Genomic DNA, 143,634 nt, shown 5'->3' with positions numbered 1-143,634 from the left:
TTTGCTGCTGGATTCTAAAAGCCCTTGATCAGTTGATCTTGGAAAGTGCTGAGCTTTTTCCCAAGGTCTTTCATACTTGGCTATCATTAGGTGAAATTTTTAGCAGTTTAATTCTATCTCTAAGTAGAGGTGAATGAATCAATAAATGTTTAATGATTTTCATTAAACTAGAAATCAGGAATACATGTGTAAGAGAAATTTCCTCTTTCTGCAGTATCTTTTTGTAAAATTAGATAAATAATACAAGGATCTCTATAGGACACTGGGAGCTTTCCTTGCAGTCAGTAATTAAAAGTATATTTTTTTACTTTCTGGAGAACTTCCTGCACTGTATGCCCTGCACTTACTCAATTTTTAAACCTGCATGGATGGGAGGATTGTACTATGTGAGTCACAGGTTGTTTATTTCTTTTTATTTTAACAATGTGTGTTTTAAATCTGTTTGTAATAGCACATGTTTTCATATATAACCATGTGCCTAATTCTACTTACAACATCACCATAATATAAAATATTGGAAAGGAGAACAAATATGATAGGAAAAGTCTGTGAATTTTTAAAATTTCCAAAATGTGAAAGCCTATTAGTACATGGTGTGAGATCCTAGTTCAAATCTAGAGTTGCAATGTGACAGTTCCAAACTTTGCAGCTGGTGCTTATCTGTGTGTCTGACAGAGCAAAGCTTGGACTTCAGTAACACACACCCTAACAATTCAAGTGTTATTTAGTTTATAGATGCATTTACAAAGACCCTTTGCAGTTGGAGTCATTACTTTGCAATCCTTTTAAGGAGAACTCTGAGCTTGCTGGTTCTCTGATCTTTATCCTATCCCAGCCTAATAGGGAAGAGTAGTTGGGTAAATGACAGCAAAAGCCTGCTAGCAGCCTTAAATAAGAATCAGTCCAGATATGAACAAAGAAAAAAAATTAGAGAAAAGCTGTGATGTATTTTGGAGAACTCTGTTGTTAACCTTTGTTCAGTTTTCTGTGGTTTGGGGATAGGAAGCAGGGACCTCGCCTCTCTCTAAGTGCCGCTGCTTTAATAAACTCCTCTATCCAAAATGGGGAATTGCTTCCTCCTTGCCTACTTCTCTGAGTGTTTTTACTGTCTTCTGCTGCATTTTGGAATTGTTTAGACTAATATTCTCTGGGCAGTGCTGTATACTGGAGAGGTTTGGGTTAAAATTTCCTTGATCCTCTAAAGGACAAAAAGCGAACTGACCATGTTGATAGATCAGTGGGGGAAGCAGGGAAAGCAAACAAATCATTAAATAAAAGACTGTTGTGGGCTGATACAAGAGGATTTAAATAAGAGGTGCTTAGAAAAGATCGTTTGAAAAGACAATGCTGGAAGCTCTGTGAATTCTGCAAAGCAAAGATGGAGACTCATTTAAGCTACTGACTTCTAAGGAGATGAGAAAATCCCACCTTCAATGCTTTGTGTGGGGGGAATTCTTAATTGCAAGAAACTTGTTGCTCTTTCTGTAGAGGAGAAACAAAGGGCTGACTTGCAGCGTTGAAAAGTCAGAGCTGTGACACTAACTCACTTCCCTGGTGGCTTTCTATCAAAGACATTTTTAAAGGCATTTGAGCACCAAACTGTTCTTTCTGCCTTTGAAAAATCCCTTGTGTGAAAGCAAGGGTGATTTAGAAAGGCTTATCGTTTGGAAAACCTATGATAACACCTCATACTGGTTTCACAATTTCAGAACAAACAATATTAATTAATTCTTAATAGGAACCTGCTTACAAACTCACTCCTGCTCTCTCAAATGCATTCTCAGTAAAGAGAAGGCCATAGTGAATACCTGATGTGGGTCCCTGAGAAGGATGAGATGTGAGCAGTGTACCCTGAAAGAGGTGCCTGACACAGAGCAGTGCTTCAGATCCTTCTTGACTGTTACACAAATGTGTATTAATGTTCCAGACTGCACCTCCATATTTATTGCAGTGCTGGTGCTTCCCTTCATGTTTCCTTCCTAGCTTATCCCTAGCTTCTAAACCATGCTGCCTTGGATCCTTGCTGAAGGATTGATTTCCTTGGCACCACATCTTGGTGCTGGTTTGGTGTAGCCAGGGTTGTCTGTCAGGTTGGAAGTTCTTATCAGTCTTGAGCTGCACATCAGCACAAAGCCTCCATGAAGGTTATTCCATGGAACGTGCACAGGAACAAATGCTGCTCCTGAGCTACAACCTGGGTTTCCTAGTAGAAAATCAGCTGTGTTGTTTCCTCACACTGGATCCATGAGGGGGGTCCCTGTGAGGCCAATCCCTGGCTGCCACCCTGATGGGGCAGTAAGAGAGTTTCTGCAAAAAGGTGTAAAGCCTTTGAAGACAAGATGTAGATCATAACAGTGATGGGAAGTGCTCTTCGTGTACTTGTCAAATACCCATCTCCACACAAAAATACATCTTGGTGACTATTTTTAGGATCATCACATCCAGTAAAATTACAGGTTTTTCTGTATTTCATTTATTTTCAATAATCCTACTTCTGCTGCTGCAGCTCTGAGGGAGAGATGCTGCATTTATACCTTTGCTTAATGATAAAACTAGCTTGATCTTCTGATTTCAGAGCTTGTTAACACAAACTGCATTTGAAAATGGTAATTTTCCTTTTGTGAAATGGCATTAATGGGGCTAAAACTTGCTTGGTAGCTGCATGACATTTTAAAGAATTTTGTGATTTTTGTGTGCCATGTGGCATCAGTTTACAGTACTCAGTGTCCTTTTTAAGGAATGCAAGACTAGAAGGGACCATCTGGGTTATCAAATACAAAGCCCCACAAATTCAGGCAGAGAGAAACAGACCTGGTGCAGAAAGGCCCACAAAGTAGTTTTCTTTCAAGCATCCTCCCTTGCCAAATACAATAAAGTCATTCCCAAAACCTTACAACAAAGTAAAAAATATTTTTAATTAAGGAGAAAGAAAACTATTGTGTAAGGTTTTATCAAGGCCAGGAAGAAAAGCTGAAGTGTGATGAATTGCATACAAGTTGGGAGAAAAGAAAGAGCACTTACAATTAACTGAGAACAGGATTCAGAATAGTTGCAATTTTTTCCAGTTTACTTATTGCCAAGTGCAATTCTAAAGGTAAAAATGAGCCCTGCTTGGCACACAGGTTGTGTATAAACCTCCCACCAACTTGGAAGGGACACCAAAGCTATTGAAGAATGTTTGTCCAAAGCACAAGGAACTATGATTCTGAGATACAAGGAACATTTCATTTTATGGTAGAAATTATCTTAATCTTCAAGAGAAATATAAACTAACAATTATGAATAGATAGTCTAGCAATGCAGCTATTCATTGTAAGCAATTTTTAGTGGGTTGATTTAAAGTTAATTTTGAAAAACAGCATCTTTTGTTCAGAGAAAGGAGCTGCATGTGTTACCATAACATTATGCAGATCAGCTGCCATTACAGGAACATTTATTTTAATAGGAGGAGGTTTTCCTGCTGTGAGGGGGACAGGCAGTTGTTTAGCTCCTTCTCGAGTGCAATTCTTTTTTCTGTCTTAGGGTCTCTTGGAAGAGATATCCTTTTTTCCATATCTGTGAGACAGTGAACAGGTGTATGTATATTTAATGTATCTGGAGTTTCTTAATCCACAGGGACTTGCACTATATTGAATTAATCTTCAGAAGAGAATTATACAAGGGAAATTCCTCTTCCCTGGCCCTTTCTCCTTCTCTGTACACAGAAGAGAGAGATATTTCTACTGAGGATTAAGTATTTTTTATTCTTTGCATATTATCTGTGATTACTTTAAATTCTTTTTTGTTGCTTTTAGGAAGATTTTGTATCATAAAATAAAAATTATTTAATACAGTGAAGAAGCATGAACTGGCAGTGTTGAACATACACCACAGTGAATCCACCAGTGCTTCCCTACAGCTTTTACATGAGTGATGATAAAATAGCTTAACAGCTCTGCTTATCAATATTAATATATGCAAATACATGTCCCAGCTCTGCCTGTGACCAACTCCTCTAGCTCTTCTTTAGATATAGTTTAGGTAAAACTTTACTGATTTGATTAGAAATTTTGCCTAGCAGAGATTGAAAGATTTGCTTCTATGTGTCATGATTACTTTATATAGTACCAATACTTAATTCAATTTACAATATTAACAAATTACCTAAAAACTTTAAAAGTGCCCTACAATTAGAAGAGCAGGAAGGAAAGTTATTAAATAACTTTGTAGATGGAGACAGAAATTTTAATGAAAATAATTAATTAAGGGGGTTACACCTAATGTTTCCAAAAAGCCAAGGGGCACAATATAGGAAGTACAGAACACCAGATAATACGTTCCAGTATGTTAAGAGGTAGAAATTAAAAAAATAATCAGAATAAATACCAAAAACAAACAAACAAACAAACAATTTAAAAATCCTGTGTATTTCACCAGTGTTTGTGGAGCTCTGATTTTTTTCTTCTTAATGCCAAACATTTCTGCCAAGGCAGGTTCTTCCCAAACCCATGCAAAGAAATAGATTTAGATTCTGTTTCATCTCTCATGCACTGTGTAACTTCAATACTGATAGGGATTTTTTGCCTGTTACTATCTATATCTGGTTTAAAAACTGTCCTCTTGGAGAAAAAATTCTCGTTAGCATTTCCAGTGCAAACACATAAAACAAAAAATCTGATAAACAATGCACACTACTGAACATTTGAAAAAATGCTGAAGAGCATTTAATACAGAATTTCTGAGTGATATTGGAACAGCGTTGTTCTTCTGAAAGGCAGCAATATCCTGCTGGTGAAATAAGCAGCATTCCCTCTTTGTTGGGAGCTTCTTGCATTATTTTTATGAATATATTTTGCTTGGCTTTTTTTTTCCTTGTTTCTCGTTGTTTCATGTTGCTCTGCTATTTGCACACAAAGGGTTATCTCTTGCTAAGTTCCCCTCTTCTGTCTGCAGGAGACAAGGAGCAGCTTTCAAGAATCCCTTTGACATCATTTAGTAGATTGTACTGAGTGCTAATGGTGCTTTAAATTTTATCTTCAGTATCTCCGGGTGTGATACTAAAGATGAGCTGAAGAGTTTCAGCACGCTCAGACTGAACAAACCTCCTCTGGTTAAAAATGAAAACCCCAGAAGTGACTGAGAAGCACCTTTGAGCAGACAGAGCCCTCTGCCTGGCAGATAACAAGGCTGGCATGAGTTGACTCTAACATTTATGTTTTCCCTCAGTAAGATAAAGAATTTGGAAGAATTAATTTCTTTTAATTCCTTCTTCTATTTACTATATTCCCCCATGCAATTAGATAGAATTAATTTTGAAAGAGTCATTCTGGATCTCTGCTTTTGCACAATGGTCTCTGTGCTCTTTTGGTAGCTGAACTGTCAGCTGGCTGCCTTTGCTGAGGAGCTGGTGAATGAGGCTCCAGCTACCAGGGGCATTTTCCATCAAGGGATGGTGCAATTCTGCCTCAAGGGTCTGATCTTTCTGGGAATGCTTTTCTAAGAAGGCCTCAAAATTTCGGGCTGAAAGGTGAAGATTGCCCTCCAGGAGACAAAGCCTAGCTGAAGGAATATGAGAAATAATTGTAGCCCTCACACAGCAGCAGGTAGCTGCTGCATGAATCTTTCCCTTAGCCCTTAGGTCATTGCATGTGAAGCTCTTCAATCTGTTTCTAATGACAATTCACTGGAGGATTCCTGTGTGCGTCTTTACAGTGAAAAATATGAATATGCTGAACGCTTCCAAATGGTTCTTTAGGGTATGTGTACTTATTTGCTTTGTCAGAATTTGTTTTGAAGGGTGGGATTGGGAAGCTGAAATGAATGCAAAATAAAGTAGATAACAGTGTATGTCTTTAATGTGAAATAGTTATGGCTGCTGTGAGCTGCTGCTCTTGGTATGAGCCTTCTCTATGATCCAAGCATAGCATCTGTCTTCCTTGTATTCTGCATTTCCACTGACATAATGATTCTGAACTTAGGATCAATAAGCTGAGAGAATTGGTCATTACATATGAGTACTGTGTTTTTTTCCAGGGAATTTAATCAGTAACACCATACACAATTAATTTGAACAAATCTCAGCAGGGTACAATGGGATCAGGAGCAAGAATACATTCTTGACAGTCAGGCAACACCTACAGTAACTGCTCAGATTAAAATTAGAATTTGAATTAAAATTCAAGTGATAGCCATTTGCCTTTAACGAATTTCTTGGAAATAATCACTGCTGAAGTACATACTGAGCCCTTTCATTAACCTCTAAAAGAATGCCTCTAAGTGTTGCTCCTTGGCTGAGATGTTAATATGCTAGTCATGCTGATGACCTGTTCACAAAAACTGAATTACCAGCTGCATTTGCATTGCTCTGCAGATGCTGTTTCAGAGCTGTGGTGCTCTCCAGCTACAACTGTATGCAATTATTTTAGTGATAATACAACAAACATTAATTATGTTGATGAAAATGCATCCATTTTTAATATGATGAGTATGAAATATATGATTTTATATATTTGATGGGAAATCTTATACAATGAATAATAATTTTTTCATCAAAGGCACCAAAATAGACAGTTACTGCACTCATAAAAGGTTATAGTGACGGGGTGAGACACAGGGCAAGAAATTGACTGATCTCAGTGGGGAAGAGTCACTTGAGTAGCACTGCACAGCTGATTGTTGCCTCAGAAAATAAAATTGCCTATTTTCAGAGGACAGCTTCTCTTCTGATATGCCGACTAGCTGAGGTTCACAGCTCATGGGGTCCTGACCAGGGAGGTGCCTCCCTAGCAAACTGTGCCCAAACCCGAGCTGTGTCACAGCACAGAGCTCAGCAGGACTGGCAGAGGGGGCAGAGAGCCAGCAGGGGCACACAGAGGCTCAGCAGCTCCTGTAGGGGCAGGTGGCAGATGCAGGAGCAGAACTTCCCTCTGCTGTGTCTTTGCCTCAGCTCCTGCTGCTGGCTGGGAAGTTTCTGGATCACTGTGTGTGCTTGTGGTGTGCAGTGGGCAAGGCAGGCTCTGAGCTGGGACCATGGGTGACACAGGTGTCAGAAAGGGTGAAGCACATCTCAAGGTTTCTGAACCGGTGCTTTGTCCTGGACTGGCTGCCATAACCCAGCCATTGCTCTGGCCATCACGTTTATCCTCCTGATACAATAGAAGAAAATAATGCAAATTATGTAAAGTTACAGGGTTGGGTTACTGGGGAGAGGTCACCCTTTGTTCTTGCCTGGCAGTCCAATTAATAGCAATGATGGAATTAACTGTCTCTGAGAGATGAAAGCTAGTGATGAGACACATCTCTGGTTCCTTCCTGTAATATTTCTCTTCAATTTAGCATATTTTGAAGGTAGAGTTTTAAGCCTAAAAGCAGGTAGAAGTGCTATGTTGAAAGCAGACATATGCAGTAAAAGACAAATAAGTAGAAACAAGGTGTATTAGCAGTACTCATATCTTTGTGTGCATTAAAAGAAAACCATGAAACAGAAAATGTTAGGCAGAATGAAAAAGACAGGCATGTTTTAAGATTTGAGCTTCCTTCTGTATGAATGGCAAAGTATTTTGTTGGTGATTGGTTTTTCCTTGTGTAGTTATATCTAACCTGTTCCTGTTGGGGGAATTTCCCTAAAGTAATAGTAATAATAATAATTCAGTTATATTCCCCAAATATGAAGAAATAGAAATAATTCAAAGGATTTTTATAATGAAAAAAGGATGTGGTCACAACCCATAGGGAAAAAGAAATGGGGACAAATATTATTAATACCTAGTAAATCACTAAAAGCTAGGGCCAGTAGGTTTGTATCATAAAGCAAAGCAGTTGAGTCACACATCTTGTGTCGTGATTACTTTTAGTATTTGATGGGAAAATTTCCTAGATTATCTATTAATAAATAAGTGTTTTTTTCCATTGAATTAGAGTGTAAAGTCTGTCCTAGCCTCACCACATGAAACTGAAATGGCAGTAGACAATCCTCATCAGCTTCCAGCCTCCTTGTACGAGGCACTGTATCAAATAGTCCTCAACTGCTCCTCATTCAGTATTACTTAAGTCCTTTACTCTGTGATTTATCTTAAAATATGGCACTGCCACTGATGAGTGTTAATCTGCTTTTTCAAACATGTTTCAAAACATATCCCAAGATTACAAAAGAAGGTTGTCTTCTGAGACCCAGTGGGGAGGTTGCTCAGAAGGTCTATGCATGGGTAGAAAAAAAAATTAGAAAAATTAAAAATTACTTTTAGAAACTTCACCTCAGAAAGCCAATAAGTCTAGGAGTTATTTCAACTTTTCAAATATTATACTAGGCACAACATAGTAGAGAAATGGTTTGGGTTGAGCTGTGTCCTATAAAATAATCACTGTCTGTGCTGCCTGGAGTATTTTGGAGTTTGAGGTTCCTGATCTTTTTTCCTCTACCAAGTCAAGTTTTCCTTTGAAGTACTTCTTTCACATGGCTGTTGCCACAAATAGATGGTATGAGTTTCTTCAAAGACTGACACTGATTGTAGCTGATTTTGGCATTCTTGAAAAGCCACAGCTACAATCTGAGAAAGGGTTAGGCCTGGCTGAATTGCTTGTTGCAAATCTGTTGTGTGGATTTGTGAGTATGAGCCATTGTAGGTGGACTTGGTGAAGAACTTTCAAAATAGGCTCCTAACTTAACATGCACTGGGAACTGTGAAGTATTTTACATAAAAAGTCATGCATAAATATGTGTTACATAACCACAGCAAGCAGCTGCAATGGAGCAGGACGGGCAGCAGCCCCCAGCCTGCCTAGAGAGATCACTGTAAATTACAAAAGCAGTTGGTTCCTCAAAACTTGTTTGCCAGAGTTCTTGCAATGGAAAAGAGGGATGAATGTGATAAAACAAGGCAGCTATTTGGTTTCCAGGAATATTCACAAACATAGAATTAGTGCTTTTATTTGTTGTTGCTCTGCTTTGTTTTCAGATAATGCTGCAGCACAGAAAATACAGGGTTGGAGAAAATGGAAAATCATTTAAGACTTTATTTTATGTAGAAAATGGAAAATTATTTAAACCTGCATTTAAGTTACAGTTGACTTCAAAGAGCACCTCTGATTCTGGAGGAGTGGGTTTGAAACTGAAGTGAATTTGCTTTGAATTTACCTCTATTCATGCCTTCCTTTATTCTGTTAGTTGCTTATAATTTCATTGATGTATCTACCAGTGGTGTACATAAAAACATGGTATGCTAATGACATAATTAATATGCCAAGCAGCACATGGAGGCACCTTGACAGGTTTGTGGTTTACCAACACTGTTTTACAAGATTGGGCTGGAGCTCTCCAGCTGCCTGACGTGAGTTGTTTGCTCAGACTCTCATAAAGCTGAAAATCAAGTTGTTATCAGCTGAGTGAGCAGCAAAGTGTTACCATCCTCAGTGCTTACCAGTTGGGCTTCTTTGCCTTAGTGAGCCAGTCATAATTTTCAATTAGTTTAAGGATAATAAATTCAGAGAGCAATTTTGATCTCAGCTACAAAATTACTTGTTTAAATGCTTAAGACAGTTGTAGATACAAAGGAAAAATTATTAATATATAGGAAAAAAAAAAAAACCCAGAACAAACTTTTTAAAATTTAGTAGAAGAGTTTTTTGTCTTTGGAAGGTTGAAATGACCGGATCTTGCAAGTAATGGCCTTACAGCTTTTGGCCAGTAGTCCAGTCCATCCCAACAGATCAATAATGCTTTGAAGCAGAGTGAGCAGAGTAACCAGCTGGTGGTACCTGTGCTCAGTGTCCTGTGCCAGCTCAGTGACCTCAGTCCTGAGCAGCCTGATAACCCTTCCTACAAAATGCAGCAGCAATATTTAGGGACTTTGTGGTGGCTTTGGCTGTAGGGCTCGAGGGTGAATGGATGTGGCTTGTAAATGAAAGCCTTTTGCTCCCTAGCAGAGGGAGACTCATGCTAGAGTGGTGTGTGCAGTGTGGATTGTGCTGCTCCCCAGGTGTCTCTGTTACAGCACTCTGCTTCTCACAGCCAAGGCAGCTCTGTCTGCTGATCAGATTGCAAGTTGTTGTCCTTTTGTGTGAAAGGTTTGCTGTTTAATTGCATAGACATAAGTGATTTCTTGTCACCTGTAGCCAAGGCACAGTGGAATTGCAAGTTCTGCTGTGTTTGCTGTACAATATAATTTTATGTCACTTACACAAGGTCTCAAGTCCCCTGATTCAGAAGCTTAACACCTGTCAGATTCACAGAACAAAGTCAGAATAAAAATTAATGTCCTCTTTTGTGAATTCCCTTCACTAGAGGTAATCCAAAGGCTTTATTTCTTCAGTTTTGCTGGTGCATTTACTGCACATAACAATAATTATCTGAGATAAAAATCTACTGTACTTTGACTCCCATTGATAGTGAAGCTCATTACACCCCCATTATAATTATTACCCTCTTTATGTATACCTTGTTAAACACTTCAAAAGCTGGCATCCAGGGGATGCTGTTTTAAGAAACTATTTAAGTGATCAGGATGAATTATGTAAGATATTAACAGCATGTTCCTTCTACAAATCACTTCAAATCTTACAAAATTTGGGGTGCATAATAATCAGAATTATACAAATAATATTATTCTGTCTAACAGTTCTCTGACACTCTCCCAATATGCATTTGCTTCACTAATGCAAATTTATCTCTGGGAGCAGTCCTGCTAAAGACAATATAGGAGGAAAAGCCATGGGTAATAAACAAAGGGTATCTCTGCCTGCAATACTCAAGTAAATGCATGTCCTGAAAAGTGTAGCATAGGCTAGGGGCAGCCAGCAGAAATAGAAATGCAGCTAATAGCTAATAAGGATAATTACAAAAAACCCAAACCCCCAAATGTTTGTGTTTTATCAGTGAAGCTGAACCATCCAAGACATGGACTCCTGGCTCTTTGTATGTGACAGCTTCAGCTGTGTAGTGTGGATCAGTTAACCCAAAGCCACAGAGATTACCACTATCAGAAATGTTGCTTTTCACAATTTGCACCTTTTTCCTTGACATTTCTTTGGCAACTGTTCTGTGACATGCAGGAGATAATGCAAACTTAGACTGAAATATGATTTTCATTTCAGTGCTGAAGAGCTTCACTTCCAAGAACACAGCATTCAATATATGAAAGCCTGCTTTTCTATTAAAGACAATTGAATTTTTAGAAATGTATTTCTGCTCTGCAAAATGACTCTTAAAAATTGAATTCTGAAGTGAATCATAGGGCAAAATGAGTTTATTTAATAGCAGGACAAGACTATGCTGGTTTGGAAAATGTAGCAAAAGTCTCTACAGTTTAGGCATTGCTATTGACAGTTCTTCTGCGTGGATGCTGTACTGTTTAGCAGTTGCATGAACCTAATAATTTACACAGATATTTTACATGCCTGAGGATGCTCTCTGTAAATAATGGACTGCACAGTTAGTCCAAAGAATGAAACAAACTTGACAAATACATCAGTGCAGGTCTTGTAAAACCAAACCCCTATTTAACTCTCTGTGGTAGAATTGGTTGTGCAGAGTTTAAGTAAAACCAACCTTTTAAAAACAGTTTGTTTTTACTGTGAATATGCATCAGAGGTATGGTAAAAAAAGAGGCAATTTTGACTTTTTCCTGACCATATTTGGACCAAATTTTAATGCACTTCATTTCTTACCCCCCTGGAATAGCAGTATATATCCCTAGTATATTTTTGCTGAACCTGAGTGAGCAAAAGCAGCAGTAAGATCTAGGATATTTGCTTTGCATCCTAAAACTAATACTGAGATCAAGCTGTTTTTACTGGAGGTAGGCCCAGATCTATTTTGGAATCATCACTTCTGATTCTCTATAGTTTTGTGATTTGGACTGAGATCTTATTTAACTTGTCTTATATTCAAGTGTATGAAAAGATCATGCATGGAATGCCATGCATGAAAATCTAATCTGCAAATACCACGCGTTCGTGCTCTCAGCTTCTGGTTATTTATTAAGGAGCAGCTGCTTCAATTAAACATTTTACTTTTGGTCACAATAAAAAACTAGTAAGAGTTTGACTCAGTACTGACATTTTTAAAAGCATATTAAATATTTAAACAGTTTTTTTTTCTGCTGATGGCTAAGAGAAGTGTCTAGTTGCTTCATTTGTTGGTGATCACATAAGAACACTGCAGAAGGTATTTTTAGATGGAAGCAAACACTCTGTCCCTCTTGCTGCTTCTGGATATAGGAAACTTTCTGATTTCATTCTAGTTCCCAGAATAAATAAAAAATGGGGTGTAAACTGAAATACCTTTATATTACCCTAATCTTTAAAAATGCATTTAATAACAGAAAAAAACTACAAAAATTTGCTGTATTTTTAAGGAAATAAAAGTCCACAGAATAGTGAGATGAACTTTGTATCCATATATGCATACCCCAACAAAGTAGCTGTTCATTTGCACTCATTCCTTGTTTTTATTCTTTTAGATTTTTGCCAGATTCTGTTACTGGGTTATGCTACTCTCTTGATTTAGAAGTGGTAGAATGTTGGGTATTCAGCATAGCTTCTTTTGTTTCTTTTCTAAATATGGACCACTTTGATTAACAGCAGTACAATTTTGATGTTTCAGGTGTGTTATGGGTTAAATATACATTTTGAATACTACAAAAAAAATGAGATTACCCTTTATTCTTGTTTTCCCACAGAGATACAAAAGCTTCTGGCTCAGAAATAAGACTTCCCTCTCCTTATCCCACCTCAAATTTTGTGTTATCTTTTTTCTAACCAGTCCTTTCCCAACTCATGCAAACAAGCAGTGATGTCTGAAGAGTAGCAATCTCTGAAACCTGGAACCTGAAATGCTGAAAGTGTCGAGGCATGAGCCAGGATCTGTTCTGCCAGCAGAAAGTATGGGAGACTCTTGGGCAATTTAATGTACAATGCCAGAAACCTGGTTCTTATCAGGCAATGTCAGAAGACTTCAAAGGTTGCTTTGTGGCTGAACATTGCTTCCTGTGCTGTAACAGTGGGCATCCAGAACAGACTGAGCGTGTTCTCAGTTTGTCAGGATGTCTTGGAAGGTGAAGAGGCAGGATCAGCATTTTCTGCGTAATGCAATGGTTAATAAAAAGTGAAGGAAGTTTCAGGACAAGTAGCAAACATATTGCAGTCCTTCTGTTTTGCATTCTTGTGAGAGCCAAAAAGATTTTTTTCAAGAATGCCATTTTGGTGGCAAACACATTTCCAAAAGACATCGCAGGGTTGTGGAAGGGAAGCACCCAAGATTTGTATATGCCCGTGGTTGAGAAGGAACCACAAATGTCAGAGGCTTTCAAAAAGACAGTTTTATAGGAAAATTATACACTTGGCATGGTAATTGGTATGTTAGTCCCTTATCTTCCCATGTAAAAACAGTGGTGGATTTTGAATAAAGGGTGGAGTGAAAGAGAGAGGGACAGACAGAAAGATCACCAGTGCTGGCTCCAGCAGTGATCCAGCAGCCCAGGATGTGCACACTGGAGCTTTGTGGAGGTAAGTTTTATAGATAAGTTTTCCCTACCCTGGAAGTACCTTTCCCACTTTCTATGCAAGCTGTTACAATGTGCAGTTCGTGCTTCCTGGCATGTCTGGAATGGGTCAGAGCCCCATCCCACTGCTTCTCACAGCATCTCCTTGCCAGCGACCCTTGTTGGCTCCGTGGCTGTGGGTGTTTGAGACCTGCAGCCAGCCCCTTGTCCCTGCCCTTCTGCAGGGGTGTCTGCACAGATGTGTAGCAGCAGAATGTGAAGTGAGCCAGAAGATTCTTGACATGGATCATTTTAGGTATCCCTGTTCGCCCAGAGCTGCCCAGCCTAACAAGGAGGAGTGTGTTACTGTGCAGCAGCCAGCAGAGCCTCGTAGCTAGAACAAGCCATGAGGATTCCTGGAATAAACCTGCACAACATCTTCTCCCTGCTTTCTTAGGGGTGGTTTTAAGACAAGTCACCACACAGATCTTGTGCTTTTAAATAATTCATTCTTGAGTATTTGAGAGATTAGTAGCTTTGTAATATCTGAGCTAAATTTAGCTATGCTTTATGTGAAGATGGCAACAAGTGTTCTTTAGAGTGCTAAGTGATTGGATGGGATAATTAAAAAAAATCACATATTTCTTTCTGTCTACTTTTATGTGTTACTCAGAACAAAATATGAGAGGATTGGCACACTTTAGTCTACCAGTGTATTGCAGTCACATGAATTTACAAATAAGTAAATGTAATATTTTTGCTTGAATTTCCTATCACATTTGAAAAGCTGCAAGTGTCAAGTGCTCTGGGTTGGTGTTGTTTTGGTTTTTGTTTGTAATGAGAATTTTAATAAATGTGTGTTTGGCTGTATGAAAATATGCAACAAAAGTACTCAGCCCATCCTGGAGCAATTTGATTGTAAAAAGCTTGAGTTTGAATTCTTACATTTTTGTCAGAGTGGCTTGACATAGAAGCAAGTTTTGGGGGAAGGACTTGGTATTTATGTATAGAGTTTTGAGCAATGCTGGGTTTTTTATTATTACCACCACACAATTAGATCTCTGGGTCCTGGGGAAATACACCTTTGTGAGTAGAGCTGGAAACTGTGAGATAAGGAGTCTGGTTATGGGGTTTCCATGAAAACTTACCCAAATTACAAAGGCTCTGCTTTTCCAGTTTTCAATAAGTGGGAAATGAATAAATGTACTTTAATTTTCTTTATAAGGGTAGCTGTGTTTAAATTCAGTTTCATTGTATTTTAATTTCCTTTATAAAGTATTTTAAGAATTGTAGGTAAGCATTTTTTATAGAGGAGCAGATATTTATTGGCAGGAATTTGTCTTGGATTTACTGTAGGTTAAGGTAGCTTTTCTTTGGCATCTTTAAGAACAATTTCAACAGTATAAAAATATCCACTCTGGGGAAAAATGATTACTTTATACTTCTATTGAGCTGTCATGGAGTAACCAGAAGCCTGGAGGCTCAAAGTGCTGTTTGAGAAAGTACAGCTTTTCATTTTACAGGGAGTCTGTGCCCCTGCTAATTTATGGGCAAGGCATGGCTGTAGTCAGACCTCTATAGGATTTAGATGGTGAAAGATGAGTAGGGAAAATTTTATCTCCACTTCTGTCTTGTGCACCTAAAGCCAATATTGTTCCATCTCACTGGGTTTTGTTAAACAAACCATCTACAAGGATCAGATTTATTTAGCCATTATTGAATTACTCCAGCTCCTGTAAAATACGAGGCTAAAGCACACTAAAAGGTGATTTTGTAAATAAAGCCCATTCTGTTTCTATTGTATAAACAGAGCTTAGTGTCACAGATTCATACTTTTGTAGGCTGCAGTTGTCTCACTACTGAAGTTCACCAAATAAGGTCTCAAAACAGAGAGTGTTTAGCTTTCCAGGTGCTGAGTGAGATCACCAAGTGGTCAGATTAACTTTTTTTGTCTAAATCTTGCCTGATAGCAAAGCTTTTCTGAAAACTTAGAGCTCTCTGTATTTGCAGTTATTTTCATCTATCAATATGATATTGATTCTACTTTTTACCAGTTCCCAAGGCCATAAATAGGAATTGATAATTTGGAAATATGTAATTGTCCCCTGTACAAGAAGAGACAGTTTTGCTGATTGGGATATTTTTGGTATTAATTCTGAAGTAGTTACTTTAACAATGAAGTCAAATTTATGTTTTAAAGTAATGTCCTTGCAGATCAGAACTGACATTGGTTGCTGTTACTTAGTTTGCATAACCATGATATTTTTAGAGGCATTCGTGGCATTGGCCCCTCTAAAATACAACAGAAACTGTCAGTCTGCTTCTATTTCCACTGAAATAAAAATAATTGAAGAAAGTTTATGGAGTCCATATTTTCAGATGAGTCTTCATGCCCTCCAGTGAAGTACAACTAAATGCCCTTGTACAGAGTTCCCACATGGCTTGTATTTGATTAGTTAGCTGATGTTCACAGGCTGGTACTGGCGCACTCACAGAGTGCACAAAGCTTTGGAGGTGTATTTCAGAATTTTGAGCTGTACTGGTGAAGTTTTCTGGGCTTGGGTCAGGCCTCCAGGGAGCAATTAGCACAGCTGGGGTGTAAACACAACATTCATTGTTGGAGTGCAGTTTGTATGTGCGAAGTAAAGAATAAACCTCTCCTAGGCTTGAGAGATGTGCTGTGTCCCTTCTGCATTTATGACTCTGCATGTAAGGTTTGAGCAAGTATAATCTCTTGTGTCAGGGTAGACTCAGTGTTGCTTGCAGGAATATGAAAGATGATTGTTTTCTGCAATAATGCATGCAGCTTCAATTTTTCATCCATTTTGAAAGAAGAGAGGGACAAAACTGACATGTTTTTAATGCTTTTCAATGGGTTATAATTGTAAAGATATTTTTTAACCTGTGTTTCCACACATTAACATAATTGAATTTCTATATTTTTTATTAAGTTTAAAACATAACCCAATTTATTTAGGTAGCAGAAGGTGTGTGGGTATGGTTTTTTGGCCTAGGAATATGATCTGGGACTACCAAATTCAGATGATTTGCTTTTGGAAATGAGAATCTGCCGCCATGGCCCACGTAAGTGTAAAGCTCAGAGCAAGTTTTACAGTGTGATCACAAACAACTCTTCTGCACTTTGAAAGAAAAGCTCCCATTTGGGGTGAGGAGGTGCACAGGGCACCAGGCCAGCCCAGTTTCTCTGCAGCTGCAGCCAATCTTTTGTCAGATGGAGGAGATGACTGCCCCTCACTCTGTCCTTTGGGTGAGCACAGGCACCCTGGGCGCTGCTGATGCAGCTCCAGCCCTGAGCGACCGATGGGCTCCAGCCCTGGCTCAACTCCCTTCACCTGTGGCTAATAACAGCACCAAATCTCCTTCAGTGTACAGCTTTGGAGGCATTCAGAGGCAGCACTGAGATTTCAAGGACTCTTTAAGAAAATTTAGCACCTCCTTGCTTCAAACACAGATTGCATCATCGCAAATCTACTCCCTGAATGTGCCAGGGGCTTGAGCAGCTCCCTGGACTTGTGGGGGTGCTTTGGGGTTTTTTATTGCAGACATGTGCTTTAACTGCTGACATCTCTGCTATTCAGGGAGACTTGTAAATTCACACTTCTTAGTGTTTTATTTTTTACAGGTTAGCTCAATCAAGTTAGACATCTTGTTGATACTGATTCTCGCCTGTTGGCTGCCTATGGACAGAGACAGGGTGCAGAGCAACCTGTGTTTGATGACCTTCTTTAGAAAGGAGGGAGAGAGTTTAGGCAGAAACTGGTAAATGAATGTTGTAATGGCAAGTCTGCAAAAACATTGTCCTCCTTCCCTTCTCCTCCTGCCAAATCCTTAGTTTGAATGGGTTCTTTATTCATCAGTACCAGTGATTTGCCAAATTCAGCCTCTCATACCAAAGAGGATCCATGTTTTCTCTAAGTTTTTACAAAGATTTTCCTAAGCTGTAAATTGTAATTGATTTAAGTGGAAGTTAAGGTGAGCCAGTAAGTTCTACTTAAATTCCCTTAGCCTGCATTGTGAACTCCTCCATGGAATGAGTCCCAGCCAGGATGAAAGGATTTCAGTTAGAGCATCAGGCCGGGAAGTGATCACAGGGGAACAAGGAAACATCTTCATTAGAGCCACTGACCCCTTGAGATGGCTGCATCTCTGTAATCACAGCCATGTAATCAAGCATGGAAAGCAGTTCACGTGGTTCTGGCCTTTTGGAGTGGGTTTTTTTCCAGAAGGTTAGTTAGCTGTTGAACTAGACTCTAATTAAAAGCATGTATAAGAATAATCAGGGGAACAGCACTGAGTAAAGGAAGGAAGATTTTATGAAGTGTGTCTGGGAGGAAAACCAGACGAGAACAAAAAATTAAGTTGTGGTTTGTCTAATAAGCCTGAAAGACGTGAGAGCCTGAGCGAGAATTCCCTCAGTTACCTCAGATCTTCATTTCACCTGTGCTCAGTTACAAACACTAATTTTTGTGGTTTCACATCATCTAGTGGGATCATTTTTGTGAGACTCTTTTCTTTGATTGAAATTACAAGGACAATAAGGAAATCAAGGTAAAACCCCAGCCTAAATAAACGGCTTTTCTAGAATTCATTTTTAGATAAATATTGCTACAATCTTCACTGGAAACCAACTGTCAGGATCTAAGAAACACTAGTTTTAATGAATGTAAGTAAATTATGATGTGAAGTTACCCATAGGTTAATTTTCCAAATCAGTTAGCCACTTATAGTTTTATAGTGATTTACTTATAGTTTTAAATACACAGTTTACTGTATTTTTACTGTATATAGGTGATATTACTATCACTCTTGAAGAAAGTTTAGTTGTCTGAATTTGAAAGTGTATTTTAGTTTCTAAGCAAAAGGAAGCTAAAACTTTTCTGACCATTTCTAGACTGCTCTCATAACATGATTATTCTAAGATTTGTTGTTTTTCTTCTGTTTCTCCTATCACTTGTTGACTTGTATTGTCCTTTATTTAGTTTGCAAGCAATGCTGGAGCTAGAAACATCTCTTTTGATCTATGATGTTTCCATCATACTTCTGGGCATAATTATGATCATAAAAATCTTTGAAACCTTTCTGCCTGATGCCTTGTTATCACTAAAGTTGAGATGTTCTATACTGCCACCATAAAAAAAAATTAAATAAAGTCTATTTTTAGCCTTCAAACACTCACAGAGTCATAAAAACCACCAAACAACACTGCCATTTACGTCTTTGTAGCATACAAAAATATCTGTTTCATTGCAATATCTTAAATTCTCCCTTAATCTCCCAAACCCCTATGAATAAAGCATTGGATTACCAAGTAATACCCTTCATCACAAGGAATTAGGCACTTTAGCTTTAGGCTCCATCTAAACCGTTGCATTAGGAGAGATGTGACTGACGTCATGTTTTCCAAGTTCCTGTTGGCTCACACGGTGCCTTCCCTCACCCCTTAAGATCTTGTTGAGATAAAATCTGTCTCTCATGACCCTCTTAATTCTCTTTTTTGGGGTGGCTTTGGGGCACTAGCGTGCATAGGATTTTCTAGCATGGAGTAGGAAACTTAGTTCCTGTTTGTGAGTGTGCCAGTGAGTCTGTGACAGAGCCTTGGCAAGTTTTGTGATTCCTTTCATCTGGAAGTTTAGTAAGTCAGGATAATCATTTCCTTGCAAGAAGAGGGTTTTTAATTAGGACCTTGACGTGTCTATGTCTTCTGTCTGCAATATGCAAAACTCTAAAGGACATCTAGCTCTTCCCTTTAAACCCTCTTCCCTTTTTATCCAATTATATTTTAAAGCTTGCTGTGGTACCAGGGTTTTTGTGCTTCTGTGTCATGAGTTGTGGGAATTCTAATAGAGTTCATGGAATAAAATGCATGGAATACAAGGGTGTACTCAAATCCTTATTGCCTCCTCACTTCAGCAGGCTGGTAGTGAGAAATGCAGCTGGCACCTGGTCAAAAGCCTCCTGATTTTGAAAGATACTCTCCCTTTTTAAGGCAGAGGAAGTGTAGGAGTCACCAATGTGGCCTTGAACCATCATACAGCCTTTAGTGTTTACAGAGAATCACGTTCTTGCTAAAAGTTGTTAAAACAAGCCTCAGTCCAAACCAATCTGCTTGGGCTGTGCAATCTTATCCCACGGAAAGATTTGTGATTGCATTCATTTTTCTTCCATTTTCACAAATACACAATAGTGTGTTGGATCTGCAGTAAGCATGAATTTCTTTTACACAGTATGTCTGCACAATCTGGATAATGGCTTTTGTGAAGCTGTTTGAGTTGGGTGTTTCATGGTTTGCTGGACAGCTTTATCTTGTAGATTTATCTTGTAGATTATCGATACTGCAGTCCATAATAGAACTGGCAAGAGTTGTATTGAATTGATTTTTTTTTTTTCACTTCAGCACATCACCAAGCAGGCAGTGACTGTTCTATCTACAAAACTGTCCCTTGGTTTCATGTTCCCCAGGGAGCTGTAACATCCTGTCATCATATGCTCAAGGAAACACCTATTGAAGACCTAATTAGGCAATATTTTATGGATCCATTGAGCTTTTGCATTTTCTTCTGGTCTGTTATTTTAAAATAGTAAAAGTTAAATTGACCTTATATTCTGCAACACTTCTACACCTTTCACCAGGAAGGCTGTCAGCCTGAAAGTTGGAATATAAGGCTTGCAGTCTGTCCTCACTTCACAGATCCCAAACACAACGTTCTGTTTACCCTTGGCACTGCTGTAAACAGGAATCTTTCTGGTCTGCTGAGTGATTATGTAAATAGGGCTTTTATAAAGCATTTTAAGCACCCAGTAGAACAGAATAACTTCTTTAGAGATTTTTCTTTTCTAATGGTAATTACATAATTGGATAGGTTTTAGGTTATTTTTTTCCTATCTGGATGCGTAGATGCCAGAGTCACTTTTGAGCATTTTTACTGAAGGATCCTAAAAATCATCCAGAAAAACAGATCTGCCAGGCTCCCCTCTATTATCAACATCCCAAAATGCCTTTGGCACTGAGTAAATGCCAAGCATTTGTTATTTGGCACTTGACTTGTGCCTTATTTCTTTGAACTCAAACATGTTGCATAAGATTGGTGAAGCTATGCTGAGCTAATAAATGAAACAAAACAAAAAACTCCCAAATCCTCCCTTGATCCAACCTTTCCAATTTCCATCTAAATACACTATATATAATAAGTCTTTAATTGTCGTGAAAGTCTTTACAGTATATGTAATGTCTTTAATTGTTGTGAGAAAAACTCAATCTGCTTTAAACTTCCAATAAGTTTTACCTAAACTTCCAATATGTTGTTTTTTGTTTCTGCAGGTTTCTGTTTTGCCTCTGGAGAGTTTCATTATGGCAGCCCCCAGTGAACAATGACATCCTTTGACAAATACAGATGCCAAAAAGCCAGACGAAAACAGTGGCCTTGTTTCATTTTTACTCCAACACAGTGAAATGGTGCTCTTAAAGTTTTGTTATTGACTCTCACTGGAAAAAACCCAACAATCTCCTGACCAGACCTTTTTTTTCCCCATCCCTCTCCCAGTGTTCTGATGGATGTTTGACACAGTGACATCATGTAGTAGGGCCCTGAAGTGTTGTCATAACTGAGTTGCAATGGTTTTATACACTTCTCCATTTCCCAACAGCTTTCTGTCAGTTCTGCATTCTTTTTCCTGGGGCCTGATTTTCCCATGTTACTGGCTAGCAGACAGGCTCGTGGGCTCTTTTGTTCCAACCACCTATGAAAAACGTCAAAGAGCAGATGACCCATGCTATTTTCACGCACTCTGCATCATTATCACCACTCCCATCTACCTGGCACTCTTGGTGGCCTCTCTTCCTTTCGCTCTGATCGGCTTCTTGCTCTGGTCCCCGCTGCAGTCAGCCAGAAGGCCCTACATCTACTCCAGGCTGAAAGACAAGAACCACGCCAATGGAGCCACACTGCTCACTGAATGGAAGGCAGCAGGGAGCGGGAAAAGCTTCTGCTTCGGCAGTGCCAACGTTTGCCTGCTGCCCGATTCCCTGGCAAGGTTTAATAACGTTTTCAATACCCAGGCCAGGGCTAAGGAGATTGGCAGGAGGATCCGAAATGGAGCAAGCAGGCCACAGATTAAAATATACATAGATTCTCCCACCAACACCTCCATCAGTGCAGCGAGTTTCAGCAGCCTGGTCTCCCCCCAGGCTGGAGATAACCGCACTGTTAATGCTGGCATCAAAAGGACAACATCAATGGAGTACAAAGGAGACAACTGTGGCTCGAACAACGGCGAGGAGAGCAGAGAAGATAAAGGTGGAAGTGGAGAGCCACACGAGGGAGAAGAAAACACTTGCATTGTCCGTATCAATGGAGAGGAGAACGGCCACATGTCAGACACAGAAGCAGACACCGTCAACGGCCAGGCTCGTGCCAGTGGCCCAGCAGAGCCCTCGCTGGAAGGTGATGCAGAGGTGTCAAAAACACCAAACCACAAACAGAAGGAAGGAGATTCTGGGAGTTTAGACAGCTGCTCTGCCTCACGAGAGTCCCTAGTCAAAGTCCGTGTTGGAGATGGTACAGTGGACCAAAGCACTGTCAACAACAAGCTCCTCTACAAAGCCTCAATCATGAAGAAGACTTCAGTGCGGAAAAAGAAACACACAGACGAGACCTTTGATCATGAGATCTCTGCTTTCTTCCCTGCCAACCTGGACTTTCTGTGCTTGCAGGAAGTGTTTGACAAAAGAGCTGCGGAGAAATTGAAAGAGCAGCTCCATCACTATTTTGAATACATCGTCTATGATGTTGGGGTCTACAGCTGCCATGGCTGCTGTAGCTTTAAGTTTGTGAACAGTGGTCTACTTTTTGCCAGCCGCTATCCTGTTATGGATGCTGCCTATCACTGTTACCCCAATGGAAGAGGAATGGACTCCTTGGCTTCCAAGGGAGCCTTGTTTCTCAAGGTAAGAGCCTTTTTGAAGCTGTAAGTATTGACTCTGTATGTGTGGCAAGTTATAAAGTTACATTATTTTCACATTTCTTTAGACATGAGAAACATTAGGATTTAGATTTCCTGATATGACCTAATGGGTTATAGATAGAATCTTTATGGGATTTGTAGCCTGAATACTGTGTAAAAATGAAGGATGTGTCTGAAACAATGAGCGACTTTTGGAGGTGGAACTCAAGTATAATTTCAAGACTCAAAATTTGAAGTGATTTTCATGATATTTTAATTTCTTTCTTTACAGAAATCTCTGTAAGAAAATGCATAAATTCTAAGCCTCATAACATGAGTACAGTACAATGAGCATCACTGTTGGAAACCAGCTTGTGCTCGTTGTGTGTTTGTCTGGCAATCAAAAGATAATCAAACATCTAAATATCAGTATAATAAAACTGAAAGAATTGCAGTGAAAGGTATGGCTACTCTGCTCTCTTGCTTGCAAAAGAATTAGTAAGGAGAGATATGAAGAAGGATAAACAAGACAAACATGCCTGGGACACTGGGGAGCGCAGAGCTTTTTTGCGTTATTAACACAGTTTACATAAATTAACTAATGGTAGAGAGAACAGGAAGCCTGGGGTTGTATGTCTGTAAATCATGAAAAGCAGAAAGTCTGCATTTGCTTTTCCAAGACCTAGTGGCTGTGCATGCTTAACTCTTGGGAGTATCTGGCTGTGCTGTTTCTAACCTGGAAAGTGGGCTTTTCTATTTGCGATTAATCAAGAATCAAAAATTTTTGCCAGAGATCCAAGTCCGTAGATCCAAACCTAGAAAGATCTGAAAATGTCCAAAATACTGAATTTCAGATTTTGTGATTTAGTCACAGTTTGGAATGGATTTCACTAACTAAATCCTGAACTTCTTTTCCAACATTGGCAAAGTTCATCAGATGCTCAAATTATATGTACTTTCTAGTCACAAGTCCTCAACAAAAGCCATTAGCAGCCATTGACAATATGGATTGTGAATAAGGATCAGTGGGAGGCTTTGTAGTTTTTAACCAAAGCAAAATCTTTTGGTACTATGACTTGTGTAAGAAACCCCCCAAATATTAGCATTTTGGTTCTGAAAATAGTTCAGCATTTCATGTACATTGACATAAGCAAAAGCCAATCCCTATCTGAATACAGGTTTACAAAAACTGGGTCTAAGCTCTCTGTGTTGCACTCTTATATGTTTATAAACAGCAACAATTTATTTTTTCATCACAAATTGCTGCAAGCAAAAGATAAACATAGATCTTGGGCAGTATAAATATTTCTGGGGTCACAAAGACTACCCTTGAACATATGCATATATTGGGGATTAAGAGATTAAAGCCAATCTGTTTGTAACTGCCCATTGCTGAGTCATTGATTTGCCACCCTGCTAGGCAGGCTGCAATGTCTCCATTTCTCTTGCAGAAAATTAAGCCTCTTTTCAAGATTCCACTGGGAAGATGAACTTAATTATGGAACCAAGTTGTTAAATAATGTTACAGTTGAGCAGGGAATAGAGGCCAATTATTATAAAGTTCCAAAGATGACTCCATTCTTTTAAATATAACAGAGTTCTGCCCAGCCATAAGACTGTTTTTCCTCCTGTGTCATTCTGATATACTTTTTTTCATACCTGAAATGTTTTTCATTCTAAGTCTATCTTAACATGAATTTTCTTTCTCTCTTAATTGTATATTAAATGACCAACTGTGCATATTTCATTTCTTTGATGCCAGCAACAACACAGAGTGGGAATAATCCTTTAATTTTGTCTTTGAAATAAAGTAGGTTTAGAGGCTGTTTTTGTTGATGTGGTGCTTAGTCAGCAACTGGATGGGTGTGGACTCCAGAGACAAAAGCTCCACGCAGTGAGTGAAAGCCTGGCTTGTTTTTGAAGTCAGCAGGAATGAGTGCAGTTGTTCCACTGGGCAGGAGGAAGCTGGCAGAGGGTACCAGAGCTCTGGGTGGCAGGTGCTGTTCTGGCCAGCACTCTGCCATCCCAAGGCACAGCTCATCTCCCTGTGTCCAGGTGGGACTTTTTCTGGCCCTTACAGAATTCTGAATGCCCATAATACCAGCCAGTCCTGCACAGAGCTTCTCTGGTTTTAAAGAAAGTAAGAGAGCCTTGCAGAACAGGAGTGGCCTGACTGCTTCCCACTCCCCAGGGGCATGGAGCTGAGCCTCTGTCCCATGAAAACCCTGAGTTTTTAAGTTCCTGGCTCCTGTGGAATGCAGTGTTCCCATCTCTGAAGCAGAAAAGGCATCAACTGAGGTTTGCTTTGGAAAGATACTTGTGAAAACTGTTCCCCTTGCACAGCTTCCATCTCTGAGTAAAGGAGCAGTTGCTCTCTGTGTTGGTTAGAAGCCAAAGTTGTGCAAAGCAATTGAGGGGAGAAGACTCATGTGTCTTGAAAATATGGGCAAAGCCAGTCAATGTTTCCAGTCATGGGGAGGATGAAGCCTTTATTGCGATTATTCTGAACCTTAAGGAACACCCAACATCTAAATTCAAAAGAACGTTCAGAGAAAGAATCTGATTGTTTTTTAGTAAGTAAGATTGTCTCCTTACTACAAACAGAACTGTTAGGGAGATAAATTAAAGGTCTCAGAACTAAATATTTAAAGAAAGTTGAAATAATTTGAAAATGACAAAACTGCTTTGGGGGACTCTGACACAAAACAGATCCCTACTGCCCTGGTACAAGTGTTTTGCACATTTTTTCATTTTAGAATGGGTTCTGTTTCCCATGAATAAGAAATTATTTTCCATTGCCCTTGTCTTCCCTGCCCTGTCTTCACTATCTAGATTGTAAAGTTCAGGTAGAGATTTGGAAGGATTTGGGAGATTTGCTTAGTCATACAAAATTGTTTTACCTGAGAGACTTACAGAGCTCAAGGATTATTATTAGTAGCTGTAATAACAATCAGCTCTTACCCACTGCTTTTCATTCCTATGTCTCAGAGTGCATAATGAAGAAAGGTCAATATCTGCTTAATAGAAGGAGAAACTAAAGTACAGGAAGGTAAAGTGATTTGATTGTGGCTTAACACCTAGGGTGTCACAACCAAGGAGCCAAGTTGGAAGTAAATTACAGAGGCTTTTAGCACATTTTCATGCTAGCTAACAGCTATCTGGAGACCTGTGCAAAGGAAGTCTGCCTCTGCTCTCCTCCTAAGGATGTCTGCCACAAAAGGTGCTACTGCTGGCATTTTCCTGACAGAGATCAGACTGGTTTTTCCATCTCTAGTGGCTGCTGCTTTCCAGGGCAGGATGGAGACACAAGGATGACGTAGTTGTGAGGAGCCATTGTATGAAGTCCATTTTCTGCAAAGAGGACTAATTTGCATTTGGCACTTGGAACTCTTCAAACTCTACCAGTGCTTTTGTCTCCAATCTGAGGGTCTCATTGGCATGTAAGAAAAACATGAAAAAAATAGCAAAGACGAAGGGGGAAAATGTCACAGCCAAGTGACAGTGTCATGTCTGAAGTGTTAAACCATTGTTCCCAGTTGCCATAAAGACTCAGAGGAGAAGTTAGCAAATACATAAATCAGCCAATCCATTTTCATACTTTGACAGTCTGGGCCCTTGGGAGACTCTGCTGAGACTCTCTGTTCCAGCATGGCATTTCACATTCATTTAAAATGCTGAAGAGAAGAGCCCTGGAGTCACTTTGTACATTTTATATCTTCCATTTTCTCTGCTGCTGCCGCTCAGCTGCAGACAGAGGTGGGAAGGGGGCCTGGCACAGCCCCTGTGCTGGTGACTGGCACTGAAAAGCTGGCTTGGACAGGTCTGTCTGGAGCATGGTGCAGATTACAGCAGCCTCAGCTCCTCTGCAGCTGCAGCTTTGGCTCACACATGATGTAAATGCACTGTAGTTTTGATGGATTTAAAAGGCAATATAAAATACACATCCTTTTCAGAGACTGGATGCTGATTTTACAAATCAGCGTTGTTAAATCAAGTTTAAAAGGCGTCAATGAGTGCTGAGCAAAAATTGTGTAATGCATCACCTGTCTGTAATTTACTAGAAGGTTTCAAAATGTCAACATCCCCCTTTAGACAGAGGATCTGGTGTGGAGCCTTGGTTACCCTGTGCCAGGGATGCTGTGTGAATTTTGGACAGTAGTGCAACAAAACTGGAAAGCATCCTTAACTTGCCCTGATGAGTTTGTCCACATTTTTCCAGTGTAGCAATCTAATAAAAACTCACTTTTGCTGACAAATTTCACCTCTCTTATCCTTAAATTGTAATATTTGTAACAATAATGTAAGTCTAAGCTAGATTGTAGATGCACAGGCAGAGCAGGGAGGTGAGTGAAAGAGGCATCATTCTCAAAATGGCTGTTGACTGAGAGAGGTTTTGGAGGCTTCTTGCTCCCAGTGGGACTGGGAGATACAGATGGTGTGTAGAAGGCTGTGCTTCCTACTGTTCCTAGTAGGAAACTATTCTGGGTTTTGGCATCTGCCAAAGAGTCAATTTTAGCAAAAATAAGAATTCTAAGTTAAAACAGAGTATGTGAGCATAATGCAAAACTGCAGTCTGATGTGGGAAGTTTGAACAGTTAATAGTATTCTTCAAAATCAAAAGGAAAAAGAATGTCTTGTGGATTTTGCTAGATTTTTGGAAGAAGTTGCGTTTAATTAATATTAATTCTTAAGGTTATTAACAGATTTACTTTTCAAATTCTCTGAAAATGAAGGCTGTTCTCAGGGAGTACAGTAATTGTGCAGAGAACATGTTATTATTCATTGCTTAAAGGAAACCTAGCAACCTTTGCTCTGTGTGCAAAGCTCTACTTGTTTTTCAGAGAGCTGATATGGTGGTAACAGATGGTAGAAGGAGCAGCAGCTCTGATTGCAAAACCGTTTTGAAGCACAATTTTTACTGTTTTCTCCTCTCAAGGAGCCTGCTTTGTGTGAGAAAACGAGGGTTCCCTAAATTCACCTCTGTGAGTCTCCTTTTTGATATTTCTGATGCAGATGCATTTCACCTGGGTGATTTAAGCTGCCTTTGCTGTCCCAGCCAGCCCATGTGAGCTGTGCCTGGAGTGCAGGGGCAGCTGCTGCAGCTCCACCCTGGGTCGAGGGGAAGATTTTGGGCCTCAGGATTGCACAGAAAAGGGGAATGGCTCCTTTCTGCCCCCAGCCAAAGAACATCTAGAGTTTCCAGGGGTTAGATTTTCTCGACCTGGATCAGTTGGCCAGTACCTACAGTTATCCCAAGATGTATAAAAGAAATGTCTAGTGCTGCTCATGAATTTGTTTAGATGACTCTAAAGCTGTGCCATTTAAGGCAGGAGGGTAACCTAAACATTTTCCACATGCTGAGTTTCTGCTGTAAAATGTTAATGCAGGAATTGGATGGAGTCCAATAAACTGAGACCTTCTTAAAAAAAGAACAAAAAAAACGACTCTACCATGGCACTGTACCATGTTCCTTCACTTTGATGTGATTAATGTTATTAATCATGGTCCTTTTCCCCTTCATTAATGGGGATAAATAAAAACTGTTGTGCAAAATGAAATACAGATTTGAGAAAATGTGAGTCGTGGGCTTTCCTCTTCCGAAGAGGAAGAGCCCTTCATTAGTGGCACCAATTTACAGCCACTTTCCCTCATATATGTGTTTAATGAAGCTTTGCCAAATAACAAATTCTCTGAGTTCATATAACAGTGATTGTTGCACATGGCAGGTGGGAATATTCTGGATTCTGAAATAATCAAGTGCAAGTGTAGCTAGAAAGAATTGCAGAGTACCACACAATTTTCAGCTCATTTCTATAACATTTTAAACTTCTTTAATATACTTAAAACACATGTTTATTATAATAAAATAGGCATTCAACCAACGTGTCTTCTTTAGAAGCTGCTACATATTTCTGAAGGCAAAAGGCAGAGCTGTTAAAGGACAGAAAATAAGATACATCTTTTTGCACCATGTCTCAGCTAACCAAAAATACACCTTTCTTGGGAGTTGTGACTAATCTAAGTCGTCTCTGTGGGACAGGAATGTTTGAAGTGGGAATGGGAGTAGCTGCAAGTTCTCCTTGGCATCTTCTCCTAGCAGTAACAGGAATGAGGACTGGGACAGTTTGGCTGTCCCAGTTAGGTTCTTAATGCTGCCTCTCCCACTTGTATTGGAAATTTGCTGAAATGGGAAAAAAACTCCAGGAGAGGTGGATACAATTTGGAAGATTACAGAAATGTTGTACTGGAAAGAAAACAAATTATGTTTTCCATTTCTTCCTTTTCCCTTCCTCGCTGCAAACTCATTATAGTTGCAGTGGGTTACATAATGACATCCCCGCTGCAGCGGAACAGGGAGGCTCCGAGCACATCTCAGGGCACCAGCCCTGCAGCGTGTGTGGAAATGCCACTCTCTGTGCATGTGCACCTGCTTTATCCACAGCAATTCTCCTCAATCTCAGGCTCTTTTTAAGGGAGCTTCCCTTGAACTTAGACAATATTGGCCACATATGGTAAGATGAATATTTCTGTGGGAGTAAGTCGCTGTCACATCGACTGTAAATTCTGTTTCCGTGCCCTGCCCTTACTCTCTCTCTGAGGTGTTTTATTTCCAACACAAAGAGTTACTCAAGGCCCCTGTGCAGATGATGTTCTTTACAAATGCCATGTTCATACTTCTGTTTTTAGGGAGAGAGGGTTTTTTTTCCTCCCCAGAGCACGCAGAGGTTCTTTCAGCCTGGTTAGTTTTTCTTCATAGCAGGAGCATCATTAGTGTGGTTCCTGCCATGGCTGTGAATTCATTTCCTGGAGAGTTCTGTACTTTGGTGACTTACCCTCTTCATTCAGAAGGGCAATGCAGGGAGCAGCACTATGGTTACATTTATTTCAGTGCCAAAACTGACACCTCCATGGTCACCTAAGTGGATGAAATGGAAGGTTTTCCTCATTTACAGCCCAAGATGAGATTAAACTATACTGGTTGAGGCTGGAGCTAGGCTGGGGAGATCCCAATTTACCTGAAGAAGTCTCAATGTTGCAGGCAGGTTATTTACCTTTCCCAGCTCTGGCTTTATTGGCCACATGGAGATTGTGGGGTAACAGACTTTGTGAAGAACTTTGTCCATGAGTATGCCCAAATTTTAGCTCTCATCTGGTTTGCATACCAGGATTTGCCTCCCCTGAAGGGAGAGGCAATCACATGTGCTTGAACTTGTATGTTAATAACTCCTTTGTTTTGGAGGGTACACTTTTAAGGAACTATTTTATTTTTTAATGGCTCCCTCCTGGCAATGTGAAGCTTCTAGAAAAAGACACTAAACATTAAGTTCTCCTCATAACAAATATTTTGGGTTTGTGTACATAATATTGGCCAGTATTTGAGACTCTAGATTGGTTCTTTAATCAAGTGAGATTTCTCATGCACAATTCAAATTTTTAAAGAGCATTTCCTTCAGAGCACTTGATGATTTGCTAACACAGCAATGACCTGTCTGAAGCTGTTTTTCAAGGTGGAAGAGAAATGCCCCAGTACTGGAGCAGCATTCTCATGGGTTTTGTTTAAGTATCTGTTGATGCTTTCCTTGACATCTATCATCCAGATGTGATAGAATTGTTTTGCACTGCTGGAACAGACGTGTGTAAATATAAACTCTTAAGAGACAAGGTATTTGTCAAGTTTGCAGCTTTGTATACTTACTGTGCCAGCACATGGGAAACATGAGATGTGCAAAATTTTCCAGGTAGCCCAGAAAATTCCCATGATAGCAAGCAGTGTGATTAAATTTCAAGTTATTTTCCCTTGCTGTAGCTCTGAAATTTCAGTTCTTGCTACTCATTAGGTTTTTTCCCTGTCAACAAGAATCTTTCTGCCATAACCTTGTTGCCTTGATTTCTTTCATGAGCCATTTCTTACCTGATGCCACTCTCAGTGGAGGACAGACCACCCCTCAGTCATGTAGAACAAGCTTTTGCAAAACAATTCTAGGAATATTCCCAGTCTTGCCCAGCACAGCACCATCCCAGCGTGGTGTCTCCAACAGATTGTACTGATGTGCTGTGGCATTGAGATGAAATCTTTTAATAAAATGTACTTGATGTCAAGTATTTTTGTGTGCTTGACACAGCCAGTACTTGGAAAACAAAAGTTCAGAGCAGTCAGTTTTGCACTTTCTTATTTCATTCGCAGGTAGGAGACAAATATAAATCTGCAGCAGCAGGAAATGGCATTTTGGACTCCAAACATACCCTTAGCAGGATTTCCCCCTTAAGGGAAAAACTCTCTTTCCCATCTGTAATGAGATTTTTATGGCTCCCTCCCAAGAAAAAACAAAATGTAATGGTCAGTGGTGTAACAGGGATCTGAATCCACTTTTAGCTTCTCAATGTTTGAATAATTTGATTATTGCAAATTTTGTGAGAATTTGAATAAAGTTTGCATATTTCAGCATAATTGTGAAAAAGGCTAATTTTTTAATGTGCAAATTGTATAACTGGACACTTTATTAAACCACAAATAGGTTCAGCCAGTTTTAATTTTACCTCCAGAGTTTAACAGGTTATCACATACATTTTTCCTCCTGTGATCATTTAAAAATAAAAATTTTAAAACATTGGGACCTTATTTAGATCTTTTCTTCCTGTACATTTCCATGCACAAAGAGGAATTGCTCGTGGCACAATCCAGACTGTATGGTGATTTTTAGAAAGCAGTGCCTGAAGGAGATCCCTGCAGAAGGATGGTTCAATAAATGTGTTATTGACACACAGCTACCAATGTAGAGCAGCTGAGGTGAGCTTAAGTCAGGCTTAAGTGACAGAGCCACTCTGGCTCATTTGTTTACATCTATTTCCTTTGTAAATGTGACTGTAGATGTTTCTCCTGTGTTAAGCAGCTAAAATTCTATTTGTGAAGTGCTGACTTGGTGTGGTGGAAGCAGAGCCCTCCTGCCAAGGTCCACGTTGGAGGCTGAGCTGGAGACTCAGCCTTGTCCTCCTGCCACGTCAGCAGCATCCAGCACAGCCTGGAAAATGCAACATCTGAAATAGCTCCTTGGCCACACAAAAGAATGCTTTCATGTAGAATTACAGGGCTTGTATTTCAGAGGTCAAGTAGGTTTCCTGTCTGCACAACCCACAGTCCTTGTCCATCTGTGAAATACCAAATTAGACTGAATAAACAGACTTTTCTTGCTATTTTACTTCAGATTGTATTTAATACAGTAATGTCTCTACTGTAGCTGGGAACTGACTAGGAGGATACAAAGGTATTTTATTTACTCCTCTAGTAGTTGTCACAAATAATTGCCTCCATTATGATTATACACCAAATATACTCAGTTTAGTGGTTGCCATCAGTCCTCCCTCTCAAAAGAAATTACAAGCCCCTAAAAGTCAAAAAACCTGGAGGAAATGTGAAATCTGGGAGACAAGCTGCTTTGGATGCACTTCCTTGCTGGCATTTTCCAAGGAAATTCAAATTATGCTAATGTCTTTAGCTCTTGCTTTTGAGCTTTATTTTTAATCAGACAGTGTTTATGAAAGCTCCTCTCCTCTCCTCTCCTCTCCTCTCCTCTCCTCTCCTCTCCTCTCCTCTCCTCTCCTCTCCTCTCCTCTCCTCTCCTCTCCTCTCCTCTCCTCTCCTCTCCTCTCCTCTCCTCTCCTCTCCTCTCCTCTCCTCTCCTCTCCTCTCCTCTCCTCTCCTCTCCTCTCCTCTCCTCTCCTCTCCTCTCCTCTCCTCTCCTCTCCTCTCCTCTCCTCTCCTCTCCTCTCCTCTCCTCTCCTCTCCTCTCCTCTCCTCTCCTCTCCTCTCCTCTCCTCTCCTCTCCTCTCCTCTCCTCTCCTCTCCTCCTAGCTCAATTGGGCTATAATTTATGTTTGGATGTTCAGCTGTTACAATTAAATCTTTTCTGCTTTTTGAATAGAAACACTGGAATGACTCCATCTGCTTTGGTCAATAAGGGGATTCCAAGGAGCACATTCCTGCTCTAAGGCAGAATACTTTATGTGCAGTGTTCTCCTCCCAGAGTGGTGACATTGAAAGGTGTGTGACATCCACACCTGCCCTCTGCTGCAGGAAACATGGCACATTTGCAAACAAGTGGACTTTATAGTTTAGGGGTTTTTTAATAGCATTGAAGAGAAACCCTGATTTTGAATTACTAAGTTTGGAAGAGATGGTTCATTCACATGCCTGTCCTGAACTGTTTTCCACTTCTCTACTGGAATGGCTTATGTTGCACAAAAAAGTTGGAGAGAAAGCTCCTTATGGTTCAGCAGGGCCCTGGGATGTCCAGGCAGGAGGGAGAGGTGTGTGCAGTGCAGCTCCTGCAGCAATCCCTGATATCCATCCAGCACTGCTGCCCATCCTCAGACTGCTGCAGTCCTGGGAGCTCAGGAGAATCTCCTGCCCTGGAAGCTCCAGGGATGGCCTGTGTTTGCTTTGGCTCCCTCTGCCTCCCTGCAGCAGGTTAGCTGAGTGGGGACAGCAATAAGAACACCATCAATATCCATTTGTGAAACTGTCTGAAAAAGGACTGAACAGACTGAGGACAGAATAATGCCAGTTGTTTATTACCTACTCCCCTGGCTGGCACAAACCCTCAAAGTTAACAAGGCATTGTTAAGTACAAATGACTTCTAAATTCACTTACTGCAAAGCTGCCTTTTCAGTTATAAAATATATCAGCTGGTTCTCGAATAGCTGAAAAACAAGAAAACCAACCAAGCTGACAAAATTGTGTCCATATGAAATGGAGCCCTGCTTGTTATTTAGAGGTGTCAGATAAAATTTGAGCCTAGCCTTGTGAAGCAGAGTCATTTGTGGTGGTGTTTTCTGAGCCCTGGGTACAGTTTTCCTCTGTGGGCATTTTCTTTAATTCATGCAGTGTTGCCACAGAAACTGTCAACAAGAAAACCGTAGACTCAAACTAGTTTCTTGCCACAATACAACACTTATCCATTTTTCATTTGGAATTTTGATTTGCAGCCAAGTCCTGAACTGCCAAAATTACCAATAGAGTTGAAAGCCTAAACCAGAACTTGATTTAAAAAAAATCACAAATTTATTCTAAACCAGAAATTTATTTTAATTTGCTTGTGTGTCTACCTGCAAGTACATTTTTAAAGGATTGTAGCTTAAGATATAGATGAGGAATTATATTACATTCCAGCTTCCCTGGAAGCTCTTCCTCTTCTGTGTGTAAGAACAGGATTCCACACAGTGTTTTTGTCTGCTTGACAGGCATGGGGGCTGCTGCCGTGAGCTGAAGGATGCAAACACTGCTGAGCCACACCAAGGCCCCCAACACCTTTGCAGAAGAATGTAAAAAATCCATCAAAATACAAAACTTACTGTGGAATGGAGAAAACATGATCAAACACAATATCTGTTTAATATTTCATCCTTTTTCCTGGCATTTTTCCTTTTGCATTCTAGTCATACTCAGGCAGCAAGAAGCAGGCTGCTGGTAATACTGGTTTATAAGGCACTTGAGTGGTGGGTCTGGATTGTACATGGGAATGAGAGCTGGGCCAGGGAGCCATGGGACTGCAAAAACAGGAGAAAGGAACATTTTTTCATGTGTGCAGATCAAAATCAAACACTGAACATGGTGATGTGCAAAGGGTCAGTGTGCTGATCAGGAAGCCTCAGTGTGTGTCTCTGGCAGTTTTTTCTGGTTTCAAAACAGAGTTGGCTGGAAAGAATGGTAAAAAAGGCTGCACAGATGGGCTTGGAAGTAGAGTTGTATGAGTTCTTCCATTAATCACCTTTTTATTTCTTCCCTTCCAGGTGCAAGTGGGAAGTACACCTCAGGACCAAAGAATTGTGGGATACATTTCCTGCACTCACTTGCAAGCTATTGCAGGTACTGTCCTAAGAGTCATATCTTTGTTTGTCTCTATTTCCAGGGGTGGTAATTTTGTGCACAAGAGCAATAGTGCAAAGAAGGGTAGACAAGTATCCCCAACCCTTCATATCTTCAGTCTCAGAGTAATTATTATGGGGCACAAACAAAAACTACCCCTTAGTAATTGTCTTTGCTCCATCTTGACCAAATTCTGGTATTTTAGAAATACATTACTATCATTGTTACTCAACAGCATTTAACAGCCCATACTGTGAGTATCAGCATATAAACGAAAGTTTATTTGTACATAACTGGGGGATAATCAGAAGTTACATGGGACAGTAATTCTAGCTACTGATTTGTGGTGGAAAAAGCCAAAATTCTCTGGCTTTTGACCTGCAAATTTCATCCATAAATGACCAGCAAGTTGATATACTCCTGGTATATTCCAGGAAAACTCTCCTGGTCATATGTTTTAAAGCAGTTCCGAACTTCGAATAGGTGTAGTTATAAAAACCGAATCTACAGACCTTTACTTGGAGTACGATCAGCATTTGATTTAGCCAGAGGGTTGGATACCCTTCCTTCATTAAACCTGGCTGTGATTCCTGTGCTCTGGGAGCAGCACAGCCCTGGCAGAGTGGCTGCTGCCAGCCCATGTGCTGGGACCTGCATGTGAGCATCTGGGGCTGCTCCAGCCTGCCTCAGCCACACACGGACCTGCCAGCAAACCTGCCAGTCCCTCAAGTCCATTAGAGACACTGCATGGCTCTAAAAAAGATTAATGAATTTTTCAGCTACTTTTTAACAATGTAACATCCTTCTCTGCTTTTCTATTTTTAACTTGCGGCAATGTACTGTGAGATTGCTGAGATTTATTGCTGTTCCAGTTTAGTTCAGTTTTTTGGGTTTTGTTTCTAGTTTTCAGTTCTTTTCCTTTCTACTACCTAGTCCTGTATCCTCAGTTAGTCCTTGATAACCACATTATGAAATCCCTAAAATATTAAAGAGGAAGAGGGGGGAGGGAAGAAGAAAGGGGAAGTAATGTTCTCTATTCAAAGTCAACCTAAAGTTTGTTCAAGGGTAAAACACAACCTTTTATTTTCCTGCTTTGTATTTTTAGGCTTATCTGGTTCAAACTACATTCAACTAGAGCAGACAATGATTTAAGAGTCTGTCCCTAGATAAATTGTATTTGTTTATGTAGTGAAATGGAAAACTAAAGTTCGTAAGTTCGGCAGAGCTGTGCTTTCTGATTTGCATCATTTGATTCATAACATTCATGCGTTAAACAAATTATCCAAAACCCCGGTTTAATGATGGAAAGATGTGTATCTATAAGAACAAGCTGTGTTTAAAAGGTCAGCCATTTAAATAATCTTGTCACACATGGCTGAGTGCAACCTGGTTTCCCTTCCAGGATACGTAAACTTACACTTGACAGTTCTGATACTAACATAAGTATAAAGTGAAATGATCCAACTGCTTAAGATCAGGGACCAGCTGCTAATGCTTTTCTCAAGGTATGTGCTGGCTCAACTCTGTTCTGAGCAATTACTATTTGTTCAGACCTGACCCTCAACTTTTTTAAGAAACCTTAGAATTAAATGTAGCTTTTCCTCTCAGGTCTCTGCCTGGTTGCTGCTATGAAGAAGCTCTTCATTTCCATAGTGGAAATAGCTGCATTTCAGTGACAAATGAAGGGATCCTTTAATGAGATTTGATGTAATTATTTTGCAGGGCTGTTAATTTTACATGGTTCTTTTATGTCTGTTGATTAGTCAGTGACTAATGTTCTGGCCAGGTTTTGCTGCCTTGAATCCACCCACATCCCGAGTGCCGTGGAGTCACGGCTCTCAGACACCCCACCGAGCCGTCAGCCCAGAGTTAGCCTCAGGCTACTCCAGCCCCAGCTGAGGGGATGCAGCTGCTGGATGCTGTCTCAAACCTGCTCACATCCCTGTTCTGCATTTCATGTGGATGTAGCCATTGGCAGCCCAGCTGCTGGAACCCACACCTCTCCAGCCCCAGTTTCAGGCTCCCAAGCCTACACAGAGCTGAAGCAGAACTGACAAAGCTCTCTCAGCATTTGAAGCTGTGATGGTGCGATCAGGAGTAGCTGATCATCCTCAGGCAGTGATTCCACAGATGTCCCTGAAGGAGCAGAGCCTGTCCTTGCCCTCCTCAGCTGTGCCACCCCAGCTGCTGTAGGCTGTGCTGTACTTGGCTGGGACCTGACCCAGCTGAGAAGGAGCCCAGCAGAATAAAAGGGGACTTTGTTCCTTTGAGCTTCAGGTGGTTTGTTCTTACTTTGGTTTATTCTATTTCCTCAGTCTGCCCTGGATTAAGTGTTACAAGTGCAGGGGTCTGCTCACAGTCAGGTGTGACACAGCCTGTCTCACAGCTGCACTGAAGCCTTTAGTTTGTGACTTGGAAACAGTTTTTCCTTGTGATTAGGCTTCACATCCTACACTTTGCAATTTTTTTTGCTCTTCTTCCCCAGGTTCCCTGCCAATATATCCCATACTGCACTGCCTCCACTAGATTTTTTAATTTCCTGTGACTAGGCCTGCATCTGCTTTGTCCTACAACCACAGTGCTCCTTCCAACGTCTTTCAGAATAGGATAGAACAGTCAGTGTATAATTCTAACTGAAGCCAGGGTTTCACTCAAGTGTTTTCAAAGTGAATGGAAAAGGCAAGTATGATTATTCTACAATGAACAAGGTGAAGCATTTATTTATGCTGGCTGAAGTTTCCCATATTACCCTTTCATCCTTCTACAGAATTTGAAGCTGAAAGGAGCTTTCAGGGAATTCAGAAATGCTGACTGCAGGATCCCATCACAACACAATTATGTGCATTTTTCCAGGCCAGCTACTGAAGAAAAGAGTGTAGAGCAATTAGCACAAATCTGTATTCTTTGGCTAATCCCTGGTGGCAGTCAGATCACTGATTCTATCTGAATGTTTAAGAAGTTGAACCTTTGCTAGGAGTTACTACCTAGTTCTCTTCTGCCAGTATTTACTGAACTGTTTCCCTGCGTGCTGGAGGCAACTTTGGCTTCTCTTCTACTTGGGTGTCTGATGAGTTTACTTATCTTCATCTCCAAAGTTATTGATCATTGGGAGCTGCTGAGACTGGGCTCTGAGTCGTAACTTTTGCATGTGGACACGTGCAGTACCTGCTGAGAGCTGCATAATATGAATCTTAGAAAACAATTACATTCAAGTCATTCATTAGAGGGATTCATTAGAGAGATCCCATTGTGTCCTGGAAATGGAGCTGTGTGCCCCTGCTCCCAGCAGTGCCCTGAAGAGCAATTCCTTCTGTGACCTCTCATGGGGATAGCCAGGGATGCTGGGCTGTCACAAGTGCACACTTGGCTAAAGACAGATGGAAGTCATGTTCCCAGAGCCCCAAGGTTTACCTGTCAGCCCTGAGGTTAAAAGCTGTGCAGGGCTGTTACCAAGGCTCAGCATCCCCAGGGAGAGGTGTATGCCACAACGCAGGTAATGCTTTTCTAGTAACAGCAATGCATCTTATCAGACACAACATCATTTTGCCTGTGTCTCTTGTTATTCTCAAGATTTTTCTGTTGGAGAATTTTACCTTTTTGTGTTTCAGTTAAGTGGCTTTGCTGTATTTTTCATGCTGATCTGGGACAGGTTGCTGCCTGAGTTTTATGCCCACGTGGTAATGGGCCTGTTATTTTATTTCTCATTTGGTGAAGCCATGCCAGATGGATAATTCACAGAAAATGAGTGGAACATCCTTGGCCATTCAGGAATGTAAAAGCACTTCTTAGAAAATGAAGCAATTTATGTAATTGGGACTTTGTGGGGAATGAGATTTTACTGCATTCTTGTCAACAAGCACCATGCCTAAAAGTTCCTTATGAGGAAACAATGGCAGGTCAGAAAAAGTACAGCCTAAGGAGAGGAGACAGGAGAGGAAGATTCAGATGCTGCAAAAGGAGGACAGTCATGAATTTGAATGAGCTTCACCAGGAAAGAGAAAGCTGGGACAGCTTTGGGAGGAGAAAGCTCTTGTCCAGGGGTGAATACCTGATGGGAGGGTGCAAGGAATGTGGAGGGAGCCTCTCCTCATTGGGGTGCAGTAATGGGACCAGAGGCACTGGGCACAAACTGAAATGCCATTTAGACACAGGAAAATGGTTTTTATTGCAAGGATGACAAAGTTCCAGAACAGGCTACCCAGAGGTTATGGAGTCTCCAGCTACAGAGATTTTCAAGACCTGACTGGACATGGTCCTGAACAAGCTGATGTAGGTGATCCCTGCTTGGGCAGAAGGGTTGGACTGGATGATCTGCAGAGGTCCCTTTCAGAAGCTCACACATGCCATGAATCTGTAATTTCTGCCCTATCTTTAGCTGAGCAGGAAGGCTCTGTTAGTCACGCACACCTTTTGTAGTGAGTGTCACCTGCTCCAGGCTCCATTTGCTCCATGTGACCTATTTCCTGGGCTTTTGTTTAGCTCCATCTTCACTGTGGGGCTTTCTTGTGCTGTCATTGCAGGGGCTTTCCCAAGCTGAGTAGGGCACAATGGGAACCTGAGGTACAAGTAATTAGAAACTGTAGGTTAGGGAATAGATCTGGGAAACACATCTGCTTTTATATTACAGCCCAGCAGGTAAAGGTTTGTTAGAAGTAACACAAACAGAAGAAAAAAATCAAGTTTTTTGCTGTTGGAACTACCAGCCTAAAGAGATGAGTCAGTGTAAGAACCTGCTTAAAACCCTCTTTCCCTAGTGATGGTTTTTTCAATGTACCTTATAATTATTTAGCATCGTATCAAATAAACCTTGGCTGAACATTTCTGATTCTGTTTGTATTTAACTATTGATTCACCACCTTCCTGCTCACCCCTGCCCTGAGATGATGTTGAAATTCCAGCCTTTCACAGGGCAGCAGTGGTAGGAAGGTGAAGCCCTAGTGGCTGGAGCTGTGTGTGCTAATGCAGTGACAGTGCTAATGCTGCAGTGCTCACTTTCTGAGAGTCTCTAAAGAGTCCTGGTGACAGCTGCAGTTGAGATGAGTGGTTAATAAACTGTGAGGGTGCAGAATTAAATATTCATCATCTCCACAGTGGCCTCTGAAAGAAGCTCTGGACATACATAACTAAACAGGTTTTACAAAGTAGTAAATTATGTCAAAGTAAAATTCTACTCAGACTAAGTAATTTTGGGCTTGCTGCTTTTCCTTCTGATTCTGGCATTTGAAAACAAATCTTTTATTTTGAAGAAAAGTAATGTTGTTCTGACTTGACATATCTTTAAAAGTCTGAAACAAGCAAAATTATAGCTGTTAACTCTAGGGACAGTGAAAACAAAACAAAAGGAAAGACAATATGGTAAATAATTGTTTCTAGAATGAATCTGTCTGCTCCTTTGTCCACATCAAAATGATTTGCTGTAGTCATTGTAAGAGAGAGACAGTAATCATTTCTTGTTAGACTTCATGTCACCTGATGTGCTTGAAGTTAAGTATGGTTAGTTGCTGTAATTAAAGAGCTGTTTTGTGTGTCAGATGGTTCCTTTTGGTAACCAATAAATCTCGGCCCTTCCATGCAGAACAGTCCTGGTGTAACTCCCCAGAACTGGTGAAAAGAATCTGTTCTTTATTTCTGGATTTCTGCCTACCTAAACCTGTTTCCAACACATACCTTTGAAAATATGAAAAAATACTTCCAGTTTAGGCATCCTCCTCTTGCCATAGAGAGAACCCTTCCTCAGATGGATTACTACAGTATAAGGAAGCTGAATGTACCAGTGATGTATATTTACCATTTACACTTGAAAGCTAAACTTTTCTTTTTTAAAATTCAGGAAGCAAAGCAAGATCAAGTGATTTACCCCAGGACATACTGTCTAGCTCTGTCTGAAGTAGGATTTTAACTCTGAATTCCTGACTATAGACATAGTACATCAGATTCTCTTATGACAAGAAACATCATTGTTCTGGGTGCTTGTCTGCAGCACAGGGAACTCGTCCTCTCATTTCTCCAGATGTGCCTGGTTCCAGAGGAGACACTTAAATCACCAAGAAGTGTGAGTCCTGATGGAGCTCCTGACAGCCTCAGCACTAGGAGTGCCCTTCTGGCCACACCATTTCTTATCTTGCAGCCTTTTTCTCAGGATGTCTGCCCATAGCTCAGCAACTCACATGTGGCTGAGTAGCATTCTAACAGGGGGTCTCACTCCTTGTTTTGGTGTTTGTTTGTTTGTTTGCTACAGGAGACACAACTGTTCGATGTGAGCAACTGGATATGCTTCAAGATTGGCTGTCTGAATTCAGAAAATCTACCTCCTCCTCCAGTACAGCCAATCCAGAGGAGCTGGTGGCTTTTGATGTACTCTGTGGAGATCTCAACTTTGATAACTGCTCCTCTGGTAAGACAAGGTTTGCCTTTTCCTGGTGTCTACCAGTCCTGAAAAGGAATAGGAATGTTCTAGATCCCTGTGGGTTATAGCAGTATATGACTATACACTCAATTATGACTGGCTTTTGCTAGGGAAAGCTTAATTGCTACAGGCACTTCTAAAATAGGTATGAGCTTGGAGTGTGAGCTCCTCCCTTGGCTCCTGCCATGAGGTCTGTGGAATTATTAAGCATGATGGGTTTTAAGGCACAAAGCAATAATTTGTGACTTGTGGTAGCAATAATGAGTACAGATCCAGTGGTTTAGCTTTACTTGAATTAGGGAGACATTTACTATTTACTGTTCAACAGTTTTAGTTACTGATGAGAGATATGTATGGGATTTTTGTGGAGAATAAGTAGTAAATTCATGCAGTTAAAAATAGTTTGGTAGTACATATATGAAGACTAATGCTGCAGAGAGAATTCAACTTTGCTGAATCAGTCTTGGAAAAAAAATTAACTGATGCTATGTACTTTTGAGGTTTTTTTATTTTGAGAAATTTGTTTTTTTCTTTTAATTGGATGCTGAGGGTACTAAAAAAGAACTCCACAAAACCATAATTAATGGGTGGCGACCTCACAGAGATGGAAGCTTTTTCCAAACATGAATATTATGCTGTGCAAGGGTTAAATTGCCAATGTGGAGTGCAGAGTGTTGTATCTGCATCCTCTGTGCCTCCCTGCTCCGTCCAGCTCAGGCACCCAGCAGAGCTCCCTGCTGGGCTGGAGCTGGCACATGGATCAGAGGCTGGGGCTGAGGGGCCACCACTGAAATGCTGAGACACAGAGAGCACAGAGTGGGCACAGGGACACCTCAGCACAGGGACAGGCTCAGCACAGGGATACCTCAGCACAGGGACACTGCCCAGGGACACTGCCCAGGGATACCTCAGGCTGCTGCACCCAAAGGGATTCAGCAGCTCAGAGCAGGGTTTGTGGATGAACAGGTGAATTTGGCACCAGCACCCAGTGGATTCTGTAGTTTTTATAAGAAGTCTCAGGTAACTGAGACAGAGAGCAACACCTGTACCAGAAGCAATTTTAACAAAAAGCATTGTCTGATTTAAAAACCCCCAGAATGTTATCTCTAACCTCATTACTTGTATCAGACGCATGAAATGGAGGATTTTAGCAAAGTTTGGTAGAAAAGACCACCAGCCCAAACCCCAGCCCTCCTCTCCCTCCTTCCTAGCCCATATGTACAAGCAGGAAATCCATCACAACTTCAGCTCCAGGGTGAACTCAGATGGTGCCAGCGCTGGCCGGGCTCTCCGTGCCGAGGGGAGCAGGGAGTGGCAGTGGCTGCACAGTGCTGCAGTCGGACAAACATCCCAGGGGGAGGAACAAGGCAGCAGAGGCAGGGAGGTTTTGAGGGGGTGCAGGAAGGAAATTCCAGCTCTCCATGTGTCCAAGGTGCCCCCCAGGCCAAGGAGCTGCAGCAGTGCTGGGCAGGGCAGGCAGGGGCTGGGACACAGACAGACAGACAGACAGACAGACAGACACATCTGCTGTGATCTGAGCATTTCACTTCATTTTCGCTGTTGGCTGGATGGAGTGGCCTGGAGGCAAAGGTGTCCATCAAGGAAATGAACAAGCTGCTGCAAACTCAATGGGAGAATGCCCAGTCAGATCACAAGGGGAGAGTGAATGGGCTCTGCAGCACCAGCACAGAGAGGTGGGAGGGGAGCTGGGAGGTCGGACATATGGTCAGGACTCTCCACCTGAGAAGTGTTGGCACTCTACCCAAGATCTTTCACAAGAAGCACAGAGCATAATTAATGCAATTCTGAGCTGTCTTTTTAATGACAAAGCAAAAATAACAATTTGCTTTTCCAAATAATGGCTGTAAACATTGCAACTGATGCTACAGAGGATTGAAAAATGGGGTATAAAAATTAATTTTATCTTTGCTATCTCTGATGCTTATTTACATCACCTTCCCCTTTAAAATGCACCCAGCATGGAAACTGGAATTAAGCTGGCTATTTTTTTTATTTTATTTTCAGATTGCTTTCTTTCCATATGTACTAAGGAAGATTAATGCAATGTTTTAAAGTTCTCTCCTCCCTTTTTACATTACTCATTGTTTTAGGGACATTTGTTAGCATTATAGGTTAATTGAGTATCTTAAGTTTTTTTTAAAGCAATAATTAGCTTCCTGTAACTCTCTTTGTGATTTTCTGTATCCTTCCCCTCTCCACAGACTGATACAACAGCTAATTAATGTTTCAGTGAATACCAAGCTTCTATTCTTAGTTATATTGACAGTTTTCAAAGATCTTTAGGTCCATGAGTGACCTTATGCTTATGACAAATTTTCTGCAACTGAGTTTTCTCCTCCAGCTTTACAGAATGTTATGGCAGCATTTGTACAGGGAATTCACACTTAGTGGGAATGTTATCAGAAAGTTCCTTACTGTTATCAGAAAGTTCCTTATGTTGCTTTCAACTAACTTATGCAAAAGTCTAATATGTTTTTAAGCCTTTTAGAATAAGAAAAAAAAGCCTTCCAATCAGATGGGCAAAGATTTGTGTCATCAGCTGTGACTTGTCATGGTCAGTCCCACAGTTGTAAATTAATATTTTTTAATCTATCTTGGTTTTGAGGGAGATTCTGTAGACATATGATACAACAAGGGGAGACCTGGAGAAATTAAAAATGGCAAAGATTTCTACACCTACTTTTCCATAAACATTAAACAAACCAATTGGCAACTCAGACAGAAAGAATTTTTCTTTCTGTGCTGCCTACATGGCAGAACTTAGGGAGGGTCGCTCTTCCAATCATCTGCTACAAGTCCAGGATTCCCTGAAAAATTAGTTTTCCAATCTCCTTGCAGTTCTGAGGATGTTGTCAAGACTGAGAGCTAGCTGGGAAGATGTAAGGAGCCAGAGGAACTGTCAGTCAGCTGAACTAAAGACTCTGAATAACAAAACGCCAAATGAGCCAACAGCTGTGAGCACAGCACTGCTTCCCTCCACCTCTTTGTTCAGCAAGAGATGGCAGCTCCTTCCTTGGCAAGAGCAGCGTTTTACATGAGGAATTTGATGTGATCCTTGGGGTGTGAGCTGGGCTCTGTCTGAGAGACACAGCTCACAGTTCAGAGTTTTGATTTGGATTTTATTTCCCATTTTCACACGTGCTCTTTGGCATTGACAGGGACAAATACACAACAGCAGCAGCAGCAGCAGCTCCAAACTCAGGTGAATATTCTCCCAAGAGAGAGCTTTCAATTGTTGCTGACATGTTTTAGCCTTGTAAAAGCCCTAAGTGCTGTGAGGAAGTTTTCAGGAGCTGTTTGCAGTTTCTTTGCCATTTAACAGTGGAATTGTAGCCATTGGCACTTTCAGGTTCCAGTTTCTTTCCCAGCTATGATGATTTTGTTGATAGGCAGCACACAGAACTGGAACCTGCTGGTTTGCTCAGGGTCTGCAATGCTGCTGTGTGCAGTTATGTGGGATTTCTTACCAAGTGATCCTTGGAGCTTGATGTGCTTTCAATGCAAGGAGCACAGTAGCAATGAGGAAGAATTTACTTTCATGCTTGATGGTCATGCTGATTATGTTTAGAATGGCTTTAAGGCTGTAGATAACATCCCAGGCAAATTATCAATTGCCTGTCCTTTCTCTGATCTGTTATAGCTTGAAAAACATTCAATCAGTGAATTCTAGAGCAAAGAAAGCATAAGGTTTTATCTTCAAACCTCCTGAGATGTGTGAATATGCCCACAAACAGGCATTTCCTTTGCCATTGGGAAGCCAGCCCAGCTCTCCTCTGGGTGTTCTATCTCAACAAGAGTTTTGTACTGTAAAAAACTGTTTTACTGTAAGCAAACAATGGCAGTGGCAGAGAGAGGAGATACACAGAAAAATTTTCACTTCAGTTTAGAGCTAAAAACGACCAAAAATATCTTCCACTGAAAAGACTTTGTAAGAAAGCACTGTTAATAGGAAGCACTTGCTGGAATTTCTGACAGAGGCAAGATCCTGCTGTGCACTAAAGCTGTGGCTGAAGTGACTCAAATCAAACCTTTGTATTTAGGATTCTCCTGCTGAGGAAAAACGAGGGCTTGGTGTTGCTCTTGTGGCAGAGCACAGAGCTGTGCACAGGTTCACAATCAGGAGCTGATGTGCCTTTTCCTGGGCTTGTTCTTTCCCTGCAGAGGACAAGCTGGAGCAACAGCACTCTCTGTTTACACACTACAAAGACCCGTGTCGAGTTGGTCCTGGGGAGGACAAGCCTTGGGCAATCGGTAAGAATTTCCAGCTCTCAGGGTGGGGACAACTCCCTTCTGCCACCAGAGCCTGCCCCCAGCAGCAGCTGCTTCAGCTGAACAGCAGCAAGAGCTTGGTGGAGGACAAACATGTATAAGGGGTATTATATATTATATACCATACATTTTATATAACTTAACAATATCTTGTGGGATGGTAATTAAGGACCAAACAGAGATCTTGAACTGCATTCCACATTCTAGAAGTCATGCACCAGGATAACTGAATGCCTTCCCCATATATTCTACTTTTAAAATAATCTCTAGATTAGAGGGGAAGGTAGCCAATTTATTGTTTCTGTGCTTTGTGCATGCAGTGAAAGCCTGCAGCTTCTGCTCAGAGTGTTCCATTTGGTGCTCAATAAATAGTGAGGAAGTAACAAAGCAAACCAACTCCACAAATTTGTAAGGTTTATATTACAAAAGATTTCCTGGAACTCTGAGGTATTAATACCTGGTGAGACTCGGTTGAACTCGCTGAAGTTTTAGAACAGGAATTAATACCTTCCGCAGAGGAGCTTTAATAACTGTGAAGATTCTAAAGTTAAGTAGAACTTTTTAATAATGAGGTTTTACTCTGTAATAGGAGAAAAACAAATGAGAGTCATGGGGGCTGAGAAAGTGGCAGTGTGGAGACATCTGCAAGGTGTCAGGTGGTAGGGAGGTCTGGAGAGAGAATGAACACACTGCTCTCAGAGCAGTCCCCTCTCTCCCCCACACAAAGCTTCCCAAGAGGCACATCCCAGGGGCTGTGCTGGGACACTCACATCTCCCTTTCTGTTCACAGGTACGCTGTTGGATCCTGAAGGATTATATGATGAAGAAGTGTGCACCCCAGATAACCTACAGAAGTATGCAATTCCTAACCTTTCCACATCCTTTAGACAGTTCTGTAAAAAGCAAGTTCATTTCTTGCTGTTTAACATTTCAGATGTTCAGACTGAGAGGTATTTCATGGACTGAAAACAAAACAAATAATCAAATTTTTGCCCAGGGGTGTTTGGGGAAGAGGATAAATGGGGCAGGAAAAGAGGCTGGTTCTCTAAGCCAAATGGGGTTGGCTTCAGTGGGTGAAAAGATGAGAGAGCTGTAGGCAGTGTCTGTTTGTCTCCAAAGCTGGTCCTACCTGGGCAGGCCCATGGCACAAGAAGCTCCAAGCACTCCCAAAAAGAGTGTATGGACAGCATGTCTGAAAGTCTCTGCAGGCAGCCACTTCTGAGGTCACAGCACTGCAAAGGGCAGCAAAAAGAAAATGTAGTTCTCCTCAAATAAAAACCCCACTGAGTTTAAAACACCACCCCCAACCAGCCCAACAACCACTGAGTTACCCATTCACTGCAGGGCTCAATACACCTGAAACACCAGCTCACAAACACTGACAGGAATTAAACTGCACAGCAGACAGAACTAAAAATGTGGCTCAGGATCTTCCAGTGACACCAGTGCAGCATCACCTCTAAAGAGTGTTTGATATTGAGAAACAGGTGTCTGTGGTTTGAGCTAGGGGAGTTATGAGAAATACAAAAAAATCTTCATTAACAGAAGTCTTAAGATAAATTTCTTGAATACCTGTTTGTTAAATAATATGCCAGTGGAGAGAAATTAATAAGCTTTGTACATTTTAGAGCAGCACTTAATTAATGTGGCAATCCTTTTGTCACCTTCTCTACCATGAAGGCAAGTTTACTGTGCTAAATAAATACCTCAGCATCATGACTAACTATAAAAGATGCTCTATGCATTACCAAAATGTGCTACAGAGGTAAAGTTATTCAAATTAAGAAGTCAGTCCAGATGTTTCTGTTGACACACAGAATGGAAATGGTACATTACAGGAGGTTGATGTAATTACTCACCAAGCACAGTTCATGGCATAGCTGGACACTTCAGTCAATGCATTAAGTGAGGCCACATCCTGAAGTTTTCTTTCAGTTTTGAACAAAGAAATTGAATTCTAGGCATCAGGTTTGGCTTTAGTTTACATCCAAAATAAAAATTTTTTACAGTGGATCCTGCTTTGCACATTTGAGAGATTGCAAATTTTCCAGACATTTCTATTGACACATTAAAAACATAACTTTAATACATGTGAAAGGGATTTCTGGAAAGCAAAAACAAGGCAATTTGGCTCTACAATCAAGTTTGCTAATGTAAATCTATATATGGGTATAACATTACATCTTATGCCTCCAAGAGCAGGTTTGGAGCATTTAAAAAAAAACAGAGCACCAAACCAAAATCTAACCCCCTTCATCCCCCAAGCAAACCAAACCAAACCAAAGCCCAAACAAACCCTGCATTTTAAAGTGGCCTTTTCAGACAATGTGTCACAGAATTCCTTTTGGGGTATTATGTTTTATTCCCTGAAGAGTTACTGCTGTTCAGCAATTATGTTCCACTGACAAATACATGACTGATTAAATAGGAAGCCATCAAATAATCAATAACAAATTAAGAATATTACTTCTGCTACCTCTGGGCATGCACAGCACCTCTGGCTGTGACAACTGAAAAACAGCCTTGAGTGCTGGGAGCAGAATATACATGAGGCTTCTTGCCTGCTAAGTTGGCTTTCCATTTTCTGCAATGTGCTATAGTTCTTTTGCACTGATGAAATAACCCTCTGGCTCTTTCTGCAGCTCTGCATGAGTGCATTCTGTGGGCTGCTCATGCATTGGAGAGCCATGGTTTCCATGGGAGGCTGAGGGAGCCTGTCCTGCTGTCTCTGCAAAGGACTGGCAGCCAGGGAATCTGCAAGGAAATTCCAGGAAATGTAAAGCAATTAATGGAATCTGGGCTTTAAAGACATTTAAATGCTAAATAGCACAGTGGCTGTGGGGCACTACCCAGCTAACAAATATTGTTCATATACACAGCAAAGCAGGGCACTGCCTAGAATTGATCCATTCTCAAATTTTTCCATAATGAACCTAGATGAAGCTTTGCAGACATTTAAATTGGCAATGTCAGCTATCCAGAGAATTATTTCTTCATCAGCACTCTTCTCTGGTTCATAAATAAAATTAGGTATTTCACATTACTAAAATAAATAGGCCATAAAAGCAGCAACAACTCCTTCTTAACTATGTCTTTTGTGTTAAGCACAGTGTATGTAAAACATCAGACTAGAACAACAGACTTGGTACAAATAATAGCAAGTAACTTATAATTATCAAACAATTAATTAGCTAGATGTAACAAGAGTGGGCTCTGCCACTGTCCTGGCAGCCACACAAGCTTCTGCTCAGAAAGGCTTCAAGAAATGCACAGAAGTAATCCAATCTCACTGAGATGATTGTCATCTTTAAGTTAAGCCCTGGAATAAAGTCAGTTTTATCTCTGAACCCTGACCAGAGGCAGGCCTAGGAGAGCACATTCCAGCACAGCTAAGAAAAAACTTAAATGCAATTTTTTCCAGTCTCCCCTGCTGGACAGGGGCTCACAGTTCTGGGCTAAAGGCTTCAATACCAGTGAGAAAAGTCTTCCCTAGCTCAGGTGCTTCTGGCCAGGATGAGAGCTGGTCCCTCAAGGTCTGGGATGAGGGAGTTTTGCTTTTTGGCTCCCTTGCAGTCGCTGCTCCTGGTGCTCCTTGGCTGCAGCTGGGCCAGCACCACTCAACCAACCAACAGAGGGATGGGGTATTTGGGACTGAAACCCTGCCAGGGAAAAACAAAGTCCCAATTACTTCATTTTCCCTTTCTTTGTTTCCTATGAATCAGGACAATTATTCTGATAAAATTGGTTTAGTTGTGCTCAGTCATGATCAGAAATGTTCCCTCAGCTGGTCAGGGTTTAACTGCCAGCAGGTCTGAGCCAGCTGCCCTGTGTCTGTGTCAGCTCCTGGAGAGACAGACAGCAGACCCTGTGCACAGAGAGTGCTCAGCAGCAGCACATGCATGCACATTTACAATTTGCCTCCCTCATGGATTTAATATCTCCCTTCAATCAGCACTTGTGCAGTTAAGTGAGCACCCAGCACTCACAGACTTTTTTAAAAAGCCATCATTGAAGCGGAAACAAATTCATGTCTTAAACTAATGCAAATAAGATTTTTTGCAGTAGTGCTGCAGAGCTAATCAGCAGTTTCTTCTATTTTGTTACTTAATTAGCTTTGCCAAATATAAATACAATTTTTGAAAGAGGTCAGCACCATCAAAGAACCAGTACCTTCCTTGAACCTAGAAAAACAATCTAAGGAAGTGAATCATTTGCAAGAGCTCTTTGGAGAATCAAAATGGAGTGCATACAGTAAGCTAATTTAATGTGAGTTATTATTAAAACAAAGCAACACATAAAAGAAAGTTTCTTTTCATAAACTGATTACAATAAGCTCTGAGAACCTTCAATACCTCCCTAAGTCCAAAGGGGAGTAAAGAAAAGTTCTGATCAAATGACTACATGATCAGTTTTGTCATTGTTATCTGCTGCAGCACAAAAAGTGCACCTTTAAATGTACAAATTGACCCCAACTTAGAGATTGTAACACTACTGAGACCTAATCAGCTGTAGCCAGGGCTGGGTCCCCTCTGCCACTATCCAGGTTCTTCCAAAATCCTCAAATATGACAAAGCAACCATACTAAAACATACCAGGAGTGCTCGTCCCTTGTTTTTCCTCCATTCTGTACTCCCACATGTGTGCATTAAAAAAATTCCTGAACCCAGCCCCATAAAACCCATCCAAGTCAAGTCTTACAAACCAGGTGATCAAAAAGATCTTATTTTTCTCCAAGGTGAAATGAAAGGCTGTGTGCCTGCAGGGACCCAAGCTCATGGCTCAGTGCTTCTCCTGTTGGTGATGCGGCTTGATGGCATCATCAGCTCTCGCAGGGGAAAGCACGGAGCCCTGAGCTCAGGTTTGGGCAGGTAAAGAAGGAGATTTTTGAGGAGGTGGTTTTGAAAGTTTGTGTTTTGAGGCAGATGCAGCAAAACCACAGCCTGAGCAGCCCCTGTCTGGGACTTGATGTCAGCTGGGCACAATCCCCGGCGCGGGCGGGTGCCGGCTCTGCTCGCACGGTTGGGGCTCTTCCCCCGGTGCTCCTTTGGCAGAGCTTTTAAATGGGACACAGGAGGGTAAAACAAGTTCCCCTCAAAGTCCAACACAACAGCAAAACAGCAGAGAACAGCACAGGATATTGTAAGAACAGTGTCAGGGACCCTTGTGGGCTGTGTGGTCCAAGGTCACGTTCAAAGTTGGGCTCAGTTCAAAGTTAGATTGAGTTGCTCAGGGCCTTAATAGTCTTCTGCTTAAAACCTACAGGTAATGTTTAATGACCCAAAATAAGTATTTCAATGGGAGAGCAGCATCTTATTTCCTGGAACACAAGATTGGTACCTAGAAAACCAATTCTCAGTTTCGAGTGCTTCTGTGTGTGGCCTTGGGCTGGGTAATCTGCTTGCAGGGTGGGAGGGCAGTGCTAACACACCTGCTGAGTAACTCCTCCGTGTGGAGGAGTTTGCAGTGTCACAGACAGGAATAAAGTAAATTAGGCTGTCATTTCTAGTGAAGGAAGGGCTTGGGGTCCAAGACAAGTAATCTGATGCTGAAATCTGCTCAAAACCACCCACCATGTGCCAGATGTGGGCTCCTGCAAATCAGTCCTCACCCGTAGCCTGTCTGTAAGGTTGGATGTTGTTAATTTCAGGAGTTGGTCTGATCAGAATGGAGAGGTTGGTATCAAAGTGCTCAGGTTTGTACTAAAGCAATCCAGGAAACAACTTCCTCCTTTGCCAGTTTCAGCAGCACTGGAAATCAACAAAGGGCTCTGAGCTGCCTTATAGCACTGATAGCAGGCTCCCCTCTCCGTGTTTGCTCCTGGCTTCAAGGGAGCTCTAGGGCAGCACCAGCAATGCCAAGCCTGCCATGAGGCTTTAAGGGCACTGTCAGCACTTAGAGCAGCCTCATACTGGAAATCACATTTGGAAAAGATGCATGCTTTAGAGGTTTAACAGTCCTTTGGGACTGGGATTATCCATACCAGGGATTTGGAGAGAGCCCTGGGTAAGGTGTAAAGGGCCAGGATGAGCAAACATTTAAACATTAAAACTTGCTTTGTTTGTTTTTTTAATGAAACAGGGTGCTGGAAAGTGAAGAAGGAAGGAAAGGATACTTAGTCTATCCCACCAGCAAGAACCATGGTTCCAGTCAGAAGGGGAGGAAGGCATCACTGAAGGGAAATGGGAGGAGGATTGACTATATGCTCTACACAGAAGAAGGTCTCTACCTGGAATGGAAAGTGGTGAGTTTCAGAGCTGCCTAAAAGGCTGTAACTTGCACAACACATGTCTCTGAATAGCACTGCAGCCTGTTCTGCTTGGATTAACACCCACACTCCTACGAGGACCTGGTGATTTGTGATTTTCCCCTTCTGCATGCAGGTGCCATGTTTATAAAGCTACTACATACACCTCTATAATACACTAAGATAGTTCAAAGAGGCTGAGTTCTGATGCGTGGATTTTTCAGCTCCTTATCTTCCTTTTGCTCTCCCTCTGCAGGAAGTGGAAGAGTTCAGCTTTATCACCCAGCTGGCAGGCCTGACTGACCACCTTCCAGTAGCAATGCGTCTCATGGTGTCCACGGGAGAGGATGACCCTTAAACCTGCCCAGCTCGGAGAGATCAAAGAGGGAAACACGAGTGATATTTCAAAAATATCAGAGGATAAGAATGAACTATTCTGGTGCCACGTTAGGAAAGATGACCAGACCTGACCTGGGCTACTCCCAGAAAGTACCAACAATGTGGATCTAAAAAGGGAAGAAATGGAAGGGGCTGTGGCCAAAAGCCACTGTCACAAGTGGCTCAGGCAACAGGGCAGGCCTGCGCTACAATGCTTTCACTGTGGACCGAACGGAACCGAGATGGAAGTCCTAATTCCTTCTGAACCAGTGCCATTCTTACTAAAACATGTTTTTATACTAATATATAGCACAATTTAGTTTGTACTTAGTCTGTGAGTTAGTGCTGCTCAATGGTTTTTTGCATCATTTCTTTGTCTAACTACGAAGCCGCAGCTTTTTCTCTTTCTTTAGCCTGTGACCGTTGTCGTTCGCGCTCGCAGCAGCCGCATGCGCCCGCACTGCATGCACCGAGAGGACCGGGCAGAGGAACCTGGCAGCAGGCAGGGGAGGGCACAAAGCAGGCCCAGCCAAAGCCTCCTGGGACTGGAAACCCTTCTGTCAGTACAGGTAGACCTTAAACCAAACAGCTCTCTTCAATTTGCAGACCGGTATCTTCCTGTCTGATTGAAGGATGATTAAAAGATTTGGAATTGAGACTTCAAGAACACAGTCCCACCCTTATTGCAGCTGTGTTCCCACTGAAATTATGAACTCTTTTGTCTGAATGATGACTCCAGAATCAGGCCTTCAGCTTTCTCAATGCAACCTATTCCCTTAAGAAGAAATAGTTTCCCTGTAATGTCTTTCTTTCCCACGTGTGGGACAGTTCTGAATTATGGTATGGGATGTGTATGTTACAGTAGAGTGAATAGATTCCTGTAGTACCATTGGTAACACCAGAGCCAACATTCTGCCTTAGCTAGAAAGGGTAAGTGGGAAATGAATTGTAAAATGCATGCTAGATATAGAGTAAAAAATAAAAATAAGTGACATTTGGGGGGAAAAAGGTGTAGAACAGTGTATGATTGATAAGGCAGAATAACCTGACCATTTTCTAAAGGAATCAGTACACTTAAAGGGGAAGTGGGACGTGGCCAGAAGGAGAGTAAAGAATAGAGCTGTGACTCTTGGCCTTAGGTAACTGCTTCCCAGGAACAGAGGCTGTTTTGATGTCTGTGAGACACGATTCTCCATCTGTTATGCACACACAGACTTGAATGGGGGTCTTGCCACCTGAATCGTAGTTCTTTCCATTAAAGCCCTTCAAATGTGGGGCTCCCCCTCTGCCACCTTGTCCCCAAGACCTGACCTACCCAGCCTCTGTAACCCTAACCAAAATAATGAAAACCCGAGAATCAGGTCCATAATGAGACTTGGTATTTTTTAGGGATTTAATTTCAGAGGGTTTGTGTCATTGGGAGAACAATGAGACCCCTTCTGTTTTAACCCTCACTTAGTTTCTTCTGCCTATTTCCTGTTCTAGTTTAGTTTTTATTTCCTCTTGCATTACAAATTCCCTGTGTTAAGAAGAGTTAACCCAATATTAGATGTACTCCATTAAGTAACCTGTTTTAGTTATGCTGCCCACAAACCCCTGAGGACGCTCTTGTTTTGGTTTAGTTTACACTTGCTGTGAATCAGCTTGAGCTAAATCAGAATAGAACTAAATTAGAAATCTCAGTCTGCACAGCTTCTGGTACTTGCTTAGTTAGCTACAGTAACCAACAGAACTTGTACTTAGATCTGATTTTGCAAATAGAGAAACTCATAGTGGTCATGAGAGTGCAGGACTAACAGTATTGGTGAATTCTGAGGAGGCAGCAAGGCCACTGCTCACACTCTCCCTCTGCACCTGGTCTTGACTCATTTTATGCCTCACTTTCCAGTCCTGGGGTTCCTTCAGCAGAGACTGCCTCTTAAAAGTGTACTGTGCCAAACCATGGGGTAGTCTGAAGTGTAACCCATGGGGACTCAAAAATGGAACCAGACTCAGCTCCCCTTTTTATAAAATTAGGAATTCAAGTTTACAGAATCAGAGACTTTAGTGTACTACCCCAGTGCACCACCAGTTTCCCACTTTGTATGTCTGTCTTTATACAGAGGGTGCACATATGTGCAATGTGTTTTTCGGGTTTCTTATTGCTCCAGTCAATTCAGAAAAACTTGTACCCAAACCAATGCTTTTTAATCCTGTTTTCTACCTTGCTTGTATTTTATTAATCTTTTTTAAAAAACCCAAACAGTACCAGTAGCAATTTGTGTGCTGTCCAGCAGATATTTCTCAGTAGTAAGACTAACTACAAGGTACGGTATTTTTAATAGTTTTCCTAACAATGTAAATTAAAATTTGATATCAATTTCACCAAGTATCAGTTGCAGGAGCTGAATTTGACACTGTGTGGGATACAAACATAAAACTACTGCCAAACAATGTTACATCATTTACAGTAAAACTACCATGGTCTAAATTACTTCAAAATTTGTTCTGTGGCTTTGTGCTGACTGAAAAATCAGCCACTTTCATCAGCTTTTTGAGATATGCTGAGAAATGTTTTTTCAAATTTGAAGTAAACTGTTTTAGATGTTGATGTTCCTAATTCCTCAGTGCTCAAGAACTGGCTAGTTGTAAAATGTTCTCTTACACAATGCACACACATTTAACCAGTGTAAGTAGTTCTGATTTACTGTCTTGGGGATGTGGCTCTGCAAGGGAGTGATGCTGGGAGGTTCAGCATTGTGGCACCACTGTGCAGATGCTCCTTGGTTTTTGCATGGATCCTGTGCCTTCTGCTGCCTTGGCAGTGCTTGCAGGGGTCAGAGAGTGTCTGTAGCAGTGAGCTGCAATGAACTGCCTTCCCCTTCCACGACAGTGACCTCCAGGAGAAAAATGAGCTTTGCCCACACCACTCCAGCCACCACAGTTCCATCCAACACCCCACAGAGAATCCACTCAGACAATGCCTGTACTGGCACAGCAGCAATCATCACAGGCCTTAGGCAGACACTATAGAATAAAATATTTGCATTAAAAAATAAAGGGGGGGGAAGGGGGGGCAGGGCTGGGGGTGAAGAGACCACACCCTGGAGAACAAATCCTGGAAAGCTTTTTCAGATGTCAATCCTACTTTGCTTATGGATAGCATGACCCAATTTATAAGTAGACTATTATAAGAAATCAAGTTAAGCTTACTCACCTATGCTTATCCCACTTTGTACTGGGATTTCAGGCATCTTCAAGAAGTGACTAATAAGACTATGCTTGGTTTATTACCTGCCCCTCATCAGAGATACTGCAGATGAAGTGAAATCTTTTTATAAAACCTAGATAACATCTTCTGTTTCTTATGTTCAGTTTGTATTTTACAAGAGCTCTTCTAGAACAAGGGAACAAAAGGCCCAAGAGGACCTGAAAACCAAGCATGTCCAGGAGTTTTGAAGGTGTCGGGTTGGTAACTTTAGATCACTTCAAAAATGCACCCTAGAGCTGGAGCCACTGAGCCCAGGGAAAGGCATTTGACTCATTCCAGTGGTGCCCAGTTTTACCCCATCCCAGCCTGGACACTTGGCAGGAGCTGCCTTAAAGCCCCAGACAGAAACTCCCAGAGCCTGGCTCCAGGAGAAGCCTGCAGCCCAAGGTGTGTCCTGCTGGCTGCAGAAGGAGCTCACCTGCCTTGTGCCATGGCAGTGCCATCCCAGAAACACTCTCAGTTAGCCTGGCCAGACCCTCAGGCCCACTTGTTGGGTAAGACAGTAAGGTTTAAGGAACACACAATTCCAGTAAGGATTTTTTTTTTAATGGCCTTTGTTTGGTGGTCAGGTGAAGCCAATCTGACTGTCCCCAGTTTGGTGTGTGAGCTGCCCTGGCTCACACAGCAGTGTCAGCACATATCATCAGCTCAGAAATGAAACAGTTTTCCTCCTGGCACTACAGGATGAGGAGAGAAATAGAATTCAAGCACTTTGAAAACCTCCCAATTTTATCCATTACGAGGGTCAAATTGTTACTGAAGGTCTCACTTTTCCATGCCATTTTGTTTTAAATATAATCTTGATGCTTTTAAAGACTTGTATTATTGCTGAGGTTTAGAAGTCCTGTAATAAGAATAACCTTTTTTTATTTCAATGATTTTTCGGTATTGTATCCTTCTGGAACCTAATGTTTTTATATGGTAAGCACATACCTTCTGACATTTTGTTATAAATGTATTAAAAAAAAAAAAGGAAAAAATTAAATATTTTCATTGGTTTCTTTACCTGCAAGAAAACCACAATCACAGACCTGATAAAAACAAGGTATTTTAAACAATATGGAGGGGTTTTTGTCTTTTATTGGTGCTGAAAGGAATAACTGGTTGATGCAAACAAGATAATAAAATTTCAAGGCTCAAATGATTCTGTGCTGTCACTTTCTCTGGTTTGGTGATGTGGAGTCTGATGGCACCAACACAGATCTGACTCCAAATCACAGTCTGGTGGGTGGGTCGAGTACAGCTCACTGTGCTACCCCTGCTGTAGAGAACTTCAGAAAACACAGGATGAAAGAAATGAGTCCTTTTAACTCCCCCTCCACTGCCCCAAGAGCCCCTGAGCAGTTTTGGAGGGGTGCAGCCTTCCTGCAGAGCATCATGTCCCTGCCTTAGGGACAAGGTCCTGCCCTGGAGCCTGGCCCCAGCCTGCAGAGCAGGGCAGCTGCAGGAGCACAGCTGGGCACCACAGCAGGGACCTGGCCCCTGAGCCCAGGGAGAGCAGCTTTTCACCTCTGTGCTGTCCAGCCAAAGATAAAAACCACACATCATACCCTGTGCACAACTGCTGATTTAACAGAACAATGTCAAGAGAAAAGGATCCATTTGACTGGTTCAGTCTTCCCAAACAATCCCATAAAAGCCAGTAGGGAACCCCTCCTTGAAGAATTTATTTTTTCCACAAGCAGAAAGGATGAAATCAGTGGATTTCATGCAAATGAGTAAGAAAAAGGACAGTGCACAAGTTTCTTGTCATTGCCTCAGGATGGCACCACCCCCTCCTGTGAAACAGGACATTAGAGAGGATTTCTGCAGCTCTCTCCATTGCTGCACAGGTGATTTTTGTCTGCATTCTGATGCTACCACTGCATTATACTTTGACAGACTCGATTTTCCAGTGGTAGATTCCTAGACTGCCTCTCTTGCAATGCCTGACCTATTTTCCCATTGCTGCAGTTGGTTATTATGTGAGCAGCTCATGAGTGGGTTCCCTTCTATGAAGTGCTGAGGAAGTACCAGTTAAAAACACAGTAATTCCGTGGATATTTGCATATTGCAGACAGTTACAAGAACAAGTACAGAAAACTGCAGCTCCTTCCTATTCCCTGTGCCAGGAGTTGCAGTGATGAGCTCGTGCCCACAGCTGCCTGTGGGTCAGCACTGGAGCAGCACTGCCCTCTGCCTCCTTGGCTGTTTTACAGACTCTTGGCCAAGCAGAATTATTGAAACACAAATCTCCCTATCCCACTGAAATTCCTGCTCAGAATGCTGCTAAAACCATCCTTCTCATAGCCCTTTCTTTGACTATTTAATACTTTGGTGTAGCAATTCTCTTTGTGGTAGCAAATTAAATGGCTTATCTACATTTTCATGACCTTTCAGAAGATTATTCCAGATTTCCCATCTCCCACTCCTAAACCTGTATGCCCATTTTCTTCCACACTTTCCCCAACATTTAGGAAAGCCTCCAAGAAGCCATTGTGAAATCAGCGTGTGTGGCTTGCTAGAAAGACTGGCAGGAGAACAACAGTTCTCATATTTTACATAATGGTAGATTAACCATTGCTCCTTACAACCATTAAACGTGGACAGGAAGAAGTTTGCATTAATTGAAGGAAAGATTAGAAGAAAATGGGAGGAGGCAAAAAAAAATCTGAGAATTGTTACAAAAAAAGATGGAATCTCCACCCACATTCAACTCAGGATGCATATTCCTCCTTCCCAAACACCCTCAAAACTCCTTCCTGAGTCTGATGAACACTTCATACTATTGCAGATCACATGTGCTCCTGAGGTTGTGCTCAGCCACTAGCACCTCCCCTGTGGTACCAAGAATCATATCTGAATGGACAACTGATCAGAAAAGGAGATTAACTATAGCAGAAAAATGCTACAGCTTTCCTATGTGCTTTAAAGGATGAGATAATTGAATATAACCACAAAATAAAGGGACATTTTCCCCATGAACCCAGCAGCTTTCAGCTGGCTCCCCTGCCTGTAAACAGTGGAATTCCTAGAAAACAGCACCTGCTTGCTCTGCCCCTCTGGAAGTGTTTGTAAGCTGATGCTTCACCTTCTGCTGCTCCCACAGGAGCATCTCACCAACTGAGAGTGCCCACCACTGCCAAACCCTCTTTTCCCCTCTTGTAAGGAAACCTCTGATGTCTCTGAAGCCAAGGAGAATAACTTCAAAGTGCTTCAAGTGCCACAGTATTTGGTGGGCAGGAGTGTCAGAATATCCTCTCTAAACACTGCAACAAAAGCCTAAAGCTCCAGACAGCTTTCACTGTCAGACTACAGCTGATCACCAGGGTTTGTGCCAAGCTCCTCAAGCCACAGCAGTTTTTGTCCAAAGCAACCAAAAGCCTTAGAAGTCCCATTCCTATTTGCAAATGATTTGACCCTTCCAAATCCCAGCAACAAGATGTGTCAGGGTGCTGAGCTCAGTAGGGACCTTACTGTGATCTGAACACTGGGCTGCCATTAGGACACAGAATATCGATAGCCCTGACTGCTCCCACCCAGCTGAAATGGAATTTGCCTCCCAGGTACACACATTGAACACTGGATCAGCTACTAACTGATAAATCCTTCTGCCCCACTGAGACCAAACAGGGGATGGTGGCCAAGACACTGCAGGGTCAGACCAGGGAGCCAGAGCTGCCTGCAAAGGACAGAGTCAGCAGGGCAGGGGGCACAGACCCCACAGATGCTGAGCAGGGTGACTCTCACAGAGCTCAGGATGCAGCTGTGCTAGGAACTGCTTTATTCCATAACAGTACTACTGCAATTTTAAGAGTCTGGATTCAGGGATGTCCCATCCCTGGAAGTGTTCCAGGCTGTGTTGGATGAGACCCTGAGCAACCTGAGCCAGGGAATGACAGCCTGCCCATGACAGAGGGGCTGGAACTTGATGGTCCTTAAGGTCTCACATTCCAATCAAATTCCACTTCTGGGGTTCTGTGGATTTAATCAACTGAAGGAGTTTCCAGTGCTGCCACAGCATCACAGGGTGCAGAGTCTGCTCAGAAGCCTCTGAACACCTTGGCAGTGTGATGTGGGAGCTCAGAACCTGAAATTCCCCAGTGCATCTGATCCCATCACAATGAACAGAAAGAGATGAGCATGATGAGGGGAAGATGACATCAAAAGTAACAAGGCACCTTTTTTCTCATTAAAGAGGTTGTGAACTCCTAAATGAGCAGAGGATTCTCAGTTTGAGCACCCAGCCCTGCTACACTTTGGGTAATGCCCTCACTACCTTTTCAGACCAACCTAGGTATAATTGTTACCTTCTTTGTAACAGGTTTTAAATACCTCCTAAATGCCAATTCATAATTTTGAATACCCAGCAAAATCCAGCTGGATCTTTGTATTTAAAGCACTTCTCCTGAGGTCAATTGCCACACTTCCACCAGCTCCAGCTAAGCCAACACAGAATGTTTTATATTGCTTAGTAAGGACATCAGGGTATCAAGGAACAAAAGGCAGCTGCAAGGTCTGCAGGACACCAACCAAACAAAAATCCTGGGCCTAGCATGCTGCTAAACACTATGCTAAATATATTTCTAATGAAAGGTGTATCACACAAGACAAACTAATTCTCAGTATGCAACCTGGCCCATTATCTCAGCCCCAAAATCAGACTGGAATGAAACAGGTATTTAAAACTCTATTTTCTCTTATTCCTTGGTTACATTTAATTCCTCTCCTCCACATTTGCCAAGGAAGGTTTTTATAGCCACAGCAAACTCAGACTTTTAACCAAACTTGTCTTGTGTCCACAATAAGCGTGTAAGAAGGACTTCATGCACATTATAAGTGTTCCTGAAACTCTGTGCCACTTTTGAACCCAGTGCTTACCTGGTGAGATCCTTTTGCCCACAGCTGACCTTGAGTGTCCTCTCACCTCACTGCAGAAACCTCAGCATGCTGCAGTTCTGTTCCAAAGTCAGAGCAAATTAGAAGCTGTAAATGCAGCATTTATGATTCCCTGGCAGAAGGAAACACTGGCTCTGGTCAGGGGCTGGGCAGGGGCTCCACACCCAGCATAACAGGTCCTTGTCCAGCCTGGATGCCTGGGCTGACAATTGGAAAGTTTCTGACCACAAGACCAGGAAAGTTCAAAACTAGCTTCCAAGTGACCACAATGGAATGCAAAATAAACAAAAAGAAATTCCTCTCTGAAACCCCAATGCTTTTAAAACAGAGCTGAATGTATATTTACAGGCAGTCTGTGCTTGAGCCAAGCTGCAGGAAAGGATGATACAGAGCAACCCAAAGGTCCCACTCAGTCCCAGCTTTGGTTTGAGGACAGGGGAAAGCACAGAATTTCTTCTGCTTCTGGGTTATGCTTATTTATAAAGAAAGCATAATTATCTGTTTGGGACTGTCAGTTTATTATTTAAAAACCCCAACATTGCTATTTTTACTCATGTTTTAAACGTGGATAGAACTGCAGCTTACAAGCAGAAATTCTTGAAGTATGAATAGGTGCCTGTCAAGGCTCTGTGTGAGAAGACTGCACTGAAAGCACAGGGGACAGGGGGAATGGAAGGAAAAGGAATGGGAGGTGATACTGGATCTGCAGACATACTGCAAAGAAAGGAGAACGTCTAAAAATATTTTTAAAATGCAACAAATAAAGTTAAGTACATTAAGAAAGATTAAATGGCCCTTAATTGCTCAGGAAACATTCCCCAGAACACACACTGCTGACTGCTTCTGTTGGTGGCAAGCATGACTACACCTTGCTTTTATTTTTAGACATGCTTTTTTTGTTAAATCTTATTTTAAATGTAATTATTTGATTAGCTGTTGCCCAGCCAACCCAGGGAATGCAAATACAGACTGTCTCATAAAGGGAGCCACAGCTCTCAGCTTCTAGGGAGGTAAACAATGGAGCAGTGTATCTCATTCCCAGCCAGAGGCAGGGACACAAGTGGAATATTCTCCCTGCAAGCAAAAGGATATGGGCAGCAGCATCCAAGAAAGCAGCAGGAAGCTGGCACTGGATGTAAGGCACTGCATCAATCTGAACAGATGATCTCCTGTGAGAAAATCCCAGGATTCATTCAGGGCCTGCCTGACTGGCACAGGGACACCACAAAAATGGCACATTCTAAATGGGGACACATCTGCCCTCAAAGAGAGTGGGACAAGCAGCACTGAAAGGGCCACATCACATCCTCACCAAAACCTCCCTCTGCTACTGTGGAACAAGGAACACACTGCAAGCATTTCTGTGCACTACACACCCACAGTGGGGCACAGGAGCCCAGCCTGGGCACCCCCCTGCTTTGGGAAGCACCGCTCAGATGGTCGGAGGTGCTGGTGCCCCTCTTGAAAAGGAAATGCTGCTGCATTCCTGTCAGCTGTGAGCATGAAACAAAGCCCTCAGCCTGGCAGCACCACACAGGGTGAGACTGGCCTTGGAGGGCCTCGTGTCTGTGACAAGCACAAAAGAAAATGCAAAAATTAAATGTTTTGACAGGACCGACCCATGAAACCTGTGCAGCAGAGCACCCTGCCACAACAGACATAAAGACTGTTTTGTACTGAAATATGAAGACACAGTCTTTCCTAGATATTTCTCTTCCTTCTTCCCTTTCTGAAGACTTTTTTTCATGTATATTGCAGGGTATGTGTCAAGATAATGCAAGAAAAGACAAAAACCTAACATTTAACACAGAAGTTGACTTCATAGCTAATTTATTCTGCTGTGCAACATGGAAGGAACTGTTAGTTTTTGTGAAGCACTAGTCAGTATTAGCAAAAAAATGAAGGGCCATGGCAAGGCAGGAATCTAAGCCTCTGAAATCTATGAAGAAATGTATTTAATGCATGATGGAGAAGAGATGCAGCTTCCCTAACAGTTTCATACAAAACAGAAACATCTACTAAGCCATCATAATGCAACATGCCAGCACAGTTTTCAGCACAGGGCCATCAGGTATTAACACACTGCCTCCAGCAAACCCTCCCTCCCCTGGCAGGCAGTCCTGGCCACTGAGCATCAGTGCACCCAGTGACACATGAGAGAGCTGCTGGAACTGCTGGACCACACCTTCCCACAGCTAAGGCCTCTTCAGCACATTCAGATAAAGCTTTGAGTTTGCCCATCAATTCCAGAAGCAAAAACTTTAGATGAAATGCACTTCTGGGCAGAAAGAGCTTCTGCTCAAGAGAGATTCAACTGCCTAATCCTGGGAGACATCCTGGCTTGTTTTCCCTCTGACAGCTCTGCTCTGCTCCCAGGACCAGCCTGGCCAACAGGGACACAGGAGCTGCAGGAAGGAGAGGTGGGCACTGGTTTCAAGAATAAGCAATGCCAAAAGGGTCACTCAAGGGCCCATCACCTAAACTCCACTGAGAGAATGAAACTGCTTGAGTTGGAGTCCCAAGATGATTGCTGCTCAATAGAAACAGGCAATGAGAAGCATTATGGAAAACCCTTGAGCAGCATCAACTCAGGAGGTGAGACACCAACCACCAGTGCTGATTTAAAACAGCAGGAACATGAGCAGCCAATATTAAAGCTGCTGCCTTGGCCCTCAGCACCATGTCCCAGCCTGCCAGGACACACACGTGGCAAAACAGCCAAAAAACAGCCAGCAAAATGATACGGTCTGAATATAGTCCTGACACCAGTTCATTTCCTCTGTGTGTTCTGGGCTCCCTCAGGCTGGAAGCCACACAGATACAAACTCAACACATCACCTTTGGTTTCTCAAGTCCCACAGTTGCTCACAGGACACAGCAAGGCTCCAGGCAGCTGCTCTGTCCCTGGGGGCTGGCAGCAGGAGCTGGCACATCTCATTCTGGGGAGCAGACAGCCCAGGGCACTGGGATGCACAGGCAGGGGTGAGGAGAGCGTGGCCATCCCCCCCTGCAGCTCAGCCCCGCAGGAGCCCAGCAGGAAGGGGCACCAGGGCACAATGGCAGCTCGGGGACATCCCTGGGCCACTGTCCCCTGGGTGCCACTCCTGCAGAGCAGGAGTTCATTCCCAGCTTGGATGCACTCCCAGCCTTTCCACCCCACCTTAGGGGGCCTCATCCTCCATCACCAGCCCCTGGGCACAAGTGACTTTGCTGCTGCCTGTCAGATGAGACATGCAGATCTACTGTGCAGTCCCTCCAGCGTTCCTAGAAACACCAGAGCAGCAGGGACAGGGCACTCTGGAGTGCTGCAGTGAAGGAGCTCGTCTCTCCCTCCCACCTCATTCATCTCCACAGCTTGATTTATTTGCTGATTGTCAGGAGTGTGAGTAATTGGTTTCTTAGGTACCCTGACAGAAACTGCCTTAAGTGAGGACAGATCCAGCAGGATCCACCACCCTGCAGAAGCAGCAGCACACTCAGTAACCTGCAGCACCCACTCCTTCTCCCAAAGCACAAGCACATCACTTCCCCAAGGGAGTGGTGTGCAAGGCAAGAGGGAGCAGAGGCTGTGGAAAATGACAGGAGTGAGAGGCACATCCCCAGCAAAGGGGCTGCTGCAGCTCATCGTGCAGCTGCACTTCAGCAAAACCCTGAGGAAGAACAGAGGGCACACAGCCAGTCTTGTGTAACCTAAGGCCAAGACACCCTGGGACTGTGCCCACACCTCTGTGAACAGCAGCCAGAGCTGCAGCTGCAGGGCCTTCCCTTGGCACACAGGAAGATCATCAGCTCTCATTCACTCATTCATTCATTAGTGTCCTTGTCCACAAAGGAGACACCTTTGGGGATCTCAGATCCTAGACAGAATCCTGCTGGGAGGGAAAAAAAAGTGGGTCATCTTCATGACAGCTTTTGAAAGCAAAACCAATGCTGTGTAGCTTTGTAAATGTAAATATATATATTTATATAAATATGTAACTTCTATATAATATAAATATAAATACATTTTACATGTGCATTAAAACCCAGGTGGCTTTAATTACTGAGCTATCCAAGGATTTACTGCCTCTGAGTCTTTATCTGCTGCATCTCGGTCAAACCTCATAAGGCTGCATCTGAAATCACACTGTGCTAAGAAAACAAATGATTAAAGCAGAGCTAGGGAGTCAGGGGATTAGTCTATTCTGCATGGCCTTGAGCAAGTAATTTTTAGCTCTGAGGCTCTAATCTTATAGTGAGCCTGGGGCAGATGAAACACTCACACACCCACACAAACCACACTTAGTTTTTTTCTCATCCAAAAAATAGAGATGACAACACATACCTCTCTGAGAAGCATCTTAATCACTAATCTGCATTAAATGCTTGGAAATGTGAAGTATTACAATGATTAAGTACCAAGCCAAATTAACATTTTGCAATGCTATCAGAGTCAATAAGGTAGAATGACAACACAAGCACCCACTGTATTCAGCTCACAATCATCACTGGAAAAATCCAACTCTAGGAAGCTCTAATAGTCTCTTCCCCCCTAACAACCAGCTGTAACTACAAATAGAATACAAAAGATGAGTGACTAAATGAATTAGTCCTGAACTGCATCCTCTATCTTGTTAAATGCAGGAAGCCCACACAGAGCAGTTTCAAAGGGACTAATGAAGGAGAAAAGCAAGCTCCAGGATCTCAGCTGAACTGGCCAGCTTTCAGACAAAAGGTGCCAGTTCTGAAAATAAAGGAGCAAATCTTGCACCTGCCATGATTTAGAAAACAACCTTAAAATGCAAGACTTGTCCTTCATTAGGGCCATGACAACCTCACTGTCCAGGGAGTACAGAGTGAATATTCTGTATTCAGCATGAGAGTTTGTGGCCTGCATGCTTTAACAGTAGAGGCAGGTCTGGGTTAGATTTACTAGCAGTTGCCACTTTTTTGACTAGTAGTCCACTTCCATGCATGTATGTACAGTGTATCTCATAACACAAGTGTGATTTGCATCAGACAGCTGCACTGCAAGTCTCTGCATTTTCCTGATCTGTAATGTGCTGCTAGAAATTTAGAAGTGGGTTCTCAGCACCCTCTTGTGGAGCTGTGCTGGGGTAATCACCACACCTTGGTAAAATCTCATTGCAATTCAGAACTACAGAACACTTACTTCTGCAGTAAAGCCAAAATCAGGAAGTTAAATGTGAATGGCAACACTTGGTAGTTTACTGACTTTTAACACCTGACAAAAACCTGTGTCTTGCATTAAAAAAGCTGCCCAGCTATGCACTAGCTCTACTGCAATATCTGAACTGCAATACTGTTAGTTCAGTGCTGGCAGAAGGGCCTGTTTCTATTAGAACGTGCATCTGTGCCTGCAGGCTTAGTCAGGATCAAAGCTATTGTCATTTAGGAAAAAAATTGCCTCTGCTGGCAGCACCAAATAAGTTCCTTCCAAGAGAAAATAGGATTCTTGCTCTGCTTATTAGGATGCCCATAGCCAGCAGCTCTTCCAACTCTGAACATCCCTGCAATGCTTCTGTCAGGTCAGGGAACAAATGGGAGGCTGACTGCTGCTCTGGGTAATGCGTTTGTTTGATGAAGTGCCCTTCCTCCCCCGAGTGTGTGCCTGCAGTAAAATGCCCTGTGGAAGAGGACAGAGATAGAAACAGTCTCTTATTTTGTTCTTGCACACATATGGAAGAAATGGCCAGTGTGCCTCTGTAAGCAGTTGTTTTCCACACAATTGACAGATCACATCAGGTTTTTAAGCCCAACCTGAAGAATTCACCTATGTCAAGAACTGTTCCATACAATAAATAATCCTAATACACACACTTGTGCTAAGGGCTTGCCTCAACTTAACAGCTCCCAGCAATTGTGACAATTTTAATTTTAAATCCTTAAAGCACTCGCAGTGCCTGTCTAAATGCACAAGCCAAACCAACAAGAATTAGTGATGCTGGTTAACACTCACAGTGAATTAGAACATGCACAAGGTTTCTTGAGCATATCCTTCAGATTTTGCTCTTCTAAGGAACCCACAGGTGCTAAAATATGCTCAGCATTCCATCCTTCCAGTTTTTGGGTTGGTTTTTTTTTTTTTTTTTGACAGCAGCAAACAATTTCTGCTCCAGGTGCACTGAAATTTAAGAAGTTCTTCCTTATATGCACACAGCACACAGCTCAGCCCTGGGAACACAGTTCTGCAGGTGGCTGCTGCTGCATCCAGCCTCTGCCCTTCCCTTTCACTGCACCCACCCCTGAGAACCTCTACAATCCCAGGTCTCACAACACAAAAAGGTTTAGCAAGGATGCCCCTCAGTCACCATCCCTAATATTCACTGCAGGGACCACGTAATTTCAACATTTATGTAACACTGATAACAAAATACAAATTCCCATCAGTTTGGATTTCTTCCCTTTGGCATTTGAACAATTTATGTTTTATGTTTCCTTAGGAAGCACAACTCAGGCACATCCATACACAGTTATCTTTGAGAAAGTTAATACTGTGAATTTGATTGTGGTTTTTTCCTATCTTATTTTTTCAAACATATAAATTCTAATGTATTGCTATTAGTTTTGTGTTCCTGATAGAACACTTTTGCTGGATGCAGAATGAGTTGTGCAGTTGAATGCCCTTTCAGAAGCTATTCCTCCTGCAGAGCAAGAACAGCAGCTCCTGCTTTCTGTGTCAGGGCAGACACAGGAATTACAGGACACAGCCAGAAGAGCAGCTGTACAATGCCAGCCTTTTTCAGCCTTGTACAACTGTGCCTGTGCCTTTAAAAAAAAAAAAATAAAGGGCCAAGCCTCTACTATTTTAAAGGTTTGGCCATATTTCTGCTGCCTTTACAACTGTGTTGTGTACAATACAGAACAGATTTGCTACCATACTTTCTGTGGGCTAGGCACAGTGTATCAAAACTAAAATATTTGTTTTTCATGAACAGCAACCTTTGTATTCCAGAAAAGTCTGAAAGAGATGACAGACTGAAGTTAAGCATCTTAAAAGTGCAGTTTTGAAAAGTGAAATTCACACGCCTCAGCAGGAACTGCAAGGTTTCTGTTCATTAGGAAAATGGATCTAAAAATCTGAGAATATTGCAGATGGCTTGTGGGTCTATGAATATCATCACAGCATCAGGGAAAAAAAAAAGGAAGAATTTTTACTCACAAGAACGATGTATCACGGTGACCAGGAAAGCAGAGTAGGGGAGGCTCCTGCTGCCTCGTGGCTTTGTTATGATGTTCCTTTCACTTTGCTAAAGCTGCTGCTCAGAGAAATAGGAGTAGCTTTGGTAACTGTCATCCCTGTGGATGGCTGACATGATTTGGGACTGGCAGGACATTGATTTTCTATCAAAACTTTAATAGGTCACACACACAAAACAGATATCAATAGATTCTTCATCTAAAGCAGAGCTCATTTCACACAATGCCACTGCAGCCAACATGATCTGGAGAGCAACTAAGAAAACCTCAGTGTGCTACTGCAGAGCACCTTACACCTTAGCCAAACTGGCAGGTTTTATTTACACCTCTGATGGAATGAATCATTTTTAATCATATATTGATTATGTATCTCATAAAGATTTGCTTTTTGCCCACTACTCTTTTTCTTTAGTTTCTGGTCAGACTACCATCAGTTTGTCACTTCCAATAATATGAATATATCCTTTCTAATATATAGCTTTCCAGATTTTGGTCACTTTTTGGCACAGGACTCTTTCAGAAATGCAGCATCTCGGATCATCAGCTGCAGCAGCAGATCAGTGCACCACAGTTTAATTCCCTGGCCATTTCAGCTTAGAACCAGCCACAACTTAGACAAGTCTGACAGCAGCTAGGCTGTTTCCTTCTCCCTATTAAATGTACTAATGTACATATGTAGCTTGACTTGGGATTTCTTTTTGTGCAGTCTGGAGATTATTTCCCATTTTATAGTGTCAAGAGCACAGCCTAGAAACAGATGTGTTTAACTCACTTTTCTCTAAAGTCAGGGTAAGGCCTGGTGTCCTCATCCAATGATATGCCATGCAATAACCAGCTGCTATGGTCAGATAATTGTTCTGTACTCCTAAACACTATGTAAAACCCTGAAAGAGATGTTGAAAAGCCTGTGTGTATATGTGTATATAAACCCTGACAAAAATACCTGCCCCTAAGAAATGGTTCCTCTCTACTTCACTAACTGTATTTTGGAAACAAACCCAAAAAGGTTAGATGCATGTTAAAGAAAAGCTTGCTCTGTGAACACAATGAAAGAAATCCTCTGCTGTACAAAAAAAGGAAATACTGTATGTTTATTATAATTTAGGAATATGAGCAGGAGGAAAAGATTTTATAATAGCTGAAAATCCATGGCAATCTCTCCTGTCTTTGTGTCAAACTTTATATCATATGTGACAGCAGTAGGGTCTGACAGAATTTCTGATTCAATAACAGAGCTGAAGAAATAAACAGCTTGCTTGCAGTGCGGATTCCATTCACAGTTTCCCTACAGGAGAGAGTTAAAAGTGAAAGCAGTCAAAATCTTCAATATTATTATCATTACACAGTAACAATGCAGTAAGAATTCTTGTTCCCAGCTGAGCACTCAATGATCAACAGTTGTCATTTACACTGCTATCCACTCCACTATGGAACACATAACTTGAAATCCCATCTGCTACACCACACACTGAAGTCACTGACTTAAAAATGGATTTGGTCAAAGAATACTGAGATAGAATACTAAAAATACTTACTCCTTCCCCTCCAAGTATTTGTTTTTGTTAAACTGAGGTTATTTGTATGAAAAAACTCTGCTTTGACCTAGCATCCCATTTAAATTCTGAATTTAATTCCCACCTAGGGAGCATCTGGATGCAAATCACACTCTCCCATTTTAAGGCACATCCCTTGCTCCCCATAAAAACATGAACAGATATTTTTAGTAAATCTGGTAACACAGTGTGAGAAGGGGTAGTACACAACCCAAGCGTGGCCAGCAGGGACCCCCTGCAATCCTACAGACTTTGACATAATGAATTAAAATGAAGATATACCTTTTCATTGGACAGTTGCATCAGTCCTGTACTGACAGAGATATCAGCAGTGAGATGATATTCCATCCACAGAACTGCTCCATGGCTCTTGCCTTTCCTGGGGAGAGATGCAGGATAAAACCTGTCACTTTACACAATCCTGGCAGCCTGAACATTGCTCTAGTGTTTAAGTGAGAGCTGCAAAAGCATCAACTTCCTTCCTTGAAAGAAAGCTAAACAGCTGACTGAGCTGGTAACTGGGGGCAGAACCTTCAAAGTCTTTGCAGATATGAAATCCAAAACGAGGCAAGGAAGAGAACATGTCACAACTACATCTGCTCAGCAGCACAGCCACTAAACCAGCGCTGAGTAACATGGCCTGAATTACACAGCAAACACTGAGAACTTCCTTCAGAGACCCCAGTTTCTACTGACTCTGAATTCAGAGGAAATATTTACCACACACATGGTGTCACTTCAAGCACCTGCTCCACAAGAGGCAGAGGTAATGTCACTGTGCTGCCTGTAAACACAACTGCTGCAAAGGCACACAGAACCCACACGGAGGGCGCTGCAGTCTGTGGAAGCTTGGATTTTGTTTAATGAGAAACACTGCAGTGTTTGAGCTAGGTAAGCTCTAGATAGTTAAAAAATAAAACTTTCTCATTTTAAAATTCTTAACAGCATTTCAAGTTTGAACAGAATTAAGTACAATCCACAGTTATACTGGAAAGTATCTAAAGATGTGGCAAAATGTAAAGATTGCCAGGATTATAGTTAGAAGGAAGAATAACATATACATTAAAAGCTATTAACATATATACAACAATTATATGCTACTAGCATATAATTTTAAAGATATTAAACATAATAAGTTATTAATTATTAAACACAATAATTTGACAAGCTAAGTAGAAGCTTTTTCTGCAAGAACTCAGCAGTAAGCAACAAACAGGAACACTAGAAAACATTCAGGTAATATTTTATTTTCTCTAAACTGTAAATTAATCTATTTCAATTTTAAATCATGGTGAGAGCTATTAAAATGTTATTCTTTAAACAGAGGTATATTATCTAATCTAATAATATCAAACATTATTGTATTATTGTTATAGCCTACCGTGAATACCCACAGGAAGCTTGTGTCAGGGCAACTTCCACAATCTTAGGTCACATTATTAAAAACTGCCAAGTACATTTGCACCAGTTAAGTGTAATACTCTTAAAGGAGCTCTAAACTCAACTCCTCTAATGAGCTTGACTGGGAGGTAAAGAAATGGATGATGACAAGAATATTTATTGCAGTGAGGAAACTGACCTTAAGAGCTTCACAGAGCCCTCTGTGCTGAGACAGTGCTGTGGCACAGTCTTTGTGAAGTCAAATGTCAAAACTTCCTGGGGCTCTGAGAGTGACTTGCAGGGATATTCCCACAGAGGGTGAGGTTCTGCTTCCTTGGATTCCCTAAAATTCAGAGAATCCTGAAAAAAGGAAGGAATAAAATTAACTGAAAACAACAGAAATGCAAACCCAGAGCATTCAAGCAATAAAACTGCAAGAGGGCAGGAGTGCACTTAATCACAAGGGAGAAAATGTCCTACATGCATGAAACCAAATGCTGTGACTGGGGCCCTCAGCCCTGAAACAGAAATAGGCACTTTCAAAACATAATGCACTGAAATTTTCCCTCAACATGAATTCCACTCTACAACTGCCTGTACTCCTCCAAATTAATCTAGAGCAAAGCTCTAGAAACTGATACAAATGAATCTCAAACAATGGTGCTCTGCCTAATACACAAGTTTTTCAACTGTCACTAAATGCTTTATTGAATTTTTATTTTGCTAAGATTTGTGGTGAAACTGATTTTCTTACTTTGATCATATCATCCATAGTCTGGACATCAAAACCTTCACAGGTGCCACAGGGACTCCGGATTCTCCATAAATCCTGGAAGAAACAACAGGATTCTGTTTGGCTTAATCAAAGGAAATGGGAAGTCTTGCAATAATTTTAGCTGTAGCTTAGACATTCAAAAGCAAACCACAAACTGTATATATTGCCAAACCATTACAACTCCTGCAAGAATCAGAAGATAATTCTAGGAAAAGGTTTTTTAAAGTTGGTTAATTCTTCAGTCACTATTTTCAACTCCTCTAAAGAACATTTCTTACAATCTGTCTGTAGTTTACTTTAGGACAGCTATGGATTTGCCAAGATCTAACCCTCACAGCCCCTCCACTTTCACTATCCAGCACAGGTAAGTGCTCCCAGTAGTATCAAACATCTCACAGCCTACCAGAGAACCACACTTGCCTTTAGCCCCACAAAGTGGTGTGAGATCATTTTAGCCAATTCATCCCATGCCTCTCATTGACTTCAGCAACCCACTGGACAGACAGACTCAGTTCAACATTTGCCTTTTCTTAGATCTCATTAATGGTCTCTTACTAGAACAAACATTCATAATATATACATGGATATATACATTTTATTACCTGTTCATTGTCACAGTTAATCTCAAATGTTTCTGCTTTACAAGCTGGCAGCAGGACCACCCCACATTTAAACAGATACTGCTGTAATTTCTGCCTGACTACAGCATGAACTAGAGTGACTTATCAAGAGTCTCTGGACCAAAACAGGCAGGCAGCACCCTGCTTCCTAAATGCAATTATGGATGAAACAAGTTTCTTAACTTCATAACTGAAGTAATTCCATCTTTTTTTTTTCTCCTGGATCCTGGTTCTGCTAATTGCTTAATCATGATGACATGTCCATTCTGAGAGGACAGAACAGCCTACAGAACTGGTTCTGCAGGAGACCTTGCAACACTGTGTCTGTTCCCTCTGTCTAAACAAGAACTGGTAAATGCTGAGGTTATTTTTTAAATCCCACAGATTCCAGTCTTTGAGTCTAGATTCACCACTGAAAGAAGATAATGTAAAATTAAAGCAATAGCTTTGGGGTAGCCTACTGGAACAAAAATAAAGTTAAATGTTCTACCAAAAATTTAATGTGGAATGATCTCTGAACAAACCCTGTACATGAAAGTATAAAACTGAGGCTTAGGTAACATGAATGCCACTCCACATTTTGCTGTTTGCTGAATAATCTTCTGTGCTCATATTCAGAACTGTGCACAGCCTCAGGCAGTTAAAAAAATCCACATACAATTGGGAATCCTGCCTACAGTCTTATAAAGCCTCATTTCATAATCTTATATGTTGCAGAATATCTACTTTATACATATATTTATATATAATATACATATTAAAATTATAAATAACCACAACTGTCACATGCTTCACTAATCTCTAATCTAAGTAAGTATGTTAAAACATGCAGCCCTCCTATTTTAAGTGGCAAAATTACTCGAGTTAATTTGCTGACAAGAGAGGGCTGAAATACCAAAATTTGCCCTTCAAGATAGCAAATACTCTTTTCTCAGGTGGTAAGTACAGAACATACTGGACAGTATTAAGATGCAGTAAACTGCAGAGTACTCAGTTTTAAGTGGATTTGTGTAAATATCTGAACAATCTCACCTGGAACTCCACAACCATCATGTGCAAAGAAGCAGACTGAGGTAGGACAGTGACATTGCTGGCAAGGTGAGTGCTCACAGCTGTCCTGGCATACCAGAAATACAGGTTATGCCATGGCAACAAACTTGTTGTGAAAAACGGCTCTCCCACAAGGACAGAAATCTTGGCAAAGGAGGGAAGAGATAAAAAGCATTATAATAAAGAACAACACCTCACAACACAGGCTGTTTAGATCTGCCAGTGCAATATATTACGTGAAATCATCTAGACTGCTCCATAGGGATTTAATTATTGTACACTGCATGTACAGCACACTGGACATTGTTGTGTAGGCTTAGCTACCACATTTTAAATTGAGTTTTCCTGCAACAAAGTTTGTGAGAAAATATTGCAGTTTGAGTTTGGAAGGCTTTGTAATGAATCATGGAATTCTGAAGTTTTGTAGCATGTTATTACTTCCAAACAGATTGCAATCTTCTTGAGTTGCCTGTGAAAGAGCTACAGCCTTGTAGAACCAGTTAATCTGCCTTAACTACTGGGGCAATTATGCAGCAGGGAAAGTCAGACCCTTCAAAAACAAAGCAACAACCCTCCCACATTCTTTAGTCTGCTTTTATTTTAGTGGCACATGGTGTGAACCATTTTAATTTTAGATTAATTGGGATATAACAGAATTCATTGTGGTTACAATTAATTTTTACCTTCTGCTCTCTACCAACCCCCGAAATTCAGTATAATGGACAACTGTAACATACCTTTTTATCTTCCAAATGAGAAGGCTTCAGCAACTCAGGACGAGCTTCTATTATTTTAATTTTACCTTCAAGATGATTTGCTTTAAAAAACTAGAATCAAAAAGCAACACACTGTCTTTATCAAAAGCCACAGTTGGGACCAAAATAACATATTATTGAAAATAAATTAGGAAAAAAACCTGAAGCAGCTGAAAGAAATTTTAACAAAACTGCCTGCCATAACTCATGAGGATGAAACAAGTCTATTCTTGAAGGCTGCATGCACCTAGAGCCAATATATCCCATCTAGGGAACTAAAGGATGTGCCCTTATCTATCTAAAAGGGCAGGTAGCACAAAAGTTGTCTCACCTTCATTCATTTGTACTGTGCAGCATATGAGAAGGATAATCAAGAAAGGTAAGGATCACTTCAACTGTGCATACACTGCATATCTGGCTTTTCTTGGAGACCAGGCTCCAGCCCTCCCTTGCCCACCATCCCCAGTTCTGCCCTTCTGAGCCACAGGCTGAGCCAGATCTCTTTCAAATACACAGGGCCAACTAAAGGAGCCACAGCCACTCCAAGAAGCTGCTTCCAGTCACTCCTCAGGCAGCAGCTGCCTCTCCTGAACAGCCTCCACTGCACTGGCAGAGCCTTCCTGCCCTTCCCCAAGGCAGAGCAAACATTCCCAACATGTCCCAGCTGGAAGACAAAACTGCTGGATGCTGCTTGCCAAGTGAGACTGGTGCAAGCTTTGGGATGCTCTCACTAATCCTGAAAAACAAACAGCCAGGCTTTCATCACCAAGGCAATGGCAGCAGCAGAGCATCATCTCAAGCAGACAAGTCAAGAGGCATCTGCAAGGAGAGATCCAGCTTTAACAGAAAATTGAATACTCACTTTCTCCATGACAGAACAGGACACTCCAGAGTTTTCTAATGTAAACACCTAAAGAAAATACACAGTTAGTCAAACTAGCTTTATAGTTTTTAATTAAAAGCATATGTAACTGAAGAATGAAGCAACATTCTGATGGCCTTGGTGAGTACAGTTTATAAGAACCATGCATATATTCCCACTATAATGAACATTTTTAAGAACAGAACACCCCCCAAAACTACAGACTAAATACTTCTGTTTTCACAGCTATACAAGAAAAAAAAAAAAAACAAAACAAAAAACCCAAAAAAACCCTCAAAAGAATGCAAATACTTATTTTCCATTTTGAAGTTGGACACAGCATATTAAATTTGTCCTAAGCACATATTTACTCATGAACAAATGAAGACATATCACCTCTGTGCCAAACTGTAAATACTGCTTAACATGACCTGACAGAATCAGCTGGAAAGTGCTCAGAAGCCCTTTGCATACAAGAAAAAAAATTAGTTTTTATCCAAAACTGATGAACTGTTAGGCAATATGCTACATTCCTCAGGGTTATATTACATTACACATTCCCAGATATTCAGCTCAACTCTAACAGATTTAGTTTAAAGAGCCTCCCATCAAGTAGGGCATTTATGTGTGTGAGACAGCAGGCAGCTCTCAGTTACACACAGACCCAGTACTCTCACTGCTTCCTACCTGGCTCTTACAGATCTTCCACTCCAGACTAGGTAATAAATGTAATTATGGAATTGCAAACATAAAAGAAAAATACCCTCCCCGACATTTAGATCCCTAGAGTTTCTTCAGAGAAACAAGAAACAAGATGGCAAACAGGAAGCAGTGGGGAATAAGGAACAGCACTTTCCCTCAAAACTATACATTGGTAATGTCCAATCTGGTAATTATTATCTTCCTAGACTTCAGCTTGACCAGGGATGAACTACATAAGAGAAAAAACACCAAGCTAAAATGCAAAGATCTGAAAAACAGGACAAAGTACTGTACCTGCTTTGCTCCAAGATAATGAGCCAGCACAGGCAGCAGACTGCCATCACTGATACAAAGGCAAACACTATCTGTTTTCAGAACCTACAGAAAACAAGTCGTCATTGTTATTCTTATTCCAGATGGAAAAGTTTACCACACTTTATACACTTTCATATCGAATAACTGCAAAAAAATTCTCATGTAATGCCCTTGGCTTAGGACTGAAAAAGTTTGCTCAAAAATGTAATGGATGTCTTTATTCAACTACCAATACTATGTCTAACAAACACACAGAGCTACTACAAATCCAATGCAAAAATGGCTGCTTATCATCTAAAAATTTAATACTAAAGTTTTCAAGACAAAACGTAACTCCCATCTGCTGATGGAAGAAAAATACACTTTATGAGCAAAGTCCTTTGCAGGGGACAAACAAATTCCATAAATAATCCCATAAATAAAGCAGTGTGTGCATCCCTCAGAGAGGGCAACAGAGCCTGCAGGCAGCAAGCACTCACTTTCCTCAAGGACTGGATGTACCGGCGTGTTCGGGTCTGATCGTTCAGCTCCCCAAAGCGGGGCCTGTTCCACAGCAGATGGGCACGACACCTACAGACAGGAGACTCCACACAGACATCTGCTTTGTGCTCCTCTTCCTCTGCTCTATTCTCCCCTTCTCTGGAAAAAATATCAATGTAGTATCAACCACAGCATCAGGAAGACATTTTTGCCAAGAGGCACGTTGATGCATTTTGGCTGATATGCACAGTAATGAATTTGAACTCTGCTGTCACTTTTTTGAAGTTGCTGGTTCTCCAGAGACATTTCTGTAACTCAGCATTTCCAAATGAAGAGGGGTCAAAAAGAATTTTCACCTGCTTTAAAAGACAAAACCAAGAACCATCCCCCACTTTACCACTAACTGTGATGGTTAGGTACTTTAGGCTTTGCCCTTTCAGCAAACAGCTACTGGTTCGGATTTTGAATTCCTAAATAAAAAAGGCACAGCAGATTCAGACATTTTAAAGCTAGCACTGGTTTTAAAAATGTTTGCCGCAATTGCCATGACAACCAACATGATTAAATGTTCTTTAATCTGAAGGCAGTAAGGCAGTAATCTCAAAAAGGCAGTGCTGACTAGGAAAATAGAAAATGGAAATGGAAAGGCAATTATTTCACTTCTTTACCTGTATGCCACTTCAGCTGTGCTGTATCTTAGGATTTCCAGGAATCAGCCATGATTGTTTCATGCTTCTTTGTCAGAGAATGGAACCAGGTACAAGGCAGGAGCTTGCAGTCCAACTGAGTTTTTATGCATAATGTGTATTTTCCACCTTTGCAATTACCATTTCCATTGAAGCAGCCTTTAATATTTTTCTACTCTTTAGGTTCTAAACTTGCATTTCTACAAAAGGAGGAGCTTTAAGTGCAGCAAGTATTCCAGCCTGGAGTAAGAAGGCAGCAGCCTTTTTCCCACAGATTGTTACCTGGCTTTCTGCAGGTTGTACCACACAGAGTACTCATCACGACAGGCAGTCAGGTGCAACTTCTCACCCTGCAGAACTGGCTCCTCACGTGGAAGAAAATAAACACACTGCATCCAGTGATCCCTCCACTGAAAAGGGTTAATACACAAAAACTCAGAAACTGACTCATAAATAGCAAATGGAAAGCAAACAAATAGCAGGAAATCAATTAGGAAGAATGGGCACAACTTTGAAAATGCATGATTAATTTCAAGAATCTTGTTCAATTTAGCAAGGCTGAATAAAGACCAATATCACAGATTGAGTTATATTGATTTCTTGCAACAGAATAAACCCAAGGCCATTGGCTTGCTCACTGGCCAAGCTTCTATTGCAACCAAATGAAAAAACAACCCAAAATTGCTTTGCATTTATTAATGCTGTTTACCCTCCACAGTTAGCTTGTGTTAGAAACCTGTACTGAACTGCTGACAGCCCCATGCACCCAGAATTATGTCCCTTAGTGTCACCCTGATCACAGCACAACTACTTTGTGTTTCAAAAAGCTGGTTTTTGCACTGCAAATATCCTATGCTGATCAGTCTGTCTAAGCTGATTAAACACCTCCAATATGATAATTTCAAATTTTATTCTCAAACATGCTAAGTGTAGACAATCATTTTGTAACTTCCTTTTGACTAAGTTCATCCTACTAATAAATTTATTCACAAAAAACCACCGGAATATGACTTAATAGTGACAGTATTTCTGTAATTATCTGTATCAATCCAGCACTTTCCTACACCAGCCTCTTTTTTGTTTAATGAGAGTATAAATATACTACCACAAATATGACACTTGGAAATTTAATAGAAGAACTAAAAGGAAGCAAAGCACAGACTAATATTTTAACCAGGATAGAGACTATTTAAGGAAAAAGATACAGAAATCTTTATTTCTTGAACATAAAAGAAATAACAATATCTGGAAGGACAGCTTCAGTCTTTAAGCTTTACATAAAAGATGACTCTAACGTTTAACATTAAAAAAAACCCTAAAATATACCATAGCTAAAATTTCTACAATTTGCTTATTTAGCATCTTCCAATACATTAAATATTAGCCAATTTCCTAAGCAATTTAAGGCAGAGCTGCTTAAATCCCCAGTACTCCAAAGAGTTGCTCAGTCATCTGACAATGGTATCTGAAGGCTCAGTATCTTACCTGCAAAGCAGAAGTGGGTTTTACCCAGTAGGGAGCCATTGAGCAATTTATCATCCCAGAGGGGTCCATGTCAATATCCCACCAGGAAAGTACAATTTGTGCCTTGCCAGATTTCACAGGCTCCAGCTGCACTCTGTAGCAGGTAGAAGCACTCTGTACTGGCTTACTGAAATCCACACTGCAGGGAAGCATGAAAATTGTAAAAAGAAATATTAGAAAGGAAATTATAAAAAGAATTCTTTAGAAATTCTCACCAGTTTCTTAAGCTCAATACACAGCTTATGTGAACAACATAACAGGATAACTTTATTTTGAACAAAACAATGTCTCCCTTACCTGAACATTTTCACCACACCACTAAGGGTACTGAAGTCACTTGATGGCATCTGGTTCAGTTGGATATCACAAACAGAAGGAAGACCTGGACAGTTCTCCATTTCCAAAGGTGGAACAAGTATTTTTTCACCATCCTCTGCTTCAACATGAACAGGAAAGAGTTTCTTCCAGGACCACATTCTTCTGGATTCCACCAACTGGACATAGACTGTTGCCCTGTGAGGCACTGCCTCACATCCTTCCTGAGTGTTCAAAACAGAGGGTAAACACATTCAACAAGCTTCACTTATCAACATAAGTGAGAATTAAATCAACTGAAATGCAAACCCATTTAAAGAAAAGTTGGATTGGGAGCTTTGAAATCTAAAATGCAAGTTATTTTAGAGACTTTTGTAACATCAGAGCAATTTGTCTCTGTGAAATAGAATACACATATCTGTCCTGTTCAGTGTGGCTCAGCAAGGCCAGATTACTTCATCAGCCATGCAACATTATCAGTTTACTAGCCTCAGTTAAACTTGCATCTCCATTCTTGTTCTGAAATAAGAGATCTAGCTGGAGCTTCTCAGGGCAGAAAACTACTAAGCTAGCAACAATAAAAGAGAGATGCTGATTGCAATGAGAAAATAAGAAAAATAATGGCTCAAATATTTATGCAAGGACAACTTTGTATCCATGTTTAAAGAGTGGAAAACAAACAAGTTGTCCTAAAAATCCCACTATGAACTAAGAGCCAATGATGAAGTCCAAAAACAATACAGAAAAAAGACTAATTGCAAGTAAGAGTTCTACATAGAGAGCAGTACAAAATTATGGAGTGCTATTGTCTTTATTGTCTTTAAACTGATGAATGGAAATACGGAAACCTAAAAAAGTTCTGCCATCCACATTTTAATGAAGGGAAAATATTAGAAAATCTAGAAGAGAAAGTCCCAAAATCATACCCATAGGTTATAAGTCCAAAAAAAAGGATGTTATTTAAATACAGTGTTTAAAATATTTTTACATGCAAAATGCATATGGAGTAGTAAGAGCACAATAGAAAAAAAAAAAAAACCAACCAAAAGTGAACCAATGACTGGGAGGTGAAGCTCATTAAATATAGGATAATTTTTTAAAATATCTTGGGACAAAGTTGTTGTTAAGGAGAGCTTCAAATCGGAACTGGATGCCTTTCTGAAAGACATTTGTTAACCAGCAAGTTATTGGTTTCAACACAAAGCAACTAGGTGTAATTTCAGAGCCTGTGACTTATGATATGGACTCAAATAGCTTTGTTCTAGGAATGAATCTAGTAAATTATTGACTGAATAAGAAACTAGCAGAGCTGCTGGTGCATTTACCAAAGGATACAGAAGCCTAAGTTCTGTATAATCTCTATCCTCCTTCAAAAAAAGGCAGAAGAATTTCTCTAGTGATAGATGTGACACACTCCCTATTTTCTTACCTGTACAAGATATTTGTGTGCATGCTCATAGGTTGGTAAAGCTCCTTCTCCAATCAGCTCTGTATCAAATAACTCTGTTACCAGGATGTTCGCCCGACACTGCATATCTCCATCTAAAAGACACAAATTAACATTGTAATGTTAGATCTCCTACCTGAACACGCAAGTAATTAAAAAACTTATTCCTGTTAAAAGAGTCTGCTGAAGACTGGAAATTATTTCCCACTTGAAATACAAATGGCTACTGAGCTATTACCAGAACACTTTCTTCCCAAGTGGATCTCCAGTGTTACTTTCCAGAATGTAAAGTATCACTGAACCCTGAAGATTGGAGAAGGCCTTTAAGATCAAGTCCAACCACTAACCCAGCACTGTCACCACGTTCACCACTAACCCATGTCCTCAAGTGCTACATCCACACATTTTTGAGCACTTCCAGGGATGCTGACTCTACCTAGGCAGTCTTTTCAATGCTTTACAAACTTCTTGTGAAAAAAAGTTTCCTAATCTCCAATCTAAACCTTCCCTGGCACAACTTGAGGCCATTTCCTGTCATCCTGTCACCTGGGAGAGGAGGCCAACCCTCACCTTTCTCACCCAGTAATGCCTTTCAGGCCGTTGTAGAGATGAGGTCTCCCCTGAGCCTCCTCTTCTCCAAGCTGAACCCATCCCAGCTCCCTCAATGTTCTTCATGCACTTGTTTTAATAAAAAAAATATATAAGAAATAAGAGTAAGACCTATTCCTTCATGTTTTTCAGGTACTTGCTAATTTTTTTACGCCTAGCCTATTCTTCTCACCTGGGCCAACTGTGACTTCAGTGGAATGCTTGTTGATTACTCTGATCTTGTCAGAAAAACCATTTTTCTCCACTATCTTCACAGCAGCATTAGCCATGGGCCTGAACACCTGTGAATAGCAAGTGTAACAAAATGGTACCCCTCAAATCAGCATTCAAAAATGGAAGAGCATCAACACAAAATGCAATATATTTAGTTCTGAAAAAAAAAATTAACATCTTTTCCTATGTTTGAAATTCACTACCATGAAAGAAAGCAGCGAGCCTCACTTGAAAAATTCAGAGCTTCAATGTTAGTTATCAGGTGCCTCAAATTTAACTTTTGAAACACAAGAATACACATTAATACTGTAGCATTTACATTAAATAAATTCATTTCTTTGTAAAAGTAAAGATATCTTTACATGCATCAACAGATGCCCCTAAAGACTTACATGTACTCAAGACACTATGTCAATGAAACCAAAACACCCAGCACTGAAGTATGCCAAAAACCTGCTTGTATTAACAGTGCCATTGTGAAGAGAATTTCTGTTTCATTCAGAACAAAAACAACAGAGATAGTACACAGCCTGAAAATAAGAGCATCACAAAAAACATGTTGAATATGTGCAAGCCCTAAGCAATGCTCACCTCAATGGCATAGCAGAAATCTGCCCCAGCTGAAGCTGCCATCATGGACAGGAGTCCAGTGCCAGTCCCTATGTCCAGCACAATTGCTTTCTCACCTCTCTCTTTTACTCTGCTCACTGCAGCACGAATACCTTGGTAGTATTTCACATTCTGTGAAAAAGAAAAAAAAATCAGCAACCTTTTATGTTGTGTTGTGTTATTATACATTTTAGTTGCATTAAGTTGTACTTTGGTTTATCCCAGTTCCCCCTGTCGGAATGGTTCTGCCCCTGCTGCCTCCTCCCATCCTTTTCACCCTCCCCCTGTTCCCCAAAAGGGGCCGAACCCTTCCCTTAACCCCTCCCCAGTGTCCTGTCCATCACTCGACAGCCCACCCCCTCCCTCCAGAAACTTCTACCAAGGGCGTCGAGTGATAGGTTCAGGCACCGGGGCCCCTCCCTCAGCTGGTCCCTATTGGTCCCCCCACCTGCCCATTTCCCTGATCCCCACGCCCTCCTGTATCCCCATTGGCAGGCGGGCAAACCCCTCTCTGGTTTGCCCTCCCCTTTATAACACCTTGCACACGCCATTCTGGGGCTTCAGTTGCCTGGATCCCCGGGGTTAAGGGTCTTCTTTGAGCTCCATAATAAACCTGGAGTTTGCCCCCCCCCCCCCAACTGGAGTCTACTCTCCTTCTACTACCAACATCGTGCTGTGTCTCGTCTGGAAGGTGAAATCCTGAGCTGCTCCCCTGAGCAACGGGAGAGTGTCCCTCGCTGGGGTGACTCCGAGCACACACTCAGAGAAGCGCTGCGACACTTTTATCCGTTTATGTTTTTAATTTTTGTGCAGAAATCTTGCACTCTTTGACTGTGAGTTTATAATCAGAAACCAGCCTACAGTCACTCCTCGTGCCAAGCAGTCACACCAAAGCCGTCTCTAGCAAAAACAACTGTACCTGGCAGAATCAGCCCATTTTAAGTACTTACTCTGTCCTTATCATGAAGCATATCTGCATAGCGTGACCTGCAATAAAAGATATTCCAGTTGAAATACTCCATTCTGCAAAGCAATTGGTCCCTGTGCCCCACAAATGTACAAGCTGACACACTCTTTGAGGACCTAAAGTGTTTCTCAATCAACTCATGAACCACTGGCACAAATCCTCTCCACAGCAATAGACCCAAGGCACAGACAGACCTACAGGCAGCTGTGAAGTAGCACCTGAGACACACATAGAATCACACAGAGCAATGAAAGATTAATAATGACCTATTTTTTACCAAGACTTAAACTTCTTAGGTTCCCATTTTTTCATGGGTGGCACTACTCAAAAATTACCCCAAAATATATCTTCCCACCTTCTCTGGCTATTACACTAAGCTCTTAAAAAGCAAGAACAACAACAGACAACTGGCAGTTATATGTTGCACTGGAACTTAAAAGAAATTTAGTCAATGCATTTTGTCCCAACTCAGTCACTGTATTAGGATCAGCCTCACAGAAAACATTTTTAAAAAATTTAAAAGGAAACTACTTTGAGAATGGCTTACAACATTCTACATTGACAGCTCTACCCTGTACACCACTGGGAATATTTAGTGACATTTACAGTCTGTTCACCTCATTCCCTTGGAAGTTCTACAAAGACGGACGCCCAAACTGCTCTTAAAAAAATGTTGGATTTGCTCATTTTTCAGTGTCCTTTAAAGGAACAATCTACTTTTCCAAGCATACCTTGCAATCTCCTGGTGGTAGTCATAGTCCTCACCCTCTTCCAGCCACTCCATCGCGCCAGTGGTTGGATTGGCTCTTCCACAAAACGTCTTCATGATCAATCTCAAGCTGTATTGTATTATTTATGTATTGTGTGCAGCTTTGCTTTCACTTCAGTATAATACACCAAATACCGACTGTGAAGAAAACCAAACCAAACATAAAACTTTGAGTAAACACAACAAGTATCACTTTAGCTCTTGTACATTTCCCCCATTACACCTGCCTTGGCCAGAAGTACTGGTGACCGCTTTATGCTTTTTTCCTAAGGACGTTTTAAGCTAAAATCTGTCACCTAGTCCTACACTGAAAGGGGGCCCTGAAAATCATCCAGGTGTAACCCCTGAGAACACATCACAGGAAAGAAACCAGGGCAGCAGTAAATCCTCATGAAAGAGCATCCCGTAAGAGAGCACAGCAGGCCGGCGGCGGCGCCTCTCCCGGAGCCCACATGGGGGAGAACCGGCACAGGCCCGGCCCTTCCCCGCCTCAGGAACGAGCTGCGGTGGGGCACGGCCGGAGCGTTCTCCGCCATGCCAGCCCGGAACCCGCGGGCTCGTCCCTCCCCAGAGCCCCGGGCCGGCAGCTCCGCAAGCCGCGTGTACCTTCCCCGGCTGCCGCGTGTGCCCACCTTGAGCCCCGCGTGTGTGCCCTCCCCGGATGCCGCGTGTGCCTGCCCCGGACGCCGCGTGTGCCCGCCCCGAGCGCCGCTCGTGCCCGCCCCGGCACCGCCTGTCCCCGTCCCGGACACGGCGGTCGTTCCCCGCCGCCGCTGAGCCCGAGCCGCGGGCCCGGCGCTGTGCGGACGCTCCGCCCCTTCCCGCACTCACCATGGCGGGCGCGGCCGTGCTGCGTGTGCGGCGGAAGCGCGGCGGCCCCGAGCCGGCCGAGGCGCTGCTCCTGGCCTGCAAGCGGCGCCGCGCCGAGCCCGTGGAGAACAACCTCTTCAAGCTGGTGGCGACCGTGTCCTCCAAGGTACCGGGCCAGGCCGGGCCGGGCCGGGCGAGGCGGAGTGGGCCGGCTGATGCTCCTGGAGGGGTTTGGAAAGCAGTGGCTCTCTCTGGCTGCTCCTCGCGTCTTTCAGGGCTGCCCTGTGGGTACGGTGGTCTGCAGAGTAGCCCGGCCCCGGCAGCGCCGTCCGGTGCCGGTAACCGAGGGCACGGCGGCTCCTCCCGCGCTGTGACAGCCGCGGGCCGGGCAGGGCAGAGCTACGGCCCAGAGCACGCAGTGACCTCCGTGACAGGCTGTGCGCGCCCTCGCTTTCCTACACTGTTCCTCACTTGGAAACTACGGAACAGTCAATAAGTGAAGCTTGAATTTCTGCTGTGTGCGATGCTGAAGCTCAGCCCTACAGGGATAACAACTGCCATCCAGCCTTTTATATTAAGATTTGTCCGTCTTGGGAAATGGTCTTCCTAGGACACTGTAAATTATATTATGCCCTAAATTTCTAAATTTAGGTCCGTTGCAGTCTTCCAAAGGCATGTGTTTTTGTTTGGAGAGCTGTTCTGTACCACGGAGTTGTTTAAAAATCAAATTGAAACAGTGTTAGGACTTCTGTATCTTGTGCTTTCCTCCCTTCATAATAAGAGAATATTATGATTGTCATGTTGCTTAAATTAATAGTAGAAGTTACTTGAATATTGTTAGGATTATTGGTACTGTGGTTCTTCATCCCTTCTAGGAAGGAGTATGACTTGTTATGTTGATGTTATCATTATATTCCTCCTCCTCTTTGTTCCTTTCTCCCAGAATGAACCAGTTCAGAAATATGTTAAAGATGCCATCACACGGGACAAGGCAGCTCAGAGCCTGCGCCCCGCTTTGGGAAGCACCCAGCGAATCCTTCAGGAGCTCCGCAGTGCCAGGCAGGCGGAAAGGAAGGAGAACCGGTACCGGGTGATTGCCAGCCACCGGCCCGACGGCACCCACACAGCTGCACCTGCCACACACGGCCAGGCTGTGCCCCACGGGGACAGGTCCGAGCCTGAAGCACTGCAGGATGCTTCACCCGAGGAGAGTGGTGCTGTGGAGAAGAGTACAGACTGCTGTGAGAAATTCCAGCTGTTTGATATTATACAAGAGGAGGAGACAGTGGGAGATTCCAGTGTAACCACTGCAAAGCCACAGGTCAGCTATGAACTTGGGGTACTTGAAGTACTTTGGTATGGCCGTTGAGTAGCACATGTGGGCAGACTGCTGTGGGAATTTTCTTGCACTGTAAGTGTCCCACTATTTAATAGGAGCTTTAACTAGATTGCAAGTTGGAATGTTTCACAAGAATCCTGAGTGCACTAATGCTGAAACAGACGGAGCTGCTGCTAAGGAAGGGCTTGTACCACCCTATTTTTCTTTGCCCTGGTCTGATGTATAAGTTCTCTTTTCATCTGAAAACTGTTGGCTGTAAATGAGACTTTGCATGACTTTAGAGGAAATATTTTTAATTTTTTCTCAGCAGAAGACCGATCCAGATGCAATTCTCTGCAATGCAGTAGAGATGATCCGTGAGCGTTTAAACGTTTCTGAAGATGGTAAAAAAGAGCACGGCCACAAAGAAGATGAGTATGTTTATGACATCTACTATAAGGAAACATCAGCCCCTGACTGGATTGAAAATATCCTTTCTGTACAGCCCTATAAAGAAGAATATGAATGGGTAAGGGTGCAGAAAAAACAATCTTTCTCAATTAGAAAGACCACAAATAAAAGATGTTTAAAATTCTGCTCTTAAAGCTGCCATGCCAAGAAAGGTCATCTAAGGTAGACACTACATGTGTGCTCAGTGACTTCTGTGTTAGGGCTTTTTTAACAGCCAGTCCCACGTTCCTGCAGGTTACTGTTGATCCCAGGACATCATATGACAAAATGGAAGGGATGGTGCTCATGTAATGGGAAGAATCTGTCTGGTTTCAGACTGACAATTAAATTTTGGCACAGGAAACTTGAGTGATTAATGTCTTGCTTGCAATTAGGAGGCAGCCATTAAAATGTCATTGTAAATATGACTGAATGAAAAGACGAGCAAGGGGGAACACAACTTTTACAGTATTTGAGGACTTGACTTTAATCTTCATATGAGATATTTTTTCATAATAAATTGTTCTTCAGTGACTGTGGAGTTAGGAAGCTTAATGTAAGGTTTAGTCTTGCGTTGTATAGTTCCTGTGATCAACTGACTTGTATATTGGGAGCCTGAAATGATTTTCTGTCTTCTTGATCTCTTACACTACTGCTGAAGTGAGGAGGACTAAGCTAGACATTAACGTTGAAATGCTGGAGTGGAACACGTACACGTATGACTTCACTGATTTTTTTGCCTAAAGAAGATTTGAAGTGTTGTGGTGAATGCAGTGACAACTCAGAATTCTTCTGCAGTGTGCCCTGTGTCACTGCAGAATTCCTTCTACCTGCCATCAGTTAGTATTCCCTGGTTCTTTCTGATCTCTACAGTATTCCACAAGTGGATGAAAATTCTCTTAACATTCACTATAAACACAGACATTCAGCATTGTGTTTTGTGTTGACACACAGGTAAATGATGATCCTGGTCCCGAGGAAGTGTATGAAGATGAAGATGATGAAAATGATGAAAATAACTGGCGTAATGACTATCCTGAGGAGGATGAATTCTTGGCTGAGGAAGATGGAGAAAAAGGTACACCTGTCATAAATGCTGTTTGCTTTCCTGCTGTGCACATATACATCCCCTCTTTTTAACATGCCATGCCTAGAAAAGCAACTTAACTGAGCACTGCTGGGGTAGCATTCTGCTATTAAAATGGTGAAATATGTGTAGAGGAGGATTATCTTTCTTGGAACTAGAAGAGAAATTAGTTGGTGAAAAGACAAAAATCAGAAGTCAAATTGAGGCTGCTGGAATTGCAAAGGTTTGCTTGCTTACAGAAGTAATCTGTGACTTGGGTCCACATGCTTGTGAAACACTGCCTCTACCTTCTGAAGTCTCTGCCCCAGAGTCCTTCAAGCACAGTTCAAACCTCAGCTCATACAGAAGTTTTTCAGACTTTGTTAGTTTCTCAAGAAGCTTAAACTAGTCTGATTAACTTAATTTTTTAAGTAAAAAGAAGGGATAATCTATAAGTGTTGATGCTTTCTCTGCAGACTCGGAAGAGAGCTTCAGTGATGAGGACCAATGTTACAGGAGAAGAACATGGGATAAATATCGACAGGAGGTTTTGCAGGAATTTGGATATGATGAGATTGAAGATTTGGGTTCTGACTAACAGCCTGATTTAGAGATGAAATGCATACTGAAGGTGAACATTTGCTGCTGTAGGAGAATGTACTATCTGAGCTTCAGCTGGTGGATATGACACAGATGGGTGTGTTATAAATGATCAGTCAAAAAGCCGTCTTATCAAAATGCAGAAGATTTTATTTTCCCTGACCAAATACGGTCCTCAAAAAGCCACAGCCAGAGACAACGTCGGCCATGTCGGGGTTGGCCCCCTGCTGTCTGCTGACTTGGGGCTGGCCGGGGGTTCCTGAAAGGCTCCCAGACAGACAGAGACAGAAGGGACCTTTTATTTAGTTTTGTTTTCCCAAAGCTGCATGCCCAAGAGTTTGTACCTGTAGCACATGTACAGATATGGAGGTACTGTTGGCAGCAGTGCTTCTGGTCATGACTAATATGTCAGGTTTCACAAGAAGATCGACCTGTCTGCCCTGATGGCAAGTGAAGTCCTGGAAGGCACCCTATCCTACTGCTTTCTACTTCATTTGTTCCTAAATGTCAAGTGACTTTCTTCACAAGTGTTTGAGCATATGAAATGCCTTGACCTGTCCATTACTCTCCCCAGTAGTTTAACTGTTGGAGTAGAACAATGTGCATTTAAATTGTAAATAAATATTTTTTTACCAAGTTTTCTTTACTCATTTAAAGGTCACAGATGTTAGCACAGCTGAACCCAGGTCACCATTTTAATGTGCATTTGTACATCTTTAAACAATTCCATTGTACCTGTTTGGACACATGGAGTGTGTTTCAGCACTCTCCTACCGGCATCTGTAAAAAATAGCTGATAGGATTAGCTCTTAGCTGGTCAATGTCACTCATGAACTGGAGGCTGCAGCAGTACTTAGGCCTATCAGTCTTGACTGGTAGTAACAAAAAGGAGTGGAGGCGAGGTATGTTTGTTTGCTTCAGAGAAAAGTTAACAAGACAGTGCAAAAATCCAAATAGCCCCACTCTTATTCAGGTTACTGATGCAGCTGTGGTGCACCCTTTGAGGTATGTATTGCTACAGCAATAATCTTATAATTTCAAGATTTAGTTCAACTTAATTGCACAAAACCATACATGTGGCCAAACTCACATCAACTGAGAAAGGCATTCTGAACCAAGGTAAAACTCAGGTGTGTTTTTGAAGTACATCTGACTTTGCCAGACAAACAGGCTTCTTGTTGCCTTTTGCTGCACCAGAATTCAGTATCAAAATAGTCCTGATTTTAGGCTTACAGCTTTGGAATTACATAGACTATTAATCACCCTGTCCATGCTGCAGAAGTACCTTTTACTTCTGTTTTTATTTCTAGTTTTTCTCCCGGCTACTTGGCTGTCAAGATCTAGTATCTGCCACAGAAATCCTGTTATAGAATGAAAAAGTGATTTCTGAGGGATTTTAAATGGTCATTTTCTAGTCAACAGCACTGAAATTTATAAAGGGAATTTTCCCTCTGCTGAGGTAACTCAGCAACTGTGTCTTCACTGAACAGTTAACAAATGTTTAGAGGCTTCAAACTGAACGTTTTAATTTTGGAAGTTTCATAAAACCTAGCAGAAATGTACAAAGCTGTCAGAGCGCCTCTCCGAGCGTGTGCTCAGAGTCACCCCGGCTCCCTCTGGCACTGCAGGCAGTGAGGGACACTCTCCTGTTGCTCGGAGGGTCGGGAGAGCAGCTCAGGCTTTCACCTTCCAGACGAGACACAGCACGACGTCGGTAGTAGAAGGAGAGTGGACTCCAGTTGGGGCCAAGTCCAGGTTTATTATGGAGCTCAAAAGACACTCATAACCCCAGTGATCCAGCCAACTGAAGCCCCAGAATGGCTGTGCAGGCTGTTATAAAGAGGGGCAAACCAGGGCGGGGTTTGCCCACCTGCCAATGGGGATACAGGAGGGCGTGGGGATCAGGGAAACGGGCAGGTGGGGGGACCAATAGGGAGGGACCAGCTGAGGGAGGGGCCCCAGTGCCTGAGCCTATCACTCGATGCCCTTGGTAGAAGTTTCTGGAGGGAGGGGATGGGCTGTCGAGTGATGGACAGGGCACTGGGGAGGGGTTAAGGGAAGGGTTCGGCCCCATTTGGGGAACAGGGGGAGGGGGTAGGGAGAGTGACAGTAAAAGGATGGGAGGAGGCAGCAGGGGCAGAACCATTCCGACAGGGGGAACTGGGATAAACCAAAGTACAACTTAATGCAACTAAAACATAGGAGAACACAATACAACACAAAGTACTAATGAGTTAACAAGAAAAAAATCAACCATTAATCAAATCTTCAGTGGCAAGGTACTTAGTTGATTAAATCCTTGCCACAGTCAGATACATTTCCATGTAGCATACAGAATAAAATCTTTAAGGGAGAAAGGTTGGTTCAGTCTATAAATAATGGAGCAGAACTTAATTTATCACTAGGGGCTGAAAAACAAATGAAGTAGTTTGTTGTGACCAGTCTTCTTCTGGGAAAATAACTGAGACAGTACAGCAAATCATTTCATGCAAGCATCCATCAGAATTAAGCTGGAAATTACTTAGTCTTTGGAGTCAAAGTGGGTTTTAGTCTGATGTGATAATGCATTACTTCACCACCTGGTTCTGCAGAAATCTAATTTGATCCATTAGCTCTTACCATTTTCATACCAATTCTAAAGAAGAAACTGTATCGACACACAGCTTGTGTGAGTAGGTAATGAGTCGGTAATCATTATCCAATGAAAACCTGCCCTGAAAACATGCCACAGTTTAGGAGGATGACACAAGGGCATGACCCACGTTGGAATCCATCTGCAAGTAAGAATATTTTCTGCATTTCTGAAAGACCACCAAAAACAGTTTTTCTGTGTCTTCCAGTTCCAGCTCTTCCCTTTCGTTTGTATAATTGCTTTATCCTCCCTCCTGCTTCTTGTAATGGCCTTAAACTTTACTTGGATTTGATTTCTGGTTTCTTTTCTTCGTTTGGGTCCATCTCTGTTAAAACACAGTAACAGAGCAGCTGTATGTTTCGTGTGACTGCACCTGCAGAGAAATTGGAGACAGATTAGAACAGCCACCTATCTCAACTCTAATTACAAAACACATCTGACTAATGAAAGCTGTCAGGAATGCTGTTTCACCTCTCTTTAGGGAAACAAACAATAAAAGCTAGTACAATAACTGTGTCCCACTCATTTTTAACAGAATCTTAAACTGTTCTGTTGACATCCTAGGGTGTTCTGCTTCTTAGGAACCCTGCCAAGTAACTGAAGTAAAATCTTTTTTCTCTATAATTAAGAGTGTAAAATTGGTGGAATAAAGAAAGTAAATATAATAGCACACAGGGAAAGCTACAAGATTACTGAGTATTTACATACATTCTACTACTGCAGCACCACATCCTGCTTTCAGGGTCAGGTTATGCTCTAAACATTCCTTACCACATCCCTCATCATGTCTGTCTCACACAGTGACAATAATAAAAGAACACCGATGGAGAAAAATTGAAATTTGTGTAATTTAACTGCTGTAATTCAACAGAAGGCAAAATTCCATTCTTTACTGACATAAAATCTATCTATTTTCAAATAATGGATTCAGTAAAGCTGGACAGTTTGTGCTGCCAAGAATGTTCACGCTTTTTACAATCATCAGTCTTGGTTCAAATAAAGACTTTTTCCTGATGTTTTGGCTATTGCTGAATAGTGTTTGAACAGTATCAAGGCTTCTTTTCTTTCCTCTTATTCAGCTCTTCCTGCAGCTGGCAGGATGGGAGAGTGCAGGAAGTCTGGCAGGAAGAGCCAGAACAGCTCACCCATACTATGCAAAGCGCTGTTTCATGCTATCTGGTGTCATGTCCAGCAATAGAAAAGGGTTGAGCAAGAAGTGTTTGCCTGTGGGAGTGTTTCCCCATACAGCTATTGCTTGGAGACTGGCTGCACACTGGGCTGCCTGTGAGATGTGGGATTGATTGCTTTTGCAGCAGCAGGGCTTTTTCCCCTCTTCACTTACTAAACTTTCTTTGACTTGACCAGCAGGTCTTCCCACCTGTTCTTCCTGTTCTGTCCCTCGTGCTGCTGGGGGTCCTGATGAGCCAGCCCTGGGTACTCAGCTGGGTCAGCCCACCACAACCGTTTCCATGAACGGACCAAGAGTCACCTGCTTACTTTTCCTCATTCCTAACAACATCTCCAGCTAACAAAGAAACTTACCCATAATCTTGTTAATAAATTGAGGTCTCCTTGATGCAGGTAAATAGACTCCCAAGAAAAAGAATGGAATTCCAGATAAAGCAATGGCAATTCCAATCACTGAATTTATAAAGTCACTATAGAGTGGCACTACCACCAGAAATATTGTGCATATACAGAATATTATTGGGAAAGCCAGACTCAGCTGTAGACAGAAAAAAGAGAACACAATGTTAATGAAATATTCACTATCTATAGTTCCAAACACTGTGATACAGACTTTTCTGTCTGAAGCCCCACCTGTAGAATTCTCTGCTCTTGCTCTCATATATCTGGCTATTTAGAACTATAAGGAAATTGCAGAATTATTTGCTAAATATTGCAAAAGTAAATCAAGTATGGTAACTCTGCTGTGCTGAAAGAAAGTGCACAGTGGCATGAAGTGTTTTTAGACAAAACCAGTAAAACTTGGGAAACAAGAATTACTGACTTTTTTGAGTATCAAAGTATGAGGTTACAGGATCAGATACCATCGGAGCTAAAGGTGATCCACAGACTTACTTAACTTGAGCATTTCCAATGAGAGATTTCTGATGCTAGATAAAAGGCTAACTACTAGGTTAGGCTCTTGAGACATTCTCCAGTGGACAGACAGAAGAGGTGCTTATTGAACTTATTGAAGTATACTGACACAACAATCTCTTGTTCTTACCTAGCAGACAAGCTAACTTTCATGGTACAACATCAAAGGGAAACCACACTTTATGTCCTGATCAATCTGTAACCTTTAGACTTAACATGTATGGTCCAGATTTTAGACAGTACTTTTATATTATATAGAAGGCAGGGATTTGAAACAATTGTGAAATAAGTATTACCTTAAGAGGTCTTGGCCGATCTGGTTCTTTCCAACGTAGATATAACTGCCCAGCAATAGACAGACCAACAAAAAACCAGTAACTGAAGCTGAAGTAATTAATCAGCTTGAAGACATCTTCCACAGCCAGGTAAATAAGGGTCATAAAACACTGTCAGAAAAGAACAAGAGTAAGAATCCAAACACAAAGATTTGAAACTTACTGTTTATCCTGGTTTTGCCTTTAAGTAACACCTTATATTCCTTAGTGTCTGGCATAATTTTATGCCTCAAAAAATTACTCTCTCAGCAATCACCTTGATGATAGTATATTTTATCTCTTGTAAATTTTTTTTTAAGTTTTCCTTTCAATAATTCATATTCTTGTTCTGAAAAAGTTGCCTAAATTCATTGACTGAATCACAATAAATGACATTCTGCTTCAGGGGACTGGGTTTCTCAGCTGCATTTAGATGCAGTAAGGATCTGAGAGAAGCACTTTGTGCTCTAGGAATTATTCAGTCTTTTATATGCAATATATCAATTATTAGTTGCAGTTTCAGTTGGCTGAAAATGCAATCCATTGTAAACAGAACACATTTCTAATGGCATGGCCTTCTGCTAAACTGATGTTCTGATTTCAGCATGAAATAGAATACGTACATGGACTAGTTCTTTTATACTTTTCTCATCTTATTTTTTATACATATATATCTGTGTACATTTTTCTAGCCCTGTGTTGAAGCTCCATTTTGAGAGAAGCTGTGCTGTGTGTCCCATCTAATTAGTTGAAAAGAAAAGCAATAACTTGCATTGAAGAGCAGAGCTGGCACAGGTGTGAACCTCTGTATGTGGATCATAGACAACAGATCAGGAAGGTGACCTTCCCGAGATCCTACAAAAAATAGCCTGAAAAAAAGCAGTAAAACACATGTTGAGACCACAGGCAAGAGAGAATATATTACAGAAAATCAAAGAATAACACCAGTCAAAATAAATATTTACAACACTGAATTTCTGTCCTTTAAACTGGAACCTTCTTTTAAAGATGTACTGTACAACAACCATTAGAAGGTAGGTAAGCTTTTAGAAACAAGCTGTTAATGACCATAAAAAAAAAAAAAATCCTCCTACAGGTAAAATAGGCAGTATCTCCAGTAACTGAAACAAATTTCTATTGTTTCACAAAATTCTAAAAGCTAGCACTGAAATCATTCCAGCTTATGGAAGAATAGTTTTCAATGCCAACCAGAAGGGATTGCCAAGTCCCTAAAACGATGTCACTCAACCACATGCTCAAAAAACAAACACACAATTTTATTACCAACTGTTCTATATTGACTGCTTCACCAAATGATCATATTTCTTCTCAGTAGAGGCATTGCAAATTCATTCAATGGATAGGAAGAATATTAAAATGCCTGAATAAATCTGTTTAAAACTTTTGCTAGTTACATCCACAATCAGTGCTCAAAGAAAAGGTTCTATACAGTATCCTAAGTTTTCTGATTGTAGCTTCATAGCAGTAGCAAGTTTTTTAAGGTTTTTCCAAGTACAAAGTTTTAAAATAGTGATTTTAAAAGGTCCGTAAGTTTTAGATAAATACATTTAAAAACAAAACCTTGCTAGAATTATTCTATCAATTACAATGGAAGGTAATGCAAACAATCGGAAGGCCTGAGGACTCACCACACAGACAAAATTCATTTGCTCTTAGAATTATGCTCTGCATACACTCAGGAATGCTTTGGGGAAACAAGGCAGTGTTAAGGATGTATGTACGGACACACAGACGTTTATTTAGATCTGTGGTTTTATTGTGGCTATTCATTATAGGTTGTGTTTAAAAAGTATTTTTGCCTCTCTGATAATAGATAACATAACAGTAACATGTAAAAAGACTTATGAACATTTGTCAAACTGAAAGAGACATGCAGTACCTTGATGATGCTAGAATTGAAGCATTAAGTCCACCAAAGCAAGAAAAGGCTACAGCAATGGGAATTGTCCAGCTGAACATACCAAATATCCTGTCAGCAAATGTCTGATGAAAGGGAAAAGAAAAGGAAACATGAAAATATCTGCAAAAAAACATATGTAAAACAATGACATCAGAGCTTTTGTAATACACTTGTATGGAAACATAGTAACATAGTTAGGATAGTCCATAATGCAGCACAAAAAAAATCACACAGCTGTCTTATTTATTTATGGATTCTAAATAAGCACAAACTTCTTTAGTCAAGCATCTGAACTCATATTTTCTGCTCACAAGGGAAAAGAAAATGTTTTGAGAATTTTCTTCCCAATCCTAATAAATTTTATTATCTAAATGACCTACAGAACACAAGTGAATATTCTCTGGATTACTAAAAATATTACCTAACCAAAAGGGAAGTGCCATATTGCAGTGAATAACCACTGCCAACATCACAGCTACTGTTGACAGATTCTATTCTAGGACTCTACTTTAATTTCCCTTTTTTTTTTTCAGTTTCCTAAGCAGCATCTTTTTCATTAGCTCCACTGGCAGGGCCTCTGGACTCTACGCTCACAACTTGGCAAGTAACAGAGCAAGTGATCTTATCAATTGTTCAATACTTGATGCTGCTAGACAATACTGCAAGAAACTGTGCTGACTGTCCATGGTAGAGCTCTGAAACCAAGAAGTCAGGAGCATCAAAGTTTCACAGCAAGTGGTAAGAGCCACTGATTGCCAGCAATCTTGGATCTAAAACAAAAACGCACAATAATTTGCAATATACTGTCCTGGTCTATTCCGTTCAACCTCCTGGAGGAGAAAAAAGGCAGAGAGACCTAAAGTATCAGACAACATACCTGAAACATGAAGAAATTTAGTTAATGCAGACTGACAGGAATCCCACCTCCCATCCTGGTCTGAGCATTGTACATATCTGGACACTAGCATGAAGTTAGGCAGAAATGCCCTCATTTGTATTCAGAGGACATGGTGGAAGCCTTCCTACCCATCCCAAGCCTACCTATACCTAACTAAATCAATTCCATCATTTCTTTTACAGAAGCAAAGTAACAGTCATAGTAGCAAAAGAATCATGTCTACATTAGACAGCATGAAGTCGCTATTTAAGGAAACAGAAAGGTACATACTCATGTATAAGTAGTATTCAAACAAAGATTTGAACATTTTACATCTTAGCAAGCAGCAATCTAAATCTTTTATGAACCTTTCTCTGAATCACTTTCTTATCTCTCCTTGCTTTATAAATTTCAAGATCTTCAGACATAAAAAGCATAGATAGTAAGTCAGCTTTCTGCAGGTCTGTCTATTATAAAAATTTTCTTCAGTTTATAGTATTTCAGTATTTTTAAACGCCCTTGTCCTCCTCTTCAATGTATTGGTCTTCATCATAACATTTATGAGCTAAGGAGCTCAGTCAAAGGTGATAAACACTCAGAACTGCCCTTTATCTGTACCATATGAAGTTATCTCTATTCAACAGTGGTCAAATTTTGATTTAGTTACTCCAGGAACTAGATCATCAATAGCAGTGCACTACAATCTGTTTTCTTAGATGTTTTTGTAGGTCAAAAAAGCCTAAAAATTGCTTTGCCCATCACATTATCCAGGTTATGGGTCAGAATCCAATCTGCTGTGTTCCATCCTTAACACTAAAAAGCAGAATTTATTCTATCCCTTTGTGTAGTTTAGTTGAGCCCCAAAGGCAGACAGGATTTCCTGCTGCTAGAGGACAGTGCAAAACCACATAATCACTTCAAGGGAACCTTGCCTAAAGGCTCAGCGTCGATGCATCAGCTGTGTCTCCCTGGTTCTCAGAAAGGCACTTCTCTTCCTGAGCTATTTTAGTTTATCCATCTTAGCACAGCTTCCCTCAAAATGGAGCTTCAACAGGGTGGAAAAATGCATACAGATTCCTACAGATATTATAAAAAATAACATAAGTATAAAAGAGCTAGTCCATGTAGGTATCTACTTCATGCTGAAATCAGAACATCAATTTAGCAAAAGGCAACGCCATTAGAAATGTGTTCTGTATACCATGGATTACATTTCCAGCCAACTGAAAATGCAACTAATAATTTACATTATTGTATATAAAAGATTTCTGCTGCTCAGGAATGAATAATTCCTAGAACCCAAAGTGCCTTATTGCATCTAAATGCAGCTGAGAAACCCAGTCCCCTGAAGCAAAATGTAATTTGTTATGATCCAGTCAATGAATTAAGACAGCTCCTCCAGAACAAGAATGAGGACAAGAAGAAAACTCTAGTAAGCAATTGTTGTAATATTTTAAAGGAATATTTAAACCTGAACTGCTGATTTCTGAAGCCAAACAATAAGTGAAATTACCGGACACAAAACTCCTGGAGGATTTTTTTGTTTTAATATATAAAGTTAAGCTACAGAACAAGATGTTAGAGAATTAAGATGTTTAGTAAAATTGCCTAAAGGATAAGCATTTAGATAAGTAATATTAACAGCTGAAGCTAAAGAAGAGAGAAAAAAACCTATTAATACAATCTTATGCTGAAAGATGCAAATTAGCTGTTGTACCATTTGGAGAAAGTCTTTCCCCCCAAAGATGTTCTTTGCAAACATTTTCTATTTCCTTTTGAAACATCTGGAAATGGGCCAGTGTGAGTGACAGGTGCAGGACTAACTCAAAGGCTATTTCCATCCTGTAATTTGTATCTAATTGTTCTAGGAGATGCTAATACTGTTCCATGCATCTTGGAAAACATTTAATTCATATAAACAGTAAAACCCACAAACTATATACAGACCAAAATGCTACAGATTCAATGTATTCTGGAGGCAGGCTATGTTCTACATCAACTGTTGATCCAGCTCAAAGCCTAAATAAGTGATTTCCCTAGAGCTGTACAAGTCAGACTCTTCCACAAAGAGAGTAATGTAGTGACAACATCTACCAAACACTGTCATTTCCAATGTACATTCTAATGCTGTAGTTGGGATTCCTCACAGAGCAAGAGGTAGAGAAACTTCAAGAGCTAAACTTGGTGAGGCAATACAAAAGACTATTTTAAATGAGAATCATCTAAAAAAAGTTCAGCGTGGTTTGCCAAGCAGATCTATCTGCTTGCAAAATGATCTTTCAGGAAAACAAAGTTGAAAGGTACCTGAAGTTTGCCTAATCTATCTATTGATAATAACATGAACATAAAGACCCACCTGCCTTTAGGCAGGTGTTTTCTGACAGGGTTTCACCTTTATTTATAACAAAAATCAGCCAAGTTCATTACTACTACTCAGACACTTGAGTACAAATTTATAAATCCTTCAATACCCTCCCTTTAACAGATGCCAAGAAATGTCTTCTTCAAAGCTCAGCTATAGTCTCTTATGAACAAGACAAACCCAAAGATCTCCACAGCATTTCTTGCTAAAAGAGTTACTGAAGTCTAAGTAAAAGCAGCCACAAGAAACATTCACTGCAAGCATATCAGAGGATTATTTTGCATAAGAAGGCAGGGTAGAGGAAAGTACAACACAAAATCAAGTTATCAAGCATGCACACTGAGTGCACTGCACCAAGAAGGGAAAGGGGGAGGGAAAAGTAGAAGAGTTAGTGGTTGCTTTCTGCTAAAACCACAACTGTAAAATCCTGGATCCTCCAGAAATGAGCCAGATCTGGGCTTTGAGCTGAGCTCCTCACCAGTTCTACTTTAACTACCACTACTTCTGGGAGTTGTAAAGTGCATTTATAAAAACAAATGAGCTGGCAATGGAGGAAAGAATAGAGCATTCACAAAGGTATGTGGAGGATGACAGAGGAGCCTACCTGGAGGGAGCTATAAGCAGAAACATTTAGTCCACCATAACAGGAGAAAGCCACCACTATGAGGATGGATATCATCTCAGGATTCTTCTGAGAAAGTCTAAAGAGCAAGAAGGATTAAGAGATTAAATTGTCATCTCTGCTATAGTCTGACAAATCCTGTAGTCCAGACTTGAATTATAACTGCTTCTAAGAGCTTGGAAACAGAGAATTCAGAGAAGTGCTGATGTAACCCTTGCAATTACAGATACAGTTCCTTTATGCCCTCCCATCCATTGAATATGTAAGGTATACATGGATACATGCACACTGTAGGACAGGCAGCTGGAATTGTTCCCTTTAGTTTTGATTCTTTTTTTTTTTTCAAACATCAGGGAATAATAATGAAGGAAGAGGCTTTCCAGCCATGCACTTCTCAGCTGAACTGCCCTTATTTAATCATAACGAAAATGTTACATTACTCCCAGAAGAATGGTCAAAAACTGAATTACAGCTTTGTTTCAAGGCATGAATGACTGAATAAACTACATTTTATTTTTGTCTTGGGTTAGTTTGATCTCATGATCATCAGCTGGTAAGTTGTGAATGGTTTGCAAGAACACTTTTTTGTCCTTTTAAAGGTCCAAACAACAGTTCTGTACAAACAGGTTGAACTAAAAGCAGCAGAAATTCCAGCATCAAGAGCTGCCACAGCAAAATACACAGGACGTTGCCTCACACTCAGTAATTCAGGCACACAGATGAGTAGCAAGACCCACATTCATATTGCAAATCACAAGATGAGAACTGTTTCATCACACTTAGCTGCACATTAGAAGTGTACTTAAAGGCACACAAGAAATGTCAGACTACACTGAGAGCATATGGAGCCACAAGCACATGTGAGGCTGGCAAAGCAGCACACAGTATTGATTGGAGGGACAAATGGAGAAATGCAAAGAGAATGTAGCCTAACATAAATAAGAAACTTATACCAAAAAAAAATACCCAAGGATTATCAGGTGTTTCTATTAGGAAAGTTTAAAAGGCATCTACAGAGCCTCTTCATGAAACTCATTTCAATCCTATTCCCCAGGAACTTTTCCAGACCAAGTTCTATTAACATTCTGACATGAAAATCATATAGAGCAGTAAGGGGATATATATGAGCAATCTGACTGGTATTTTGGAAACACAATTAATTCTGCTTTGAAATTTCTCTTGAGGTGAAGAATAAATACATTCACACATTAGAGGAAGATATGGCAGTCAGAACTACAATATGTTTTCTTAATTTTGAGCTTCTGAGGACTATAAGGTGCTATTGCCTAACAGAAACAAACTTGATTTATGGCAATCAGGAAGCTGCACATGCAAAAAAAAAGCACCTGAGCAGACGTTTTCTCCCACTGCCATAGATTACATTGTTAGGATACTGTATGACATCTCTCCCCAAATTAGATTTAATGTCACATATATTAGATGAAAGAGTGCCCTTCAACCAAACCCAGAAAATTGTAAAGGTGCAAAAGAAAACAATTTAAATGTGTCTCCTGTAATTCTTGTTTCAATTACCATGCTGTTGATCAATTCTACTCAAACAGACATAATTCTCTCGCTGTATTATTGGCAACCCCTATACTGGGAGAAAAGGTACCACTGGAGTAAGAAGACCAGTTTAAAACTCCCACTTCATTTTTAGGTCACTGAATACAATCTTATGGCAAGAGAACCAGCACTACTCTGCTGCATTAATACACTGCATTCCTACTTTAATGTAAATTGTCTCTTCTGTACATCCCATATTAAAATTTCCAATGTCAGCTCCAACAGTAAAACATTCCATTTATATTTTCATGGAGGTGCTGAAGATATTTGATCTAAACCTTCTTAGGTGTTTATCCTCTTCTCAGTATCTCTCATAGCTAGCTGTAGAGCAATGGTTCAGTGTTTCCCAAGTCTCTTACCTATCTCATACTGAAAATATAATACAGCATTCTCAAGTTCAGTTCAGCTTTTCAGCTTGGTCTCCAAAGCCAGAGAACTTCCATGCAGCTGCCATCAGGGGTGTTGCACAGGCAGTGAAGTACAGCTCCAAGAAAGAAGGAAAATAACTTATGAACAACTCTCCCTCTAAAAGCAACTGCCTGCCCCTAATGGAGAGTTCTTCAGTTTGAAGGTATGGAATGTGCTCTTCATCCAAAGAAACCTTAATGGGAAGTGCCTTTGCAAGCAAAGAAGAGGAACATGACCCTGATGGGTAAGGACAAGCAGATTTTCCTTTTCAGAAAAGAAGCCAGTGAAGGCAATGAAGGAAGAGAAGTAATACCCAAAAGGTCTAAGAAGAACTTAAAAATTTCTGTCTGAATTCAGTTAGAAAAAAGATACTCAACATTTATTAAATACACCAAAGAAGAATAAAACAGCTAAAACACGCAGCCTCCCATGTTCCAGTTCATTGAGGGAGCATGGCAAAGCAGAGCAAGCTTGCTCTAGAATATGAGAGCACCAGGGTGAACGGATGGATCTACATTGGACTCACAGGGTGATATTCAAAGATGCAATTGAAGTCATCCTCTTTATCCTCAGTTTGCTGACAAAGTTGTACAGCTCCAAGAAAGATGACAGCTGGCTATGCAGGACAACTGTTTGCTTCAACCAGTTTTAGCTCTTCCAAGTAAAAGAAGTAAGCTGCCAAATACTACCTTGATTGAGTAGGAACTCAATCAAGACCCACAGGCATGACCAAACACAGGAAGCAGGTACCAAGCTGTGCACTGGCAGCCAGTATGCTTCCCGTCAGGAGAAAAAACAGCCCAGAAAGTGCTTGTGGAGCCAGCTGCCACTTTCACAGACAAAAAACACAATAGTAGTCTCAAACAACATAAAAAAGGTTGTTCAGTAATAGTGAAAGATGAGGTAAAATGTCTGCTCTTCTTTATTTGTGTTTGTGCTACAGAGTAATTTTCATCTCCATAAAAGTTAATAGCAGAGATTGTAATGGTTTCCATAAGGAGGTAAAACAGAAGTCAACTGTGAAACTCTGACAGGAATCACTGAAAAAGTGAGTGATTTGACACGATCAGCAACCATCTGAAGAGCATTTGCAGAACTTTTAAGCTGGCTGTTGCAGTATCCTTTAAATTTCTTCAACAAAAAAGCTTCAAAAAATCCATTTCTTAGCCCCAACACTAGGGCTATAGCACATGAAGCCAACTGTGTCGTAAAAGGAGGGCATTTTATAATTTCTTTTCCCATATAACCCCTTGGTATGATTTCTTTTGCCTCACAGCCACCAAGAAAAACAGCACACAATGTGATCTGGAAAGATCCATTCATACTTCTTTTACTCAGAACTTGCAGTCCATTCAGAAACCGGAAATAGCTTCACTCCGGTCCCTTCAAAGCCTCTTCACTGAAAAGGAGAAAGCCACTTCACTTCTTCCCAAAATAGCAACAAGGAGGCTGAAATGTAACTGCTGCTTGATTACACCAGAGACTCTAAAATGTAGCAATATTACCACCATGTTTCTTTAAAAATTAATGGATGTAATTTTCAACCTACACCAATTTGCACCAACTACATAAAGGGCAATAAGCAATCTGTATCTTGTATCACATGTAGAATATCTGAGCAGATGAAAGTGCCTCATTTTCATCAGATTTTTTTGAATAGCTTAATTCTCACCTTCTTTCTTCATTCATCCACTGAATACAATGCTCTAAGTCTTCTTAAAGATTTCACTGAGGATAAAATTCTGTTTCATCACCCAGAGAATGTAGTTTTTGCTCATATCCTTACAATGATTTTTTAAGCATCTCAAACACTCACTTGTAACACTTGGTCAACTTACCACTGCCACAGCATCACTAGCGAGAACAGCATGAGCATCCAGCACTGTATAGTAAGCTATATTGGTCATAATATAGATAATAGTCACAATTGGCATAGACACTGCAATAGCCAGGGGCAAGTTCCTGTAAGACAAAAAAAACCACCAAAACTCCAAAACCCATAACTGCAGAAAAAGAAAAATTACATTAGTAACACATTAAAGTTATTTATTTGTATCATTTACAATACAGAGAAAAGTAATGAGACAGCATAAAGATTTCAAAAAAGGTATCTCTGGAATCAGAGTTTGGTTTCTTTTATAACTAAAAATCCTAATATAGAAGACTGGAAAAAAAATCTGATTTTTATAGTAACTTAGAAGCTAAATTATGTGTAAGAAGGGATTCTCTGCAACTGCTCTTCAAACACTCTAACTTCAAGGTTTCCACCTCTGTAGTAACAGCCTTCAAACTTACATGCTTTAAATGATTTCCTAATGTCCATGTTAATTACCATATCTATAACCCAAAGAGGCAGAGCTCTGAGGTTCTGCACTCCTTCTCCCTGGGGAATGGGGCAGTTCTTTCAGCATTTACTTCTGGAACTTATGCAGGAAGATTTATTAAACCAAACCCCTGTTCTTCACATCTGCACTCATCACTGCAGAGAACAAACTAATTGGGCTGCCCAACAGAGATGCAGATCCAGAATTGCTGAACAGCTATGAGCCCCAGCATGTGGTGTACCCTGCTAGCAAACACATGTCTAGAAAGCTATACACATGCCAAGAGTAACAGGAAACTGCTAACCTTTAGATGTGAGTAGGTAAGAGTTAACTGTGAGATAAACTCACAGCCCTGAGTGTGCAGCTCCACAGAAACATATTTTTAATGTCAGGCTTTGGCTTTTCTCAGTCTTGTTCTTCCCTCAAACATTACAGGAATATTCAAACATTTCAAAAGGGGAAGCAGAATTGAGAGTGTTACTCTCGCATTTGCCCAGTTTGAAATCAAACACAGCAGGATGACAGTGATGTGTGTTTGCCATGAACATTGTTTTTAATAACAACAACAAAAAAACCTCCAAAAAAACCAAAACCCCAAAGCATAAAAATTATCAGTCTGACTGAAACTTTGAAAGTTTCCTCAAAAACTTCCTGAGGCCCAGAAGTCCAGCTGTTTCTGTCTGCTGCCATGGAAGCAGAAAAACAAACATAGCCCACAATCCTCCATATAAATCAGTAAATTAGTAACTGGGAGTTCTGACTCTTCTTTCAGGTAGCACACTCATAGTAAGAGACCCATGAAATCCAAAGAAGCAGAAAACTGTGAATTTAATTCAGAAATATTACACAAGGTAACAAAAATCTGAAATAGCATTTTAAGGACTTTGCATCAACCAAGATTAATGCCAAGGGACGATGTCAAACATAATTTGTGGATTGCAACTTTTGGGTGGGCAAGCATAAAGGCACTACCAATCAAGTGAACATGAAAAATATGTAATTCTTGTAGTAATTTTGTAGAAGCCCGGAATACCTCATTATTCCCAAGAACTGTCAATGCAGAAAGCTGGAATTTGAAGTTTACACTTTTAGAGTATAAATTCATGGAAAATATGAATATTCTTAAATATGAAATCAGAATGATTGCACAGGTAAACACAGACCACATTTAGGTTCCACTGCAACAATGACACCTATTATAATAAATTGTAACAGCATCAGCATCGTGAACTGAAAGCTTACCTAGCATTGAATACAGCATCCTGCAATCATCTGCACTTAATGGTTTTTGTGTTTTAATTTCTTTTTCACTTTTAATGGAGTTTAGTAAATCTTTGCTGGTGGCCATCCACAGCCTCACCAGTAGAGCAGTTCTACTCATTTCTGTATAACCTCATAATTTATTAGTGAATAACAGCCACAAACCCAGCAACCTGGGAAGCATCCCCATTTAGAAAGCTCAAATCATTTACCTTTCTGGGTTTTTGATTTCTTCTGTTACATAATTGAGTGTATCCCAACCAGAGTAAGAAAACAAGGCAGAATATAATGCAAGGGAGATTTCTCCAATATCAGTAGAGGATCCCTCAAAAGAGTTCTTAAAGTGCCATGTGTGTCCTGTGTGGAAAAGATGCAATGAAGGACAGGATAATAAAATACAGTAACTAGTATTATTCCATGTGCCACACAATTACAAAAACACCTCAGAAACCCTAATTCCTTCAAATCTGCTTATTAAGAACTTTTTTCCAATTCTTCTCCAAGTTTTAGCCATGAGAATAAGCATGGCATTTAAAACTACTATGAATTATTCTGGTGTATGATACCATTCTAGAATTAAACACCTGGTTTGTCCACAGTAGCACAAGAACTTCAGGAACATTAAGTCCAGACTAAGCTATAAACAAATGGCAATGACAGTACTCAGGTTAAGTGTGGGGGTTTATAACATATATCTATTTAGAAAATAACCCACTCAATTCTTCTATATCCTTTTAAATTTTCAAACATTTTGCCTATGCAGAAAACAAATATTACAAGTGACTTAGATGACTATGACAAACACAAACACCTACAGGGATGTTTAAGGTTTTGCTAGTAATAATAGAAAACTGAGAAAAATTAACTGATTATAAAATATTCCTGTTAAGATAAAATCTTCCTAAGCTAAAATGTATGTGTGGTTTTTGGACCAGTATTTGTGAAAACTTTTGCCATCATTTGACTGTAAGCAAGTCAAGACAAGTTCATCAATCACAGTTTAATATTCAGACTCTCTCTATAAACACACACAAAACCACCAAAACAGAAAGGCAAGTTATTGTGCAACTAAAAAACGTGCCCTATACTATGCATCCTGAAGTGTTTATACTCCACTAAAACTGTAATATTTCAAGTCTCTAAAATACCTTTACTTATTTTTCTTTTCTACTTTTTATCCCAATCAGACATTGCTACTCCCTCGGCACAGACACAGGTGGAGTAACTGCTGAGTTAGGAACAGAAAATGGAGACAATGTCAAGGAAATCAGATGTGAACAAGCTTGGTATCTACAAAACAAGGGATGGGCAGATGTGCTAAGCACTAAAGCTGGTGCTCACATATGCCTATTCTTGATTGGTTCACAGTAATTATCTTGCTCACAAGCTTTCCACAATAACCAGTTAGAGCAAAGGATATAAATTGTCTGATTGCCAGGGAAAGACAGCCCTTCATGGCAGCTTTGAAAGCAGGATAGTTTTCTTATGCTAACACACCAAAAAATTCTTCCCAAAGGAAGGGCTAAGAACAAAACTAAGTCCAGAATTTCTCTTAGGCACAACTTGAAGGCACAATGCCCAACACACACAGACTTTCTAATTCTCAACAGCTATAACAGAACTCAGGCTTTGAGCAAAAACAGAGCTGTAGCTTCACAAATCTACCCACATATTCTTAGCATATTTGTGCCTTAAGTTCAGACACTTTCAGGCTGCACATTCATTTTGTAAAAAGAATATTCAACTGAACTCACAGTAAAGTAGAGATGTGCCTTAGAGAAATTTGTAACTTTCACCACTCCCACTGTATTTTGCTGCCTCTGTGTATTGCTGTTTTCACTTCCTTTTTAATTCTATACTGCAGGCCGTAAATAACACAACATTGCTGAGTAGTCAATTACTTTCTTTCACCAAGTTCAAAGTCAACTGAGATAAGATGGATATCTCATGACACAGTATCATGATAATGCCTAACACTGGTATTATGGGTATCTTCAAGGTGGCTGTATTATACTTTTTTTACTGAGGCATTTCCTAAAACATAGAGAGGTAGTTCACAGTCCTTAGATCAGTCACTCAGCTTAATTGATAAGCACAAACCTTTGCTACAATTTTACAAGCTTACCCTGGCAGATTTGAACAAGTCCGGCGATGATGATGGCGATAAGAGCAAGGACTTTAGCGTAAGTAAATACATCCTGCACACGTGTGCCCCATTTAACATAGGCACAATTTATAAATGTCAAAAGACCTAGGGAAGGAAGAAAAAAGAAAAATTAAAAAGACTATTTGAACAATGCTCAGTTTAACTCACCTTTCAGAGCTTTTAATTGTCATCTAAATATGCACTGACTTGTTATACTAATACTTAGGTTAAACTAAGCCAAATACACTGGTACTGAAAACACACTGGTTCCAACAAAACAGCAGGAAACAGATGTTTTAAACACTCTTTCAACAGACAGAAGGAAATACCTTCCTGTTCTCTGATTACATGCCTATTTTCCTAATGTTACCTCTTATCAGCTGTACTCTGCAACTACCCTGAAACTAAAGAAACTGCTACATGAAATCATTCATTACAATGTACCAATATTTTTCTAATAAATTAAAGATTATCTAGAAATTCCTTTGGGCAAACGTATGAAAAGAGTGTTTGAAAAGGTTTCTTTATGCTTCATTGTTAGGTCGAGGATGAGTTCAGCATCCATGGAGTAGCTGCAATGCTAAGCATGCTTACAGGTGACTCAATACTCTTTTCCAGTTCCACTGAAGTGTGCTATGAAGAGAGAACACATCGATTTTACAATGGCATGTACTGAGAGGACAAGGGGTAACGGCTTTAACCAGAAAGAAGGTAGATTAGATTAGATTACATTGGATTAGGCTAGGTGTCATCAAATTCTTCCATGTGAGGGTCATGAAGCACTGGCACAGGTTGCCCAGAAGCTGGGGGTGCCCCATTCCTGGAAGTGTTCAAGGCCAGGTTAGATGGGGCTTGGAGCAACCTGTGATAGTGGAAGGTATCCTTGCCCATGGCAGAGAGCTGGCACGAGATGATCTTCAAGGTCCCTTCCAACCTAAACCATTCTGTGGCTCTAAAGAGCATGTGCCTTACAGCTAAGACCACAGTAGTCTGGATTTTTACAAACTTGTAGGAAGTAATGAGTATTCTGAATGCCTTTAGTCCTCTATCCAAAATAAATTAGTCAGAGCTATTTCACAAGATTGCAATGAGACTTTCAGATCTCACAAATATTTTGTAGTTGCTGGCTAAACTTACTCACATGATCAACTTCCTCAAGACAGTTCTCATGACTCTCAACATTTTGCTTATGCATTCATTACCTTTCTCAGAAGTGGAGAGCCAGACAACCCTTGCCTAAACTCAAGGGCTGTATACTGAATAGGATTTAGTATCTTCAGTATTCTTTATTTAACAAAATCCTAATTTGGTACATATTTTTCTTAGCTAAATTATCACTATATAATTGAAACTTCTGTATTGGAAACAGTATTTCTCCCAAATCTCAGTTGTCTCTTTAGCTAGTGAAAAAGTGTTTATATACTACTGTACTTTTTATGTCCATAGAATCTTCTTGTACTGCGCATTTTAAATATGCATACAATTAAAAACTAAACTTGATTGTTTCAGGAGTAGGGTAGCAGTAAATAAAAATTTATATATAAAGATGTGATATATTATTTCCTTTCCCATAATCCAAGATTACCATGACACTATTGAGATAAAAATGACCTTAGCACAGCTACCAAACTGAAAACAATAACTTTTAGAAGCTAACAAAAGAAAGGTAATGATCAGATAACTACAGCACTAGTATGTTACAGTCTGGACAAACTGGGAGAGCTTCAACTGAGTGTGGCAAGATGGGGGGGGGGAGAAACCCAGTCGCATCAAATTTCAAAAGTCAGGACTGCTGCCTTCAGGAAAAAAAAAACAACTCTGCTCAGTCTCTGCTCGTCAGCATTAGTGACTGGAGTATTTGCTTGCTGGATTTATTTCTGCCATATTTTTTAAAACAACGTTCATTTGGATTAATTATTATTAGTCCATTAGGGCTTGGTCTCTACTTAGATGAAATGATACTCTGATACCTTATAAGGGAAAAAAAGAGGTTATCAATATTCTGAATAAGCCACATCTCTCTTTTGCTAAAAAAATACTGTTTTCTTCAATTTAATTATTGTTTAGCCACTTAAAGTTTCTGAGAACTGTCAAGTTTAGTTCTGCAGCACCAGATGACACCCCACTGCCAAAATGATTGTCAAAGTAATGCTGTATAACACAAAGGCTGTTTTCACACTAGCTCTAGTATTGCTATTACTAAAATCTAAAAAACCCAACAAACAGAGCTAAAAGTAAACCCCACAACAAACCCACCCAGTCTCACATACAGTCTGTACCTAACCAGTGTGCAGACTTCCACTCCCAGCAGCTTCATTATTAAGGGATTAATCATATCCAGAGCTAGGGATGTGACAAACAACATCAGCCGTGCCAAGACAGGGAGAATCTAAGCTTTAACAGCTAAATGAAGCCATAGAGCAGGGGTGAGTCTTAGCACTGACACTCAGAGCAGGGCAGAACAAGCATTTAAACCATAAAACAGACTGTTAAACTAAATTGTTCCACCTGCCTGAGAGTGATCCTGCTGTCATGTGTCTCCACTAAAAAAAGAGGTGCTAAATCCTCTTTATTAGCAGCAGAGGACACCACAGTGTTTTTCTATAACTACTATATAATAATTTTAATTTAATCACTTTATCTTAATTGCTTTTTAAACAACTCTTTTTTATAAAGGGCTAATTGCCCTCAGAGTGAGGGGATACCTTAAATGGAAGAGCAGATTCTCCCACACTCCTTAATTTGTGCCAAGATACCTTGGGACAATTCCTGTTTAAGGAATGTGAACATGACACCACAGGCCCTTCACTCATTTGGAAGAAGGAGGGAACAGAACTGATTAAACTGACAGATTTCCTGGAAAAAGTTTATGATTATTTTTCCCCCTACCTAGTCCTCAACCAGCATGTTAATGCTTCCGCAGCAGTAAAAAATAACAAAAATGGAAGGGGAAGCTGCAATCATCATAACCAGTTACAGAGGTCAAATATCCAAAGGACATGCTCTTTCCTCATCCTTTATAGACAACTTAATGAGAAATATTAGAGCTCTTCCAAAAGATGCCTCAAACAGGAACCAGCTAGAAGCAGCACATATCCTTGCAGCACATTGTTGGCAGTTAGAGTCCAAGTTCTGTGTTAGCTTTTTGATACAAAATCATGTCAATACAGGTGACAGAGCACACAGTTATGGATCAGTACATCACAAAGCATTGTCCTCACACTTACTGAAATACAGTTTTCACTGTTTACTGGAAATGTAAAATATGTATATGAACACTTTTAACAGGAAACACCTAAAATTAAATAAGACACACAATTCAAACATACAGTTTCATTCTTTTGATACAGCAGAACAGTGTGGGCAGCTGTTCCTCTATATTGACTAATAGAGCTGGCTATATGAATACAAATATTTCAATTTTATGTACATACAATATTTCCACTTTTCAAAACAGCTTAACCACACATACTGCTGTACTGATCTTACAGTATAAAGAATAATCTTGAATGAATGATTTTTTTGAAACCAGAGTAGTAACTGAACCATGTAACTGTTAAGAAATTATTGCAAACTAAAATACATCAGAATTTATAGCGTAAGAGCCATTCTGCAATAGCCTTTAAGAGTATCTCAAGGTTTGATTTGACATACCTCTCTCAAGGGAAAAGAATTTTTACCCCCATTTTTGCCAGGTAAGTAAGCCTGGAAGAGTTCAACACCTTGTTCTGTTTCCAAATGAGAAAATGGTTGTTCACCGACTGAACACCTGCAAGTTTCTCATGCTGGAATGGTTCTTTTCCCCACTGTAACTCAAACCATTGCAGATCCAGTATGCACCAACTCTGAGTGTGGGTAAGATGTTTTAAAAACAATGTACCCTGGACAAAAACTTACCATAGTAAATTTCAAGAAATACTTACATTCACAAGCAGCTGCTATGAGACGACAAGCCACGTACGGAGGGTCACAAGAAGGGAAGAAAGGCTGCACTATGTAGTTAGCAAAGGTGATGGCAATGATTGCCTGACTAGTTGGTTCAACAATCAGGAGTGAGGTCCACAAACGAATAAAAGCAATGAAGCTCCCAAAAGACTCCAAGATATATGCATAGCTGGCTCCTGACTTGGTAATAGTGGTTCCAAGTTCAGCATAGCAGAGAGCTCCAAAGACTGAAAATATCCCTCCAACTGCCCAAATTATTAAAGACAATCCATAAGATTTGCTGTAGATGAGAACTCCTTTGGGTGAGACAAAGATACCTGAACCAATCATGTTGCCTACTATAAGGCTTATCCCATTTATTAAAGATATTTCTTTCTTCAGTTGCAATGTATTTTCATCTCCATCTTGTTTTCCTCTTTGATCTGTCCTTTCTGATTTATTGACGGGGCTGTATTCAGCCAGTGAAATTTGTGATTTTGTATAATCTGTCCTTTCTGCCATTGTGGAAAGACTGTGAATTCTCCACGACTCCAAATCACAATCTAAAACAAAATATAGACAGCTGAAATCAATTTTTTTTTTTTTAATCCCAGGACTTTCTTGCAAAATTTTCTTTCCACCCTTTTATCCTATGATTTACAAATATAAATTAAGGTATTTCCTTTTGTTGCTTCATGTTTGGCTCTTTTTACACAAAGTCAAATTCATGCACAGTTAAACAGCAGAACCAACCCAGACAAACCAAGAGACAAATTCCTATATAACTTAGAATGAAGGAGGAACTGTTACCATCAGGAAAACAAAAAACAAAACTGTAGGAAGGACAGAATTAAAGATCTCCTATCTTGAGAAGACCAGAAGAAAGACCAGAAAGAATGTCAGTGAGATGTTACAGATAAGGAAGCACCACAAGACCAAGATGGAAGTTCTAGGCATGAACGCAGATGTATTGCAATACTAAAACTACCAATCCAAGTACATAAAGTACCTGTGCCTACACAGGTAATTTATGAGTGATCTAGTAACATGTTTGCTGTGGGCCACAGGCAGAGGTACTCACTCCAAAATTGATCCCCTGATCCAACCCTTGACCTCTGACTGACACCAAGCTCTTCGCTCCTCCTGCAGAACTTTTTATCCAGATCCCACTGCCTCCTCACTCAGTTATCTAAAAGTACAGACTGTACATAAAAACCCACAGTAGTTTCAATCCAAATTCCTCCATTAGCAGTTGTATTATCTGAGGACACAGAAATAAACGTTTTTCCTCTGCTTCAGAACTGACTGACTGGCAAAGAGCCTCCTTCTGAAGTCTCCAGAAAATGCTCCCAATGCCTTCCAAAAGCAAATTACTGCTAATAAAATCTCTCAGCTCAAGAAGACATTAATAATTCTGAATAAGACCCATTAGACCCATTTTACACTAGTTTAAGATCACTAGCTTATTAGTTGCATAAAAAACAGGCCCTACATATCTACCAGAATTATTTTCATAACTATTCATTTGCCCTGCCCCTGATTAAACCTTTAGTGTATGCTTCAGCTATTTACTATAGAATAGAAAAAAAAATTTGAAAATCTGGGTCAATTAGAATAAAGCAGCTAATCTAGTGTGGGGTGGGTTTTGTGCTTTTTTGGGGGTAACACTAATTTTACAAAAGGTTTTCTAAATGCAACAATAAACTTGTCAACTGCGACAACAAAAAAGCTGAATATGGGAATTTTGAAAGGTTAACATGCAGTCACCCAAACTGTATGTGCATCTAGTAACATATGAACATACAAGCTCTTGTAGGCACACCTTTTTGGAGAGAATACTCCTCCTCTATCATAAAACCAACACCTGTATACTAAAGCACAGAGAATCTGACCAGACATCCCTGAACTAGAATGAAGATGTGAAAATTACAAAGATTCTTTTCAATCAATTAAAGAAGTAACTTCTACTGAAATGAATTTTAAAATTGAAATTGAAAATTTTATTGAAAAATATTAAATAATTCATCTCCAACTCATGAATCTTTAGAGACTGTGTTATTTTAAATAATGCAAAGCGAGACCTTCAATCTGTTTAGTTGGATCTGTTTCTGGTTTATTTTCCCCTCAATACTCCAAATAAACACTTTAAAGGTGTTTAATTACTAAATGCACATTTCACCATTTTTATGAGTCAACATCAAATATCACAGATACATCAGAAGACATCAAATTTCCCACTTAAAATTGAGCAAAAATTTTTCAAACTTCCAGAAACCAATCACTGCCATTTCAGAACTTAAAAGCTTGAATATTATAATGAGGAACCTCCAACAAAATTAATTAGAAGAGAGTCATCCCCACAGTTTCTACAGATGAGTGTCAGCAAAACTGCAAAGGAAAAGCAAAGTAAATTATCACACCAGTTGTTACCTGTTTCTCTTGTTATTTATTCTTCCATCTACCTTGTGCCAAATTCATTTGCAACTACTTACAGCCTGACTTTCCGTTAGTGATGTAGTAGAGCAAAGTTTTCAAAAATACACATGCTCTATAAATTCACAAGATTATTTGTTTGCTTTACAAGAGGAAGTTACTATCTGTAAATGCATATAATCATTAAGCAATTATAGATATGGTGCAATCATCAGAAAGCTCTGCAAAACAGCAGAACGAATAATCAAAGCAGATGTTTTCATGACTAATTTGGCTGTAAGAAGTGGATTTAAAAAAACACTTGTGACCCATAAAAATATTATTCAACTCCAAACTGCGTCTTTTCATTTCCATGAAAAGAACTCGGGACAGTTGCAAATGTTTTTTAGAACGCAATTCACCCTGAACAGATATCAGCAGAAAAAAACTAGAATACTACAGCTATTATTATGACATCCAGGTACCATTTGAAAACATGCCATGTTCATTTTCAGCCCTTAGAGCAAAAGGACAAAACTACATAAGTATGTTTAGAACTGATCATGAACGTAAAACACCGTTTTGGTGGTAACTACACAGCTTTAGGATTTCTTGATCACACATCCTCATCATTTCCATTTCCTCCTGAACACATTCCAAAGTACAAATTAATCAGAAGAATACACATTACTTGGAATACTCAGGCATTCTGATGATTTAAGTCAATTGAATCATTCAAATCCCATCAAACCTGGTGTGTTAATGCAGAGCCAGTTTTGCACAAAGAGTAACCATGATTGATTTACCTCATGGTCTGGAGTTCAGAGGTGCATTTAATTACCTGCAACTGCAGACTCAGTCACTGTTCAAATGCATCCACCTCAATTAGCAGCACGTGAGTGCAGTTCTACACAGTTTTGTTACCTATGACCTTGACTGTTTCTTGCCCTACTATCTCCACCCAGGAAAGAACAATCACAGTATCTCTCAACCTAGACTCTTGTCCCCCAGTTCTCCTTCTTCCCCTCTGAGCCTGCTTTTGTTATTCCCAATTTTGGGAATCTGCCAACAACTAGTATTTGCCTGAAGGTGTGTACAACAGCTCAATGAAGATTTGATACTTTATTCTCTTCCCTAGTCTTGTTTGTTTTATTTTGAAGCCTTTTAAAGCCTTCAGGAACTGCCTGTTTGCCTGACTCATGTGATGCATTATACCACCACCTCGGACAAAATCAAAACTGCTGGCAGGTTTTTTCTCTCAAGTACTTCACTTTATCTTAAGAGGAATCACAATCTGCAGCTTTGACCAATTGGAAAAAACTAACCAAGAAAGAGGGAAAGCAGAGACTAGAGAAAACTGAATCTATGTCAGAGAAAAAACACATATATCAAAATCCATTATTCTGTCAAAAGGTCATTATTTCAGTGGAAACAGAAAAGAGGCTTGGAGGAGGAGAACCAGAGACAAATAGTATACATTTCCTAACATACAATAATCCTCATATACTGCAGCTAAAAATACTTTCAGAACAATCTGTAACGCTGCCAAAGCCTGACCACAGGAGTGCTATGGCTAATGCACGGCTCTGCCTCCTCACAAGCTAATCAACACGTGGATTTCCTCATCGCTCACCCTTGTGCAACACAGTGTCTTCAACTCTTTTTTTTTTTGCTGATCACTGCAGCTGTGAGGAATCTTTTTGCTGATATATGTAGATTTTGTTTTGTTGTTTTTTTTTTTTCACTGAAATGACTCTGCTGTTGGTATAGAAAGCTATGATATGAAACCAGGACAGAGTGACCTGAAACTAGGATCACTTCACTGTTTCACCAAAAATGTATCTTCTGGTGAGACCTACCACACTGCAGCCAGGTACCAGAGGAGCTGATGAAGGTTAACATGCAATTAGCAATGTACTAACACTGCATTACAGGGTGGCCCTCCTTTAAGGGGAGGGAAAGAGGAACCATCTGCCAAGATCCCCGTTCTCCCACCCAGCAGAAGACCTGTCAGTTTGACCTCGGATGAACCTGCAAGTGATTTAATGACCAAGGTGAAGTACCAAACTGCTAAAAGCGTACTGTGTTTGCTGTGCTTTTATACAATACCTGCTCATTAGCAAAGATTTCTGGTGCTCTTGCTTCTGTCTTCGTCAGCTGTTGATTGCATAAAACAACTCTCATTGTAACACAGCTTTACACTGGCTGTTCACATATACCAGATGTAAGACTCCTATTCCTGAACACAATGACTGGCCCCATGAACAATATTCAAGATTGTTCTATACAGGCAAAGAGCATCAAAGCCTTCAGGGAGTTAAGCACCAACAGAGCAAAGGCTGTAAGTCCAGAAACGCTTATTCACTGCAATGTATATATTTAGGCACTTCATAGTCTGAACATTTACATGGGAATGGCTTAGAGTTTGTCTAGGACATGTTTTTCTTTTTCTGGTGAGAGAAGAATCACTGCCCTACCATATATACACTTAACAGACAGGAAGCCCGGGGAACAAAAACAATTCCCACTGTAAAGATCTGCTCAACCAAGTATTTTGTGCCTGCATATGCAAACACACTATCTTTAGCACAATAAAAAAGAAATCCTAACAACAAACTTTTGATCAAATAGAATTGGTTGTAACATCCATTTAGGAAAAAAAAAGGACAAGTTATGTTTATCATGTAAAAAGGTATGAAAAAGAAGTTACTATGACAGTCTTTTCACTTCATAGTTTATCAGTATGGTAGTTAAGTAATCTTTTCATATTTTTCATATTTTCAATTATTTTCATATTTCCAAGGAAAAAGCCAGAAGTAAGCTCACAACAGGGACTTTGATCATTTAGGCTGGGCGTGAACAAAGCTGCAGCAGTGACAGTAACATCTGGTGAAATTTATACAATAAGCCCCAGGTAAAGACAGAAGGAACAATCGTAGAGTTTGTTAAAGTAATTCGCCTAATTTTTCATGCTGGGGCAGAAAAGCGGAAACCTCTTCAAAGGAGGAAAAATAACGCCAAAAGGCACACGCTACACCCATGTGTACCCTTTAGGCGGCACTTACAACCGCACCTGATCAGATTGTAAATAATACCCTCCATTTAAAAACACATGAAACAACCAAAATCACTACTAAACCTCAGCAAGAAAAGGCGTGCTGGCCCGAGGGTCTCGCTGAGCCCACTTCAGCGCCCTGCCACAGCTCGCTAAGGGGGCAGCTATAATTCTCTGCGCCCACCACCAAAAGGCACTAAAGGAACACGTGGCTTCACAACGCCACCCTCGAGTCGCCATAAGCACGACCCCAGGGGCTGCGGCTGCCGGCCTGAGCTCCCGAGGGCTCCCGCCGCAGGACGGGGCATTTCCAGAGGTGTCATCGCCACTCTCGGAGGCCGCTCCGCTCCCCACCAGCGGTGGTGACCCACTTTATCCTTATAAAATAAGCGAGGCTCACACAGCCCCAGGAAGGAAGTCGCTGCAGGCACCCGCCTCACACGGGGGCTGTCAGAGTCGGGGCGCCCTTTAAAGACAACACAGAAACACACACGGCATTCATCATTCTGGCTACCGCCGCACACTTGCGGCAGCCCGGCTCGCCAAAGCCGCCGCCCCAGATGCTCCGCAGGCAGGCGCTGCCGCCGCAGCCCCTGCACTGAGGCCGCTCCCTGCCCGCCTTCCCTCAAGGTGAAGGGAGCTGAAGGAAAGCGGGGAAGGAAGCCGAAACCCCACCCGGGCCGTGCCGGCCGGAACCGCGTTACCTCCGCTCCCGCGGAGCTGTCTCGGGATGCTCCCCGCCCGTTGCAACCCGACACGCGATGGCGGCCCCTCAACCCCGCCCCCCCACGCCGGCATCGCCGTCGCCGCCTTCCCGCCGCGCCGCCCCGGCACCTCCGCCTCCGTCGCCGCCTCCGTCGCCTCCTCGCCCTTCCGCGGCAGAAATCCGCTACCTCCCGCATGGTCGCCCCGAGGGAGAAGCCGCAAGGCTCCCACCAGTTCCGCGGGGGTTCCGCGGGACCCTCCGGCTCCCGTTGATGCGCCGGGAAGTGTTTGCCGGGCCGGAGCTCCCCCCCGCCCCGCGGAGTTCGCGTCGGCCCCTCCGCTACCGGTGGGTGAGGAGAGACGCGATCGCCTCCCCCGCCGCTGCCGGAGCGGGGGACCAGCCTCCCCCTTCCCCGCGGGAGCAGGATGGAGGAGAGCCCTAGCGCTGACGGTACGGCACGGCGCCTTTGCCAGCCGGGCCGGGGGCCCTGCCCTCACCCCGCGCTCCCTGAGGGCCTCGGGCACACGGAGCTCTCGTGGAGCCCCGGCGGGCGCTAAACAAAATTACAGGAGTTACACCCGCATGAGTTACACCTCCTGAAAGACATTCACGCTCGAGATTGAGGGGCCTGAGAGGGTGGAAACCCTAAAATCTGGTGATATTTTGGGTTTCTACTGCATAGGTCCTATGCGCCAGTCATAGAGGATATGGAAATAAAAATGGAACGGTAGCATTGGTCTGTTCCAGCCTCCAAGAGGGGCATAGCTACACCCAAAATTTGGCTTTGTTAAAATAGTAATGGACTTCCCAGAACCGTGATTAAGAGTGACCCATGGTCCCTGATTATAATAGTAAGGAATTGGCCATTCAGCAGATTTATCTGGGGTGTAATGAAAGCTTCCTTGTCTTCCACTAGCAGATTAATAGTTTTACCCTGTCTAAGCCAGTGAACCCCAGGCCTCATGCCCCTCTTCATGTTCTTTTGTTGCCTTTTTGCTGCTCCCTGCAAGGCAAAGGGATGGCTCAGTGCCTGGAAGGACAACAGGGTTCAGGAGTCAGGGTAGAATCACTCTAAATAATTTAATTACTCCTCCCTTCCGGGGTCCACGGCTATTATCTACCATCTGACACAGATAAGACATGAAGTTTTTCAAGAGGGTAAAAATCTTAGGGGCAAATACAAATTATAAGGCTGTAAAAGAAGAGGGAAAGGCAAACTATGCACTGTAATACCCATAAATGTGCTAGTAAATGCAATAGTGGAGTCCAATTTTATTGCCACAAGGCTTACGTTTCTGATTTCCATCCTGCTTCCTCTCTCAAAGTTTGTGTGTTTTATCAAGGAGTTGTTTTCCTTCGTTGTCACAGAGACAATCAAGCTACCAAGCAACTGCTGCACTCATCTAGATCTCCACATATTCATTACACTGTGTTTGGATAAAAATGAATTAAGAATGTTGTTTTGTTTTGTTTTGGTTTTTTTGTTACAAGTTGGCTTTTTAAGTGCACACAAAGATAATAACATTAGAATTTATTTCTAAACTGTAGAGCAAGACAAACCATAGCAAAACAAACTCTCATTTGCAGGAGCCTTATAATCTCAGCTCTTTAATTATGTTTCTCTCAACTCTTTGTTTGGCTTTTGTCAAATACAAACTGTTCTAAATCTATTACCTGCTGAAGCTACTGACAGTGTTGCAAAGCAGCAAACAAAACCAGTCTGCTGCCTTCTGGGAGCTTACCAGCCCTGATAAGCAACTTCTTTGTTTTTAAGCCACTTATACAGCACTGACAGAAGATAAAAACATAGATGACATCCCCAGAATACAATCAAATCCTTACAATATGAAACTGATTGTTGTTACAAAGATAATATGAACCAGAAAACAGACATTAGATGGTAATAGTGCTAAGTGATTCTACAAATATGCTGGTGCCCTGTGTTCTGTAGGGCAGGATTTTCAGGTTGATGCGTGTTTGCAACAGTGTCACACATTAATCAAAAGGTGGATTGAGTGTGAATGTGAAAGATGCAGCTGATTTCAGTTGTTGGTCGGCTGCATTTTAAGCTCTGCCATGATTGAATCTACTGTAGAGAGCATTCACTATTCACTCCTCAAAACAATGGACTCATAAAATGTGAGCTAATTATAAAATTGCCTTTAGAAGCAAGAAATATATGAGAAATGACAAGGCATATAGGAAATAGGAAATAAATTATTCGGCATATGCTGGAAGTATAGAGAATGACGTTTTACCTTAGAACTTTGAAAAGTATTTATTAGAAAAAGTGCCCATTTGAGGGTTTCGAAATAGAAGTTCACCACCTGGATTATGAGAACTTAAAATATTGTAGAGGTTGGTATGAGAGATCCAAGTTAGGACAGCATCATAAGGCTAGACAATGCTTCTGAAATGTTTGCATGGGAGCAGAAGCAAACCTCAGAATAATCATCCAGATAGATATTTTTGTTCATTTTGGTAAGGTTCATATTTTATAAATTACTTTTTCCATTTTACTATGGAAGCAAAATGTATGTCTGGACTCTTTTATTTCTTCTCTTGTTACAGATTACATAAATTGTGTGGCTCTTCCCTGATGTTCCATAAATGGCCACTGGTAAGTTATGTTTATACAGGAGTGTGTATTCTCTAAGTGCTAGCAGACAAAAAACAGCTAAAAAAGATTTTGTTTCCACTAGGGTTTTATCTGATACTAATTTAATCAAGTTAAGATCTTATCTCCTTCAGGTAATGAGAACAAAGTCAGACTTAGTTTTGGTGAAGTCTGTGAGGTTTACACTATCTGCTTTCTTGTTTCTGACTAATATTGCCACTAAATACATCTTAGAAAAGGTAATTCAACTCAAAAAGCTTGAAGAATAAACCCATTAAATACCCCCAAACAAACCAAATTGAAATAGCATCAGATTATGGGAAACCAAATCCACACTAAATTCATTAAATGGTTTATGTTTCAAATAGAACTTGAAACAAAACCAAGGTAAAAATTGCTATTAAATATAAGTGAGTTTGGAACCTCATACCTCAGCTTTGTGCTTGTTCACAAGTCCATTCTGGTGACTTTAGGCATATCCTCACAGCGTAAGTCCCCCAAGAATGTGTTGCTCATGCACTTAATTAATGGAAGAATGAGCGTGCACTGAGCTCCTTAAGGGTCAGCACTGAAGGGGTGCTGTGTAAATGTAAGCAGTATTCATTGCAGCTTGGAGCTTATGATGGAAATATTGCTGCTTCCAGCCACCTGTTTGATGGTTTGTGCTGGTTCCTTTAGAAATTTTGCCATACAGAGTGAGTCCTGGGACCACTTTGATGTTCCTTTTGAAATGTACATTTTGTTGACACAGGAGTTATTCACAGGGGCCATGAAATTATTCAGGACAGTAAATCTGGGAGTTTAGCCAGATCCCAGCAAATGTCAAATTTTTATAAGCACTTAAAAGTGGACATTATTTTTTGTTAGTTTTTCAACCTTAATAATTTCAAACAACAAACACAGCCATGGATTTCAGAAACACAATCAGTTCAAAAATAAATGTAAGTGCACCTATTTCTTTTCTTTGGCTAAAGCTGAGTGACTTTGTTTACAAAGACAAATTCACTGACCCTTTGCTCTTTGTTTTTACCTTCATCTTTCTATCACACAAATTCTGCAGTAGGTGCTTTAGGCAGGGTAAGTGTGACTTACAGATGAGAGTGACAATAAGCACCAAGTGCTATGCAATTAAAGGAAAAGGTCTAAATTTAGGCTTCTATATTTACTTTCCCCTGCTCCTAGCTGCATGTCTCCTCCTACTGCAGTGGCCTTCAGCATTTTACTGGTGCTGGCACTTGCCCCGCCCCCTCTGTAAGGCAGCTCTGCTCACTAAGCTGAGAGAAAACAATACTTTTATGAAGGTTGGGTTTTTACTATGAAAATCACAGAAGTACAAACATGGAGTAAGCTAGGAGCAGAGGAGGAGGTAGCAGAAAATATCCCTTTTAGGAACAGAAACGGCAGGATGTCTCTGTCTTGTCCAACTGCAGTTATTTAATACTCTGAAGATTAACATTAGTTCTTCTTTTAATGAAAACTTTGCTTCTATAATACTGAAGTTTTTTAAAACAGATTGTAAAATGAGCTTTGACATCCCATCTTTAATTTTATTTGTCCTATCTGGTTCTGTTGCCTTTCAGGTGACTTTATTTTCACTGCCTTATCTACTCTCACCGAAGTTTATTATTTGCTTACACGTATCTTTGTTGCACATTATTGCAAGCTGGTTTTGTTCAATGCTGTCCATGATGCAATGCAGAAGTGGGAATAGATGTCTTCTAAAACATGGACAAGTTTTCAAATGTTAAATTTGCTAGGAGGGCAAAAAAGCACCAGCAAAAATATCTCCATCTTCAGGTAAACTTTAAAGGTCTCTAGGACTTTTTATCACTATTTTGATTAATGTCACAAACTTTGTATTTTAATTTTACATTTCTCTTGCTCATGTAATCTTCTCTATTAAAAGAGGAGTGAGCAGTACAGAAAGTTTTTCCCAGTCAGTTTTGGGAGTTTATTTGGAAAAAATAGTCCCTTGTACATATACTTGTTTTAAAACAGATGGTTTGACTTAATGTTTTAGACAACGAAATCATTCAGCTTTGAGACCCTACCCTTTGATTATACAAATTGTCTTATCTATGTTGAATTACTTCATGAGCATCTGGCTATTTATTAATGAGAGTGAATGAATCACAGTCTTTGTTTTCCTGGAAAATGACATGGGAGTTAGAATCATTGTTTCACAAGTCTCATAACACAGCAGGGATTTTTAAAGATAATGCTCTTTGTCCATGGCTAATTTGAAGGCTATTCAAAGTGATTATGTATAAAAACAAACTAAGGAGGATTTGTAGCTGTAAAAAATAGCATCTTAAGGATAAGTATTTTTTTCTTGTTTCAGGTCCCAGATTAGCATGTGGGTACTATGACTGAAGAATATGAAGTCCTTAGTTATAATGTTTGTAACGGAGTTCAACAGCATTTAAATAAATTTCTTCCGGATGAGACAGTTTAAAGACATCTGTTGGGTTGGTTTGTTCTTTTACCTTAAGTAACTCTGTCCTTCTAACACAACTGCTCAGACTTTGTTCAAAACAGTAAAGTTCCTCTCTGTTATAGATTCCCCTGTATTTTTGTCAGTCCTTTGTTGATATACTTGTGGTACCTGTCTCTCTCTCTCTGATTAAAAGCAGGAGTATTCTGAGATTCTGATCCTACTCAGCAGTAGTTGCATTGACACTCTGTTTGCAAGCAGCTGATTACTAGAGGCTGAAGCCAATGCCATAATTTTGTTTGTATTATTGTCCTGAGTCCAAACTTTGCCATTTAAATACAACCAGATGCTCCTTAGCAGAGCCATTTTGAATGCAGAATATTACAGTACAACCCCACCAGTGCTGATCCCACTCTTCCATCTTTGCTTTTAGTGCACTTCTGTTACTTTTCTCTTAATTACTGAATTACCCTGAAACGTTTGTACGATACAAAGAAATTTGGACCTTTAATAAAAGTCTTCTTGTATTTTATTTAGAGACCTTATAAGAACACAATACTATACAGTGTAGGAACAGTTGTTGGATGAACAGAAGTAAGGACAGCCTTTATTCCCTAAACTTTCAGACTTCTGGGGGATTATGTAATTGTATTTGATCCAAAGTTTTCAAAAAAATAATCTCAAAGACCTTTCTGTATAGATTCTGCACAGTGTGGGCTAATCAAATATGCCAGTACATGTTGATCTCATATATTTTGCCTCTAAGGGGAACAGACTAGTGTACATGTGGTAAGAGTGACAAATAAGTTCTAAGTAGCATGCCTTGTAAAAGAAAGAAAACCATGTTGTTTCACACATATAGATCAGAACACCTTTCTAGTTTTCACTCAAGTTCTTGCCCAAGGCTCCATGTTCCATGAGCAAGATTTTCAGAATGTCTCCCTATTTAAAAGTACACCTTAAGAATTGAGATGTAAAATATCTTAATGCTAAAAGAATCTTTAAGAGTAGGGATTTATTTGCCTTTGCAGTAAATAGGATAGCCCTATTATTGGGTTTATTAGTCTTTTGTCTGCCAGTATAGTTGTTCCAATTTCAAATCCATTCTTTGCTATTATTAGAAGGCATCCACCCCTAAAATTAAAATTATGGTTGACTTTGCTAACTTTCCAGAAATGATTTCTCAACAGGCTATTTTTGTTTTGCACTTTGCTCCTTTGTTCCCCACTTGGCTCTTGATTACTTGGTGTGTACAGTGTCCCACAGAGCAAATCGTAGTGGACTAATTAAGAATTACCAAGAGTTTCTCAAGTTATGCAAGATCCCCAGAACTATGAAAAGCCTTTTCAGATTCCCAGTCACATACTGTGAAGTGCCATAAATCAAACTTTTGAAAACACTGAAAGCTGTGCTTCAGACATTTAGAGATATACTTTAGTTCCAGAAGAAAGTATTTACTTTTGTTAAAGTTTACTACTAGGTTTTTTAGTACTTTTTTTTCTCAGCTGAAATCCCACAGGCTATGAACATTCTAAATACCAGTAACATTGATTTAATGACACATGATCACTTACTGGTGACATTGGTGAAATTGTAGTCTTTACTTTTACATGAGGTGGGCTTTACTGTTAGAGCTTAGGCAGGAGGATAAAGGAAACTAAACCTCGTGTGTCACATTACACTCTGGAGGTCAGGGAGTTATTTTTACCTCAGTGTCACTAGCATGATAAAATGTGGAAGACCTCAGCTTATGTGGAAACTATAGGAGACGGCCAAGTTATTTGTTAAGATGGGTCATCAGTGTCATCTCGTGCCACAAACATGGCTGGAGTCCTGCAAGTGTCCTCACCCCTCACATCGGTCACTTGGCCACCTAGGGTGCTCAGTGTCACACTCCACAAACAACTCTGTATTTGTCCTTAGTACAAAGGACAAATTTTATTACTGACATATTGTATCATTGGTGAAATTGTTATTTTGTATTATTCTATGCTAGAATGACATACATTGTAGATAACCATGAGGTTGTGTCATTAAAAGAAAACCCAAAGATTTAGATTAGGTGGTTGTACTGAAACAATTGGGACCCAGCTACATTACGTACTGTTGGAATTAAATCCAGTGTATAGCATACAGTAAAATTACAGCTGTGAAATCCTGATAATTGCCTTTTATTTTGTTCCTTAAAAAGGCTTCATTTGTCCAAGAAAAACACCTGTGATTAAATAGCCAGCTGCAAAACCAAACAAGAATAATCCTGTCTACATGCCCAAGCATATCTGGAAGTCTCAAATGCTGGGTGCACCTTTCCCTGTGCAGCTGTGTCTGTGCACAGCGACTGGGACAGTTCTTGGCACTGTTACAAGCAGGAGAGGCCTGGCCACAGGCCAGGTGCTCCTTCTCTTGCTACTGAAGATGGACATAAAGAACACTGGACAAGAAATGACAGCTTTCACTGATGGGGTCTAATTTGGGTGAAGAAGCTGATAGTTTACCATAAGATTTAACCAAAATAGATAGTCTCAGACTAAGAATGCAGTGGACTTGACAGTGTTAGGTTTACAGTTAGACTCAATGGTCTTAAAGGTCTTTTCAATCTAAATGCTTCTCTGATTTTAAGAATTCATTAAATTGCTATATTGATGTACTAGTAAATGGAATACAGGAAAACATTCTTACTAAACACATCAAAATGTAACAGCTGAGGAGTTAAAATGCTATGATATATCTTACAGGAAATTAAATGTAACTTGAGTCTTGAAAGACATAATATAAAACAGCATCCAAATCTCTCCTCTCTTGTTCATTTCATGAATTCTCTATGTAAGGGAGAGTTTTCTGTAAACAAATAAATCTCCAGGTTTGAATACCAGTACATGATCAATTGCAGTGGAGAGAAAAGGTTTTAGCCAGAATTGCCAGACTGCATTTGAACCAGCTCTGCAGGAGTCAGAGCAGAAGGGAGGAGAGCAGAGCAATGCCTTGTTTTGCAGAAAGCCTCCCTGAGCTGAAATATTTCTTTGGCTCTAAATCTTTTAGTCTCATACAGTGTTTAATAAAACCTGCCCAAGACATGCAGTCTATCAGAAAAACAACTGAATTTCTCTGTGAGGTCATAACCGTTCAGCACAAGTAACAACTTCTTTTTTTTTTCTGTTGTTTCATTTGCATTTTAATATTGTAGTCACAAGAGGTTATTTTTTAATGTTCCTGTGGTTTCTTGTGAAAAGAGGGAAGAAAATACATGAATGTGAAGTAACTCTCTCAGCAAACATTTAAATGGACTGGACAGAAATCTTGCTGGATGAAGATTGTATTTTAATAAAAATGGAAACATTTTCATTGTATTTGAGAGAAGATGACGAACCATGATCTGCTGCAAAGTAAAAAATGTAGGAGGGCCTTATTTTCTTTTAAGAATTGATAACAACACTGTAAAGGGTGGAAATAATATCCAGATCTCTTTAATTCAAGTTACCTCTATTCCATTGTCCCAACAGCTGACTTGATAACAGACCCATGCCTTCACAGGTGGGTGTTAGTGGAATGAATAGTGATTGAGTTACAAGCAGTTATAAATATCCATGTTATTTAGCTCCAAGCAAAAACACGTTAATTTTCCCCTTAAATAACTTCAAATGTTAATAGCTTGCATAAATAAACTGACCAGGCTGAGGGAAAAGGTTTAGTAAATCACTGTGGTTTGCATGAATTTTTTCAAGAACTCTTGATCAGGTAAAAGAAAGTTCCATGAATATTGCTCATTTCTCTGGATATGGGGAAGGAGCTGTCTTCATTGGCCTTTAAATCTTTTTTAAGCCCCTGCTTGAAAGCCAGTCTAGAATGACAAAGCACAAGGACACACCAGGTACTATTTCCTCACTGCATGTTCAGTGCCTCTGCTCCAGACTCTTTTGTGTGCCCTTCATCTCCTGTTTGCTAGACCAAACACACACAATTTTATCAGCTTGTCCCTAACATGAGGTTTCCTCACTGCTTATCAAGCTTTCCTCTCTTCTGGGATCGGCTCAGTCCATGCTCAGAGCTGAGCACTGTTCTCTCACAGCTCCAGCTCTGCCTGCAGGGAATGGCAAACCAAGGAACAGCTCCTTTGGCACCTGGCACACACAGGGGAGCACGCAGGCACTCACCTCCTCAGGCTCTCCTTCCTTGTCCCTGGGCTTCTGTGACATGAGCCTATCACAGCACATGGAAGTGGCATAAAACCAGCTTTCTTGGGAACTTATTTTACAGCTGTTACAAGGTCAAAATTCTCATACAATTGGGGTTTTTAAAAATATTTTCCGGGTGTATTTCTTAGTCACTTTTCTCATTTTTTCCCCCATCAGGTAATGTTCTAGTGAACTGGGAAAAAACCTTTGAGTCCTTTTTGGCAAAAGGACAACAGATGTACTGTTAGTAGTTGTTCTGTTAACTAATATGGCACTTTTTTCTTGGTATCTAAAGAAAGCACAAACTGTACAGAACTTTCTAAAGTACAGCCAGGTTACTTCTAGAAGGGTAAAATTCAGGCATGCTTTCTGCTTGTATGAATATTGCTTTTGCTTTGTGGAAAGTTCAAGTACAGCAGTTGGAAATAGGTGTTGAGATACTTTGGCATGTTACCACATTTTAAGGGGTAAGTTCTTATTCTAAATTACTGCTATTTAATTCATCCTGGTTGAAGGAGTCCAGAAGTTCTTTAACTGATGCATGCCTTCTCTGAAAGAAGAAAGGTCATTCTTAAAGCCCAGGGAAAATGGCAGTTTGAGGCTACAGATTTCTGTAATATTACTTTGCATGTATTCTTGACAAAGAGAAATAAAGGCAGGAAATAAAATCCTGATCACAAATTGTATCAGCACAAGAGCTGGAAATACTATTTCTAAGAAGCTTCTGATCTACCATTTTTGCTGGGGTTAAGCAAAATGCTTTCAATTAATATGTTCTTGCAGCTGTGCTGAATTTAATGTTACCCAATTAAATCATTAAATATGTTCTTTTCAAACCTTGTCAGGTAGTTTAATTTATGGTGGACTTACCTTCAAAATCCAGGAGTTTTGTTTAACTCAGCAGACATACCATCTGTCAAGTCAACCATGTGCTCAGTTAAGGGAATGTAGTTCCAGGCAGGGGATGAAGGAATTGTTTCTCTAGAAAAGGAACAAAATCAAACTGTGCTAGGGCCTTTTGAGCACCAGTAAAGTATTTTGCAAAGGGGGGGAGAGCTGGGCACGGCTTTGTGCAGGAAAAGAATGAAAGGGAATATAGGCAAGATTTCCTGAGGCATGAAAGACCCCAGCAATCCTGGAGACAATATGCATTACAGGAGGAGAGCATAGTTAATAGGTGTGTAGCTCTGAAATCAATAAATAGCAATAAAGAAATCTAAATTTTCTGTGCCTGTCTTGATGTTGTTTGGGTCCTTAACATACCAGGTATGTTCCCTGACATACCAGGCCCACAAGTATTTATCTGTGCATTTAACCTTCCTTAAAAATCTTTACATGTGTTGCTCAAGTGACTAAGCCTGGGCACGCATGAGAATTTGGTTATGTAGGACTCAGACTCAAAACAATACAATAAGAACCCTTGAGGTTCAGCATGTTTTCATTAGTGCTTTAGGTTTTGTGCGTTTTGGACTACTTATGTGGTGTAAAATTCTTCTGTATATGTTAGCAGTCCATTAATACTTTTTTTTAAATTCTGTAGATTAGTATTTTATGATTATGCGCTTGTTATCTTCCTCTGATGTTCTCTGGAACTGTTTTTAACAGGCACTGTTAAGAACATTTGAGTGGTATTTATAGCTTTGTTTGCCTTGTTCCCTACTGGAAGGACTAATCTCTTAAACATTTCATTCCAGTACCTCAGATTAATTTTCCACAAATCAACTTCAAACAAATTCGAGTGCAGACATTCTTACACTGCAGAAACTATCTCATCTCAGATAAAAGTATGGTATCGTTAGGACAAAGGGCAAGGGACAGTCATCTTTTTGCTAATCAGCAAAAGATAGCTACCAAAAGATTGCAACCAGTTGCAATCAAGAATAAAATTATATTTCAATACATCAGAAAAATAAGCATCTGCCTACTCTACACACTATTCCTTTAATAAATTTAAATATCTTCATAAAATTTGTACAGCTTGTAATTTTTAATGACTATTAATTCTTTTCTGAGTAACTGCAACAGAGTTTTACTAATCAGTTTATATGATCAGTCCTGAAGTGACTTGGTTTTATTATTCTCCTTGCTGTTTTCCAGAGATACCCAGGTTTCATATTTCCTTCCTGCAACTCCAGTTGTTCTTCACATTCAAGTCTTGTTTCTTTCCATAGATACTAAAGAACAGTTTGATTCTTCTATCTTTACTCCTGCTCAGTGCCATTTATTCTACATTGTTTTGTAGTATCAAGGTAACTTGATACTACAAAGCAGTAAACAGAGGTGAGGACCACAGAAATCTTAGCTAATGAACAAGCTTGGGCAGGAGCAAAATACCAAAAGCTTTCAGCAGTTTGCTATTTCATAGCAGTGATCAAGATGAGACATTTTTAACAGCTCACACTACAGGCCTTATGAGAATATGTATTTTTGGTGAGAAAAAATGCTGCTAGTTTCACGTCACTGTATTTTAGTTTGATAGCAAAACTTTTTGTATCAACAACAGTTTCATTTCAACAAATGTGTACCATCCCTTGAAAAATACCACACTAGAAAAGGAGACAGCTTGTGCTCTCACTGTTTTGCTGCCAGTTCTTCTATCAACAGTTAAGACTGGGCTTAGGTTTGGCATCAGATTTTATTCTCAAGTAGGCAGCTGCTTCTAGAAAACAGCCAAAACTGTTTCTGTGTCAAAACCACAATGACAAAAATTCAGCATAGCCTGCCAGCCAGCATATCTTTCACAGGAGTATAAAGTGTCCAGCAGAACAACTAAATGGAATAATTTTGAAAGCTGCTGTTAAGTTTCAACATTACTGCTAGTTTGTCTTTTAAAGGTCTGTAACTATTTCCTGCAGGTGAAGGTTTATCTGTTTTACTGAGTATCTTATGCCTTCTAAAGAGGCAAAACACCAGAACAGCAGTTCCTTTCCTCACAAGCAAGACATCTTTTTTTTACCAGAGACTGTTGAAATTTCCCATTTAAAATGTAGATTTTAAAGTGGAAAAAAAATTCAACTGTGAAATAGATATTTAGCTCTTTTAATTAGCAAAACTATTGTCAACATACTCTGATAGACATTGCTTTTAATTGTAACAATATTTTAATTCAAGGCAGTCTCACAGTTCAATTAAGTTATGTAAAAAAAAAAAGATTTTATGGTTCCAGCAGCATCATAGCTGGAAACTTTGATGTAACACATTTCTTATTTCTTAACTGTGCCCAGACAACACATCACTACTGCATTTGCAATCAGCCAAATGACTGAATTCAATGAGAGCTTTCAAACTGCAGAGAGAACAAAAGCAAATAGGGAAACAAATAACATGGTTTTGCATTTGAAATACCTGTAGATGGTATAACAAGTTCTCATGTTAATCTGGTGCCATGAAGCTTGAAGAAACCCCACTGGCACTTTAAAAATCCAGCACTTTATATCATTATTTTCATTATAAAGAAAATAATCTTCTTATTTCTCTTTCAAATTATGCTGGTTTTTGCTGGGATAGAGTTAATATTCTCCATAGGAGCCAGGATGGGTCTGTATTTTGAATTTGTACTGAAAACAGTGTTGGCAATTCAAGGAAGTTTTGTTGTTCTGGGCAGAGCTTGCACAGTGCCAAGGCCTTTCTGCCCCTCACCCCACCAGGGAGGAGGCTGGGGGTGCACAAGGGGCTGGGGGAGGACAAGCTGGGACAACTGACCACAGCTGGCCAAAGGGATACTCCAGACCATGTAGCATCAAGTTCACATGGAAGGAGGAAGGGGAGGACATTTGGCGTGATGGCATTTGTCATCTTAAATAACCATTATGTGGGATGGAGCCCTGCTTTCCTGGACATGGCTGGACACCTGCCTGCCCTTGGCAAGGGGTGAATTAATTCCACATTTTCCTTTGCTTGTGCGCAGCTTTTGCTTTACCTGTGAAATTGTCTGGCTCTCAACCAACACATTTTCTCACTTTACTGTTGTGCAGCATAGTTATCTGCTGGGACAAATGTTCTTTTCAGCATCCAATGAGAGGTTTGAAGGGTTCAAGGTAACCACAGATTTTACTGGAATGTGCTGGATCACATTTATAGCTGCTGTTGCTGTTGATCTGTTGACAGACTCCTGTGTTTGCCATGGGACTTGTTTGCCTTCTGTACACAAGTGTCTGGTGCTCATTAGTGGCTGGGCTGTTGTTTTCACTGCCTGTTGTAGCACTTATCATCTTCCTCCACTGTGCCTCGGAACATTCTGATAACAGCAGTGTTTCTGTGCTGCTGTACTGGACAGACTGGAACTCCATGTGAACTCAAGTCAAAGGGTCCATGACCTGAGGATGAGTTCAAGCAGCAGTAGGACGCTCCAAAGCGTCTGTGACCGTGGGTGAGTCCAGGCCAGAGCTCCCAGTATTCCCAGGCTGTCTCCCATTAGAGTACAACCATGACAACAGTACAGCAGAACCACCATTTCAAAATTGTCATCTTGGCACCTCTTCTGCCTGGTTTAATTTTACATTTGAGCTGCAGACATGTTTAGAGAGATACAGGGATGTAAAGTGTTAACGTTTCTCCATTTAATGAATACTCCAAGTCTCACATCTCTGAAGTACTGATGTAAGTACTGCTACATTTTCATATGACCATTTGTGAGGAAAATGAAGTAATTTATATGCATAATAGAAAACTTCCAAGTCTTACTTAAGGCCCTACTGAAGAAATATTTCTTGATTGTCTGAAGCCTTTCACTGTGACAGCTGGCTCAGATATGAGTGCAGTGAAAGGCAGTCAGTTTTTTCTCCTCACCCAGTATTCTGTTGTTCATTATCCTGAGTTGGAAGTATTTATAAATAGCCATTCTTCCATACTGTAACCTCCAAAAAGTCATGATTCATCTTCCTCCCTTCTAAAGAAAAAAAAGAAGGAAATAAGGTGCCATCTCACTTGAACTCTGTTTGCTCTGGCACATATTGCACTTTTTCCATCTCTGAGGTCCAAATCAGCATTTGTTATACCAGTCTTGGCAATTTCTGTTGGCAGCAGTTGACTTGACCTTTTTTATCCAATTAGCTTTTTCCACTCCAGTACTCAAATAATGGGCTGTAGGAAGAATTGCCTTTGGTCACTGGGTTGCGAGACGCCACCGTGAATCTTTGCCATCACAAATTACTAGAGCTCAGAGTCACACAGCAGACCGTGAAAAAAACCAGTCACAACAACAGCCTGTTTACCTTGGAAGGACAGCCTGGGCATGAATGACTTGTCCCAGAGGACTACACTTGTTCACTGAAAGTGCAGCCACTGCAGCTTGTGCTGCCCCCTCCCCGAGGCAGAGGCAGGTGTCCAGCAGCGCGCGGGCGCGGGCGGTCACGGTGGGGCAGGAGGTGATGCTCTCGTAGTCCCCTCGGGACAGAGCCTGCTGCGAGCGCAGCACGTCCAGCACGTGGTTGAGGAGTCCTTCTGTCATGCAGCTCAGTATGCTCTGTCTCTGGCAGGCGAGGATCTGACAGCAGCTTCCTCTGCTGCAAGGACCTTGAGCGAAAAGGAAAACAAAATAAGATAAACCAAGTGCTTTTGTCATCCAGAAATTGTTAGCAAGCGATAGCATCGACACCAGAAATATAAACTCGGTGGAGGAAGGAAGGAGGAGGAGTTAGTTTGTTTGCAGTCTGTGTTTGAAACTAGTCCAAAAGTATTTTCATTTCTGTTTGAAACTCACAAAGACCAGGTTACAGCAAATAGGGGTTTCTAAACCTCTGGGTGCTCAGATTGTGTGAGGGGAGATTTTCAGGTCATGCCCTATTCATCTAGCATCTGTATTTGACTTTATGCAAAGCAACTTGGCTGGACACAGATGAGAAAACCTTCTCCTATAGAGGTGGAAGGACAGGTAACAGGTACTTCAGGGTAGCAGGAGAGTTTGAAACATGTAACATGAAACCAGGAAAATGAATACATGTCAAAGCCAAACTAATAACAAAAGTAATACTGTTGATAAAATGGTTGAGAGCTTTGGATTCTGGGGTGATTTGGATTCTGAGAGCTTTTCATGGGGTGATTAGAATACCTAGTGCTGAAATTAGGGATTTTAGTGTACAGTAAATACCATACACCAAGAGAAAATTAATAACCAAAAGTTGTGTTGCTTTGGAGAGCATGCTTTTGTCATTCTGATTTCTGAATGCTGCCAGGAGAGTTCTGTGATGAACTTTTCCTGCATGGTCTAGTACGTTGATTTATTAGAAATGATGTCATCACTCAAGTAAATTGCCATGGAGAAGGACAGCCAGCTAGGCTGAGAATTGTTATAGGGCAATTTGCAAAAAGTTAGCATAAAAACCTCACAAAGCTTCACCCACAGGCAAAGAATGTTCACAAATCAAAACTGAACCTTTCTGCCTCTGTTCTGCCTGAAGACCTGAGAGGATGTGAGGGGATGAAGGGTCCTCTATCACTTGTTTCTGTAGTCAATAGCTATTTTTGCAGAGGTAGGCAATATGCAGCTTATGATTGCAAAAGAATATTCCAGACCTAAGCAACTAATGTATTTCTCATTAATGTGTGATGTGTTTTTTGTATTTTTATCATGATCTTTTCAGAACTGTTCTCAGCCTCACTGTGGTCCTAAAAGAAAACAAGCCAATGTCCTCAATGATCAGTGCCTGAACTTCTCAGAACAGAGGAGCAGATATACACAAAAAGAGAGACATTTGTATCAAGTAATAATCAGTTATTACTCTGAATACCTGAAAATGTGCACAAAATTTAGAAATATCTGTTTCCTCCAGGTTTTAAACAATTTAATCACTGAGATCTGGCCAAGGTGAGTACTGTCAGCTCAAAGTGGCCATGGTGCCTTACCTGTCACTGCTTGTCGAAGGTGCATTGCTTGTGGTCTGTGCTTAGGAGCCAGAGCTGGAGAGTTATGCTGAGTGCTCTCTTTGCCTGCAGTTGAGCCAGATGAAGGATTTGTGCAAAAGGAGCTTGGTTTTCTTCTCTCAAAGCCTGGGCAATCTAGAAAAAGTTTAAGATGAGCAAGATTAGACCTTTGAATTGAACAACAAGAAAACATTACACATATGTCAGCCACTACAGGAGACAGGAACTGAAGACTGACTTGAGATTACTTTGGCTCTTGTCAATCCATCATTATTCCTAGGAAAACTTTGGCATTTATTACTACACACATTTGGCTTTTCTCTCTGTAGGAACGTGCTATTGAAGTTATGGAACATTTTATTCTGTCCATAAGTCTGATGGCTATTGATCAGAACTGAAGTGCTTGGAAATGCAGATGTTGCTACAGGTGAATTGACTTCTAATGTCTCAGTTTTTGTACCTGAAGACATGAGAAATACAGACTGTCTATTCTTGACACAAATTTAAACACCTAGGACAAACCCACATTGGAAAGGTAAAGAAAGTTATCTATATAGGAACAGTGATTATCAGGAATTATTCATATGTTCCTGGCAACATTGCCTTTTAAGAAATATCTCCAGAGAAGATAAATATTTTAAAGATATCTCAATTTCTTAGCAGATTACAAAAAAAAAAGCAGTTATTCCCGGTGGCACAAAGCAGCCTAATTCCCAGAAGGGACTTGTTCTCTCAAAAGCAACAGACAATATCTGATGTGTAAGAGAAAGGCAGCTCTACATTTACATATCAGTATTCTAAAATAAAATTAGTACTTTTTTAAAATATACATCTAAGTGAAAAGCTTTGTGATGTCTCTGGTTTCCTGCAGTGAACTCATGCTTCAGATGATACCAGTAGAGAGCACAGCTTTCCTGTAATAATTTTACATGAAAATGACATTTCTATATGGAACAACTAGTAATATTTGTCCTTTTCTTGTAACAGCTGGAGCTGAATATAATTCAAGACAGTGACCTTTGGTTGCATTCTGTGGGGTAGTACTTGACACACCCATCTCAGTATTATCTCTTCCTGCTGTATTTGCACTGCTATCAGCTAGAGCAGTTGACAAGCTTGGCACTACAAGAGGAATTTTCTTGCTGATTAAGCGGTTGCCTTTTTGCGGACAGATGATCTGAAAGAGATCAAAATAAAGAGTTATCTTCTGGGAAACTTTTGTTCCAAAACCTCTTCTAAACAGGACAGGTTCAAAACAAACCCTAAGAGGAGGAGGTTGTTTTTGCAAGAGCAGTGTCAGAGTGAGCTGCTCGGAACAAGGTGAAGCAGTGGGGTTTGTTGGACGGAGTTCCCCTGGCCAGGAACGTTTTGCCCAAGTGTTTGCATTACAGTGTCAGGCTGTCAGGAGGAATAAGCAGCAGATGAAGAACTCTGGAGCCTCTTGTGCCCCAAGCTCACCTCGGAATTGCAGGTGCCTCTCTGCAGGGTGTAGGTCTCTGAGCCTTTGCAGGCGTTAAGCGCTCTCTCCTGGAAGAAGAAAGCCACAGTAACTGCAGGAGTGTAGGTGTGGTTTGTGCCATTCCGGCTGTCAGGAGCAACAGTTCATAGCAACATAACTTCTGCTGGCAACATGCATTGTACTGGAAGGTACACTTGTATATTGTAACAATGAACTGCACAGAGTGAACCGGCATAGAATGTGACAAAATTCCACCCTCTTACTCTTCCCAGTGTTTTACATTTATTTTAAAACCCATTGTTGAATCATGCAGGGGAAGGGGAAAATAAGCTTGTATTGGGACAGATTGGGCTAGCTAGAATGATTGCCTTTAAGTAGCCAAACAGCATGGCCATCCTGTGTTCAGTGTGCCAAACTGTCTGCAGTAAGGATGTGTCAATACTTGTAACTTTTTTCCAATTTGTACATCCCCAGCAGATCTATTAAACTATTTTTTTAGATTTTATACTTCAACTGCTGTGAATCAATTTCCCAGAAACTTCAGTTTCATTTTCAGAGTAATTTTGGACTTATCAGTTCAGTTGTTTGAACAAGAAATGATGCCCGCTAATAAAATAAATCTTCACAATCTAAAAAAATTTTAAAATAAAACCTTGCTCAAGGTAGATTGAAGCATTAAATTATGCAGTATTTGGCAGGAAAATCTTAAATAAACTTCAACAGTAGTAAGAATTACTTTGACTCCAACTATGCCACCTATTAAAACATTGATCAAGGCTGTTCTATAAGCCCAGAATGTGATTGCAACATATAGAAATAGTCCTGCATGCATCAACATACACAACACACAGTAATGAAACCAACAACACAGCATGGGTTGTGTAACTCCAGCTAGAGTCAGAGTCTTGTCCAAGAGCCAAAGCACATGTCAGTGTTTTCCCCAGTGCCTACATTAACCAGCTAGGATGCAGTTCTGCTTGTGGCAGTCACATTTGTGCCAGAGCTCCCCTGGCAGTGTGAGCAGATAGGGAGTTACCTCCATCCCTGGGTCCTTGGCTGTTCCCCATCCCCTCCTGGGGAATTAGAGAGCCCTGAGACCCTGGGATGAGCAGTGCCTTGGCCTGAAAGCCTGGCAATGTAGAAGCAGTGAGGGCTACAGAGCAGTGCTGTTACTGATACTGCTACAGTACCAATGCTGTTCAGGTTTTGAACTAAATGCTTTCCAACCAGTAATACAAAAAAACTGTCCTTGGTTCTAGCTCTAATCTGCAGAACCTGAGCTGATGTTTGTTCTCACTCACATGGGTTTGCCAGTCTGACTCCAGGTGGTGACTAGAAAGAAGTTGTATTTTTAAAAAAGCAGGTAGCAATTGACTAATATTCTAGAGAACCTCACAATATATATCCTACAATTTCTAAATGAACCTGAAGTGCCAAAGAGAGCTCTCTGGCATGACCAGTAAATCAAGAAAAAAACTTCACTAGTTTTGGGTCAGAAAGATTGCAATTGAATTAATCAAGTAATGTTGTAGGAGAACAAAAAATTTTGCACTGACCTTTGCATCCATCAAATTGTAGATTGCTGCAGAAATTACCTCCTTATTTATACTGGTCAAAACTTCATTTAGAAGTTGTACACATTCTGCAGGGGTAATAAAGCATTTTAAATATCACATTGTTATGAAAGCATGTATACATTTAGGCATCATCATATTGCCACTAACTTTACTATTGTATTGAGAAATTGGATGAAATAGAGGAAATTAGTTTAATACAACTTCCACTTCATACTTTACTTTATAGTAAAAAAATTTTGGAGACAAATAAGTCAATTTCTGGTAAGAAGCGTCAGTTAGAGGAAACATCAAAGACCACTAAAGACCACTTTTGCTTCAGTTGTTCAGAGTGCTAGAGCAATGTTCCTATAAAGACTGTCTCCATTACAAATCTTGCACAGAAAGAAATCCTGAATGTTACCTGTTGTGTGTGGTCTACAATCTGGTTCTTGATGCCAGCACAGAGCAATGAGGTGCAGCAGTCTGTTCCTCTCAGGCAAATTGCTTGGTAGGAACTTTTCTGAAATGCCTGGCCTCAAACTGCTGCAGATTCCTCTCAAAACATCAAGCAGGGTTCCTTGACCTGAAATTTAAAAGAAAATGTCACTGCCAAAAAATATAAAAAAACTCTTAAAATGACATCCAATGTAAGTCATATTGAATATTTTAAAACAAAGACTGCTTTTTTAAAAGGAAAAAATATATTAATGCTCTTTTAAGCAGATATGCTAGCCTTTAACATTAGCTATAGCTGCTTATTGCAACAGGACCTTTCAGGATAAAGAACTCTGTCCAATACTGAGTCACAAATGGTTATGTGAACTTGTACTTGTACATGCACAGATTCCTCAGGAATACATGCTATTATTTTAAACAGAGTTTTATATAAAGCCTTACTCTTGCATTACAAGAATAGAACAAAAAAATTGTAAGAAAAAGAAATCTACTTTGAGCAGCCTCAAGATGGCAGCCATAAGCTGTATGGGCATTTAGATATTATTCCATGCAGTACTTTTTGAATGTCCCCAGTCTGTAAAATGCAGTCCTTCAATCAGTTTTTCCATGCAGAATGAAGCCCATAGCAAAGAAGCCCTTACTGATCTCCACTTTCATGAAACAGTGACAATTATTATATCATGCTTTGCAAACTAGGTTCTCTAAAACTGCTCACACTTTCTCTAAGAAAGTAAGATCCCCTGCTTCCTTGAGATAATTCATCATGAACTGACATTTCTGGATTGGTATTTGAAACTCACAGCAACTGTAAAAATGACTATTCTGCTCATTCAATTAGCTACTTGTCACTGATTTTAAAATTCCAGCTGACACATATGAAGTGATATTCCTTCTCACTGATGGTCCATGGAAAACCCAACTCAGTGGCAGTGCTTCAGCAAGCACAGATTGATGACACTAGTGGGGGAAGAAGCTCTGCCTTTTCCCTTCAGAAAGAGCAGCTTCTTTGGAAACATTTAGGATTTAGTGAGGAATTGGAATATTTACATCCTCTAATGTGGAGCTTTGTACTGTAACAGCAAGAGAAGGCAAAGGGACATCTGAAGAGATGGTGCTTGTTTCATAATTGCTCTACAATAAGGGAATTTGTGGACAAGGTGTGGACAGCACAAAGTCTGACATGAATAATAAATACCTTCAAAAGGTTTCTGTCTGCTGAGGCTCTCCCAACACAAGATTCCAAAACTGAAAAAAAACCCCAAAAAACAACAAAACAGTGAAAACCATTCATTAGTTTGCAATCTGTATCTACATTCTCAGTTTCAAAAGCAAGTTTATTGCTTTAAGAGAAAGGAGTTTTTCAAGACAAAGTCTATCCAAGTATTTTCTAATTCAATGAGACCTTTTTCCAGTTCTCAATTGAGTTGCTCTTATAAAATCATCAAGTTGAGCAGTTTTTATTGTTTAAATATAGGTTCAATTAGAATTACATTTCAGGTTACTGCCTTAACTCCATTTGATCCTGTGAATTTTGGAAGCTTCTATCCTCCCTTCTCTATCATTATTGGTTTGTTCTCAGGTAATTTCAATGTCAACTGGACTTTTCAGCAGGTACCAACAAGCACATCAGTTAATGTACAAAAACTTGGTTCTGATGCACTATGTTTCTATTTTCTTCAGCAAATTTTGATGGGGCTCCAAATACATTTTTCTTTTTCCAACATCCAAGGAGTAATTGTAGTGGGATCATAGATCTGTACATATAACTCACAACCCAGATGCTATAAAATACAGTGGTTTAATGAAAATATCAAAAATCAGAAGTTATTCAAAATATAAGTCCACAGCTCTGTGTGCTGGTCATGATGATGTGTGTCCATCCAGACCATCCAGACCAGTGGCACCTTGAGGTCCTCTCATTTATTGAGGCAGCCACAGTGGATGTAAAATACCCAAAAGGGACATGTGGCAGTGAGTAATCTCCCTCCTTGGTATAAATCACTTTGTTAAAAAGTATAGATGCTTCAGTGGCTCAGTAACTCATCCCAGCAGAGATTCCACAGGATCTTAATGGGACACTTTTGAGGGAAAGGTCTTCTTTTTACCTGGGCCTGATCTAGGCATAAACAATTCTTTCTGAAACTAAAGCCAGCAACATTTCACACTTATAAACTATGTGAAGCAGTTATGAGGCTTCTAAATATATCTGAAAATTTTGGCAGCTGTTGCACTTTTAAAACATTCAAGTTCATTATATAAATATTTATATGACTGACTGAGAACAGTTCTTAATCTTGGTATCTGATTCACCAAATATGGGAATTTAAAATCTAATTCACTGCTGTAATTGGCCTTGTGCCATACTATCCTGCTGCACTATGTATCTCTGGCATTTTTACTGTAATGTCTTTGAAGAGAAGAGTTTTGGCAGCATTGCAGAGTGCAGCATGGGCTAGGGATGATGTGCCCTTAGAGACTCCATTCACCTGTAAATATCACCTTCCTGGGAAGGGAGGCCTCCTTCAAGTATTTCAGGAGGAAGGTACACTAAATCCTGGCAGTTTCTCTGCTGGCTGTTCTGCAGGTCTGACCTCAGCTGCTGTTTCCTCCAGTTGGTTAGGCCATAATCTGATATCTATGGAAATGAGAGCAAAAGTAATTTTAGCAACAATAAAACAAGTCCTGATATCAAATGTTGACTATTAAAATCAATATATGCAACAATAGGACAATCACTGGATTTTATGGTAATGGAGCGAAAGCAGAAGCTCCTACCTTGGCTCTAAACTGCACATCCAAAAGCACATTGGAAGGTTTCAGGCAGCAGTGGCAGAGGGCAGGTTCAAGGCTGTGAAGATGATGGAGCCCTTCAGCCACATCTGACAGGATCCTTATGAGTAAGGGAAAGGGAAGCTCTGGGTACAGCTGATGCTAAGTAACACAAAATACAGGTTTTGGTACTGTGAAGGTGTTGCTATTCCCATTTTCATTTAACAACAAACAGAGCCACCATACAGAAATGCAATGCAGAAACTGAAAAATAGATTGGGGCTACTGTCCACACTTTACATGCTGATTGATCTTGTAATTGATTTTATCACCTCAAAAATGACATCTTTTATCTACCTCGTGGATGAGAGATTGGAGGGATCCATTGTTCATCCATTCAGTCACTATCCCCACAAGTCCATGGCACTGGTAAATCCCAAGGAAAGGCAGGAGACGTTCAGACTCATAGCATCTGACCCTTGCTACGTCCTGAAATAGCAACTTCCACTCCCTGTAAAAAAAAAACCAAGTCAGAGGCAGGTTAGACTGAAGGGAACTTCAGCAGGAGATGAGTACAGGATGTGGAAATGAGAGAGAATGCTATGGTTGAGCACAAGCTAGTATTATTTTACCAATAAACCCAATATCATATAATCTTTCAAACAGTTGTAAGGACATGAAGCAGTCATAGTGTAGTGTATTTTTTCTAATATAGAATGAAAGACCTCTGGATGCTTTAGTATGAACATAAGAGCCCAGCTTGAAGCAGGATTGAAGTGTGAAGGCAGGAAAAAGCTGGAGTATATGAAATGCTAGACCAAGAATAAAACAGAGATTTACCTTTATTGTTCCAAATAACTTTTGCTATTAGTGACATCCACACTTGCAAGGAGATGATGTGTTTCCATGCACATCTCTGCTGTGTAACCCTGGCCATCCTTCCCTCCTCCCATTTCCCCTGCTCTCATCTGTGCACGCTGGTTTAGATTAAATTCGACTGAGGTCTCTTCAGGGACCTCTAGAAAAACAGCACCTTAGCCTAATGGTATTACTGATCCAGGTTTGCAGACATTATTCCAGTAGATTAATTATTGACTTCAGGATTCAGCTCTACTTCATAAAAAATTGTAAAAAACCATGGAGCTTGTTTCTCAGTAAAATTGCATTCAAGTTGCCTCTGGGCTGGTGAGGATTTCTAAGGATGGAGATGTGCTCAGGGATCAGGTGATGCTGGATGTGCCAGGATTTGTTCTGGTGCCAGCCCTGCAGGTCTGTGCTGCCCACCTGTGCGGTGGGTTGGGCAGGTAAGAGCCATACCTGTCTGTAGTGTCCTGGCTGGTCAGCAGCTTCACAGAGATGGGAGTGTTCCAGGAAATATGAAAGGCTTTGAGTGCAAAGCCTGAGCCTGTCCTGATCAAGGTAAAGCTCTCCAAATCTTCCTGGGCTACCACAGGTAATGGATTGGCCATTTCTTGATGGCTGGCTTGGGGAAAAGAAGTGGCAGAAAAGAAAAAACTTTTAAGAGGCTTTTTGGTCACAATTAGCAAAGCACAGTGAAGTTGCACCAGCCCTTACTTCCCAAATAACAAATCCAACAGCCTTCCTTTCACCACTCTGTGTCAGACTTTCCTTACAGAGAGGAAAAATGCACCAGTTGCAAAGGAGTGTCTGGACCATCATTTGCCATCTGAAGCTGCAAGGTGCTAATTATTTGCTCATCATTATTTCTATCTGATGCCTTTAAAATAGTAGACCAGTATTTATAATGTGAAATGTGATTTTAACATAATACTGAATTATGTAGACAATAAAATAGCATCTTACAGTTGCATATCAGGCAAATAATTTCTCCACTTCTCATAAAAAAGGCAGTTCTTCAATAACTGATGTCAGCATGTTCTGCACCATTCTTGCATATCATCTTTAATACATAGTATGTAAATGCAAAAGCAAACAAAAAGGAAAATTTCCTGCTGTTGTGACCTGTCAGAATTCTGCTAAATGGAGTTGTGTCTTTGTAGCTGCCGGTAATTTGGGCAGGGCAGTGTCTCTGCAGGACCTCCCCAGGGCCAGCTGCCCTTCTCAGACCCTTTGCATGGCAACACACATGGATTAGAGACAGCTTCTGCAAAGCCTCCCTGTGTTACTGTGTGAGCAACGCTTCTAATTACATCTGGGAAGCTCCATTGGATGGAGATAGCCAAAAAGTGAGTGGTAAAGGAGGAGAAGGAGCAATCTAAGATAACAGATGACATAAACCAGCTGGCACTGGTAAGGATTGCTCAAACCAGTGGTCAGTGAGTCAGAACTCCCCAGGCTGGAATACTCCCTTTGGGGTCCAGTAGACCAGGGCTAGAAAAGGAAACTCTGAGGGAACTGAAGTAACTGTGAAGGATTATTGGAAGAGAATTGTGTCCTTCGAGGTGTGCTCTACAAAAAGAGCTTTTCTGCTGGGATGCAGAAGGCTTCAAAGCCCACATAACTTTTTCTCCACAAGTAAAACAGAAACAAAAGCCTGAAGATAAATTTGCCTGTGATCTTGCTTCTAGTTAATGAACATTTTATTGTTGGTTTATCTCAGTCTTGTCCTGCAGGAACATTCACAATATAAGCTCAGTTTTGCCTCAAGCCACAATCAAAATGCAAAAAAGCAGCAGCTGATTTACCAGTTGAGCTTTAACCATGTTTGATTCTGGTAGGAAAGCACAGTTGAACCTTTTGCTTTTTTACTAGATGATTGTAGTTTGAAAGCAATAACGGCCTTGGGTGCTTCTCTGAAGTTTCCTTAAGAATTGAGTCTGACAGGTTAACAGTTTCATAAAATTTGAAAAGGTTCCTCTGAAGGAAGATAATTTTCTAAATGAGAGATTTATTCCTTAAATCTGTCTGCAAAGACAGACCTCACAAATCTACCAATCCTGAATGGAAAGGAGGTAATCAAAGTGCTGGCAGAAGCAAAATTATGCTTCATTTTTATTCTATAAAACAATAAATAATAATTTAAATAGCCAAAAAATATTTACTCAACACCAACCATAGTGCAAGAAAGACCAAATAATGGTTTTACCACCTAAACCATTCCTGAAAGTATTTATTTTTATTTAAAATTGAACCAAGTAATAATATAAGCATTTTTTAAACTCTTGTTAACTGGCTACTTAGACAAAAATTAAAGCTAATCATCAGCTCCTATTTTGGATTTGCAAAATCTAATAAAACTGAAGATTTTTTTAAATCAGAAAAACAGAAACCACTTCAATCTTTATTGCTACAAACCATGTTATGACATGCTGAGCACCATTCTCCCTGTGTCTGAGTTCCTACACCTTCATATTGCAAGGTACCAAGACATTCTTTCAATAATTCTGCTCTTTTGAATGCTTTTTCTCCCATATCCATTAAAAATCTCATTATCAACCCCCGAAATCAATATTCCAGAGGTCACCTACGCAAGGAAACAGTTTGCATTATTTTTTAGTAAGACACTGAAAGTCTCGGATAACTTTGACATCCTTGCCCAGCTGCGCGGGCAGAGGCATGAAGAAGACTGCTCCAAAGCTATTTATTTCAAGTTTCTAATAATAAGGTAATTTAAAAAAATTAATTCATAGCAAAGACATTTCCTTACTATGAGAGAAAATACGTTAATGTGCCGATGTCTCAGGGGAAAAAATTGGAAATAAAAATCAACTTACCTCTGGGAATACAAACATAAAACTACGGGATGATGGAGTGAAGCTGCTGACACCAAGTGTGAGCCGGCTCTGCACCGAATTCAAAAGCAGCTCGGGATTTCCTGCCGGTGAGTCAGCTGGGCTGTTGATCTCTGCTTTATTGGCTGCCTGCAACTCTGAACATTTCCTGGTCGGATACCAAACTGTAACTCCTTGGTGACTGCAGATAACAGCGATTACAGAAACAGAGGTTGGACAGCTGCCCCTTCCACATCTAGGAACACCAAGAGGGAAAGCCATAAACCAGTGTGTATAAGGAATAACAATAATACCAGATTGGATACAGCCCAGGTACAGAATTACGTGGAGCTGTGTTCAGACTCTGCAGTGATCCTGATCTCTGCAGTGGGTCCAGCTGACAGCACAAGTTAAAAACCCTGTAAACTTTTTAAGCCAAGTTGATCTTAAAACGGGAAATAAATGCTGGGTTTCTGGTAGGAGGGTGGGCAGGCACAGAAGTCAGTTCAGTGGGCTGCCAAACAGCCCTCCCAAAGAGGATGTAGGGGTTAGGGTGAAAGTCAAGCCGGTCACGAGCCAGGAGTGTGCTCTTACAAAAGGAGAAAATTACATGCTGGGCTGCATTAGAAATGCAGTCAGGAAAGTGAGATAAGTCATGGTGCCTCAGTGCCCAGAAGTGGTGAGGCTGCTGGAGAGGACACAATGCCCAGCTGCCAGGACGGGCCCTGGGGCACGAACCCTCCCAGGGAGGCTCAGGGGGCCGGCCTGGCTGGGGAGGGTCAGAGTCCTGCAGCTGTTTGAAAGCCACTCGTGAGGACAGAGACAAATCCTTCTCCACAGTGGCACAGGCAAGTGTCTCAACCTCAGAGGTTGAAGCCAGGTGGTAGAAAAAATTCACCAGGTGAGTAATGCAGTTCTTTATGGGCCACTCAGGTTTCAGAGCCTCCATCCTTTAAAGGTCCTGTAGATTTAGCTAAACAAAACCATGGCTGAGCTGACCCAGCACTGCCAGCAGTCCTGCCTTTAGCGGGAGGCTGGGCTAGAAAATGACAGAAGTTCTGTGTACTTTTAATTTTGTGAAAACCTCAGAGGGCCTAATCGTGTTCCTGCTAGGCCCCTAGTGCCACACTCCCACTGAAGGGTGATGGTTCTGCTGGGTGCAAGATGGAAACTTGGAGGGAGAACAGTTGTTTCAGCTGATCACATTTCATGCAAATTTCTCTATTTATAGAGTCTGACTTAAAACCACGTCACTCAGTGAGATTCTGCCCACAGACTTGTGTTGGTTTTGGACCCAATCCCAACCTCCCCCTCTGGCAGGGAGGGAAGGAGCAGGGAGCAGTTAGCTCACCCTCCTGTGATGGCAGGAAAGTCCCTCATGGCACAAAATCCCCTGGCCAGGGCTGTGTGGCCGAGAGGAAGCACACCAAGAGGGGAAGTTCTCAGTGTCCTTCTGCTGACACTGGAAGTCTGCCCAGCGCCAGCTCGCTCTGCCCAGCACTCCCCTCCCGAGGGAAATGTTGTATGAGGGAGCAGAAGCTGCAAAGTTGAGAAAAGTGGCCTGGAACAATCCTGGAGAAGGCTGGAGTAATGTCAGGGTGTGTTGCTGGCACCACAGAATCCTCCTCCCCTTGGCTTTGATTTATCAACACCACGTTAATTTTTGTCCATATTCGATGCTTCTGTGGAAAATACATTAAAAATGTTTTCCTCTTTATAAGGTGTTGGCCTGTCTGGCTCAGACTGAGCTGCAGGAGAATCACAAACTCTTCAAAATCCATACAGCTAATTAAAGTTCTTCAGAGGAGCTTTGTAGATAAATTTGAAAGACCTAATTTTACAGAAATTCTTTGATACCTCAAGTAGTTTTAGGTACTTCTGTATTTTTAGAATATCATGTGATGGGGAAACAGAGTACTGGAACAATCCCACATTTGTTTACTCCTTTTGACTATTGTTTTCAGCTTAAAGAAACCCCTTAGTATAAAACCAGAAAGCTTAATTTTAATCCATATGTGAAAAAAGCAGAAATTTGCAGGCCAGTTTGCAATGCAGGTCTGAGATAATTAAACATCATTATTAACTGAACATGTTTACCTTGTAATAATGTAAAATACTTGGAGTAAGACCTTGGAGCAGAGAATAATGGGTAGGACAGGTTGAATCATTCTCATCTCATTCAGTGC

At 40.8% G+C, this 143,634-nt stretch overlaps 6 protein-coding genes across 11 annotated transcripts; 3 read left to right on the top strand and 3 right to left on the bottom strand.

The window, feature by feature from the left end:
• Window positions 1–21,087: 21,087 nt before the first annotated feature.
• SMPD3 (sphingomyelin phosphodiesterase 3) lies at window positions 21,088–51,577 on the top strand (the record flags this gene model as incomplete). The annotated part of the gene is made up of 7 exons (XM_084215160.1): window positions 21,088–22,419; window positions 34,204–34,279; window positions 40,518–40,673; window positions 44,868–44,957; window positions 45,766–45,829; window positions 51,054–51,216; window positions 51,476–51,577. The coding sequence occupies 7 exons, from the start codon at window positions 21,088–21,090 to the stop codon at window positions 51,575–51,577; spliced, it is 1,983 nt and encodes a 660-aa protein (XP_084071286.1).
• A 16,443-nt stretch (window positions 51,578–68,020) lies between these two features.
• On the bottom strand, window positions 68,021–83,505 carry PRMT7 (protein arginine methyltransferase 7). 2 transcript variants are annotated; one of them, XM_084214864.1, is made up of 18 exons: window positions 83,388–83,505; window positions 82,519–82,694; window positions 81,771–81,807; window positions 80,803–80,952; window positions 80,171–80,279; window positions 79,372–79,484; window positions 77,925–78,166; window positions 77,589–77,766; window positions 76,386–76,513; window positions 75,417–75,576; window positions 74,917–75,000; window positions 73,921–73,968; window positions 73,041–73,130; window positions 72,286–72,447; window positions 70,613–70,687; window positions 70,058–70,218; window positions 68,761–68,857; window positions 68,021–68,210 (listed from the first exon to the last, which is right to left on the bottom strand). In XM_084214864.1, the coding sequence occupies exons 2-18, from the start codon at window positions 82,611–82,613 to the stop codon at window positions 68,055–68,057; spliced, it is 2,085 nt and encodes a 694-aa protein (XP_084070990.1). In that variant the 5' UTR covers window positions 82,614–82,694; window positions 83,388–83,505; the 3' UTR covers window positions 68,021–68,054. The 2 variants fall into 2 exon arrangements, with proteins under 2 accessions (XP_084070990.1, XP_084070989.1); XM_084214863.1 differs by lacking the exon at window positions 83,388–83,505 and adding an exon at window positions 83,189–83,277.
• Window positions 83,210–87,436, top strand: SLC7A6OS (solute carrier family 7 member 6 opposite strand). 2 transcript variants are annotated; one of them, XM_084214865.1, is made up of 5 exons: window positions 83,210–83,532; window positions 84,310–84,687; window positions 85,013–85,213; window positions 86,089–86,212; window positions 86,677–87,436. In XM_084214865.1, exons 1-5 carry the CDS (start codon window positions 83,218–83,220, stop codon window positions 86,796–86,798), a joined length of 1,140 nt encoding a protein of 379 aa, XP_084070991.1. In that variant the 5' UTR covers window positions 83,210–83,217; the 3' UTR covers window positions 86,799–87,436. The 2 variants fall into 2 exon arrangements, with proteins under 2 accessions (XP_084070991.1, XP_084070992.1); XM_084214866.1 differs by having other exon boundaries at window positions 83,216–83,532; window positions 85,016–85,213.
• Window positions 87,437–88,835: 1,399 nt separating this feature from the next.
• On the bottom strand, window positions 88,836–125,638 carry SLC7A6 (solute carrier family 7 member 6). 4 transcript variants are annotated; one of them, XM_084215452.1, is made up of 11 exons: window positions 115,220–115,303; window positions 113,781–113,828; window positions 109,259–109,822; window positions 105,315–105,440; window positions 103,402–103,546; window positions 101,444–101,567; window positions 93,750–93,853; window positions 92,622–92,718; window positions 91,832–91,981; window positions 90,975–91,158; window positions 88,836–89,805 (listed from the first exon to the last, which is right to left on the bottom strand). In XM_084215452.1, the coding sequence occupies exons 3-11, from the start codon at window positions 109,779–109,781 to the stop codon at window positions 89,711–89,713; spliced, it is 1,548 nt and encodes a 515-aa protein (XP_084071578.1). In that variant the 5' UTR covers window positions 109,782–109,822; window positions 113,781–113,828; window positions 115,220–115,303; the 3' UTR covers window positions 88,836–89,710. The 4 variants fall into 4 exon arrangements, with proteins under 4 accessions (XP_084071578.1, XP_084071579.1, XP_084071577.1 ...); XM_084215453.1 differs by lacking the exons at window positions 113,781–113,828; window positions 115,220–115,303 and adding an exon at window positions 125,526–125,638; XM_084215451.1 differs by lacking the exons at window positions 113,781–113,828; window positions 115,220–115,303 and adding an exon at window positions 115,561–115,876.
• LOC311159303 (uncharacterized protein) lies at window positions 115,488–120,590 on the top strand (the record flags this gene model as incomplete). Its single annotated transcript, XM_084215300.1, has 3 exons — window positions 115,488–115,777; window positions 118,004–118,052; window positions 120,391–120,590. 3 exons carry the CDS (start codon window positions 115,488–115,490, stop codon window positions 120,400–120,402), a joined length of 351 nt encoding a protein of 116 aa, XP_084071426.1. The 3' UTR covers window positions 120,403–120,590.
• Window positions 125,639–127,739: 2,101 nt separating the features above from the next.
• Window positions 127,740–141,552, bottom strand: LOC311159378 (receptor-interacting serine/threonine-protein kinase 2-like). The gene is made up of 12 exons (XM_084215436.1): window positions 141,452–141,552; window positions 139,074–139,239; window positions 138,114–138,267; window positions 137,763–137,918; window positions 137,474–137,622; window positions 136,183–136,232; window positions 134,953–135,114; window positions 134,532–134,617; window positions 132,975–133,043; window positions 132,534–132,693; window positions 131,499–131,651; window positions 127,740–130,169 (listed from the first exon to the last, which is right to left on the bottom strand). The coding sequence occupies exons 2-12, from the start codon at window positions 139,223–139,225 to the stop codon at window positions 129,865–129,867; spliced, it is 1,596 nt and encodes a 531-aa protein (XP_084071562.1). The 5' UTR covers window positions 139,226–139,239; window positions 141,452–141,552; the 3' UTR covers window positions 127,740–129,864.
• Window positions 141,553–143,634: the final 2,082 nt, after the last annotated feature.

This window comes from Fringilla coelebs (assembly GCF_963513975.1).
Source record: "Fringilla coelebs genome assembly, chromosome: 14".
NCBI lineage: Eukaryota > Metazoa > Chordata > Aves > Passeriformes > Fringillidae > Fringilla > Fringilla coelebs.
Note: the sequence above shows the minus strand (reverse complement) of the source record. Positions and strands in the feature narration are given on the sequence as shown.

Coding starts and splice junctions, on each gene's coding strand:
- PRMT7 (XM_084214864.1), bottom strand. CDS start 82,613: ATGAAGACGTTTTGTGGAAGAGCCAATCCAACCACTGGCGCGATGGAG. Junction 80,953..81,770: donor TGCTTCATGATAAGGACAGA/GTAAGTACTTAA, acceptor TCTTTTTCACAG/AATGTGAAATACTACCAAGG. Junction 76,514..77,588: donor AACCCACTTCTGCTTTGCAG/GTAAGATACTGA, acceptor AACCCTTTTCAG/TGGAGGGATCACTGGATGCA.
- SLC7A6OS (XM_084214865.1), top strand. CDS start 83,218: ATGCCGCGTGTGCCTGCCCCGGACGCCGCGTGTGCCCGCCCCGAGCGC. Junction 84,688..85,012: donor TAACCACTGCAAAGCCACAG/GTCAGCTATGAA, acceptor ATTTTTTCTCAG/CAGAAGACCGATCCAGATGC. Junction 86,213..86,676: donor TGAGGAAGATGGAGAAAAAG/GTACACCTGTCA, acceptor CTTTCTCTGCAG/ACTCGGAAGAGAGCTTCAGT.
- SLC7A6 (XM_084215453.1), bottom strand. CDS start 109,781: ATGGCAGAAAGGACAGATTATACAAAATCACAAATTTCACTGGCTGAA. Junction 93,854..101,443: donor CTAGTGATGCTGTGGCAGTG/GTAAGTTGACCA, acceptor CCCTTTCATCAG/ACATTTGCTGACAGGATATT. Junction 91,159..91,831: donor ATCGGCCAAGACCTCTTAAG/GTAATACTTATT, acceptor TTCTGTCTACAG/CTGAGTCTGGCTTTCCCAAT.
- LOC311159378 (XM_084215436.1), bottom strand. CDS start 139,225: ATGGCCAATCCATTACCTGTGGTAGCCCAGGAAGATTTGGAGAGCTTT. Junction 135,115..136,182: donor CAGACAGAAACCTTTTGAAG/GTATTTATTATT, acceptor TTTAAATTTCAG/GTCAAGGAACCCTGCTTGAT. Junction 131,652..132,533: donor CCCACAGAATGCAACCAAAG/GTCACTGTCTTG, acceptor AACTTTTTCTAG/ATTGCCCAGGCTTTGAGAGA.